Raw genomic sequence first — 144,179 nt, 5'->3', positions numbered from 1 at the left:
AAATTAATTACTCCTTCTGTGGGGAGATACCATTAGGCACGCCCTGAATTTACAGCTCTGAGCGGAATGTTTGAACAAAGAATTCTGCTATAAAAATGTTCTCTTACCTTTTAAAATGATTTGTTTGTCAATTGGTAAAGGGTTCACCTGTGTAATTATGATTATGCTAACTTCACATTTAAAGACTTAAGTGGTTTTGAAAAGTTTTCCTTATGTGCAATCAAATGATGAGATGTTCTCCTTCAGTGCAAGTGTCGAACAGACAGCTAAGTCCTTGATTATGAAATTTAGTGAAATCACAGCAATAAAAAAGGAACACTGAGAATTTAATATTGACAACTAATTATCAAACATGCTCAGAAATACCATTATCAAGACTGGTTTATAGCTGGTATGTTTATTCTGCCGCAAATATCTTCCAAGACTATAGTGGTTCAGCCTCAGTTCACAGTTTAGCTTATTAGCTTACTATTTCAATGGATATAGCAAAAGCTTGCATATATTATCTGAGATTTTTGTCTTCAGTTTAGCTAGTAGCACTCACTGGAGTAAAGTCAAGCCTGTACAGACTGAAACTAATAGTCGTTAAGTAGCAGCAGCTCATCCATAAAGTAGGACATAATAAAAGTGGGGCCCTAAAAATGGTCGCTGCTGAGGATGATGGGGTCGCAAAGCTATTCAAGTGCCAGCTTGGTAGCTAGATGTTTTCATAAGAATAAAATAAAACTGAATTCATTTTAAGGTTAAGTAGTACCCTCTCCATGCTACCGTTTTAGAAATAATTATGGCAAAATGGGAAATTTAGGAGATATGTAATGTATAGACATAGACACACACAAAATGAGTAACCAACATAAAGGTCTATTGTCAGAAATACAGAAACTGGAAAATGAACACCATTATCCTGCGCATGTGCATACCATATTAGTTAATATAATGGCCATGATTTTCCTCCATAAGAACAAAATTAGGTACATCTGTTCTTAACTTACTGGCAAATTCTTGCTTGAGATTTGAGCCAGTTGCATGGCCCTAATAAAGCACAATACATCTTTGATGGAAACTCCTGTGGGATGCTGTTGGCTTCAACGTCAGCTTGATCTAGGTTTTCGTGGTGGTTTTACCCAGCTGGGCAGCTGAACTCCACCACAACCGGTCTCTCAATCCCCCTCCTTCTGCAATGACCTTGGTGTCTGCAGGGCTGTTTCTGTCTACATTTTCTCACTCCTCTCTCCCAGCTGCTGTTGCACAGCAGTTTTTTTCCCCGTTTCTTAAATCTGCTCTCCCAGAGGCGCAAACATCGCTTACTGGCTTGGCTCTGCCCAGCAGCAGGCCCCTTTGGGGAAGGCTGAAACTGGCCCTTATCTAACATGGGGCAGCTTCTGGACCCTTCTCAGAGAGGCCACCCCTGCAGCCCCCTAATACCAAAACATTGCCACACAAACCCAATACAGTTTTCACACTCAAGAGTTTAACAAAACATGCCATCATCATCCATAGACCTGATTGTTATATAAAAAAATGAATACATTAAAACCCTTTAGCACCCACATTAAAAAAATCACATTGACATCAAAGTATGGGGACTACTGTGGCTAAATGAAATGTGCTTTTCCCCAGAGACCTAGTTCTCAATATTATGTGATTGCATTAGACATGCATTTTTAATAGCAAAAAATGAACAAGAGAACAATGGAGAGGAAGTCCTTGTTATTCCACTCCCACTTTTAAAGGAAAAGTTTGAAAATATAAATGTTAAATGGCTGTTAAAAATTCCAAAGTTAATGAAAATGTTCAGAATGTGTGTTAAAATCTGTAACACAGACATATAGATACACATATCAAATATAAAACAAACATATGCTGTAATGTAACATAATGATATGATAAACATATAAATGTTAAAATTTGGAAGCCTTACTTTTTTCACATTTTAAATCTGAATTGTCAATATAGTGAGAAAGACCTAACAAAATAGCCATACTTACGTTCTATATTGGTTTCTTCTGGTTTTTCCTCCAGCATATTTTGCAATTCAGTGTTTCTTTCTTCATATCAGAAATTAGAAGGGGGCAGAACACAAGGAAGGTATCTTCCTGTGCAGTATAAATTCATACATCTCTCAAAAGGTCCTGATTTTAGGCTCATTTTGACAAAACTACTATAGCTCTTTCCAGTAATTATTTTGTCCATATTAGTCATTTTTGGAGTGAAACTATGGAGATTTTAAAAGGAACTGGGTCTGATCAAACATTTTTGTTCTACTTCAAGAAGTAGGAACAATCTGTGTAACTGTACAAAATCTACAGCTGTACTCATCTTTGGGTTCATTATTACTACTAAGAAATGGATATGAAGTAGGGTCTCATACTCAGTCTTCTAAGATCTATCAGGGATTTTATACCTTTTGATGGCCCTGAAATCTTTTAGTGTTATATATGCAACGTTTAAAACAAAGGAACACAATCTTAACTAAGATCTGTAGTTCCTTTTGTTCTATTTTTAGTATTAATGATAATTAATATACTACATTATTGATGAAATTATATTAATAGGCTTGTTAAACATAAGAGGATAGAGGAAGTTGTACCTCAGTAGCAATATTCTTTTTTTCTTTTTTCTTTTTTTTTTAATTTGCTTTTCAGCACTGTAAGAGATTGCATATAGTTTTACTTCAGAATAGTTTTTGCCTCCCTAAGCTATTTATTTTCCAATTACTCAGGCTAAACACTATGATATAGCAAAGCAGACCTTTCAAAACATTCAGATTGAGCTCCTTCATGCTTTCTGCATCTCTACGCTCTTCAGCATTCTTCCCTGCTCACTTTAAATATCTTGCATCCTCCTCTTTGCCTGAATGATGTGAACAAGATCCTATTAGGACGGTGTAAATAATGCATATTTAGAAATTGCACCATCATGAAGGAGTTGAAAGCAGTAACATCACAAGATTTATGATTGGAACCACTGTTAGCTGCCTGAATATAGTATAATATATAATGAAATGTTCACAATATTTAAAAAATGTTCCTGCGCCTGGTATAATTTACCTACTTACATTTGCTCCATCATTTGTTTTTAGGAAATAGAAAACATGAGACTTCAATGAGGAGCTTGTACGTGTCAATGACCCTGCAGCACTGTTGTTGCCTGAACTCTTTCTTTATTAACATATTTTAGATTTGATTAACTTTTTTGTCTGTGTTTGTGTGTGTGATATCTGTTTTGTTTCAGCTGTCTGGGGTAGGAAATGAGAAACACTTTAATTGTTGGCTTGCCTGTCTTTACTCTAGCATCTACAGGTACCATTCATTTTTCAGTTGAAATATTGTTTTGGAATGTTGTAAAATGATACTCCCCATAAGTCTCAAATTGTTCCTACAATGTTGGTCAAAATACTGAGACACCTAATTTTGAAGCATAGTCATTGGACCAGGTCACGAGTGTAATTCAATGCTCTTTATATAATGTGGTTGTTCTGATGATGAAAGAAGTGCTGGGAATTTATGAACTTGTTTAGCAAGTGTGTTTTCTGTGTTTTTTATTATTCATGAAATTGAAAAGTGAAGATGGGAGAGGTCCCTGCAAACTGATACACTACCTGATCTGGCCAGGAAAACGTCATCCTTCACGGAGACCTGGTTTATTAATAGAAATAATATTTTTTTATTCAATCCTACACAAACCCTCACAGCTGGAGTTTTCTCTGCAGCCAACACTCAGCTTCATTTTATAAGAAACACCCAGGTCATACTACAGGCAGAGTATACAGACACACATTCAAACTCTTCTCGTCATGGTGCCTATTCTCACCTCTGATTTGCCCCATTGACATAATAAGCCAGCTGCATAAGTGAGTCAGAAAAATTGCCTAACGCTTTGCTAGAAAAATTGATCTAGGAAAGGGGCTTAAGGTAAGTTTTACTGGGTTTATTGTTATTAAAGAAAAAAAAACACCATGGAAATTCATTGGAATTTACACCTTGTTGGGCTGGGGTAAGAATGTGTTCAGAATACTTCAAGATCACAGCTACTCAGACTCACTGATCATCAAGCTATCACCCAAGTGTCACAAAAATGCTATTTATTTAAACTCTCCTCTGACTACAACTTTTCAAAATTCAGATCTCACCCACTAAGATTATTGAATGGAATTTGAGAGAGGCCAGCAATACCATTTTAAAGCTCAGGTGCCTTGTTACTTGGAACAGTTGAGAACAGGAAGAGCATTGTATCTGGAGCCACTTTGGAATCCAGATCACTGTTAAGCTCAGGCTGTCTGAAAAATGAAGACAAATTAAAGAAAATGGAAAGTGATTTCCTGTTCCCTGTGTGCAGAATTACTTCACCAATATTGTGAAAACTATAATATTCATAACTGCAAAAGTTGTTAACCAAATGTCTTCCAAACTGATGAGGTTTCATTGAGATGTAGGAACATCTCATTAATACTTAAGATGTGGGACAAGACTGAATTTCTATTTTTGATGACAATTCCATTGCCAAATTTTGGAATATGACTTCTGTAATGTATTTCTTAAATTAGCATATAAAGCAGAGTAAATTAGCCATTTCTGCTCAAGATTTGTTTCTCTATAGAGCATGGTAGATTATTTTTTATTGTTTTGATTGAAACTTTGGGACTGCAGCTAAGAATGGATATATTTATTTCAAGAAGAGCTTGATAGATTGAAACATTTTTTTTAAAGGCTTAGAACAGAAATTTTACCTGAAGAATAATTAATTTTATCTAATTCTTATTAATAATGGTAGAATATTTCATCTGAAAATCTATAGATTCATCAATATTTTCATCCATATTTTGATGGTAAAACTGATGGTTAAGAAAAGATAAATCCAGCATTTATTTTCTTTAAATTAGTAAGCGAAACAGATGAGTCTAAGTTCAAGCCGCTGGATGCTAGCTTGCATGTGTGTATATGTGTAGGATACTAACTGGATTCTCCCTACCACCAGTTTCAATCCATACTTTGTGCCTGCTCTGATCCCATGACAAACAGCAGTAGCACAGCTTGCTCTTTTGTCTTGTGGTTACACCAGACCTCATCAGACTTCTTTATTTTATGGATACACAAGTAAACACTGGTGACTGAATGACTGTGGTGTCTGAGACCTGAGTAAGATTGCTGAACTATGTCTACAGTGTTAGGTGGAGTGGTGTCATGATCAGAAACCTATACCTAATACCCGTGTGGCAGAAAGGTGAAGAATGAATTACCTGCTTGTCTGGAAATTGCTCTTGCTTCTTCCAGGCAAACAAACGGCTTCTCCAAGGCCACAGTAAGGCAAGCATGAACGCAGCTGTACCCAGAGCAGATCATTTTTTAACTGTTGTGCTCGGCTCACACTGAGATAAAACCATTTTGTTGTTGTTCTTGGCAGGTACACTAGTGTTTGAACTTGTGGGGTAAGCAACTCCATCTCATTCTATGGACTAACAGAGAACACCAGACCCAGGCTAGGCTCCATAGTGCATTATGCTCCCTTTAAAAGGGAGAAGAAAACAAAACAAAACAGAAAACATTCCCCTATCTATTGTTTTAGGGTCTCAGAATCAGACTTTTGCCTTGTGTAAATGCGTATCAATGGAAAGAATGTGGAAGGCTGCAGGCTGTCCCCTCCTTCTCCTCCTAGTTTCCCACTTAAAGGCCCAATAGATTCAAGAAGAACAAATCTGTTTCCTATTTTCTGCACAATAGGGATGCAACTTTTAGCTACAGGGAAAGGAAGGGAAAAAAAAAGAAAAAAAAAAGGACACAAAACAAAGTGCATAAGTTCATGAAACAAGCCTCGGCACAAGAGAGACTGCAGCAACTAGAAAACTCAATAGGAGACATATACTGCAATAAAATTTGCCAGATGTGAGGTTAAAGAAGCGGGAGACAGGGGACTTGCAGGCCTGCTGTTTTTTCTAACAGTGGTTTCCTGGGTGCCTTTAAGTAAATGAAAGAAACTTCTCGTTAGAGGGCTGTGGTGCTTTCAGTTTCTGATATGGAAGTCCCATACATTTAGTGTTGCCTCAGATTACCAAAGTGGGGGCAATAACAGCCCATTTGTCAATTCATGTTCCCAGCTTTTCACAAGTATTCTTTTTTTTCCCCCGCCTTTTGCTTTTTGTTTTTATATAACACCAAGAAAAGCCTTGATCTAAATAAGGGTCCTAAACAACAATATGACCCCAAACACCCTGACCAAACTTTGAAGTTAACCTTGGTTTGAGTTGGACCAGATGTCCAACCCAACATAAATTATCCTGTGGTTCTATGTTGCTGCAATAGAAATTCAGTGCATTTTAATAAGCAAACAGGTTGGTCATGAAAGTCTGCACATTGTCAAACTGCAGCTTAGGGAACCAGACAGCTTGCTACAGTTCCTAAAGCCATCTTGCTGGAAATTACTCACAGTGACTCCCACATTCATCTTGGGTTCAGCAGGCTCATATATCTGTGTATGGTTGGTGAACAATAACCCACCTCTCCAATCAAATAGGAGGCGCAGTTAAGCCTATTGCTGATGTTAGATAACAAGAAACAGCAAAGACAATTCATGAAGGCAATCAGTCACCCAATGAGAGCTAACCCTTTCCTTCTAATTTAGCTTAATTTCCTTTTATGACAAGATTACCCATCTAGTCAAACAAGGGAAGCTAGCAGACATAATCATTTTGGATTTGCAAGTCCCTTCCAACTTGGGATATTCTATGACCCTATGATTCTACTCAAAATAACCAGTAGAGTCACTCAGAAATGGAAAGGCTTTGTGCAACTCTCCCAGTAGTGGCAGAACTGGAAACCTCAAGAAAAATATTTACCCATTGCAATTAAGGATCTCTGCTGTATTCAGCAGAAGGGGATACTGCATGCATTGCCTGTGGGGAAACAGACACTGGGGAACACACTGAATTTGTAGCATCCATCTCCTCTCCCATTGAAACAATCCATCAAGCATGGATTAAATGCTGTGGCTACAGAACTTAAAGTGAGCTTTCTTTCCAGTTGAACAGAAAAAAATATCTCTTGCTGTATGTCCAAAGAAGGCCCATAATCACCAGCTTTTGTTTGCTTGTGTTGTTTCTGAACTAGTGAGGATACATGGCAAAGGGCTACAAAAACTAAATGCCCCACATTGGTTAGAGTAGATGTGAAGCAGAAATAGGGAGGTTCGATATGTCTGGGTAAGACAGATATGCAGATCTGAGACAATTATAAATAAGCATCTCAGCCTGGAAGCAGAAAGTTCATTTCTGACATCAAAAAGCTCCAACTCCCCAGGTATTAGGTAGTAAACAAACAAACAAACAAACAAAAAAGCTAAAGAACAAAAAATAAGAATTGCCTTTGTTGGTGCAATGATATTTCTGAACCCCCAGGTTTCTGAATCCAAGGCCGTCACATACATACCACAATTTTTATAGATATCATTTATGTCTGAGTTGCAACAATGAAAAAGGCTGACATTCAGAAGTATCCATGAATCTGTATTTTGGAAAAACTAATATCAGTGTTTGCTAATTTAAAAAAAAAAAAAAATTAGATTGCTGGCTTTTAAAATCAGAATACAGAAAAATTATAAAAATTATAGAAGCTATAAAAAAAAAACACTTTCAAACATGAGAATGTTAGAAGATATTAATATGCCAAATCAAACAACAACCAACAAACCTAATTATTCCTTATTCTCCTTTCCCCGCATAAGCACACAGATGCCTAACTTCCAGCTACAAGTCTGACCTCCCTCATTATCAAAGGGAAAAAAAATCCAAAATGAGCTGCAGAGCACTACAATACCAGACTAGGTCTCCCCGGAGGAGATCACTTTTTAGAAATGAGCACTACAAACACAAGTCAGATTGACTGGAAATCTAGTGTCAGGATTTCAGGCTGACTTGTGGAGTCATGCACTTATGCAGCTACAGACATACTGCTTATATGGTTTTATATTAGGGGACATTTGTTTCTGTCTACAAGCTTAAATCTACAATCTACAAACTGTCTAGTGGTTTACTGTAACTCAATTTTGGTTATATCTGTGAGTATATTCCAAATTTCCATCCCTCACTGCAACATTAGGTGATGGATAACTGAAAATTAAAAGCTCAAGTGACTGAGAAGACTGCAAAGAACTTTTAATAGCTGTATGACACTGAGAAACTGTTGGTTACTGAGTGACCCTTTATTCTGCTATCACCTCATTCAGTTGGACACAATTATATCTGTTCTTCCATCTTACATTTGATGCAAGGCAGAATGTAGAAACAAGGAGAACAAGAAAACAGCCAGAATAATGACTCTCAAAAGTATATATGGAGCCTTGCGACCCACTATTACCTACTTATGGGAGGATACTGAGACCCATTAGCAAAATGCAGGTACTCCTGGAGATAAATATATATTCATCCATGGAATAAGAAAGACCAGAGCTTGTTAGAACATCATTAGTTCTGCCAGCAAAGAAATGGATGTGATACATGCACACATTAACAGAAGTAGGCAGGTAATCATATGCTATTTCTAGAGAACACAATCCTCAGGCTGCTGGCTAAATATGTCAGCAACAAAACCACTAAATTTTAGACACAAAATACTAGTCTGAATCACACAATAGCTTTGTTTGGCTTGTTCAGACTGGATAGGGCTACAGGAGCCAAAATACCATTCAGAGCTACCTTTTTAGTCTTACTATTTCATTTTTAAATCTCCTTCATTCTCCTATCACCTTTAACAAACAAAGGAACAAAAATAACCCTCCATAGACTATGTGTCCTCAACCTTTTGTCCAGGATAAAAGAAATATGCACCTAAATTGATCCACACCCACCCCTCAGTGAGAAGCCTTCTACTTCCATGTAACTTCGACAGAATGCTGTATCCCAAAACCAAATACCTCTCAAATTACCCCATACAGTTCCCTCTCAAGCAATTAGATGCTTTGGTAGCAAATGCAGAACAGAGTAGGCTGCCGACAAATGTTCCTCTGCTCTTAGTACTACTGCTTTCTGTTAGCTCCCTCATTAGATAGCAAATTGATTAGAGATATTAAGCAGGCAGTGCTTCACCTGGTTTCCTATCAAGCTACAGATTGTCTATCGGAGTTTAGGTCCCAGTGGGTAGCTCCTGTTTCAGGTCCATGGGATACAAAATCTTTATTTTTCTGGGTCTTGGGATTCACAGCTCACTCTCCTACCTGCAGGATTGCTTGCCTTAATGAACAAGAGCAGCAGCACCCCTCATCCCTGTTTCTTTTTTTTTTTTTTTTTAATTTCTCTGGTAGTAACCATGTAGTTGGCACACTCATAGTTAAACACTTGTCGCTACAGTCAGTCCCTCACAAATACAAATGTGCATCTAGTTGCCACGTAAGATTATAGATGGATGGATCAGAACGAGAAAAAGGGAGCAGCTCTGAAAGTTCCCCTGCCCTGTGATATGCCTGCTGTGAACTAATACGGCTGCAAATGTAATACCCATCTATCAATATCAACACTTCGACATGAAAATATGAGAGCCAACACCTTGAAATTATGGGACCACTTCCAATATTTACCTATTTTTAAACTTAACAACCTTGGCAACCCCTCTTAACAAGCACCACTACCTAGTTTAAAAGATCCCTTGTGAGAGAGAACAGCAATTTAACTGCAGGGAAATACTGAAGTCACTTGGCTGAAGTGAAACTGCAGAGATGGGTTTTTTGTTGTTGTTGCTGTTATTTTTGTGTTGGTTTTGTTGTTTTCCCAAAGCAAATGGTTCTCATCAGGATTCTTTCTTTCTTTTTTCTCCTGAGAATGGCTTTTTTTTTTCCATTGTAGTTGCATTCCTACTATGAGAGGCATAGATTTTTAAAGAAACCGTTAAAAAAAAATTACATTTCAGATGTAAAGGAAGGAGGGAATTCCCCACTTAAGAAAGTGCATGAGAAAGATATTTTTATCTATGTGTATGTGCATATGTTTATATGGATACATATATATATTTCTACAGCTTTATGAAAGATTTTTGTAGGGTAAGTTGGCTAGAAACCATCTCTGAAGCAGCTAAAACAGCTGAACTGATGAGGAACGAGGGCAAATTACAATGTATGAGTGAAGCAAGAGTTGGACTCTCTTCAGAGCTGCATCCACATTCAAGAATTTGGGGTGCAAAGATTGTATGTGAAGCTGTACTGTCATTTTTTTAAAGGCAGGCCAAGCAGCTCTGCCTGCAGGTGGTGGAACACCTCCAGATGTTGCTGTAAGGGCAGCTCTGAGCACATCAGAGAGCACCTCTTCTCCGCAGGCATTCCCAGAGAGCAGCTGGCAGCCATTTGGCGCAGCTTGTTACGGCAGAGTACCCCAGAGGAGCTAGTGCTTTGTATCGCAGCACTTATAAATGCCAAAGCTGTGCTTGGTACTGCTTTCGTGCTGTGCAGAAAGGCCCAGCATAACCCACAACCAGACCAAATCCTTTCCCAGCTCCAGCCAGCCCTGTACAAGCAAAACATTTAGTCTTCTTAGCACCATTATTATTAATAATAATATTCTTAGGCTGTCTGAGACAGCAGGAAAAGGGCGTTTAAGATATCTTTTAACAGAGACAAGCACACAGCTGGCTGCTGGCAGCAGTGGTGAACATCAAAGGGCCTGGGCCAGAGGCAGGGGCCAGAACCATGTGTGAGGGAGGTGTGTTTGTGGCAGGCCCTGTCCCAGGCAGGAGGGGCAGGGGAAACACCACAAAATGATTCAGGAATATGGTTTCAGGATGGGAGAGCGATGACAAGGGAACTGTGGGGAAGTATCACGCTGCACAGGAGAGGCCACGAGGATCTCGGTGCCTGAAACAGCACGGAAGCTCATGAGTGGGGCAGGCAGGGCAGCTGCTGAAGAAGGCGAGAGAGCAGGCAACAGACATGACAGAAATTTCATCAGCCACACACAGCTGGGCAGAAACAAATGGCGCCATTATGTGCTCATGGGTTAGTCCGAAACAGCATTAAACCAAGAACCTAAACCAAACTGAGGAGTGAATCAGTGGGTGCGCTGGCGAAATGCTCTTGGAAAGCATAGATATGGCCCTGAGGTGACCTATATGCCCATGTTACAGTCCTGCTGGTCTCTGCTGGATCTCTCCTGCTAACAATTTGAGCATACTAAAGGACTGAGAAGATTTAACCCTTTTTGCTACCACGAGTCTAAAGCTGGCCTACCCAAAGGCCTACCGCTCCCTTCCCATCCACTCCCTCCCTGAAACACACACACAGAATTTTTACCCTTGTATCCCTTTCTTCCACTGCCCCTAACTCCTCACAGCTTTTGAGTCATGCCGGTTTTACAGCTCTGCCAGAAGCAGCGGCCCAGCTCTGCTGGCAAATAACAAAAGGAAACTCAGCCCAGCCACGGCATGCGCTTCTTCACTTTTATTCTGTACATTTCCACACAAGTCACAATACAGAAAAAGTGCCCAAAAGGAACAGTAACCAGCTCTTTCACTGCATACAGATTTCCTCCTTCCCCCTGTTTAAAATCTCCTTGTTTAACAACACAGTGATCAAGATACTTCGTATAAAGAGGAAATGCAAGAAAATCGGGGAAGAAAATACTTTCTTACTTTGTTACAAAAAAAAAAAAAAAAAAAAAACCTCCCCCTTCCCATGTCCCCCTTCACTGCTGGTTACCTAGACCCTAATTTTCTGTTAAATGTAGCTTCATTTCATGGGTGCTGCTGTGTGTCTCAGATTCCTTTTGCCAGCTGGCAGCCTCATGACGCACAGCTCCGGGGCATTATGCATGGGGTCAGACAGCATAAAAGAGCCCTTTGTGATGTTATTACTACTCCTGGAACAGATGTAGGTTCAGATAATAGGATAAGTACAAATACTGGAACTCTGGATGCCCATGAAATGTTGGCTGAATATGCGCATTTATTATTTTACTTTACTATTCTGTGTAGGGGACTAAACATATTATGGATTGGTCCAGATTCTGACCTCTGTCACACCTTGGTTCATCTGGAGTGAATTCAGATCAGGATCTGTATTTTATCCTCTACCACCTCAAGGAAGCAGCAAGTGAGCATCCATTATACAGTCTGATGGAAAAAGCCTTTCCATCATGAGCGTGTTCATCAGCATCTCTTGTGACCACAACTCCTTTGATAAACCACAGTCTTAGCCTTGTTCCTTTTTGCAGGTGACATCCCCAGCTCTCTAGCTCTTCACTGACTCTTGTCCTCGTTCATCAGTTTTAATCTCTCACTTGCGGATGGCCAGAGCAGATACCAGTGTGAAGGCCAGAGAGTCTTCTCCCTCAGATGTTTGACTTCCTTCCCTAGAAACATTTTGCATCAACAGGCCTCAGTGGTGATTTTTGGGTTGTTGGAAAAGCTACTATGATACCTCCATGGTAGAACAGAGGCAACAGAGAGAGGTATTTTCTGAGACAAGACCTCACAGATGAAACCCACTCTGCTCGATGAACTCAATATGATGGTATACAACTACTCTAAAATTCAGCAAAAAATCCTCTGGAGGAAGGGCAACCACCTGAATGCTTTTATTGACTAGACATGTCACCTGAGGTTAAAAAAAAAAAAAAAAGTAGTTAAAACATGGAAATTTAGAATAAGAAGTGCAAATTAGCTCATTAGAAACTTGCCATCCTCCAGCACTCTTTACTATCTCAATTAAGTCAACTCAGCTAAAAAGCATGGGACTGCGCTACTCCCATCTTTCTTCAGGAATGATTCCAGATGAAGCTGGATATTAAGTGGGAGCAACATTACTAGGTACAATGAGAAACTGATGAATGGTGAATATAGAGAAGTTTTGGCCATGCAAAGCAAACCACCTTACTTGAATGTGTGGTTGGGGTTGGTGGTGACATCATGCCTGTTATACAGAAAAGGAAAGTGAGGCACAGCAAGGCTTGCGCAATAGAGACTCAAAGACAGTGGCAGGAGTAAAACCTCAGCCCCTTGATTTGTTACCCTCTGCCCTATTCCTTTAACCACAGTACCTCTGGTAAGATATGCTGATTAATTATGACACACAGTGTTTCCCTATTCTGTGACACGTTCATGTGACACATGGTTAGACTTGTAAACTACCATAAGACGCTAGCATATCATTAAACACAGTGATCAATTTTTGTATAACCTTTATGTTTTGTAATAAAATAAGAGGTCAATTCTTGCTCAGAATAAATCCCCACTGAGCTAGCAGTGACAGCCTCATAAACCATCTCCAGCCCTCATGTACATTGCATTTTCATTAGCATGCACTTGCAGCCTGATGAGTATTTTTATCCATAAGAAAATAATCTTTCCCCAGAACGCATCATGGTTATTCCCAGTGAAAGGCTACAAAGCCGTAGCTGTTGTAAGAGCTGTGCAGAAGAAAAGTGGCAATAACAGTGGCACAGAGGAAGGCCTGTAGTTTGTAGCAAAATGGTCTGCTCACTGACTCAGAGAGGACACTGAAACCTCCATGGACTGCCAGAAGGTTTGCGTGAGAGATGCAGAACACAAGTCCTCAGCTACATCATTTTCTAGATTTTCCCAAATCATTCAACAGACTCCTGTTTCTAAAAAATTGGCTGCATCCAAAATGACTGGCACAGGGCTTACAGCACAAAATAATACAGATAGAAGAAAAATAACCTTCATTTCCCACTGTGAAAGCACACTTCACTTTGCAGAGCCTTCTAGAGAGATGCTGGCAGTCATTCTCCCCATTCCCCTCCCCAGTGTACTGCAGGCCAGTGGCCAAGTCAAGCAACTCCCAAACCCATCTGGGGAGGGATTTTAACCCTTAACTATTTTGCTTTCCAGTGGAGTTGCAGGACGTGGAGCATATGCAGTCCTCAGTGTGAGGTCAGCTGGATGGCACCCATTACAAAGGGCAGTCCAGTGCTGGCTGCTGTGAGAGGAAATGGGTAGGAAACACCACCACCACCGGAGCTGCTGCCCTGCCCTAGCACTAGGAAGAGAAACACGCTTGATGAGAAGAGCTTGGAAGAGCCCTTAAGAAAGGAAGGCAGCTCCTACAGGCTTAACAATGTCCATATGTATTTTACATTCTCCCTGGCTCGTGGTATGGTGCTTAGTATACGTAGCCTCCAAAGAGGTGCTGCTTTTGCCAGTAAGGTGATATATGGATTTTTCTGCACATCAGCCACCCCCTTTCCCTAGATCTGTGAGGTGCAGCACTGAGCTAGAGGGATGCAAAGTTCCCAGGGGCTTCTTCAGGCTTTGAAGGCTCAGCCACTTATTTTCTTTTCTCCCAAAGCTGTTGTGTGATCAAAGGAGGCAGATGGAAGAGAATCACTCTGCAGTGACATGCAAACGGAACAACAACAAAAAAAAATAAAAAATGATAAGCCTTTGCCATCTCCCTGTGATTTTTCTGAGATGCAAGCTGAGCAGAAAACAGTGTGGCAGCAAGGCCAGCCATTTCACACCAGAGACCAGCACACTCGCTCGCCAATTGGAAGCAGCTGCCACTTCTTGCAAGCACGTCACAGAGCAGTATGGTCACATTTGCCTGGGCAAAGATTATTTAACAGGAAAAAAAAGTGGTAAAGAGGAGGAACATGACAGTAGACAACCTCCGCCCTCCCCCCCAAAAAAGACTTCTTTTCCCCTCTTGATATTAAAACTAAGCCTGGAAATGTCATAATCAACCCCTTAGGTGTGAAATGCCCAAGCCCATCATGCTTCCCATCTGCTTAATCCTGGCACATTACAGTTACCCTCAGAGGTGCCTTTAGTGCTGCATGTCTGACTCACTGCTGGCACAGCAGAATTTTAGTATTCCTACCCATGGTTGGGTGTGGTCAGATGACATCCAGCCATCTGTGACACTGGTCAAGCAAAAGTGTCCCAGAGGCAAACAACTGAGCAGGGTTTTGACCTTTCCATCAAAAATCAGGATAACATGAGTTAAGGAAAAGAGCAGTGATCAAAGAAGCAAAGACTTCAGTGAAAAGGGACTGAAAAGGACAAAGTAGGAAAAAAAAAAAAAGCAAAGAGCATTCAAGATGATTTTAAATCAAATTTAAATAAAATTATGTTCCATTTCCTTCCTGCCATTAGCTGCCAGCAAGCTCACTTCTTTTCTTAGCTTTGACATGAACGTACTTCTCCCTCATGTCATGGAGACAGGGACACTATTACAATGGTGGCAAGACCACAGGAAAAAAACAACTCAGCTGCACCCACCTCCTATTAAAGCAAACATAACTAACAACAGTTATCCCATTCTGATCAAAAAAAAAAAAATGGTGAAGAGGTCTGAAATGGAGAACAGTAGAGAGAAGACAGTAATTTGCTTTGTGGCTTGTAGTAGTCATGTCTTTTGTCACAATGTGGCCTTGTTTATATTAATTTGCAAGCAAAACCTTCGATATGGCTAAGGAAAAGGGAGAGGTGATGTGCATCACTTAGGGCTCTTGTATCACCTCACGAGGCCTCAAGACTTGCAAACAGAACAGTGAGTCCCAGAAGCTTGTGTGGTGATCCTAGTGGGGGCAGGAACAAGATGCCCCCTGCATATGGATGACATAAATATTGGGAACAGTGAGCTTGGAGCAGAAATAGCCCCTTCTCACATTATTAAAAGTGGATAAATCTAATTATGGTGCAAAATTGCTCATTACAGTGATCTTCAACAACTAGCACTGCAACTCTGCCCAGAAAATAGCAACGACTATGGAATCCATTCTGTAGGGTCCCCATTCCCAGGGTTGAACTTAGTTTTACTTTTCTAATCTTGCCTCCTTTCATTTACTGTGTGAATAGCATACAATAATAATAATTTAAAAAAAGAGAGAGGAAAGGAAAGGCAAGGGAAGGGAAAGGCAAGGGGAGGGGAGGGGAGGGGAGGGGAGGGGAGGGGAGGGGAGGGGAGGGGAGGGAAGGGAAGGGAAGGGAAGGGAAGGGAAGGGAAGGGAAGGGAAGGGAAGGGAAGGGAAGGGAAGGGAAGGGAAGGGAAGGGAAGGGAAGGGAAGGGAAGGGAAGGGAAGGGAAGGGAAGGGAAGGGAAGGGAAGGGAAGGGAAGGGAAGGGAAGGGAAGGGAAGGGAAGGGAAGGGAAGGGAAGGGAAGGGAAGGGAAGGGAAAATCCTAGAAAAGGCAGACTATCCATTAGAGCCAAATTAGCCAAGTAGAAATTGTTCATGTCTGTTGAATCATGTTCAAAACCTTCTTGAGTTTCTCCTCCATACCTACAAACCTAACTGGTTCCTACAGTTCCCAGACAGGACCCGCATTCCTGAATACCTGTAGGAACAGGGGCTGCCTTCTCCCTTTGCTTGGCCACAGGCTTGAGGGAAAAAAGTGATAATTGAAGGTCCTTAAGACAGTTGGAACCAGAAGGCCATTTTTCTCACTAAAATAAATGGTAAGGCTAAGAAATGAATTGCGTCTGTGTTTCATGCATTAGCAGTTAGCTAATTGCTGCAGCACTTGTCATAATGGAGCACCAGATTGGCATCACGCACACTTTGCTGAGTGGTAGGTTACACATCAAGCATCCTCCTAGACAGGGACTAATTGAAGAGCCAGGTGTTACACTCTGCCCGCAAAAGGAGGCTGGTCTAGATGAAGCAATTACATATGTAGTAGTGTATTGCTAAAACAAATAGTGCTTATTTCTTGCATGTCGAATTGCTACGGCTTCCGTGTGCTTTGTATATGAAAGCTGGAGCTGTTAGCATACTTGGGAACTCTGAAATAGTATTCCCAAATCAGAGTTCCGTTTCTAGTAGATGAGGGCAAAATAATATAAACCACTTTCTGAAGATTGTCTATTTGCTCTCGCAGGTATTCACCTTTTGTATGTCTGTGTCAAGAGAATCACTGCTGCCTTAGATTCCCCAAATCTCCTCCACATAAGGGAGGCAGGATCATAAACTGAATGCTTTTAAAGGGCTAAGCATAAAATTCTTTCCAGAATTATAGATGTGTTTATGTCAAAACCTGCTTTTGTTGCAAGGCACCCCCCTGCTTAGACTTCTTAGAAGAAGACGTGCTCCATCAGAATGAGGAGTTTTAAAACAAGCTGCTTGTCTTCCCCACTCCCTAGGTAACTGGATACATGTGTACTGCATAGGATATATTGTCTTTAAAAAAATAAAAATCTGGGAAACAAGAAACTGCAGCTGAGATTGGAATGTGGCACCTTATAAATAAGGCAGGAGACAAGATGCACTCTGATGGCTGAACACAGTAAGGTTATTCAGCTGTAAGCCTGCCTAATCACTGAAGTCAAATGTAATGAAGTTACTGGCATGATCAAGGCCTGAGGGAGGAATTTTCCCCCTTTGCAGTAGCAGCACCATAGGCAGGTCAGGAAATCCCTTGGCCAAGGTGGGGGGCGCTGCGCCAGCACACAAGTACAAGCAGCAAGAGAATGCTGCTCTCTGTGGGCACCATCCTGTCCAGGGGTGCTGGAAATGTGCTGGGGAGAGAAAGGGGGGGGCCTGAGCTCTGGTACCTACAGAGGGCCTCAGGCAAGGCAGTTGGGAGCAGCACAGTGCCCCATGGTACAGCTTGGAGTACACTTAGCCACAGTCACTGCTTTGACTGTCGGGTAGCTCATCCTTCCCAAGGCAACTTTGAAAGAGAACTGTAGGGGAGAAACTTCTCAGGTACCTAGCCCTCTTTTGGGCAGCCTCAGCCAAGCTGATGCAGTCTGTTGGCATTGGTAATGCCTCAGCAAATGCTGGGACATGCTGGCCCCTCTATATAATCTGTTTGCCCTGAGTGCTGGGTGCAGGGCTAGGTTATAACTCCTCTTGAAGCATTTCCACAGTGCAGCCGTGCTCTGCCTCTGGCACTTCCAAAGGGAGTTAGAGCTCGAGACCCATTCTCCACATAAAATTCAGGTCTTCATCAATGTGCTGGCAAGTCACTTTTGGCACATTACTGAGTCTCCATTGCAATCAACTAATCTTGGCAGGCAGCTCTGGGATTTAAAAGCTGTAGCTATCCATTACTAAGAAAAATAGTTGTCTGCATTGTTGCTAAGAAAGCAAAATGAAAAGATGAGTACCACCACAGAGAACCCTGTAACACTATGTCCTGTAGCTTCACAAGTATCCAGAAAGGCACACGTTTATGGTAAGCTCTTTTAAAGACTGCTGAAATAACTGAAGATACTCACATTTGATTCTTTAGATTAATTAGGAAGCAAACAACCCAATATTGTTTTGGCTCAGATTCAGTCAGGAAAATAAAAGGAGGAAATAATATCTGATGAATGGAAAAGAACAGACATAATGGAGAAAGAAATGTCACTTTCAACATGGTAGAAGAGCTGTTATACAGAAATTTAAACTCCATTCTACTCCTCCATGGATGTTAAGTCTGATGGAAAAGAAGCAAAAAATGGGGGAGAGAAAATTACACACTCAGATGGATCTGCATGAGAACTGCTCCCCTTTTGGAGTACATGAAATGCAAGAACAGAATTGTCCTTGGAGTGATTGCAATGCATTCATGTTTCCAGCACATCCATAAATTTCTTAAGTACCATTAAACACCTGCAAGATTAAGGCTACGTAAGGCTACCAATGTACCTTGTACCAATGTACCTTGCCCATTTCATAGCTTTTGCCCAGACAGATCTTCTCCACATGTTCTTGACAAACTGGAACACACAAACACACCCCATAGTAGGTATCTGGGATGGCTGAAAGGAAAATAGCTACCTTCCGGGTGAGGTTGGTGTTACTGATTTTCATTACCATGCGTGTCACTGTCATGGAAAAATACTAATAATAAAAAAAAAAAAAAAGACAAAAATGAGCAAAAGAGGACAAAAAATACTGCTAAAACAGAACTTCCACTTCCATACCACCAGAAAAAAAAAATATATATATACATATATATATTCATCTACAACAGCTTCAGCTCTGCAAATACAACTGGGAAGATCAATGGCAATAAATATTAGTTTTGTTCTATTTTCTTTGTGCCTATGGTGCTTCTATGTGACGGTCCTTATGTAGCAGGGGACATCTCATGTAGTCAGAAATCCAGGCTACAGCACCATGAGTGGAGACTGAGCAATTCCACGTCTGCTGGGGAAAAGCAAGGGTGACAGGTGTTAGTAATATCATCTACAGACATCTTAAAGTGCAAAACCATGGACAAGCCATCATGTGAAATGGTGAAAAAGCCACTGGAGTCTGAGGCACATTTTGTAATCCAGTGCAAATATTTGCCTTGAACTCCTGTCTTATATGAGTCATTCAGACTCACACCTCACACTATTGAAGGATGCTATAATTAGTGAGAAATGTATGACACTATCATGCCTTGGAACACATAAATATATTTCTAGCATTGAAGTGTGAAATAATAAAAGTAACGGATGCTATTAAATAATAAAAGTAAGTTTATTTTATCAACATTATAAATACTTTATTTCCCTCCATTTAACTCCAGAATGAGATAGTCAAACCAGTACAATGGAACAATTCAGGAGCTCCTCAGTTCTACTGAAAAGGGTCCCCTTTAATAACAAATTAAAATGGAAAACGACATTTTGTCAGTCCAGCAACCTCAGTAGCTGAGCATCCCTAGGTACTTTGTCATTCAAATGGCACAGTTCTAAAAGTGTGCATGAGTCTATATATATGCATACTGATATTCATAAATATACATATATATAGCAATATGCATACATAAATAGACACAGCCACAGACACTTTTAGTAAATCAAAATGTTTTACATGTCATTTAAGTGGGCTTCCAGCTGCACGCTGAAATCTGGGCCCTGCACAGTGTAGGCACAATGATACCGTCCTAAGCTAAACCCCCAGTGCTCAAGAGATTCAATATGTACATGTCACTGTTAACTGCTGCAGAGCCACTTGTGGTGGCTGTCCAAAACTGAGAATACAGTAGCACTGGGGAAGGAGTAGGAAATAACCCTGCAGTATCCTGGCCCCAAACTCCATCCCTTAGTGAACCACGCTCTGATATCCCTGGCTGTGTGTGAGCCATCACAGAAAAAAATGTGCGTGCTCTGTTATCTACACATACAATAGATGGCCAGTATCTATGCATTACTTGTGCAGTGCTTTGGGACACGTTGAATATTAAAAGGCACTACATACAGCCGGCTACTCTCCTATCTCCAGTGCTGGGGTTCAATTTTCATCACACAGTAACTGCCTCCTACCACATACACACAGCAGGAAGCTTTCCAGAGGCATGACCACCTCACTCTGATCATAGCATGGCACTCCAGCTGCCAGGGAAGAAAGCATGCCAGGCTCTCATGTGTGCTCCAAATCCTTTCAGCAGCCCGAATGGCACCAAGGAGCTCAGGAAATCTGACCATTCCTGACAAGCTGCTCCAGAGCCAGCCCCTGCTATGGACTCCCCCCAGGAAAGAGGGACGCATCACTGAGGGAAGGAATACTGGGGATGGCGAGGGACCGAACCTGGCTCCATCATAACAATTCGCACATGGCCTCTGGAGGCTACCTGTGATCAGAGCAAGCCTTTATTGTTCCACCTTCTTCATGCGACTTCAGGACGAGGGAGCTGCAAGGTGCTCACTCAGCATCCTCTGCTTAGGCCCCAATCTGGCCTCAGCACAGGACAGAATCCAGCCCCTGGTATCTTTGAAGCTTCCTCAGTTTCTCACACCAGTAAAACAGCAAAAAGATACAACTGATACTAATATCATTCATATTTTTAGTCAAATATATAGAAATATTACAGTGTTGTCTTTCCTCACAGCTGGGAAATGATGCAAGGCCTACTATGAAACCACAGCATGAGGATCTTCCTTATGCAAGTTTCACATACACAAAAATTATACTCTGATGTTTTAACATTTGCCAAATTCTGTTCTAATATATACACCTTTGCCACAAGCCCCTGGATTATTATCAAGGGAAGGAATTTGGCTTTCATATTTTATTTTTTAAACAAGAAAGGTAAAGATAGAAAATAAGACAAAATACATTTCATGTCACCATTGATCTATAGATTACAAATATATATAGTTTCCTTCCAGAGGAAGAAATACTAAAGAAATATTTTGCTCATATCAAATGAACTTTTGAAAACTGAAAAAAAAAATAATATATATATATATATTTTAGCTCTTCCCTTTCTGCCACAACAATCTCTCTTGTCAAGAAAGAAAGGAGGAGAGAAAGGGAGGGAGGAAGGGAGGAAGGAAAGGAGGGAGGGAGGGAGGAAGGAAAAAGAGAGAACGAGAGAAGAAAGAGAGAGAAGAAAAGAAAAAAAGGAAAAAAAATGAAAAAAGGAAAAAAAGAAAACAGGAAAAAGGAAAACAACAAAAAAAGAAAAGAAAAAGGAAGCAGGAAGGAAAGAAGGGAGGGAGAAAGGAAAAGAAAAAGGAAGGAATCTCATTCATTTCATTTTTACAACTTCTACTGAGGAAGAAGGAACTTATCTGAATAATGACCTGAGTTTTTTCCATGGTTTCCAAATTGGATGTAATCCTGATGATCACCATCTAATGGAGATCTTCCCCTAGCAATGCATGTGAAACCAAACACCATTGGATCTTTCAAAATCAAACAGCAAAGCAAAATTCAAAAATCTATTGCAAGAATTATGCCAAAAGTGGGCCATGAGGATCTTCATAAGAACTGAGCAAAGTGGAAGCTCTGCTATTTCTGGCAGCTGAATTGTCTTTAGTGATTGAAAACCTGAAGGTGAACATTTTGTGTATGTCTGTGTATGTCTGCTTTTTCTTCTTTTGTGGTTATAATCTTTGAGGTAAGACAGAGAACAGACGAGTACAGTAGACACAACTGGCCTTTATAGTGGCTAAGCAAGTTTAAGTTTCCAAGTCTATAGTAAGTAATGAGGCAAAGAGCTGCTGCCTGTCCTTCTCCAGGGGGAGAGCCTCTCTTTAAAACTTTGTTCCCCATCCCTTAGGGAATCAGGTAGTTTACAGGCTCAGCCAGAGGAGGTTTTCCTATTCCCAATATGACCAGTGCAGTGCCTGTTCATTTGTTCATGGCTGACAGATAGCCTTCCAGGTTTCCTCTCCCCATCGTAAAACCCGTCTTGCCAGAAGTAAAAAATAGCTATCAGCTTTTAGATAGGTCTGAAACCTGAGCAAACCCAGTTGGTCGTTATAAGCTCAATGGTGATGCAAGAAACCTTAAGGGTAGATTTCTGCTCTGTCATACAATGCTTTATATCCCTTATAACTCCTTTCCATTCAAACGCCTGTCTCATGAGGATACCATAACCACATACCCAGCAACAATGAGGAGGTTAGATTTTGTTACTGCTGTAAATTTAACTGTCCCACACCCTAGAAAACAAGGCAATAGGCAGAATTCTCTCCAACAGTGAGAAAACTCCCCAGTGATTGAACACTGAGGAAGCAGCTTCTGATGGGACAGCAAGAGAGGGAACACAGCAGGTAAAAATGTTTTTTCGTAAGGGCATCCAGAGCTCCTCAAAATTTTTGCTACTGCCTGACCATTTGTGAAAACACAGAGATAACAGGTATTATTTAACTGATGACAAGTGAGATGAATGGGAGAATTAAAGGTATGCAGATGAAGGAGGGCCTGGCTTGGTGTTTTAATGTCCCAGTTAGCTTGGTTCCCCCACACCAACTTCTCTTTTTTCTTTTTCTTGTTTTTTAATAAATTGTACAGATGAACATGGGAGAAGTTCATGCTACTTGCTGGAAGCAATAAAGGTAAATTTCCGTGGCCCATGGATTCCACAGACCTTTGAGTGTCCCACCTCATCCATCATGGGCTAACTTATGGAACCTAACTGTTCCGTGGCAAGACTCAGTAGCCCTTAGAAACTGGTGGCATGTCCTCAGATATTTTCCACAAGAGCAAGAGACACATTGATTCCATCAGCTTCTTTCTCACATGATGCCCAAGTGCTCAGGTGCAGCCTTGCTATTTCCAAGGATCCTCTTTGCCGTTTTCAGACATCAGACTGCTGTCTCCAGATCCTCATGGGGAACCATTTGGTAGTTCTGTCGACTCTCCAGGTAGGAGGCCAGATCTGGGTCACCAGCTTGCTGAGCCCTGTCACGAGGGGTCTTACCCTAAAACAAAGAAACATGAAGAAAAAGTATTGTGCCAAGATATTTAGAACAGATGAAAGTGCAACCCAGAGAAATCACTACAGGAAGTACAGAAGTACATCTGGAGAATTTACTTATTTATCCAATAAATAAGGTGTCCAATAAATTGATGTCAAGTTTTTCTGCGGAAGTCATGAGATTCTGAAGATTTTCAAAATCCTTGTGTGGTTTAGGACAAATAATTCAGCTCTGTAAGGACATGCTATTTGATACATCACACAGAAGGACTCACATGCTGAAAGGATCTGAGTTTTCATTCAAGGGTTACAGTCCCTCTGTGAATGAATATAATGCACGGTACTGTAGATAACACTTGAAAAGCATACTTCACAGACTACACACAATTTTACTAAGGATATGGAGAGTGAGATTACTAACATTAGAGATGAGCTCAATGTGGTTCATTCTGTCTCATGTCAAAATTTTTGATTTTTCAGTGCATCATTTTGCTATTCTGTTATCTGAGCTACCTTAAGATTACTGTAGAATTGGACAGTCTTGATCATAAACAATCAAAAATATTGAAAACACATTAATTTATCCCATTCTTGCTTCCCGGATTTCTGTATAGATGAAAATTAACAAGTCAGAAGCCACTTATCTGGATTTCAGATGTTGCAGAAATTATCTTTTACAATGTATAGTACTTTCATATGAAAAAGTGATGATCTCTCTCTGGTTTATAGGCTACTCCACACAGCATAACATGGAATTTTTTGTCTTGTTGCAGTGAAACTGCTTCTGACTCACAGAATCACTCTAGAACCCAGACATCCAACCAACTCTCAGATACTGGTCACAGGTCTCTTATGTTTAGAAATGCCAGAGGGGCAGCTTCTGTACCATGTTCCCAAGTGATCAGATTGTTGTATTGACAGGCTATTCCTAGGATTTATTTTTTCCCAGACATCTTCCTCTGCTAAGCTTACATGGAGAGAGGGTTGTGGTTAGCTTCGCATTAATGAACACGGGGACAAGTGAGGGCAGTAGAAGATGGTTAGCCATCCTCACAAAGCAAGTCAGCCACAACAATCAAGCCTCACAGACACTATGCAATCAAAAACCAAGACTCCCCCAGGTGGTCCCTGCCCACAGGCCTCTCTTTTGACCACACAGGAGAAGGATGCTGCTGTGCCATGGAGATGCCTCATTCACACCCAACACACTGAATAGTTTGAGGCCAGGCTCTCTCTATAGTGAAGATGACCCATGTTGGGGACTGAACTGAAGTCTCTTGTACTTGTTTCAATCAATACAGATTTCTAAATAAAAATAGCTTGCGTAAAAAAGAGCTGCTCTTGGCACACACAAGGAAGCCTCAATCATGCACACAGCAGGGACGGATGCTGATCAGTCGCGCTTGGCTGCAGTGTTTTATAACTGGTCGACTGGGCTGGGTTACCTTGGAGTCTGTCTTTCTCAGTGAGGCTCCCGCATCCACCAGGAGCTGGCAGATAGCACGATGGCGCTGGCAGGCCGCCTTATGTAACGCCGTCTCACCCCTAGACCAAAGTACAGAAACCAGCAGTGAGATGCATCACACCAATGTACATTTATGAAGTATGAAGTGCGGTGAATAGATGATGTATTTCTGCAAAGTTGCATTTTGCCGGCAGAGGTGGACTTGTACCCTCTCTCCCTTAGCATCTACATCCTTTGATTCAGTAAGAAAGCTTGTAATGTGCAAATTGCAGATGGAGAACTTCTGAGGAGTGGGAAAGAAACATGCAGATTTTTTGTATTCAGAGGGCTGAACGTCACATTCCCATCCAACCGGCAGTTCTGTTAACTGCTGCAAAGGCAAATCAGAGACCTTATTTCACAGTAAGCTAAACTGTAACAGCATTTTTTTCTTCCTACTATTTCTTACCTGAGTCTCTTTCTTGGAGGCATACTAGAAAAATCATGCCCATCAAAGCCATGACAGCTACCTTTGCTGCCCCGGTTCTGACACCTGGCTCTCATGGATATATGAGAGGAGTTTTGTGGTTTTGTTCTCTACTGTTGGACTAGTAAGCTACTGGTGAAGCTTGAACACATGCTATTCAAAATAGAAAGCTGTGTAGTGGGTGCAGATTTGTTGCAAAGCTCCTCAACTCAGGCTGGAGCTACACGTAACAGGATTCTGAGACTGGCTGTGCAAACAAGGTTAAAAAAGTCTATTCAGCTTTGACTAGAAAGAAGAGGAGGTATGCTTTGCGTGGGCTGCAAGAGGTGTCCATAAGACTAGTGTCAAACAAGAACAGCTGTTACATATCCCCTAAGATAACAAATGACAAGAATTGCCTTTAGTAGGGCAGATCTTGCACATACCTGACCAGAAAATAATTTCTGTCTCAATCCTTGACAGGGCAAGTTGAAATATTAATAGGCAACATTGCAATGAATCTCCCTCTGCTGCATGAGAGAATGGGGTGCTACCTGATTTCACACTGAGGATCAAAAGACAAATTCATGCTGGCAGATACGGCTCGAACCTTCCCTTTTCAAGAGTTAGGAGTAGAGGAACCTTTGTAAAGGGAAGCCCTCATAGCTTTCACTTGAACTTTATTTCAGTGTCTGTGCTATTACAACTGCATGAGGAGAAGCAGGCAGTCCATCTAGACTCCATCACCCCTGGATTGCCCACAGGCCCTGTGCAGAACCTTACTGGCATTCTTCATTAGCTAAGGACAACTGTGAAATGGGGAATTATAGGTTAAACCCCTATGAGAAAGGCTGTTTTGTTTCCCACATATTCCATATGCTTTCCAGGATTATTCATGGATCCCTCCCATACTCTTTGTGATATCGTGATTATACAACAAGATATTGAACAGTTGGGAATTGGAAAGTAAAGACTTTTTAAATAATATCAGAGATGACTGAGGTTCTAAGTACTTGAGAGAAATCTTTGCACAAGCTGTGGCCATTTAGGACAGCTAAGGCAGAGCATTCTGGATGAACCAAAAAGGGACTAAAGAAAAGGCATTGAGCAAGAAAAGTTACGTCGTGACTTTTGGAATTAATCTTTCATGTTGGTCCCTCAGCTACTAGATTCTGGAAACACTGAAGCACAATGCAGGACTTGTATCCCTCTAGAAAGACTAATGAGGAATAGGAAGCAATAGAGAGGAAAACCTTTTTGGAGCTCAAGAAACATTTGCTTTAGGCCAGAAAGCCACACGTGTTGCTGCTGTTTTTTGCATTTGGGGGGTTTATGATTGATTGTTTGTTTTTGAAGAGATGTGCCATTATGAAAAACGAGAGAGGTCTGCTACTGTAACACATGTATTGTGAGGAGGTAGGGTAGATTGTACTTACGTTTCGCTGTCTGTCATGTCCAGCAATTCAGATGGACCTGCAAAAGACAGTCAAGTATGTCACGCTAGCATTTGTTTGCATAACTTTAGGAGCACAACTATCAGGAGAAAATATTCAGTGCAAATCTGTAAAAGAAACCAACTGAAAGCTCAATTAGCACAAATATGCTAAACTTCAAGGTAATGTTTGCACAAGCCCTTGCACTAGCAAAATTCTGAATGCACAGTCACTGCTGGAGTGTCAGGGTCAGAGAGGAGCAGCCTCTAAATTATACTGGGAATGAATATTCATGGATTTTATTTTCTCACTCTTCACCTTGCTCAATTAAGTGGTTCACATAAGTACAGCGCATTGAAAATGCTGATATACTGGAAACCCTGATATATAACAAGTTAAAATCTATTGTTAGTATTAGATGGAAAATGTCATTAGGAAGTTGAAATTAGCCAAATTCTGTCGTGAATGACATCCCTGTGCTACTTCATTTAATAGCACTATACAGAATGTAGATCAGGGTGGAATATTCCCAGCGGTCTTTATATTGATATGCAAATCCTGTACTCTACTGGTCAGCAATGATCAGGAAAGTAAGATTAAGAAAAATAGAAAAGATTTTTGTTAAGTTGGACAAAATAATTCATTTACATTAATGTCCTTTTGTTCTTGATATTCACTGCAGGCAGATGTTTATAGCAGTAAATTCCATCATTGAATCACAATGATATGGAAAAGCTAGGATCTGGATTGCATTTGAAACAAGAAGTACTTTTCCCTTTGCAGTCTGTGTTGTTATTCTCCTCTCCACTGCTCTGGAGCATAGCGCCAGATGGTATGGGGCAGTTAGCAAGGGGAACAGTGAAACTTTATAGGAATTTTACTTCCTGTTCATGAATATTTCTCTTCATCACACTTTGACTTTCAAATGCAAGGGTCCTCGAGCTTACAGCAAATCTCACCTGAAACTGAGGAATTTCACACTATTTACTTACAAAGGCCTACACACAACTTCTCTTCACTTATTTCACTGAACATGTGTTGAAGTGGATCAGTGCTGTCTGTCTCTCTCTCACTCCTTTTACAACATATACAGGCAGTATTGTCGGGTGAGCTGGATGCCATGGCTCCTGGAACTGCAGATAGCTCCTTGCCTTCATATTCCACCATTCTGCGAAAGAGGTGGTCAAAAAAACTAGCATGCTTAGTCCCCAGGGCACAGTGCACCTGCATGCCTACTATGGCAGTTCTCCAAGCTCATTAGTCTCTCTCCTTTTTTAAAACACAGTGCATTCTAAAGAAAATCACATTGTTCAAAAATAAATGTGATTCCCCATGGCTTACTACACCACCACATCCCAGAGGTGGGTAACAAAGAATGACCTGCAGTGTTATGTTAATAATAGTCTATGTCTGTTCATAGATGGGACAATGAAGGTTGTGATGCAATGGTGGAGCACAGTGTCTGGACTGGCTGCATTGGGCATAGAGGTACTTACCCTGGTAAGTGGAGGAAAACAGAAAAAAAGGGTTAAAACATTAGGAGTAGAGAGGGAGATAAGTTAGAAGAACATGATCTGAGAGGACAGAAGAGCTGGAGCAGAGTAGGTCTGGTGAGATGGAGAACCAAGGATAAAGGAAAACTGGTCAGGAACAGGAAGAAACAGCAACACTAGGTCAGAGGAACCGAGTGCTGAGGACTGAGTGGGCAGTCCATGAGTACAAACCTAAGCAGGTGCCACGTAAAAAGAGGGCTCTCCAGCAAACTGTTCCAAATAAAGCATCTCATGGGAGCAACCCAGTTCTGTCCCAGACATACTTAAGGACTAGATATTGGGGTTACTCAATTTGCAGCAACATCCAGAATTCGTTCATTTCATTCCCTCTGCTCTATCTCTGAAATTAGATGGTTCCAACTCACACACAGTCTGATCTGTGCCCCGCACTTCTTTATTTTATTTTCGCTTGTGCTTCTCTTAAACCATCTCACGCCCTCCTCCTAATTCCCTTTCCCCTCTCTTTTGGGCCTCATTTTTACATCAGTCTCCCTGGCGCTGCCAACCGACCATTCCAAATCCCCCTCTGCCCTGGGACAAAAGCTGCACAGATGTGGGAAGGGCTGGCACTGGGAAAGCTAACGGCACTGTCATCCTGACCCAGCAGGGAGGCGGCTGTTTTACTCTAGGACAAGAAGCAAAGAAAGAAAAGGGGACCAAGGCGCAGAGAGAGAGAGGACAAAATAACCCCATAGAAATCCGGAAGGGAAATGCATGAGTGAGATTTCTATCAAGGAAAACAGCAGGGGGGGAAATAAAAACAAAAGATAGAAATGTGTGGAGAGGTGGAGGGAGAAAAAAAAAAAAAAGAGAGAGAAAGAGAGAGACTTGGGGACTAAAGAATGGCAGGATGCGGACACAGGGGGAGAAGTTCGCATGAAAGGAGCTGAAAAGCATGACGCACTGAGGGGAAGCCCAGCTGAGATCACTTTCTTTCCTTAACATCTCCGATAGACTGTCTGTGTAGAATTATTAACTTTTTTCCTTCTCTCCTTCTGCCTTCTTTCACTCCACCAAAGCCCCTCTCCAATTTCTCAGGAGGCAGAGCAGCCTAAGCTGGGGATGGGAGGAGGGTAGGGAAGGAGACGCTCAAAAGCAGCTGCCCTTTAGCTGAGCTCACTACAACATAAAAGAGAGGCAAAATGACCATATTTCTGAGGCATTTCCAAAACATACAGCACCATGCGGTACAAAAGGCCTCCAGGCCTGCAGCACACCCTGCTCTCTCCAATGGAGGTGGTTACAGCTACCCCCAGGAGACCCACAGCTATTAACCCCTGCCAGTCCCTTGTCCTGTCAGTCCCTCCTTTGTAGAACCAAGGAAGAAGTGAATTTACTTTAAACAGCAATGTCTTCCATTAGCAGCATTTCTGTGTGTTTATCTGTCAAAAACCTCTTTGGTCAATAATTTGATTAAGGTTTTTATCTGTGGGACAAAAATGTATTTGGTTCCTTACAGTCGAAGAGGGAATATTTTTTAAATAGCAGTAATATGAAGAGGCAGAACTATTTCAGGTCTTCCCCCAACTCTGCACTCCTCATTTTTACCTGATGTGAAGATTAATAGTGTCTGTTTTGTACTACTAGTGTCTTTTGGCTTTGAATTTCCACTGTAACATGGAGTGTAGTCTGATTATGGGATCATAGCTTCCATTTGAACTGTCTCTCACCCATGTTAACCTCAAATTTGGTAAATTTAGAAAGTAAAATAGACTACTTTATACCTTGTGCCTTCTAGCAAAATGGAGCTGTTTTCTACTTAGGCCCCTCACAAATGTCCTCCCACCATAAAACACTCTGAAAATCTAGAGATAGTAGTGAATGTCAGGCATACTCACTCTCCTACAGTGTTACTTTCTGATGGCTATCCAAATTTTGTCCCTGACATACATCTCTGTCACAGAAGAATTTGCTTTCCAATCATAACAAAAAAGTAACAAAACCATCTTCTTGCTTACTGGAGGATGCTGTCCAGTGGAGCAAGGACATTGAGATCTGAGGTCACAGAAATGTTCAGGATGAGGTGCTCTACTGACTGACTATTCCACTAGAAGTTTCCAACACAAAATCCTAAGCAACTGTAATTAACTTTCCTCTATTCTGTTTAAAACTAATAGAGAATTCTTGCTTGTCTTTTGAGCCTCTAGAGAAGAAGAGAAAAGAAGAAGAAGATAAACCTTGGATTGTTTGTCTTTAATAATGGTTATAAATTATAAATAGTTCAGAGCTGGCAGATGAAGATTCCAAGTCAAGTTTGATTCCAAATACAGATGTTGATTTAGGAGATCGTTTTTCTAACTGAGCTTCTTAAGCCTTCCCTACTTCTGATTGTGTTAATCAAGTAAATAGTTAACTCCTTTATAATGTGTAAGCATTGGGTTGTGAGACAATTGCTGACTGCAGCCATAAGCAGATGTTGTTCTGATACCTACTGAGTTTGGCCCTCAGTTTTTTGCTAAGTGTTTCTTAGCCTAGCTACACACAGATCTTAAAAGGTGACCTTCCCAATACAAGCAAAGGACCCCTGATTTATGAAGGCCCTCTTGAACAACATTTAGGTCTGTGTTTCTGCCCTTTGTACACAAAGGATAAAGAGAAACTGTTTTGCAGGAACAGCAACCAGCATGACCATTCCTGCAGCAGTAAGCAGCTGTCATTCCACCACCTACTACATCAGTGCTTCAGCTTCTATTCCAGGCTTGTGCTAGTCCTCTGATAAGTATCTGGCAACACTGCACAGCAGTCTGTGTGACTCATCTCTGCTTTTTTCTAACTTGAGAAGGGTTATTTTCCTCCCCTTAACATCTGAAATCATTCTGATCGAGATCACAGAATAACCTCTTGTATTAATTCCCCTGCATGTTTGCAGAAGGCGTAAAGCCATCACCAAAAAGGACAGCCTCAACATCACAACACCATTTTTCCTCCTTCACAAACCCAGTCTTATGGATGTGGTGTGTTTGTTGGGGAAGGGAGGGGAGAGAATTTCCCACCCCTTTAGCACATTTGATTCATGCCAGTAGCTTCACACTAGGTAGTTAAAAGTCTTCGTGTGGTGGGTTTTGTCTTGCTGTTTTTGTTACTTTAAAATATATTCAGAAGATTTTCCCTGTGATTAATAATAGATTTTCTGTGCTGTGTGCTGGAGGGTATTTTGCTGTGGAACTCCCATTAATGTTAATAATCTCCAACCATGTATGGAAAGCAGACAAACTATGGGGGAAGTACAAGTGGGCGGAGGTAATTGCCAGAGCAAGAGTAAGATCCATTTTTATCAGGGGTGGGTATCAGCAGAAATGAGAAGCTAGATAAAGGGAAAGACTCGGATATTAGTAGCGTTGGACTGGGTCTCATACACTAATTAATGTTGAGAAGATGCCAGGTGCCAGAGAACGCAACAGAAAAATAAGGATATTATGATGATGATGATTCAGCAAGAGAGCTCATTTGTGACTGAGAAGTACCCAGGGTAGAAATGAGTTTCATTAATTGCTTGGTAGGAGAAGAGAGAAGGCCTCTCTCTATTAGAGTATTGTCCCATGCACTCTCTGATCCCTAGAGAATGTTAAACAAACAATGCATTTGGAGAAGCCCAGAAGACATATGTCTGGAAAGCTGCAAAAGCTTCCTGCCATCCCTGGGGATAGAGGGGGGAGAGAGGAACTGAGCTGACATTTGCTCAACCTTCTGGTCTGTCTTTGTCTAGCAGTCAGAAATCCCTCACATTTCTCTATTCACTTCAAAAATTCCCATAGATATCCTACTCACATCCTTACCAGCTTAAATGATCTCATTCTAAACCTTCACCAAAGGAATGGTAACTGGGTCAGTTTGTAAACTAAGGCATGTGAACCTAAAAAAAATCCCGGAGAGGCATCCGTGACAGTGAAGTGGCACAGGTCGTGTGCACTGAGAGAAGAAACCAGAAACAGTAAAACAATGTATGTGTAATTACACCTATTTACTGAACTTAGAGGCACATATGTGAACTGTGACTAATGGGATAATCCAGAGGAGTTAAGAGGTAGAGTTAGTAATACTAGTTAGTAATACTAAGACTTCTTACAACTTTCGACAAAAACAGCTAGTATTTAGATATAAGGCCAACTACACATATCTACTCTTATGGAGGTATCTACACATAAAAAAGGGCAATTCAGATCCCCCTCAGCCAAATATCTGGGGCATAGTTCAGTTGCACACACTTTGTTGTTGTTGTTTTGTGCCATTTGATCTCTTGAACGGCAAGCCTCGGTTTGCATTTGCAATGACAGGGATGTTTTCCTGGCCTCCAGCTACCAGTCCAGAAGGATATGGGCCTTCGACAGGCCTTGTATGTTACCTTGTAGACCCATGCAGATGTCCTGGATGTTCAGGGGCAAATTACATTAGACTGTTATGTTTAGCTAAATGAATGAAGCACACAGCTGTAATCTGGGTCACTTGCTGGACTCCAGTGTCTACTTTGCCTAGGATCTCCCTTTAGCTACTCAGACTAGAAGAGTGCTCTATTAAAGAAGCTCTTCTCACTTCCATCTGACACTGAAAGAAGATAGGTCTTCGCTAGTACCTCTATCATACAAGGACAAATGAACTAGATCTCTCTTGACAGTACGGGAACTTAGACCTGTAGACTACATGACACCTGTATGTAAACACCTAAATGTTAGGAGTCAAACTGAAGCTAAATCCCACCCCAATTAAAACAAACATTAACAGGTGGATTATTGCCTCTTCCTTTACTATGAGGAGTGTTTTTTTCTCCTCTCTGTACAGTTTCTGCAGTAACTTTCAAGCATTAGCTAACACATTCCATTTATCAGAGACAGTCTCTGTGTTTAGTGCTAAGACTTCTGATGAATTAATATATCTGATTCTGACACCCAAAAGTCAAAATAGCCATTGATATTTTGGAGAGGGATCAGAGAATACTTACAAGAATGTTTAAAGGACTCAAAATCATATCCTGCAGAACAAGAGGATGATCACTGGACTGTAGCTCTGCATTCAGAGCAGTAACACTGTTATTGTCTGTATCTGTATCATTCTCCAGCAACCACTGAACAAGATTACTGCAGTTCCACCAGGCAGAGACTCTACTGGGTGTACTACTGCCTCAAACATATGTACACACACAAATTGTTGTATAGCCCTTGTAAGCATGCCTGCAATCCCATTACTGACAAAAATAAAGAGTCCAAAGGAAAAAAGGAACATGGCAAGATCATAGACTACAAATATATATACTTAAAATAGAGATCATAATTTTTGTTATGAATCTTGAATTTAACCGAGACATAATATTGGAAGGTTGGAGAGGAAACAAGGCAAATTTAGTCAAATGCATGGTTTCCTAAGCAGAGTATTATTAAATACTGAAATAATATCAATGATAGCAGGGGCTCTCCATCGCTGTAAATGTTTTAATAGAGATTAGATGCTTTCTACAACAGATGCTGTAATTGAAAAACAAATTAGTTCAGAGGAGTCCCATGCCAGAGATCAAGCTAGAGCATCACACTGGGTCTTCACAGCCTTACAACTGATGCAACTGTGCAAATACCTATTCTCCTCAAAAAGCATAATTACTTTAGTTTCCCTTTATCTGGAGTCGTCGCTGCCATTGCTGGTACATTCCAAGCCTCTTGCTCACACATGCTGCAGATGGGCATTTGGCTGAGGGTGACCACAAGGAGTGCGGGCACTCCCAGCCATGCTGTGCTGTGCAATTTTACCTACTGACACTTGGCTGAAGTACAGCTCTCTGTGGGTTTGCCCACTGTGACTCACCATGCTCCAGGATATATTTCACAATCTCGCCGTGCCCAGTCTTGGCAGCGTGGTGCAGCAAGGAGCCATGGTCGGGTCCTTGGATTAACAAATTGGCTCCTTTTTTACAGCATTCTATGAACTTGAAAAAACAAATAAATAAACAAACAAAAAAAATGCACACACACAGAAAAATATGATAAGGAAGGAAAAGCAGAAAAACAAATATGCAGGCAAATCATTTATTAATTTTTGTAGGAAATCAGTACAACAATGCAATGCAATGTGATGAAATATAATATTACTTTCAAGTCAGCTTTTAGGCCTCAGTGAAACATATCTGAAACTGGAAGTATTGACAACTATATGGGTTAATAAGACTAGGTCATATTTCCTGAATAATGAGGCATTGCTGCTCTACAAGCAGTGAGTTACTGCTTGCTAGCAATGCTTACAAACCCATGCTCAGTGAAGTTGTTGGGATATTTAAAAATATACATATTTGATAGAAATGTTGGTTCATCTGCTGAAAATTCCAATTTTTCCTCACTAAGGGAGGCATACCCAAGGCAAACACTTTCTGGATAAACCAGAAAACTCAGAAATCCACAGGGAGCTGGAGTTGAGCTGCCCCAGATCTCCCTTCTCACACACTCTACCTTGTCCAGGGCCCTCTGAGGGGGAAACACTATCCAGGGTAAGAAGGGACATGGAACACCCACTGGTTAGCTCTCAGAATTGCTGCAGACTCTGTGGGGACTTCCAAGAAGCAGAAACTGGACAATATTTTTATGACTGCTTGTTTGAGGAATGCTCCCTAGGTTCTGCAGCCACCACAGCCAAGTAGGAGGTGTGGAAGGTGCACCTGCAGGCAAAGAGTTGGTCTAACAGCGCTGTCATTTTTACAAATGGCTCCAAGCTGGCTTTTCCCAGATAATATTGCAATCATTAATCACAGCCTTCATCCAAATTCTGGAGCATGTTTGCAAACCCTGACTTGGCTACTGAAAAACACAGCCTGAATAAATGTCAGACTTTGGGAACAAAACTTTTAACACGGGTACCTTTTCCTCCCAAAGCAGGGTACCAAAAACTGACAATACCAAGATACTATCCATTTTGAGATGTCCATCAGACCATAAGACACTAAACTGAGTTTCACTCTACCTGATCCTGTCACTATGTAGGAAGAAGTTAAGATGTCTCTAACAACTCTAGTGACTTGGCCACCCATATCACTACACTAAAATATCATTTACCGTGTAAGGCTGCACCAGATCTACCCGGTTCAGTGCTGCCTCTGCTAGTAGAGTAATTTCCCTGTTAGTAACTGACACATTGCTCCATACAGTGCACTATGGATCCTAGGCTGAAAGGTGCTGCCTAACACCAGATCCTATTCACTCAAATTTCACACCTCACCTGACTGATGTGTTCCCCTAATATTTGAGGTTTCCTGGAAAGGCTGTAAAATGGCATTTGCCAGCAGTCCCTACAGCAGTCTATTTATGTTCTGAGCAGAGGTGTGACATAATTTACAGTATATCAGACCTGCAAATAGCTGTGAAAACATGGACACTCAGTGCTCTGTGCTTACCTTCAGCAGATCACCAGCTATGACTGCCTGTAAAAGTGCTGTAAAAGACAAACAGAAAACTAACGTTAGGCAGAAAGTATTCTGCATATAGCTTCACAGCTGAGAACATACCTCACAGTATGTCTGGATTAAGACAAATGCCTCAATCCACTTGTGCACTCATATACTACCAAAATTGAAGAGGACCGTGGACTGACACATGGGGAAGGCAGGAAGATTGCCCATGTTGCTCAATGCTATATGGACATCAAGGCAGTGTTTCCAATGCTGCCCTGGAACTTCATGCTTCTGTCTGAATTATTGCCTTGAAGCACTTTAGGGAATTTTCAACAGTGTTCACAGGGTGGGCCTGCGACCCTGGCACCTGAGCCTTAATTGAGGACATCCATGTCAAACACGAGGAACCTGAAAGTCCATTCATAGTGATGGTGAAGTGGTCAGTCAGTGTCAAATACAGAGTCCCAAGTCACAGATGACTGAGGGGCAAAATAGAGCTTTCTTAATATTTATTTGTATTACAAGAACACGTTGATGTGCCACCTGACAGCAAGTCCCACCAGTTGGGTAGGCAGGGTCAAACACAGAACAGGAGTCAGCCCCCACCCTTTGTAATGTAAAGGGACGCAGAAGGAAAGAAAGACAACGAGAGGAAAAGGAAACAAGGGCTCACAGCAAGGCAGGGCAGAGCTGTGAATAGAGCCCAGGTCTACTCACTGCCAACACCTGTTTGTCCCAAGTCCAGGAGAAAGAAGTTGGGCAAGAGCCTGGGACTCTGTATTGTTCTGGGTATGGGCTGCACTCAGATAGTAACGCTACTGGTAGAAAGCAAGTAACCACCATTTTTTTCTCTTTCTTGCTGTCATAATATTTATAGTAAAAACAATTATGACTAGTCTTTCTGGGAAAGCAGTTATTTGGTTTGCTGATGCAAAGAAGAAGATGCAAAGAAAGCTTTAAACATTTGCCTCAGTTCATAACTTTTCAAGTGTGCCTAACTCCATTTCTACCCTCAAGTCTAGGCAGCGCAATCAAGTGAAGCATTTGCTCAAGTATCATCCTTGATAAAGGTGCCAAAAACTCAAGTAGGGAGGAACAAGGGGGAAAGAAAGCCATGGTATAGACTTGCCCCTGAAGAATAACACACAGGAACTGCACAGTGTGAATTTCATGAGGAGCTTGTTACAGCTCCAGAAGTGACAATACATCCAAGCTAAACACTGCAGAAGAAGAAGAGTATGCAAAGACGACTCAACAAATGTCCCTTTCTTTGAAAACACCTGGAGTTGTGTGTGGCTTTCAGTGGTCTCAGCAATGCCTAATGCCCTGGTCTCACAGCAATGGGAAAAGAAAAAACCCAGTCCAGCTAATTTCTGATTCAGGAAAGCAGGAGCTGCAATCACAGGTAATTCTTGTAACATTGGATTTTGGGCTGTTTTACAGTGATCATAAGTTAAACTAAGTCCTGTAAATCCCCTGGCATCTGTTGGGGGCTAGGGCACACTGCTTTTAGGAACGGAAAAACACAAACACCAGCAGGTAAGATAATGAACTGGAAAAATACATAAACATTTTTCCTCAGATTTCATTTTCAGTGGGATACAGCTTTTTTTTTTTTTTTTTTGCTTTTTTTTTTTTTCCTTCCCAGCATTTCTAATACTGGCTCTGCACAAATTAATACAAGAGCAGAATGTGGCCCTTGCACCATTCATTTCATCTTTTTCCACCTTAAACACAGGTCGGATCTCAGAGATACTGTTTTTGGGTAGGCTGCTGCAGTCTAGGATTGTATAATTATTCTGCTCTCCTCACACGTGTAGAAGTCAAATGAATTGGTGACATAAGCTTTTCATTGCCATCTATATCCAGTATTTTAAGACACAGTTGCCCTGAAATTACTTGTTAAGAGACAAAGATGCACTTTTTCATGCAAACCAGAGCTACTAGTTAAGGTTAGAGCTCAGAAAAGACAGGAACGAGATCTAGAAAATTATGAAGTCAAAACAAAAGCCTAATAATCTTCTACATTAAGTACTCGTAACCAGAGGTTGGTCTGGTGATATTAGGATAAAACAGCTCTAAAACACATGCAACAAAATGAAACCAATCTTTTCCTATATTTTCTAAGCATCCAATCCAGCAAAGCATTTAGGCAGGTACTTAGCTTTGAGCTAATCACATTCTTGTCACCAAGCCTACCTTCAAACTTAATTTTAAGTGCTTTGTTAGAGTAGAGCCTATTGCATAAATGAATACATTACAGATCAACAAATCCAACAGGCATAACAAGTAGATTAGACTACTGTGAAATAAGCCACAACACTGGAAGACTCGGAAGCTATTGAACTAGAAATGGGGAAAGGTTTTTCAGAACACTAACCCCAATAAATTCAGATGGGACTGCTCGGCATTATCAGGAGGAGGGTGAAGATAGCAAAAATCATCTGATTGTAAAAGAAGTGGTTAAAACAAGCAAGCAGATGGTATTGACAAGAGAGATGAATAAGAAATTGAACAAAAACATTGTTAACATGCAATGCCAGGCTACATTAAAATTAGAAACATTAAAATAAGAATGGTTTTATTTCTTCTGAGCAACACTGCACCACTCGTGTAATATATAACATGAATTATGCAATTGTTTTATATCATAACGTACCTTCAGGTCTTAAGAAAGCCTCAAAAATTACTTGATTTAATAAATATTTAAATCAAGTCTTTTTTTTTTTTCTCAGCTTTTCCTGAGACAAGCGTTTGTCATGACTAATAGAAATGTTTTATTAACTTTTTCATTTATTTAGCAAGCAGATTTATTGCTGATGAAATGTGTCAGCTTGACAAGACTGGAGACTGCAGTGTTCTGTCCATATCACTCAACCTGTCGCAGTGCTAGACACCCTGGGCTGCCTTCCAGCAAAGTTCAACCCTCTGTACCAGTACACCCCTACAGACAGCCTCTATCCCATCTCTGCAGCTTCACCAACCACTCTGCTGAAACAGCCAGCAAATGTAAATCACTGACTGGGGTGATGGATCTTGACAGAGACACCTTACCTGATAGGATATGGACAGACAGAAATTCAGATTATGTGGGTAACAGCTGCTAGAGAGCAGCAACTTGGGGTGAATTTTGACACCTGGTTCTAACCACCTCTCTGGGCCAACTTACAAAAGGTGCTGCATTAAAAATAAAAAACATAACAAAACATACATTTGACTCATAAATTAAATATTGAAGCGTTACATGTGAATAATGCACTAACAGGAAAAAAAAAAGCCAGGTTAAAAAGGCTACTAATTGAATTCTGGTAATTCTGCAAACTAGTGCAGCTTGAGAAACAAAAATCACCTACCAGCACATCCACATAATAATACATTTCCTGTGGTATGTCTCATTCATGCTATTTCCATGTTAGCACACACTGTTTCTATTGGAAACAGCTATTTGTACTTCCTATTCTAAAAATAAATTTTAAGGTCACAGAGTTGTAGTAAACATTTTGTTTCCTATTCATAGAATTAACCTACCAAGCCACAGTTGCTCCCTGGTTCTGCGTATGTGTTGGCAGCATTACAACTTAGCACTGCAAAACCAGTCATTAAACATTGGGAAGATAACAAAGGAGTGAAGTATTTGTACTCAGTAACTTCAGATGCTCTGAGATACCTAGAGGAAGCTGGTCTCACAGAGCTGCCTGGATAGCCAGAAGAGAAGTAATCCTTCAGGGAAAGCAACTGGGAACTCCTGCAATAGCTCCTGTTGTGCATCACCCTCCACAGACAATAGAAGTTTTATGGGAAATGACCTCCCAGCTTGCAGTACCTAAATTAAGAGCTGAAATAAGACAGAGAGGGGATCCTTCAGGAGTGCATTATCCCAGGAGACATGCCTGATCACCTGCAAAAACAGCCAAGAATGGGCAAAATGGGGCAACCTCCTTTTAAGTACTCCTTAAAATGAGGATGATACTCCTGGTACCAGGCAATGCTCAGGATATTTAGCAAGTTAGATAAATAATTGTTAGTGAGACTGTGATACCATAAAAATCCTCCAGATTTTAATAGTCATACTGCACACTTGATTTGACCCTTCCCTGATCATAGTTGCAACTGCTGAAATTATACAAACTAAGCCCCAGTGAATACTGATAAAATCGTGTGGCTTCTTTGAAGCTATCACCATCTCCAGGGAATTCTTCAGTGAGGGTGTAAGGCGTGTCACTGGAGGGAGCAGAATTATTGGAAACTGCTTTAATGTATAAGTACCACACAAAGGAGTTGTCACGTCCATGAATAAAATGCTGCCAATTTGAGGTATATGAATTAAATGCACTGTGTGAGAGCAAAGTATTATTTATGATAATACATCTTAAAATGGGTTAAAAAATAGGAGGCTAATCATGCATCTGAACAGTGTATAATAATAAATGAGGAATCGTGCATTTAAGCACATGGGAAATTCTGTTGGGATTTACCTACTATAACTCCAACATGTAACAAAGTTAGGGCTGATAAAATCTTTAGCTCTTTCAAAAGACACATAAGATGGCTGATGATCTGAAGGGATCAGGACCTTGCAGAAACTTCAGTCAGACAGTGCCTACAACTATCCATTTCATTCTAAGACACAGAACGTGGAATTAATACACCATCCACATTGCAGTACTGGGTATTTCTTTCCGGTTAGAGGCAGCTAATAAATATATTAGATGTTAGGGCTTTTCTGTCAATCCCCCTGAGTTTGAATCTTAGTGTGCAACACCATTTCCTGCTAGATTTGCTCAAGGGAACTCTTAAGGATCACCTCCTCAAATACTGCCTCACTCAAACCTTGCTGAGATTATAATGATAAAGAAACTGCAGCAGAAGGTGACATCATCAAATTTCTTGACAGTTATTAAACTTAACTTGGCCTATCATTAGCTTCCAGAACATTTCCAGCTCTTTATTACTGTAGAGGACTATGTGAAATTCATAGAACCAGAAATTTAAAGTAATTACTGTTTTACACATTGAGAAGTTAAAACCAGACCCAGACTAGTAGGGTGTTCTTTTTACACAGCTGGATTCTTCTGAGCTATTAAAGATCAGCAATACAAAAATGATAAGAAAACAAGCTCTTATTCTTAACTTCACACTAGTTTCATAGAAATCAATACCTTCTATTTTAATCACTCAAAAAGCGAAGCTCTCAAGTGAGCGTGAAGTCTATATAGATTATCATTCAGAAATACATTGTTTTCTCTATAAAACAACAATTTCCTTGTAACAGCTTTGTACAATCCAGTAAAGATCAAATGTAATACAAAAAAGTGACAGTAACATAACTTTCCTAGAAATGTACAGAACTGACCCTTTTTCTACTCTAGCCACAATCTTCAACCCTGGCTGGCAGAAGGTGGTCTGTGGACTACTTGCCTTCCAAGATAACTATAAAAACCAAGCATCTAAATTATACAGCAGAGCATACACATGACATATCTGAAGAGTCTGCCAGTCCCATAGACAGTTTTTAGGGATCCACAGCAAAGAAAGGTTGAAAAACTCTGCATTTGGGCTTTTACAAGCCAGTTACTTTATCCTAATATTTAATCTGCTTTTAAAGTTACAGGGGGAAAAAAAAAAAAAACTTTAAAATATGTTTGCCAAATTATCTACAAAATGGAGAAATTAAATTAAAAAATTAATAATGCTTTGTTGGAATGACTGCAAGCTTGCAGGTCTTTGATTTATAGAAAGTCTCAAGTCTTACCAAAGCTGATGATGCTTAAACATTTCTCTCTGAAGCTAAGCTGAGTGGAAAGAGCAATTAAATGTTTCTTCATGTATTTTATGCACCTGCAAGTACTGGAAGCAACTACTGGAGATAACGAAAAAGAAAAGTAAATGGAAAAAAGCCTTGTTGGTGGAGGGGTTTCCTAGATGCTGAGAAAAACAAACAAACAAAAACAAAAAACACACAGAAATAAACAGCTCTACATGGGTATGAGAGTCAAAAGACTAGCAAACAAAAATGTCCACAACAAAGCAAAATGTCCACTAGAAAGACTTGCTTGAACTTCTGCACAAGAAAATAACTTCTATATTCACTGAAACAGGACTTTGCATTAAGCAGCTGTCTGATTCTTACAACAAAATTTTCATAGCTGGGCCAAAAACCTGCACCAAGCCCTAGTAAGGGATGCCCAGTGACATTGGAACCTATTATTACACTGGTGCACAACAGAATGATTTTTTTTTCTTACCGCTGCATATAGGAAAAGCTGTGTTCAGGCAAAAAATGCCTGCTTTCATGAGAACACACTGTAAAATCTGCCACAGGAATCTGCCTGAACATAAAGCTGAGTAATGGTGTTTCATAGCAAGACTCTTGGGTATATCTGTCAGGCGATAACCTTGATCTTGTTTTCTTTTTATGCTGATTTTTACCTTCACATTGAACTAAAGCTCATATATTGCAGCAGGAAAAAAAAAAATCTTGCACCAAGCAGAAGAATATTTTTCTGTCGTTTTTGAACTCTGACAATTTTGATGCTGAGCAAAAAGATGGTTACCATACCAGCCTCACGTTTCAATACTTGAGAAAGAAGCTCCATTATAACCAAACGGGATATTTTGGCAGGGAATTTGATTGCCTGTAAGCCCAAAGAGACATCAGCTTTTAAAGGTATTTATAACTAAAAATAATAATAATTAAAAAAAAAAAAAACCTCTCACTATCCCTTTTGAAAAGTTTAGTCCTTACCGAAGGAGCACTGTGGCATGGGCATTGGGAAGAGGCAAAGGTTTCTTGACTTCCTAGAGGAGTTATACCTCAGCCTAAAGACTGTTTAAAAACCATGATGGAAAGAAGACAGGAAAAATATATAGAATTTAGTGATTTCTTGCCTAGGACACAGTGTTTCTCATGCTGACTACAGCAAAGATTGATTGATTTTGAAACTTTACAAAACGTATCTGTTTGCTGCCACTATACAGTACCCAAAAGAAACTGATGGTAAACAAGATTTCCCCACAGGATTTCAGCTTTGGGAAAGGCTTAGGCTTCTTAGAGAATCTGAGAGTTTCAGCGCTGGTCTAGGTAGCTCACGAGAGCAGTGCTGTGAGGCACTATTTCCATGAAAGAAAACCAGATAAAGAGCCTGAGAGTTCAAAATCTTCCCAAGAGACCAAGAAAACACAATGCAGCAACCTGCTGCAACCAAAAGCTCAAAAGCACATCAGCTGAACAGCAGCCAGACAGAAGTCTGACAACTATTCAGCAAGGGGAATATTATGAAGGCCTTCACACAGCATCTCCAGCTAATCCATCATAAGGAAAAACGTGTGCATAAGCATACCGTCTCCTGTGGTTTAAGAGACACCTTTGAAGCATGCTGGACACCTGAATAAGTCATACTTCAGTAACATTTATTTCTAGGATTGCACAAAGAGTTAGAAAGTCCTTCTAAACATTTTGGGTTGTCCTTTAGCTACAAAAGTACCACATCCTGTGCAAAGCCAAAGGAGAGAACTGACACAGTTTTAACTGCAGCTGTTTGGAAATAAAAAAAAAATCATGCAAAAACCATCCATTACTTAGGTGGTTATAAATATGCATTAAAAACCTTTTCCTTTTAAGAATTTTAGATTTAAACAGCACACAGTATCAAAACACTGTTTAGAGAGGGGAAAAAAAATAACCACACACAGGCTTGCTGAAGGAAAAGAAAGGCCAAATTCTCACTTACACAGAAGTTCCTTCATAAAACTCTGGAAGGATAAAGAGGCTTTCAAGCAGATGTAAATTACACTCAAGCTGTCTTTAAGGCCCCATTTGCACTGTCAGCCTAGTTTAAAGGTAATTTGATGCCAATTAGAGTCCACCCTGAACTGTTTATGTGGCATTGGTGCTGAGCTAAGAGTGCAATTGAAAGTTAGGAATGGAAGTATTCAAACCCTAATGCTGAACTTTTCCTGCAAGACCATTTCAATCAGTTTTACAAAGGGAAAGGATGACCATAAGGAAAAAGGACTTCCTTTATAAATGGTCCAAAAAACCAAAGAGCAGTTGCAGATAAACTAAGTACCATCTGGCAGGCATCATGACTTTTTTTTTTTTTTTCTTTTTCCCATCCACCATTTTTATTTTTAAGCCAAGACAGGAACAATTACTGTCATTTTCAGGAGTGATGTGGTGGAAGAAAATGTCTCTGATCAAGCAAGAACACTGGGCAGGGAGACTTTGGCTGACTAATGCAGCCACTTTATCAGTAGAGTTGTATTACTTTGGCAGGAAGGGAGTTCTAGGTAAAATGATTAAGCAGTGATTTATTTTTTTATTTAAAAATAAGAAAGGGTAACAAAAAAGGAACAGTGTGGGTCATGCTATCCATGCTATCCCTCCCCCTTCCCTAACTTGGTGGACCATTCCTATCACAGGCACTCCCATTGCAATCCCTTCAGGTTTTTGCCCCTGCAAGGCTGGCTGAAGTGCCTTTGCCTAGGAATATCTAAGTAACTCATCTTCAGCAAATAGGTCTTCATAACAGGACTAATAATCTGAAAGTCAATTCAAGCATTTATTTGCTGGAGGAGGTCTTGGGTGGGTGGAGGGAATTGTTTTCCTCTTTTACATTAATACGGTTATCCAATCACAAACAGCATCACTGCCTCCACCAGAAACAAAAACCAGGAGTGAAGTACATTGCAAGGTTACCCAGGGCTTCTGCTTGAAAACAGGTGCCCTGATCCAGACAACACTTTCATTGCTCCTACTTCCTTCTAAGAGGAAAGGAATAAAGACAGTGGCCATCTGGAAAGAAACATTTCCCAGTTTTCCTCTACTAGTCATTCAGATGTCTACATCTGCCAAACCTCTCCCTCCCAGCTGCCTACTGATCCCTCAGCCTGCTTAGATATAACAGGAGCTGGGGTGTGGGCACCTTTTAAAGATTTCAGACTAAGAGGATCTCCCTCATCCCTAGAGGAGTGGTTTGACAGGACACTTTCTCTTGCTCTAGGTGCCATGGCTCTACATCGATCCCACTCTCTGCTGAGCTGAGAAGTGAATGAACAAATTCAGAGCAGATCCCCACACAACTGTTGGCTCAGCTGGCCACAGACAGACTTTCAAAACACTGTCCAGGAGGGCTTTCTTCCCAAAGTGGCTAATTAATCAAAATAAATACCTGCAGTCAGGACCCCCCCCCCATCCCCCCCAGCACTGTCTGATTTGCTCAGTGAAAGCATTCCAAGACATCTTAATATGTTGCTAGGTAAATGGCTGCAACATCACTCTGAAGAATATAGCTTCTCAGTTGGAGCTGTGCAAAACCATCACTCTCTTTTGATGGAATATGGTGTATAAAAGAGAGGTGCCTTTTTTTTTTTTTTTTTGATGATTCTACCAGCACTGAGAGGTTTAGGTTCCTCTGGAGTTATCTGCTCTTCCTTTTATTCAGGATAGCAGGATATTTAAAAAATAAAAAACACGAAAAACTCCTGGAAAGACTGTTCTTTTGCAGACTATGACTAGCAAAATTAGTGGTCAGTAACTCCAAAAATAAGAAAGGATATTGACGGTGTGAAGGCCAGCTTCCTAAGGCTTCCAGGGAGAAAGGGAAATCCCCATGTGCCAGCAAGTGTTCTCAGCTCATGTTCTTTTCTGAGACTCCCAGAGTCTTCTCCTTTTTCCACAGGTTCAGACTTCTTAATGGGGCAGACAGTACTGGAGTACACACCATAATGCACAGCACATCCTGCCTCAAAGGGAGAAGTTCATATTGGTCAGCAAAGCATTTTGCTGTATGGAATGGAGATGCCACCACCTTCTATACACACACTTGATCACTCCCTTCCTTATAATTCATACAGCAGCTCTTTTCACCCAGAGGGTCATCCAGAGACAGACTTGTATCTCCCACCCCAAGCTTCCAGTCTGAAATTATGCAAGCAATCCCTGTGGAAAATTCCTTTAAAAATGTTAATTTGAAGGTCACCATTTAACCCCACCCCTGCCCCTTCACTTCTAATGTACCCCTGGCCATGCAGAAACGCCTCCTAAGGATAAGATATCCAGACTGGATTACTATCATAAAAGCATTTCCTGACAGAATCTGAGAGATCTTTGGGTGTCTCTTTTTTTTTTTTCAAGAAGAAAATCACTCTTCATCTTCACCCATTGTGTCATATTATGACAATGTAATAACCGACTGTCTCCAAAATATCTCCTTTGAATATATTTGTCTCTTGCCTTAATTTCTCACTTGTGCCCTACTCCCTCATGAATTTGGAATCTAATGCAGTAAAAAGATATTAAGTTTAACATAGCAGAGCTTGCTAGAAATTATGCTGATGCAACATAAAGCTCATCTGCTAGAAGAAAAGGCAAAAAGCTCAGTTTCGTGGGCTTCCACCCTAAGCTCCTCTCTAACCTACTATGCTTTGAATTTTACTTAGTTCCATTTGTCAGACAATTAGGGAATTTGGGGTTAGCTTTTCTATCTGGTCTTTTTGTGTTTTGGTGTTTTGTTTTGTTTTAAAAAGAAAGTAGATGAATTTCATTCTTTAAATGCTCATTTCCTAAATACCTGTACCAAAGACAAAGACAAAACCTTCTCAAAATCTTTAAGAGATTTTGTTTGTTTGCTTTTGAGGCTTGGGATTTTCTATTAGCACTGTTTCCCTTTCTGTGGCAATTAAAGTGGTTCTGTTTTGTAGCTGATAAAGGTGCCTTTACCACGTGTCCACAACAAGGAGCATTGTGCACTGTTACAATTGTTCAATAGATGCCCAGTCCCAGACAGATGGTGCTTTATCCTCACCCTCTCCTCAGTACAGCACAATGCGTTGTCCTGTCAGGGATTAATGGAAGTGACACTCACATAAGATGCTAATTCTGGTAGCAACTCTGTTACTACACTACAGATGCTGAAACTACTGCTTACAACTAACACGGGAAGCAGGTGCTGAACACTGAACATTGAGAAACCTAAGAGAGGAGCACAATGCAAGAACCTGTTCACAATGCAACCAGAAGATCATGGACAAGGAGAAAGAGACATTTGAAAAGGAAGACAAGGATGATGGGAAAGAAAAACACAGAAACAGTAGGGAAAAAAAAAAAGAAAGAAAAGAAAAAGTACTGAAGATTAAAGAAGAAAAAAACAAAGGCCAGGAAGAACCAAATGGGAAGTTAATGTAAAAGATCCAACACAACAGAGAAAGTGTCTTTTCTCGGTAATGGCCAACACATCACACCATCAGTAAACCAGCACTAGAAAGGTGCCTCGTAATAGGGAAAAACAGCTGAAAGAAAGTGATGCCATTGAGATAGATTATTCTATGGTTGGATTTTAACACACTGTACACCCCAAAGCAATACTGGCTTATAAATCAACTTATAAATGTTTAACATGTTGAATAGGCACACAGTTGAGTACTGGTTAATAATGAAAATAAAAGTCCTAATACTGATTCTTGGATCCCTACTCCAAGAAAAATATGCCAATAGAAGTGTGCATAAACACTGTAAAAGGCAGACAGTTCAGAGAGAAATTTTCAGCTCTGTCGTGGATTAGCTCATTTTGTGCTTAGATAGATTTCAGATCAAAGACTAATTTGAAATGCTTCCTCAGTTATGCTTGAAGTGGGCTGAGAAGCACCTAGGCTCAAATCAGCTTGTGCTGTAGCACATCTGTCATGTTTTCCTTTTGGTATTGTGCTCATTTACCATGGTCTGCATGTGGCACAGCAGGGCAGAGGAAATCCAAGGTACTGGACCTCTCTTTCTGAAAAAATCATTGGGGCATGGGAAATCTTTTGTGTCTGAGAGACGTTCTTACATATTTAAATGTTTGACAAATCTAGCCAGATATGTCACAGTCATGAAACATAAAAATTCGAATAACTAGCACTATCCCATCAGTAATTGGTCAAGGAGACACTGGCCTTTCATCCTGCACTTCAGAGAAAGTTTCTTATAGCAGAAAGGGAAGAGTGAGAAAGAGGAGGCTACTCTGAAATGTTTATCAAGCCTGAAAAGCCAGACCCTGGCAGCAGATGGTAGATGAAAAACAGGAAGATTTTGAGAAAGAATAGAACAGTATAAAAATACTGGGAAGAAGGAATGCATTATGATAGTAGAAAATACTGAGGTTTAAAGATATAGTGGGAAATACAATCTACATTGTCTGTTGCTCCATTAATAGATAAATAATGAAGCAATAGAATAAATAGAAGGGAAATGAAAAAGCAAGAGCAGTCTATCGCTAACAAGCTTATCCACTAAGAAGAAGATTAAGTCCTGATCTTGAAACAGTATAATAAACTGTAATGTTTCCAAATTTATTCTGAGGGCTAGAGAAATGGTAAATACTGTTAACATCTCACAAGTCTCTAGTACTTTGTATTAAAAAGATATAGTCGTGCTAAAAAGCAGATGAACTATTAAATAAGAAAGCTACCTTTCGCTCAGAAAGTCTGTGTGCTGCAAATCACTGGAAGTAAAGTGAGCAGCAAAGTCAAACTGCATGCATCTGCCATTCTGCTCTTGTCAGGGGATCCACCGCTATCAGGCAGTAGGAATGGACTAGATGGATCTTTGGTCTAACTTCTTTGTCCATTTCTATAGCTTTCTTTACTAAGAAATAACATGTCAAGGAGATAGAAGAGAATTTATTAATGATGGTATGTTTGACAGCCACTATACTGGATTAAAAAGGTCTTGGTTGAAGCCAAGGACAATGCAGGTCAATACCTAACTAGTAACCCCCCACTCCAAGCAAACATACATCAGTTACACTCTGTAGCATCTCCTAAGTCCCACAAAACCTCAAGTAGTATTTTTATTGCTCACTTGTGTAGCACTCCACACATTTCCAGGCTCAGACTCCCCTTACATCCTCATATGCAATTGTCTTTGCTATTTCACATCTGGACCTTTCTTGAATAATGCTTATTGTATTGTCTGGAAATTTTGCTGATTTTGTAACTGCATATAATTTGGATGCCAGAAAAAAAAAATGTTTCTTTTGCAGTCCAAAATAATATTACAGATTCAGAGCTACATAATGAACTTTCCCCTCTCAGTTTCAGTCTCCTTTTGTTTTTTTTTTTTTCCCCATTCCTTGTGCAACTCTGCCAGTGTGATTCCCTCCTGACTTGCAGTATGCCTCTGGACTTCAGTATCAACGCCACCATACTTTAATGTCCTCTGAAGGGATATATGTACAACCTAGCTCTAAGAACCTAAGTTGGTCAAGTTATTAACCAGCTAGTCACTGCATTCTTCCTCTTTAGTCCATAGGGAAAGATTAAATCCTTCAGCCTTCTTCAGAACAAGCACATTACCATAACCTGCAACTCTTGAAACCTGAAAATCTCTATGATTCTTGCTACTCAAGCAATGATATTTTCACATGTAGAAGCTCCTAGCTGTGCTAAATTCCATACCCTGCTACCAATTTGATTTTTGAGGTAACCCAAGATAACTTAGGTTCAAGCCTTTAAAGCATAATCCACTCTCCTCTGTTACAAAAGTGCTGTCCTGGGAGCCATAAGAGATCAGCTCATCTTCACTAAAACCATGTATTGTCCTTTAAGTCCACACATAACTTTCCATAGATTCTCTATGCAGTCATGTGAATAAATTGCAAACACTTTCAATGGTTCAGGTTGCTTAAGCAAGTTTCATTTTACAAATAACTCAGCACAGCATTAGCTTCTGCCAGGTCCAGCTAAACAAACAACTTCATGTCTAGGTGTGAACATTTGAGCAACATTGAACTTTCATTTTTATAAAGTCATTTTTGCCCAACATAACTGTGTTAAAACAGTTTCCTAGCTGGTCATTAATCTCATTTTTAATGTTATTTGTATACATAAAACAGATCTTACCTTGATCTTCTGAAGAGACTGGTGACCTGAAATAAAAAAAAAAAAAAAAAAAAAAAGTCCAATCAAACTTTGGCATGAAAAGGTCACAAAGAATGTTCAAATCGTACTGTGGGGAATTGGATATGGAGGAATTGAAAGGTTTTATTCTTGGGCTTAGTTAGAAGGAAGGACTGGAAGGCAGCTAACAAAAAATGTGCAGAAAAATGCAAAGACATTCTCTAGCAGCAGGTCCTGCAGACCGGAGTGGCCATATTGAATCATGTTCATAAGACCATGGTCTCACTATTAAGCACTCAAGCCAATAGTTTCTTTTGGATACATGGCAAAGAACTTACCTACTACTGTTACTGTCAAAAATAGCTGATGTTACTGTTGAGAAAGTCCCGATCCCCCAGAGATTATCAAAGGGACCATAATTAAGTGCGAGCCAGGAGGAAACCTCATGGCTAGAGGTGGTGGAGGAAATAATAGCCTTAGAGGAAATAGCAGTTACTAAGGAGGCCATTTCTCTTACTACTCATAATTAATGAATTCATAATAATAATAAGCCAAAGCTGCTTTCACAAAGGCAACAGAAATGGACAAAGAAAAAAAAACAGCACTCTCTGGACAGATGTAAATGCCGTAAAAATAAACTCAACAGCACCAACACAAGAGTTAGAGGATACCCTACCAGTGACTTAAGCCTCTGGCAATACTCCAAGAGCAAGGGGTTATAAAACATGAGGGACATCTCAGTGCTCCAGCTGATAAACAGAAGGTCCCCACTGAATTTCAGGGATCTGTATCACAGTTCCTCTCACTAAAGAACTCACTCCTCATCGTATTGCCCAACATCCATGGCAAAAAGAACATAAAGAGGTGCAAACTATTGGCCCTTCATTTTTGCCTTTGCTGCAGTAGCTTGGCTCACAAAAATGGAGCTAATTGTACAGCGAAATCTGGGATATGCCTTGGTCATCGAGACTCAGCTTGACAACACAGTGGATTGGACCATTGCCTCAGTGCCTCCCTGACGATTTTCAACTGCACATATAGTCTTCCCACACACGTAACAAGAAGTTTATTCCTGCAGTGAATGGAACAACTCATGCTTCCTTTCCAAGATATATTTAATTCTGCACCAATGTACAAAACTAACAAATTACTAAAAATTTAAAAATGTTAGAGTTGTCAACAAACAGATCAAAGCTGGCATCTGAAAATCACCTAGAGAAGGGAGAAGGGAAAATAAAGTACACAAGGAACAAAAGGGAAAAGAAAATACATATATTTAACTGAGTCAGTGGGGGATAGAGAGAAAGCAAAGGGTTGGAAATCCTGGATTTAGAGGAACAGAGGAGCTGGGGAAGGAGTCTTGATCTTATTCCATAACAGGGTTTTGAAAGGTAAGGTTGAAGGATCATAGGACATCAGAAACAGATATGCACATATGTGGATGGAAAGAAAAGATGGAAAGAAAAGATGGAAAGAAAAAAAATAAGCTTTCCTAATGAGGTATGCAGAATTTTATTTTTAAAAAATAAAATTGCAGAGAAAGAGATGAAAGAGTTACAGCATGGCCGGAGCAACGGTCACTGTGAAAGGAAAAATGTGATTACCTAATTAAGATTCTGACTGTGCTAGAAGCCAATGTATCTGTATGGATCAGAATTAATTAATCTACTACTCCCATTAAATCCTCTCACTACTGCTACACATCATAACTATGTTTCCTGCTCTGTTGCCAACCAAACCAGCTATGCCCTTCAACTTCAGCCATGTCTCTGGAAATATGGTAGGAATGCAGGTAACCCAGAGGATTAGTAGGCATCACTAGGACTCTCACAGCTTTAATCAGCAAGCCAAGCCTCAGCAGAAGCCCTTATGAGGGTCAAAACTCAAAACACAGATTTTTCTACAAGGTTACACCATGCAGAATGGGCCATATCAAAAGGTGTAATGTTTAGACTCTTAAAGATATTTTTACATGCAGGAGTCATGCCAGGGTCCTTAGCTCACATATCCTGACACTAGACCCATTTCTAACACAGTATCCCACAGTATCAGAGGAGTTTATTCCTTCGTTTCATTTCTTAATTGCACAGTTTCATCACCTTTTAGATCTTAATGTGAAACAATAAAATAAACTAAACAGTTGGATTATCCTATAATTTAGATCATCATTATGTATGGTAAACCAGATGTCACTTGCTCCTTAAAAAATAAAGAAGAGATACTATCGCAATAGCATGACTATATCCATTAAAACATTGAAGTGAGAAATGAAAAATATGTTTGTGCACATTTAATGTGCCCAAAATTAGACTGTATTTTACAAAATACTAATCCCATGTAGTAGATCTTCTGATCCTTTTTTGCATTCCTTGAACTTAGTGGTTAAACAGTGAGTAATCTAACAGGTACTACTGTCGCTACTAGCAGTGTTTTCATTTGAAAAGCTTCATCAAACATCTTTTCCATAGGCTGGTATCCTGAGAAAATAAGGTTCATGCACACACCAAGGTGCTCTGATTATGTGTGTATATCTCTGCCTCAACCTAATAAAATTTGAGCCAGTTGGCTGATTTAATCCATCGTTAACAGAGGGGGCAGAGAGCCAATTACTGCTTCACAAGGAAATGCAATAGCATGAGCTCAAACTTTCTGAGGTAGCTGTGAAGACACAAAGAGAGGTTCTGAATATCTCAGCCACAGGAAAGCCTCAACAAGAGCTTCCACAAGGTGTGATACCAAAGGATGAACCACAATAAACTAGGCTTCCTTTATTCCACTACTCACAGAAAGAGTATTTTGGCAAAGAATAGAGCAGACTTTCAACACTCTCCTACAATTTCAGGCCATGCATTTAAGCAGGAGGAGAGATTTTTCCAAAGCATTCAAGCACTGGCCTACGCCAAGGGGAGTCTTGCTTGTAACTATAGCATAAGGAAGTGAGGCTGCTGAGTCCTTTTAGAGTCCAGGCTGATAGTGCTGGGCACTTCATGCACTGTCTGGGCTATCCCATGCTTATGACAGGGAGGAAGGAAAGAAAGGAAGCCTAATGACCTGCTCTAAACCACATCCACTCACTCCACAGTCACAGGGGGCTTGCCTGACAGCAAAAAATCTGGTGGATGCTCATATTTCCGGTCACACATCTTTCTTTCAGTTCTTTAAGAAGTGTGAGGGATATACCGTGGCAGCAATGGTCACCAAATGGGTGTCCTGAGAAGGGTGGATTCTCAGCTGCTAATGTCCACATAGTAAACATCTAGCTGACCTCTGGCAGCTGCCCTCTGAGTATGATTTTAGTTGTTTTACAGTCATAAAGAGTCAAGTTATCATTCCCACAACTTCCATGTCTTAAAAAAGTAGAGAAAAGTCAGTGATATTTCAGAACTAATATGCTGTCAAGATGTGTGCCCCTACCTGGATAAATACACTTTGCCAAATGGAATCGAGAAGAAACTTCCATTTGCTTTTTTTTTAAAAAAAAAAAAAACAACAAACAAAAACACACAAACAAAAAACAGGAAAGGGGTCAGGCACTGCAATATCCTTATCTTAGCCATTTCAGAACAGAATTGCTTATTTTTTTCATAGCAACAGTTACTTGTTTGTGCTCTTACCTTCTGGAAATGTAACTTGCAGAAAATTAACAGTGCTGCCAAAATTAGCTTTTAGGCTCATCACCCCACCACCCCATCCTTCTGCAAAAGAGAGTAAAAAGGATAGAATGTCTATGGCTGGCTACATTTTCAGAACTGTGACATTTTTCTACCAACAATGAACTTTCACAAACTTAAGTGTGAAAGGGAAGCCCAATTTCTAACATTTTCACAAAAAGGTAATGATTTGACTTCTCCCCTGCCCTGAGTTGGCAGAAGCTTTATGAAGAGCTATTCCTTTAGTGAGTAGCTAGACAAATTTTACTGTGATGATAAGAAAGCGGATGAGAAGAGAGGAGGACGGAAAGCATGTTACCACCTCCATTTTCTTTACATGCTGTTTGTACCCCTCCTTTTGCTACAGGTCCTGCAATGGCATTCTCTTCCTGTTGCAGAGTAGCAAGTTCTGCTCAGAAGAGATATCAGCACTTGCAAGCCTCGGTCTGCAATGGAAGCTGCACTTTGCCTGCTCCACCATTCCTTAAGCAAACAAAGCAGTACTTCCTGTTCGTACATGAGATGCATAAAGCTCTCCCAGTAAATATTTAGCAACGCACAAAAAAGCCTGAATAACAATGTAAAAAGCCCCCTAATCATACATTCATGAGATGCTTCCAGGAAATCGGAAGACTTATGGTACTGAAGGCATGAGATGTGCCCACCTAAAACAGCACTGTACTTCAGAGTTCAGGGTCTGATCCAAAGTACACTGGAATCATTCCACTCTTACAGGCTTGGGATCAATTGCTGGCAAAACTCTAATCCCCAGTATAGTCAAGACAGCCTTCAGCATCATGCAAGCCTTCCCCAAACAGCCAAACACTTGCAGCTGTTTCCCAGTGCACTCTCCAATGTGCAAGCACAAGATTTATTCAGCACTAGAGGGATGGAAGAGGGAATGTTCATTTCCAAGGAAGGCAGGGCAGGGACTGTCACATTTTAGAGCCTAGTCAACCAAGGCTTAAGAACCTAGAGAAACACAGCCAGCCTCCAGCAGATGAATTCTAACAAAATTTCAGGAACTGGGTACATTATTCATGAAGACAAAAGCCTCTGGAGAAACAAACCCAGAGCTGATGTAAAGCAGCTATTTTAATCAATAAACCTGTAGCAGAAACCATCTGCACCAGGTCTATTTAAAACCAGCCATTTAGAATTTAAAGGCCAAATAACAATCCATGCGCAGCAGTTCTGCTGGGTTTTATGACCATTCCTCTTTTTCCATGCTAAAGCAATGTATTTCTGCAAACTTTCTCATTCACTCTGACAATACCTGCCTGTGAGCAACAGAGGGGAAAAGCTTTTAGATTAAATCCACTCCTCCTCATTTTTTGCGTACATCTCTTTGGAACTGACAGTGGCATCCCTGTGGCACTTATTCGCATATTCTCCAATTGTAATGAAAGAAAAGTTTTAGCACATTAAGTATTTTTCAAATAAAGGTGAAGAAACACCCTCATTCACCACTCTGCATCAATCCCTCTGGGACTGGCAAGTTCCCTGCAGCCCTTGCTGCAGATGGTTCCTTGTGTCTTACTGGCAGAAAAGCAGAACTGCTTGCTTTCCTGCTCCCTCATCATCTCCTACTTGGAGAGGCGCAATAAGAGTTAAATATAGTGTTCAGCCTGGACACCACTATTTTCTTCGATGGCATTTAATGGAAAATACAAGTCTAGGAATTACTGAGAGCTTCCCCATCTTTCCACTTTCAACCTACACATGCCCAATTCTGAATGACCCTGCCAGGCTGGAGGAATGGGTTAGCAAGTCCAACAAAGGCAGATGCAAACCCATGCGAAAAGGCAGGCTAGGGGCCTATCAGCTGGAAAATAGCTTTTCAGAAAAGGGCGTATGATGTTAGCTGACCACAAATTGAATGTCAATCAACAGCGTGATCTCATGACAGTGGAGGCCAACTGTACACTGCGCTGTACTTGCAAGAGCATAGGCGTAAGGTAGATGGAAAGGACTTTTCCCCTCTACTCAGTACTTGTGAGACTGCATCAGGTGTATTGTGCTTAGTCTGGAGCTTCCCAGAACAAGACAGACATTGACAAACTGGAGTGAGTATCACAAAGATGGTGAGGGCATATGAGGAGTGGCTGAGGGAGCTGGAGTCATTCAGTAAAAGAAGAGAAGGCTCGGGGGGAATCTTTTTGCTGGCTTCAGCTATCTAATGGGAAGGTATAAAGAAGCCAGAGCATTCTTGAAGTAAGAAGGAGGAGGAAAAACAGGATGAAAAACAACAGTCACAAGTTGAAACATGGGAAATTCAGACTGGATAATAGGGAAAAAAAAAAGTTATCATGCAGATGACCAAAGAGGGGAACAGGTTGTGCAAAGAGACTGTTGAATCTCCAGCCTTGCAGACATTCAAAACTCAGCTGGACAATGCTTTGAACATCTTCATCTATAACTGGACTTATTTCAAGCAGGGGTGTGCATTAGATGACCTTCAGAGGTCCTTTCCAACCTATTTTTTTCAGCAATCTTATAAATCTCTCTACAAGGCTTTCTTCTACTATTATCCCAGCTTTCCTGTCATTCTTTTCTCTCAAATATTTCTCACAGGCAATGGCAACACTGTCTCTCACACGAGGGAAAAAGCTGACCAGCAATGCTCCCCAAATCTAAAAAATTCCATACAAGTGTTTTATTAGTTTGCAGAAATCTGTTCAGACATACCCTGTTAATCGGTACCAACAGCCTGGAGAGTCTAATTTTTTTCTAATTCTGATAAAGACAAAGATCAGCATACCATTTTTTCTGGTGTCTCTGTAGCTTCTTCCTGCAGCCTCAGTCTATACCTGCACATAAACTGCTGCCTCAGGCTGTTCATGAGCAGCCCAACATGCAGGAGTGTAGTCTGGTGCTTCTTATGAAAATGAAGAGAGCTCCGATGTATTCCTTATTGTGTCTCAGACATATCTGTCCCTTAAACATTCTATATCTTGTCTCACTACTAGCCATATTTTTACCTCTTAGCATTTACTGTATTTCTCTGTCCACTGTAAAATACTTTGAATGAAGGTGTGGAGCACCACAATGCTGCCATACCTGAAATTGTACTGACACCCAGAGGAGTGTCCTGGGAATTGCTGCTTGACAAAGGAATAAAAAATTCTCAGAACAAAATGTTAACCCAAGTGGGAAGGGAAGGGAAGGGAAGGGAAGGGAAGGGAAGGGAAGGGAAGGGAAGGGAAGGGAAGGGAAGGGAAGGGAAGGGAAGGGAAGGGAAGGGAAGGGAAGGGAAGGGAAGGGAAGGGAAGGGAAGGGAAGGGAAGGGAAGGGAAGGGAAGGGAAGGGAAGGGAAGGATGTTCTAACGTTCATATCAGAATAGAATGCTTTACCTTGGAATCACTGTCCAAACGTAACTTAAGAAAGCTGTGTTGCATCCATGGAGAAGAAGGCATTTCCAAACGACCAGCATGATCACTGTAGGGTGATCCAGGTGATTTTTTTGTTCGTTTGTTTTGTTTTAATACTTGGGTCCTGTTTCTCTCACCACCACATGACACCAAGGTATCTCAGGGGAATATAAGACATTCAGTTTTAAGAAGGCTGATCCAAGCCTCTTTGAATAGGTATTCTTCCATTTCCAGACTTGAACTAAATATTTAAAATTTTCACTGGCCTACTCTGACAATTGTTGAACAAATCCGGGGGGGGGGAGGGGGGTAGAGACTGGAGGAGGAGAGGCAAAAGAAAGGCAGTGGCTGGTGTGGTACTAACCCTAAAAAAATAAAGTGAGATCTACAGAGATCATGCAATATTCAGTTGTAATGACAGACTGTTAAGGAACTGGCTGCTGGATATAAGCACCGCCTTAACTTCCTACGTGAAATTAAAAAATAAAAAAATAAAAAACGTTAAGAGCAAGCAAGTAGCAAAACATCTGACTTCTTTTCTCAGTAACCAATCTGTGTACTTTTACATTTCTCAGGAAAAGAATAACCCAAATGTCATCTTTTTGTGACTTTAACTTTTTGTTTAACACAAAGAAACAATGGTTTTTGGTAACTGCAAAGCCATGCCAGCCACACTGCTGGCACACTAGGTATACCCTGATTAAGAAGTCACATCCCCAGTTTTGCCCTGAGGTTGGATAAAGGCAAAGCACAACAGCAGCTTGGTATCCTGAGACACCATCCAAATAATCTCAGGGCAGCTTTGGTTTCTAAACAACTTAGAAACTGCCCTAAGTGGTGTGTTTGTTACCACAAAGCAAACCAGTGACTCCCGGTAAATTGCCTTTAGTGGTTTTGGGAGAAGGGAGACTGAAACATAGGAATCCTTTAGAAAAAGGTTCTTGCAATAATGTTCATAAATAAGTGGCCTGATTTTCACAAGTGCTAAGCATCAAGGAAACCTCAATTGTTTACCATTAATTTAAAAAAAAAGAAAAAAAAATCACTTCATTTAATGCACATAACGCACAGGTCTTTCTATAATCCCAGGCAGAGCAGAATTGCTGAGCTCTTTGCACTCCTGCTATGGGATAAATAATGAAGAATAAAACTTTGTAATGGGAGTTTCATATATGGTTTTGTGCTACACTTTTAGAGGCCTGGCAGAGAAACAAGAATCTAGGAGTCAGGGTTATACTGGCTCTAAGCCACCTCTGGCTCTCTGGTTTCAGCTCTTGGCATAATTTAGCCAGGTCCATCTGTGTCTGCTTGCTCATGGGCATCGACGCTGCCAGGAACCGCAGCAAGGCTATGTGCTACAGCTCCGCTCCTCATGTATTTCCCTCCCAAACACACACCGCTGTGCCAGAACTGCTAAATGCTCACTCAGTCTCAGCTCCTGAGACAAAGCTGCGGGTTTTAGTGCTCCTTTCCCAGCACAGAGGGGCAGCAGGCAAGCAGGGACAACTTTTCTCCCTCTCACCTTGAATGTTTTCCAGATGTCAGAATTTTCTCCTCTTGCCCAAGATACCCTTCATGAGGCTATTCAAGAACAGACAGTGTCTTCTACATCGTGACATATAAGCCTGCAGCCAGGGACCTAGAACATGCACCCAAGACATGGAAGAATAAGTGCAGTAATGCCAAGACACCCAATCTAGAGAAAGGGCTTCCTCATCCTCAGCAATTCCCAGACAAACCAGAGTCTCTCCCCAGCCCAAGCGTGCTAAACCTAGGCCATAGTCACAAGTAGTTTCTTTTTCCACAAAGCAACATTTTTCCACAGAAATAAACCTCCAACACACACACACAACTACATCAAGCAAAAACAGATCACCAAAATGTTTTTCAACAAGCCCTAGTGAAAAAAAATCACTTTTAGTTCAAGAGTCAAGTGAATATTCATGTCAAAATATTGCTCTCAGCCTCATCAAAATACTCTGAATTTGTATGTCCAAAACACTAAATTGCAAACCTCAAACAATGACCTATTTTCACATGACTGTGCTTAGCCTCTAACTTTTTCTGCATAGTATTTTGACACTTGCCTTTCCAGTTTCCAGGCACAGCTGAAATTAAAACATGTAGATATCTAAAGAGTTAGAGAAAGTTGGCAAAAGTTTAACTTTTAGGAGTGTAACACAGTCAACTCAAAGTAGTGCTTCTGTGTGATGATTTAGAGCAGCTTTTTGGTTTGGTTGGTTTTTTTTTTGTTGTTTTTGTTTTATTTTGTTTGTTTTACAATATTATGTTTCTATTCTTTTTGCAAGCCTGTTAAGCCAGAACTTAAGAATATGAATAGGAAATCAATAAATACAGTCTGAATTCAAATTATGAGATGTCCTAGTGTGAAAGATTGGACACGCTATGTATTTAAATGCATGTGTTACATATGTACAGGACTATGCATCATACCCGTGCCCTGAAGCTCTAAAAGCTTATTAGCCTTGGCTTTGATAAAGCTTAGTACTGAATGAGAGCACATTAAGAACTGGTCTCCTCTCCAAACAGATGGCTGATCCTTATGGCAGGGACAGAGAACAGGGACACAAGCTTGCTGCTCCTCTGAAATGCTCAGAAAACTAAGACCTGGATGTTGGTGGGTTTTGTTGGGTTTTTTTTTTTGGTCTTACTTAAACTCTTACAAATAAAGAACAAGTATACACAAATACACACATACATGTTACCTAAGACAACAAGGTTCACTTCTTTTCCAGTGTTTATTGGACTGGAAGCTTGCAATGCCGGAGGATATTTATCCTATATTTATCAGAGTACTTAGAGCAAGCCCAGAAGAATACAGGCTCCCTTTCTGTCAATCATCCTGTATTACACAAGTAAACCCAGCTAGCCCTTCTTCCAGTGCCTGTAATGTCACTGGGGGCCCTGGGTCTGCTATTTCCACTCCATAAAGCCAAAGAGAGGGATATTCATATCCCACAGTGGCATCATCAGCTCCACTCTCTCCTCTACCCATCTCTTGCCAGTTACAGTTACCACATGCCTGACATTTGCAGGAAAGCAGTAGGCCTTAAAGATCAAATTATCAGATGTCATTTTTTTTTACCCAGCCAAACAGAAAACAATTGTACAAGAAGTGACTGCCTTGATATGTTCCCCTGTCTTCCATGCTATACAGCTGCTTTACTTCTCAGCATGGATTTTGCTTCTCACTCCAGGGGCTAAACTAAGCAAGCAAGAATGGAAGAAAAAAAAAAAATGGGGGTGGGGGGGGTGGGGAGAAAGAGTTGTAATGAGAAAAGAGAAAAAAAAAAAAGAAAAAAGAAAAAAGAAAGAACTTTTCTACTTTGGCCTTAGCAGTCAGCCAGAGAGCAAAAACAGATTTATAGCTGTTATGGTAAACAATTTAAAACTGAGGCACCCAGCTATCTGTACTCTGTCAACATCAATTTCATCCTTTAAATACACTCCAAATCTTCCATTCCACTTTGAAAACTCATTTCCCTTGCCTTATCTACTGGAAATATTTGGTAAGTGTTTTCAAGCTAGATAGCAGTTGACTTTCTCAACATCCAGTAAGTAGGTCCCTTTGTCAAGCACCTGCGTATTCTGTTGCTTCAAGTTATATAAGAAGAAGAGAACTGGACTGCTTGCATTTCTCTTTCGGAAAGTGGCTTGCCAGCCTAGAAGCAAGATCTCTCTAAGAAGCCAATTTGTAGTCTCATGGTGCATAGGAACATTTTGCATGTCATTGTCTGCCAAAATAACATGTCAGCAGGGTGAATATCCTCAGCATCTCAGTTGAGATGCTACAAAATCATTAAGAGCCCTCATTCTGAGGGCTCAGGGGCAGGTGGGCGGGAATAGAGGAAGCTCAAAGCCCACCCCATCCACTCTGGGGATCTACATCCTGAATAATAGAATTATTTGATAATAAGTACTGACGAGAGGAAAAAACATCCTACAGGATACAGTACAGGATGTACTCTATTTCTATCACATACTGAAGGGGCAGAAACACAAACCCACCTCTTCAGATGTGCCTGCTGTTGTTGAAACCCCTTAGCAATTCAGCATCTCAACAGCACAGGCTGGAGACTTAATTCTGGAAGAAAAAATAAGCACTATTTGCATTGCACTCACATGTACAAATAAGGTCATATACATGCAAATCAAAATCAAATTCTAGTTTCTTCCTTCTCTAATTACACCTAACAAGAGCAGAAGCAAAAGACAATGTCCTAAAGCTCAGTATTCCTGGGAAAGGGGTTGTCAGGATGATGTGTCTAGGTTCTGTAAGTACCAAATACTAATGGCTGTTGAAGACATTTTAGTAAGTAAAAAACATGTTTTTCTACACAGCACAAGTTCTCTGTAGATAAAGCTAAATTTTGGCAGTAGTGACATCAAAATCTTATTAATTAATAGGAGAAGTGGTGATTAAAGAAGGTCTTCCATGGATTCAATCACTTAACAGAGACAGCAGAAGTTGCTAAAAGTTCATATTAAACAATTTTCAGAATCATCTGATTTTCACTGTTTGTGGAGTTCTCTCAGATCTAGTGGGTGCAATAACTGTAGAGGTATGGTTCATCCCCTGATATAGCAGGGAAGATATGTGGTAACAAGTTCCCTAGTCCTGTATCTGTATCTTCAGATGTCAGAGCAAAATGCCACGATTTTCTCATGCCCAGAACTGTCACCAAATTGGTAACATCATGGCCAAGGTCGTGCAAAGCCTCTTGAATCCTGAGTTGAAAATGACTCTTCTCAGGTTTAGCCTCACATGCGTCGTCTGTGTGAGATACACTCGGGATACACCAAAAACATATATTTTGTGGGCCAGTCTTTGGAAAGATATTTTGCTGATAATATTCCTCTCCATCCCCCATGATTTTAAGCATTGCTTTTCTCTCTAAACTGTGTTCTTTTCTTCTGCAGTTTGGTCAAGGTATAGTTGACTGTATTCAGACATGTCTAGGAATTCCTCACCCTGACTATGATAGGGATGAGTATCACTACAACTAGATACATTTCCCAGGGAAAGTGGACATGAATTAATTAACAAGGTGGGAGAGGCTCAAGACTAACTTATGAATTAATGTTTGTCCAGGTGTAAGTCTTATTTCCAGTTTCGTGACATGCCATTTAAGAAATTCATCTATACCCTGTATCTACAGCTGGATATGATCAAGCTTGCTGTACAAGCAGCACTTGAAGGAAAAAGAAAATTTCTTCTGGAAAAACTAAGAGCTGGACAATCAAATTAGCTTCCAGATAGTAATGGATACCAGCAGCAGCAGGTGTCCTTAAAGAAACTTTTGAAATCCCGCAGGCTACAAAGCAGCACTTCACTAAGCAAGATTTTTATTTGCTGTCAATCTGGAAGGAGTACGAATTTTACTGGGAAGTATTTCTATCCACAGTTCTTATACACAGTTCTAGATTGTTCTTATATACATTGACTGTACCACAAAATAAAAATAACTATCCTGTTTTTGAGAATAACTTAACTGAACTGATTATACAAAGAAAATAAGAGATTCAAGCTATTTCAGGCAGGGCTTGATTTTAAAAACATAGGGATGTCACAGAGAAAACACACTCCTTTTTGTAAGGCAAATTCCACCATTTTAAGAGCCTTGCTGTTTGTCAGGATGAAAAAAAAAATATCTTGATGGAAAGAAATGAAGCTTCAAAACAAATTATTCAAGTAATGCCACAATTCTGTTGGATTTCCATTGTTACATAGTAAGTTTTTTAAAGGATGTGAAAGGGCAGGAATATTTCTTCTCAGAACCACAGGCACCTATCATCACGGAAGAATTCCAAAGGAAAGCAATAATTGTTCCTTTTTTCCAACTGAAAATCTCCAGAGACAATGAAGAAGGCAAAAATATTGAAGTATATGGAGAGAATAAATATTCACATCAGGAGCATAAAGTACTTGAAATTCACTATTCACCATGTCTGGGTGCAAGAACATAGAACAATTAACAGGTGCCTTCTTTGTCAGGAAAGTCTCCAGAAATGGGGGCAATGGAAGATTTACAACAGCAACTGAAGAAAAGATATCCTAATGATGAATAAATTTTAGCTTCCACCAGGAATTTAGGCAAGATTTTAGCTATTGTGACTGCACCACACTGACAGTAGTGAGAGCTTTCAAAATACAGGACCAGACCCCACATTCAGATACATCAATTTTTACTGCTCAGTCTTACTGAGGGAACTTGCTTTCACTCAAACAATTTCTTATCCATTTGCTACATTCTTATAATTACATTTTTTTTTGCATTCTTCAAAGTACTTTCCTATTTAACCCACATGTACCTTTCCCTGAACCATTCTCAGTTCTCTTTACAATATTTTTCCTTTTCTTTTAGTCCTCATCTTTCCTTTCACTAACACTCTCCATTTTTAATATCACTATCCTAGCAAGAGGTGGAGAGCTGATTTAAGCACACCTTTTTCATGTTCCATCTTAAGGTAATAAGAATGATGCCTGACAAGCTATTTGTAAAAGTATCTAGACAACAGAAGAAAAAGGAAATGGAACTGAGCACAAACAGACACTGCATTTCATTATGTTCTAATTCTGTTATGAGGACTACATGAGCGTACAGTGAAAGTGAGATATGATCTATACCATCACTCAAATAAGGTTTCACTGAAAGCAATCACTACTCATGTAGCCTCACCGTGGACTTTAAACAATAGAAGAGTCATTTGTACAGTTGTACACAAATATGCATTTTACTCTTATGACTTTAGCCTGTAAACTAAATCTGAACCAGAAAATTAATTCAGATTTTACTATCAAAACTCACCAGGACAGACTTCTTTGACTGTTTAAGAGCTGATGCGGAGTTTTCCAGTGCAAGAGTTTTGGGGAAACACTTGAATTTTTCTATCCTTCACCAGCCTTTAAATGTTCACTATCACTAGGCAGCTCCTGCACAATACATTCAAATGTAAGTGAACTCTTTATATTTTCCTAACTTTCACTAGATGAGCATTCCTTTTCCTTTCTGCATGCAAGCTTGTATCCCAAATGCTCTTTTCACCTTGTACCACATGAAAATGTCTCTTAAAAACAAAAAACAACAACAACAACAAAACTTGTAATGTCTGTACAGTCACACTGATTTCCTGGGCAATGATCTGATTCTTGTGGTTGAGTTAAAACACTTGGCATTCAGCCTTTTTCTTCTTCCCTCTCAGGAACTAGGTTATTATTGCCTCATAAAGCAGTGCCTGGGTGGTATTACTAGCTAATTAATGTCTATTTAGTGTAAAGGGCTTCCAGCCCCTTTAGCTGCTTTTTCTTCCTTTCTCTGACAGGGCCAGATGGCACTCTGGCCAACCTTCATCCACCCTTCACGAGCCATGCACTCAATTCAGACAATGAATCTAGCAGCTTTGGAACTCATTACCTTTACATGTGTTAGGTGGGCAGGTGCTAGAGGAGTGGTTGTTACTGCTCCAAACAATGGGTAAATGAGTGACTTCACTTAAAAGACATAGGTTAAACATCTACCAAGGAATAGTCACCTTTTCATTTTTGTATGCTGTTGTGTTAGTTGTTTTTATTTTCTATCCTTCATCATAAAACAGGATGACAAACACATACCTACAAAAAGAAATACATGTTCAACAATGAAACAGGCAACAGGGCAACAGGCTCTAAGGCAATGATCATGCCCACCTCACCATACCAATTGATCACAGGATAAATTAGGATGATGAACCCACTCATGTTCAAAGAAAGAGTCCAATTACATGCTTCTGTGAAGCTAGCCCAGAGTACTTGGCTTTTTTCAAGATCAAGCACCAGTAATCCAAGTGACCATCTTCCCCTTAGTGTTGTATGCACCTTTCACGCTGATTTGATGTTCCTATTAAGATATGATCTGCCTCAGCTCCAGATTACTGCATCAAGATGCTAATTTTCATGTCCTTTACACTCCACAAATTGGTCACACATCAAAGAGCCTTCAGAAAGGGTAAGGGAAGGAGGAACAAAACATAAAATATCATTAACCAAATGCCATCTGAAAATTAATTAGCATGAAGCTCACCTGATTAAAAGTGTAAATAATTTTCTCTCAGAAAACCACTGCCTCAAAAACATTACAGACGAATTGTTTTTTACCCCAAACATTTGTGATCAGAAACAATTCCAAATATCATCATTATTTTTAGATAATATATTCTCTTCTCTACTTTCATTGAATTAAGTCATTTAAGGCATCTCTGTATTAGTAGACTTTGTCTTTTTATCTGCATTCCTCACTTCTCAGAAAGCATTATTACATCTTAAAGAGATTAAATATCTATAATAAATTAAATTTAGATTAAATATATATATAACAGTGCCAGAAACACTCCAAGAAGCCTGCAGCCATGCTATGATCAGCTGTGGTCTAATCTGCTTTCAACATCTGAGCAGTGTCATTCCCGATTCATGTTTCAAAGACAAATGACTACTGAGAAAACAGCCCTTGTTGGTCAACTGAATGACGCTTTCTCTCACTGCAAGTCCCATGTCACTTGCCCTAGTGACAGGATATAGGGTCTCACACTTTGAGCTGGAGGTGCTGTGCAATATTTCAGACCAAACATAAAACACTGGACACAGATGACCTTCAAAGGGTCCATGAGAACTCCATGGGTGGGAGGAGGCATCTCCTTCATGCTCTGCCAAATTCCTTTTTAGGGAACTGTACTCCAACTGGTTAGGATCCTCTCTGCAAATTTTATTTGAAAAAAAAAAAAACCTGAAAGGACAAACCTCTGAGCTGCTTTCAGCTGCCAAAAATATAAAAGAACTTTCTAAGCTTTTGCTTTAAAATGCCAGGTTATAAATGTTTGACTTTCCAACCTAAGTTCGATTGGAAAGTCAAATGCTTGGTTGGAAAATCAAATACTCAGAAGCTTGGAAATACCAGAGCTCATGTTATCTAAGCATCATGCTCCAGCCCTGTTGCACTCATACATTATGACAACCTTTAATTACATTGCCACATGCTACTTTCTTCTATTGGACTCTTGCTTTGATGTTTAAAAAGACCTGCTTAATATCCTTTTGCATTCTGTATATGCAGCGCACAGCCTCAAGGTTCATTTATCCCACACTACCAAAACTGTGCACAGAATGTAAAATGATTAATTTTCTCCTAAGCATCTCTGACAGTCTCCCCCTAATATCCAAGTTTCTTGTGACTGTGAAATTTACCCTCGCTGTGTTCCTCTAAGGTGAGGTTGCAACATTATCTGTATTCCGCAGGTGGGAAAATGAGAGTCGGAAGAAAGAAGGCACAAACTTCCCATTAATTTTAGTAACACAACCTAAGGCACACAGAAAGCATATTACTCAGTTTCCAGTCCTTCGCTCTGTTTCAAAGTCTCCTTGCAATGGCCTCCCAACCTACTTCATAGCAGACGTGCATAAAATGAGGAGCCTGTTGTTACTGGCCATTTGTGAAGTTTTTTTTTAAATCTGCGTCAGTCAGAAATTCTGTGGAGGAAACTGAGGAGAGAAACCAGTCCTCCAGAGTAGCTTTCAGCTGCCTTACGTGTAATATCTTGCTTTCTCCGCTGCAATCCTCTGCTTCATTTACAATACATCTTTCAGCTTTGCAGCAAATGAGGCAGTGTCTAAACATACTTCAGAGCTTGCCCAACTGAATAATGAATAATCTGCATCAGCTCAGAACTCTAGATTCTGGAGAGAAACAGCCACCATGTCCCTAGCCTGTCTCCTTCTCTTATCTATCTGCACCCCATGTTCTCCTCTTTTTTTTTTTCACTTTCCATTGTGATTTCTTCTGTTCTTTGCTTTCTCTGCTTCTCTCCAACAGCCCCGAGCCTGCACAGCAGCCTGTCCCTTCTCATATGTTGCAGTCCAAAGTCCCTGCAGGCTGACATTTTCTCCTTCACTTCCTTTTCCCATTCAGTGTCATCACCCTTTTCCTCCTGTTCCCTCTTTCTCTCCCCCAGATATCTGACTGTCCCCTGTGCTCCTCCATGGCTACTTCCCATCCCCTAACCCTGTTCCCCAAGTTGCTGCATACACTCCTTTTTTATTTTTTTTTCTACTCCTTCTTTTGGATTTTTCATCCTCTTTTCCCCGCTCCTCCATACACCTTTCCCAACCAATCCCCATTTGACCAAGATTGTTCCTCCTGGTTTTTTCCTTCCTGCTGGAGATCAGCAGCACAGTGCCCCTCCTCAGCTTCTGTGGGCCTCCTGCAGCCAGGAGTAAGCACAGAGAGACCCCGCTCAAAACCTCCCTGAGCCATGTACAGACACAAATTTTTGAAAACAGAGCTCCTGAATCTGAGGTGTCTCCAACAGGCATCAACAGCCTCAGGGCAAACTCAGGAACACAAGACAGCAAAAGGCATTTCCTCAGTATAATGGGGATACTTTTAAATGTAAAGCCTCAAAAACTTCACTGCACTAACAGCACTAAAACTTCTCAGGAAACAATTTCTGGATTTATTTAATTTACAGAAAGTAATTTAAAGCAATACATTTTCCCCAAATCTTGTCTTCAGAAACTACTGACTTTTGTTAAACTTTAAACTAGAAGAAAAAGAGAAAGAATCAAAGACTGAGTCTTACCATGAAAAAAAAAAATCAGCCAAAACAATTACAGTTTAGAGAAGCTTTAAAGGAAACAGTGCCTTACAGTAAACAGTGATGGGTACACTTTACTCTGGGCAATGCTACTTTGCTGATAATTAATAAACATACCAGATAAACATAATTGTTCCAACTAAACAAACATTTCCAGTCACACTGGCATAAATAAAATCATTCCTTTCATCAATTAGAAGCAAGTCCACGTGTTGTCACCATCTCTCCACACTGCCTAGAAGTGTCTAAACATCATTTTTCCCCCAGCTTTGCAAGATCCAAATTTCAGGTTGTCCATTTCTATCTGTTAAAAAGTGCACCTGAGTTCGCTATCCCTAGCACAAAAACAAGAACTGATCCAGAATTCCCCCAGAGTAATGGGGGAAACCCTGGTGAGCATTTTCTGTCAGTGAAACTGCAGATCACCGTTCCTTTCCTCTAAAACTCCTCCTTTCAACAGCATCCATTTTGCTGGGAAGTTTCTGGTTTGTAGCCATGCAGCTACAAATTCCCATCCACACTGTATCTGCCCTGAAGCAGTACTCAGCAGGCACCGTGCAGCCTCAGTTTACGCACATCTGAGACAGAACACCAGGTTTGGAAAATCTAAAGCTGAAGGACCAAAAAGCTGAGAACCACTTCTAAAATGGGCTAGAAGAATTAGAGGTGCTCTTACACAAAATCTGAACAAAGCAAACAGGATCACAGAGTCCATAGCCCATCTTTTGAACTTTAAAACTTTTCCTCTCCTAGAACAATAGTTTTATTCCAACTGGAGTTTTTATAATTTATTATTCCTTAAGAAATATTTTTAAAACGTACTAGTGTAGAAACTGATGTTCATCTTGCTGAGTCTTTGGTGAAGACACACTTTTGTATATCTTATCAAAAGGACAAAGCTGCACATTTTATTTAAACATTTAATGACCTAAGATATTATTACATTAAAAGCTATTTTTCAAACATCTTGCTCAAGAGCTTTCATCATGGCCATGGCAGCCAAAAGGGCCAACCATACCCTGGGGTGCTTCAGGCACGGCATTGCTAGCCGGTTGAGGGAAGTGACTGGCCTGCTGTACTCTGCCCTGGTGCAGCCTCATCTCAACTGCTGTGTGCAGTTTTGGGTGCCCCAAGATAAGAAGGACATAAAACTATTAGGATCCAAAGGAGGGCTACAGAGATGGTGAAGGGTCTATGAGGAGTGGCCGAGGTCCCTTGGTTTGTTCAGCCCAGAGCAGAGGAGGCCGAGGGGAGGCCTCATGGCGGCCTGCAGCTTCCTCATGAGGGGAGCGGAGGGGCAAGCACTGAGCTCTGCTCTCTGGGGACAGCGACAGGACCCGAGGGAACAGCACGGAGCTGGGACAGGGGAGGGTCAGGCTGGGTGTTAGGAAAAGGTTCTGCACTGAGAGGTTGGTCAGGCGCTGCAACAGGCTCCCCAGGGCAGTGGTCATGGCACTGAGCCCGACGGAGTTCAAGGAGTGTTTGGACAGTGTTCTCAGACATGTGGCTTGATTTTTGGGTGGTCCTGTGTGGAGCCAGGAGTTGGACTCAATGATCCTTGTGGGCCCCTTCTAACTAGGGATATTCTATGTTTATCAGCAGCAAAACCACTGTTTAGTCATAGAATCACAGAATATCTGAGTTGGAAGAGACCCACAAGGATCATTGAGCCCAACTCCAGTCATCCTATACCTGCAATGATATCACTGGCTAAAGACAATATGAAAAATATTGCCTACAGCTTTGAAGTAAGCAGTAATTGTAGAGGTTTCTGCTTTTGCATGTTGCATCAGAACTACCTTAAGGGTGAGTGCATCAGTCTTTTTCATTACCAATTGCTGTGAAGGTTCCTGCTGGAACATCAGATATCCTAAAATAATGTATTTACTTTTGGAAACATGGATGTACATTTTTAAGAGAGTGGAGTGACATGGGGGGGGGGGAGGAGGGTAATAAAAATAAAAAATAAAAAATAAAATAAACAAAAGCACAGAAAAAATACCTAAGGCAAGAACATATAATAATGGAGAAAGGGGATGAAACAGAAGTGAGAACAAAAGAGAAGAAGTAGAACGACTTCTCTTATTTTGGCATGTCAGCACAACTCAATAAGCTTAAAGAAGCCACTAGTCTGTGGTGATGGTGACAGTGTGTCATCAAGCAGAGAAATGCAGAGGGCTCTTACTGCAGCATATGGGTCTGGCTGGCGTCCTTTTGTTTGTCGGGTACCTCGTAGTGCGGGGAAATCTTGCCAAGGCCACTGTCGCTCAGCATCCTCTTTCGAACCGCAGGGTTCCACCGATCTGATATTCTAGGGAGGGAAAAATGAAGAGAAAGGCATTCAACTCCAGAATTTACTTTGCGTGCTCCACTTTGAAGCTCTTTTATGTCTGTTTGTCCCCACCATTTTTCACCCCACAGCAAGCTAGCTTAGCTAAATTCACTGTGAATACAAGACTCTTCCTACAGAAGAACAGGAACATTTCTGGTCTGCCCAGAGGATGAGAAGAAAGACATTCCACCACCATTCTGAGGCTCAGAGGACTTCATGGACTTATATACTGGTATCAAAGCCTTGACCATGCAGAGAACAGGTTTGTAACTTGTTAGATACAGATTTATGCCAGGGGCAGATATGCTCAGAGGGTGTGAGGACATTGAAAGGTGCTGAAGATACCTCTTTAGTCCTGCTGTTTGCTTCAGGATGTGTAATAGAGTAGATGTTACTCCGCTGTCCTTCTGTCATTACCATTGCTGCACCTGATCCTTTCCCCAAGTCCCCACCCTTTCCCATAACTCCCACCCCCTTCAGAAAAGGGGACCAGAAAAGAAATGCCCAACTCTAACGTGGTTGCTGAAGGCCAGATTCTAGCACCACTCACCCAGAGGCCTGCTCCACTACCAGATCAGGCATTCCGGGTGGCGTCCCGCCCTGCTGTGACATTACCAGCTCTGGGTCCAGAATAAAAATCTCGTCCTGCGAAATTTCCGTCACAAAGTGCAAATGTTCCTGTCGGAGTGATATAAGGAACAGATAACGAACCTGTGGCATCACTGGTCAAACAGAAAGCCCAACTGGCTATAGGAAACCTGGTGGTAGATCAGTCTGAAGAGCATTCATGTGACTCTGTGTGTGTATTTATTTAAGTGCATACATATACACACACAATAATAGCAATGCTACTGAGGTTGTAAATAAGCAATTCTTAGATTTTAAACAAAACTAGATTCCCAACCAGCAAGCTTCACATTCACAGCAACACTTAAAAGGCTGTTGCTCAGTGACTCAGGTCCTGTCAACGCCATTCAGCTGAAAACTGGACGTCTACCCAAAAAGCTGAGGTTTGCATTTCCAAATGAGGACCATCATCTAAGGTCTGCCCTCAGCTGACATCTGACAGTATTTTTCATAGTTTGCAGGTATTTTCTCAACCCTCAATTGCTTGTATATTCTGTTTTTGCATCTCCATTACCAAACCTTTCTTTCTCAGTCCCTCTTTTTTGTTATTGACACAGAAGTCCCATTGTCTTTCAAAAACACTGAGTGTGAGTAGGCCTGTCTAAGTAGGTGGATGGACAGGAAACTTCCGACATTTCGTGCACAGGGACCATCACATAGTATTGGTCTTTTGCCCACAGAAACATAGGGTGATGAAGTAGGAGGGGAGGATGACAATTTGTACAGAGTCAGAATTAAAGAAATGCAGGATAAACCAAACAGAATGACACTGTCCAGTTTAACCTGTAGCAGCATCTCCTTCATCTTTGCTTTACAAATGTTAAAGCACAACTTCATCAAAGCATGTATATGACTGTGTGCAAAGGCCCTTGGTGGCTATATGCAGACACTGAACCTGGGACCTCTGAGCTAAAGTCACAGCTTCTTCTGCTTGAACTAAACCACCAGCTGCATATGTCCATATAATTCAAAACTGCTTACATAGTTCTTAGGGGGACCAGGTGCAAATTACCAATAGGTGAAGCAACAGTTTACACTTAATGCTGAGCCACTAATTGATCTGTTCTGGCTACAAACCAGGAACACCAAAAGCTCTGTAAAATTTTCAGTATCTTTCAGAAAATAAATTCAGATTGGCAGATCTACACCACAGGTTTGAATCTAATGAAACTACATGCTGTTTTGGGTTTCCTTGGGCATATTTGATACAGCTCTGTTCATCATTCTCAACTAGTAACATCGCATAAATTTCCACAGCTATTTCATGTCACACAAAGGATCAGGACTTCTGGTGACCAAAAAACATTAGTGAAAAGATAAAATCAAATAAGCTAGTGTCACACAGATACCCTATAAGAATGACAAATGTAGAAAATCCTGATTTGTATATCAGGTTGGCAGTTAAATAGAAAAGCACACCATCAGAAGATATAAATCTTCAGTGAGCTCAGTGAAATGATGTGAATTATATCAACTAAAAAAAGGCACAGATTTTTTTCTCTGATTTTCACAAGACAGCAGCAGCATTCTATAATACACGAGAACAATGGCAGATAATTCATTTTAAGCTGCATGTGGCATAGCTTTAAAAAAGATTTATAGAAACAGTAACCAAATAGAGATTTACCTGAGATCTGTCAATGCGGTAAAAACGATCAGCAGAAGTTGCTGCAAGGAAGACAAACAAGAAAGCAGCAGTGAAGCAAGTGGTCTGAGCAGGACTGCATGAACAAGATGGGCTGAACTGACATCAGCACCATGTAAAGACAAGCTCTGTGTCAGTGAAGTGACATGGGTGTCATAAGAATATAATTTGATTAATTCATTATTTCCATATTTCTACGCCATTAGATGATGAATTTAGATGTTGGGCTTAACAAAACAATATTCACTGGAACTACTGACTTGAAATAAATAGTTAAAAATGCAAGAAAATTGGGTTTCAGGCATATAAGAAGATTTAATTACATTAAAATATGTGACAGAAAGAGCTGCATTCTTCCAATGACAGTAGAGCAAGCACATCATAAAATTGATAGGTCTAATAGTATTAATTCAAATTTTGAATCTGAAAAAAAAATGTAATATGCTTGGGACCTCTTTGTAAATCAAATGCTCAAATATTCCACCTGAATTACCAATACACTCAGGAAAATTTATTCTGCTCATGAAAAACACATGTACAGAGGGGAGAATCACTAAAGTCCTAATATGAATCTTGGCATTGCCAAATAATCTCTATTGATAAAAACAGAAGTACTTTATCTCCTACAATATGCTTCATCAGATGCATTTTTTATTGTTGTTTTGTTTCTGCTTTGCATTTAGTTTGGCCAGTGAAATCACAGATTTGCTCATTCTGGGCTTTTGACACAGCAGTGCAGTAATACAGCATTGTCATTTTTGGCTTTGCTAGGGAATATCAAATACCTAAAGACAAAAACTGAATGCATCTACCCAACCAGCTTTCTCTGAAAACCAAACAGATCCTAAATGCATGTTTTATCAATTTCCCTCATGAGCGACAAGGAAAAGTGATTAGAAACCATCAAGGAGAAACTGGCTTTGTTTTGAACAATAAAAAATCAGTCACCACATGCTGAAGCTTCTGCAAAAGCAGATGCCATCCATTTTAGCTGCTAATTCTAGTGCTCTGGAGCCTGATGTAAAGCCCAGTTAAGCTGTCTGCTTTGGCATCTGCACTATGAGTCCAGGTACCGCCACGTGATAAGTGCTGCATCACAGCATAGACACTAATAACACAAATCCCCAAACCACACATGGAAGAACATGCCTCCTGGGGGCAACAATGCTACAGAAGGTATTTTGATTGCTAAATGAAGTCCGTTTCATTTTTCAGAGGAGAAAGGGGGGCACACAGCTCCGTTTTCAACTGTTCAGCAAAGCAAGAAGGAAAGCTACCCCTTTGCGATGGTACTCTTAGATGTGTTATCCTTCACATCTGCATCAGAAGCAAGCACTATGCTAGGCACAACAGAAGGGAGATGCACTTACCATCTAGGAAGCACCATCTAGGAGAGAGCCTCTGAACAGAAAGCACTCTTGGGAAAGAGCTTTCTTGGTCCTGGATAAGGCAGGGAAATGACATAAAATAAAAAAACAAATCTCTTAAAAGGACTATTTCCTAGCCTCCGCTTTTTTATTTTTCTCTACTGATATCACACAATTTGCAATACCTGCATAACTCAAATTCACTGGATATGTTCCACACTGACATCAAGGTTCTAATGTATTATAACAATCGCTATAATTAATGTATATAATATAATGTATTATAATAATTGTTATAATTGTTATAATTATATTTAATGTATTATAACAAATTTAATGTATTATAACAAGAGAGCAAACAATTTACTCTTTGTAAAGAAACTTCAACTACATCCTCAGCTATCTTCCCTTCAGCTCAGCAATACCAAAAAGTGATGCATCAAAACTAGCTTTCTCAGTTGTCTACAGCTCCCTTTGTTTGTAGGGACAGGAAAACAGAGGGAGGTGAAAGAGAAGGTCAAAGATACACATCAGTAACAAACAACAGCTATGAACTCTAATTACTATGCTTGTTTGATGTGTGCATGTCATTTTCCTTTATTCCAGAGCAGTGTTTTTACACCGTTTCCCACCTCTGTCAATCTGCCACTCAAAGCAATTGCCCACTTTGCTTGTTCCTAGTATGTCCCAAATACACATCAGGGTGAAAAAAAAATTATTCTCAGCATCCAAAATACAGACAGTGCAGGCGTGGGGACCACCATCAGCCAAGACAGCAGACATCCTGCATCAACTTGTTCCCATTCTGGCTAAAAAGACCTGCCCCTTGGGAACCAAGGGACATTACTTCAAGAACCAAACCAAATGGCTGGGGAGGAACAAAGGACTTCAGACAGCCTGCCCCTTGCTTTCTCAGCTCTCAATGAGCTGGAGACAAAAGGGATCTCAGAAAGGAGAAGGTGGCCATGACTCTGTGCCATGCTGCCAGTGAATGGCCAGCTAACTTCCTAAAGCCACTGGAACACAACATCGAAACACAAACAGATTTGTACAGGACAAAACACAACAGCACAGATTGTGGGCACCCACCCAAAATTTGCATAGAGCCAGATTCTATTCTTATTTACATCTTAGGCAGTAAAATTAGCACACCTGCAAATGATGTAAATTCAGGCACATACTGGCTCAAGATTAAAGTTTATTCTTCCTGAAGACAACAGGCTGTGGACAGGTATGCCAATGCACAAGGCAAGAAAATGAAAAGTGGAAGCAACGGGGAGGAAAAGTACCTTTAAGAAAAGTATTGCTGTGCACAGAAAGCACAGGATGTGCGTGCGTATCCATATACATTCATAACATAGAGATGTGACCACAGACGAGGATACAATGAGAGCTCACTAGGACTTGCCAGAATATCATACAGAAGCCCACCACCTTTCTTGTCTGCAGGATGCAAGACAAAAAAATTTTGTATTGGAAATTGTACAGCTATATCTGGTGAGTAGTCTTTTGAGAGTCTAGCATCAGAAAGTAAAGGCTGGCTAAAGGAGCAAGTTCCAAAAACAGATTTCAAACAATCACGGGCTTTCAGCCAGCCTTCTGACAACAGGACTATGAACTCTTAACCACTAGCATAACACAGAAATCCACCCTACAGCTCGTGCCTCAAAGTTACCACTCCAGTCCGAACTACAGCAGACTTTTAGAAAGGCATCTAGCCTACGTGACAGACTCCAAGGGACACAAAACCCACCAATCCCTCAGGCAGCTGGCATCACGTCCATGGTTTGAAGGAGGAAAGTGAGACTGCTTTGCATACAAGAGGGAAATTGTAGAAACACCACCACAGAAAATGAAAGTTTATGGTACATCATACACATCCAACACACCTGGAACATTCATACAGATTCTCAAAGGTTTGAATTATTTTATATGTTTTACTCTGTTTTTACTGCCTGTTTTCTATATCATCAATAAACCCTAGAAGTATTAGTTGTTTCACGTCAACTTATCTTACATTTTGCAAATCTGACATATTCCTAATACATTTCTCACCCCAATTGCCATGCATCAGAAAAAGTTAAGAAAAAAAATAAAGAATATATCCACAGAAAAATGGGTGTTTCATTGGTTCGCTTCCCCAGGCTGCCCAGTCATGAGTCAGTAAGACTGAGAGGAAGAAGCCCATTGCTTTCTTCAACCTGAGGAAAATCTCAGAGAATACTGAAGGAAGTTGTCATTTCCATTTGAGTGGATAAAAAGATTTCCAAACTGATTACAGAGCAAATGATGCCCTCATATGTCAAGAGACAGACCTCACTCTTTGATTTACATAAAGGTATCTGACACATTTTCATCCATCTGAGGAAAAAAAAAAAAAGAGGTTATGTTGATGTTGTATGGATACACGAGTTTTTGGTTTCCCTATATTCCCGGTCAGCAGAGTGTCTGCATGCGCTAAGTGTTGTTTTCAGGCAGCTGTGATGACAATTAGCACTTTAAATTTTGATAGATACTCATTTCTCAGCCAGGTGAACTGATCTCAGTGCCTGGCATGATGCCATTGCAAAATGTTAACAATTTTATCTGGTATCATTACAGGTTTTGTATGATTCATCCTATTAGCTTCTGCCACTGGAATTGACTGAAACCTCCTATTATTGCCTTTCCTTTCTGGTTATCCAGGACAGAAAAGCAAAGACAGCTCTAGACAGCTCATGTGGCTTCTTCTCAGTGCCCTAGAATTTGGAGCTTGGCTATTGTCCTGGCAACAGATCTTGTCTGCAACGTTACTGCAGCATCTTACAGATTTTGCTCAAGTAAAAAAAAAAAAAAAACTTCTGATCCTTGATACCTGTATCTATAGCCACCCTGACAAAAATCAAACTTCAGTTGTCTCCCATATTTAGACTCACAGATTTTACTTGATCCCTTAAACATTGCCCTAATGTACTGGTTTTGTCTCCAATTTCTGTGCATTACAGGAGAGATGAAGAGGACAGCATAAAACTCAACAACATGAACTATTTCTGGAGATATGGACCAAAAAACATATCTCAGTGGTTGAAATATCAGATTTTAATTACACTTATTCCTTTCTCTAGTATGGGTTTATTGAGTTGTGGGATTTAGGTCTACTTCTATCACAGTCGAGTTGTATGTGTGAGAATCAAGGGCTTTCTGAAATCCACTACATTTGCTAACTTCAATATATCTAAATGCATAAAGCTGTATGTGTCTTAATATTTACCCCACTATTGGAGTAAAGGTTTGGGCTGGGATACAAAGGAAAGAAGGAAGAAAGCACCCACAGATAATGATGCATATGAAAATGGTAGATGATACGAACAGGAGACATGAGTAAAAGTTTTTAGAGCTGGCAGAATACATAATGATGGGAAAATGAAGATAGTGATAATGCTGGTAAATGTAAACTCAAGTCACAAACTGCATAGGCTCTTTTGAAGAATCTGTTCCAGCTCAAAAGCAGAACTAGCTTGGGAAGTCTCAGGCCCATGAGAATAATATTTCATATACATTTAGCTTGTTAGAGAAAGAAAGCAGAATGAAGAACAACTCTAGCATCATTTTTCTCATTTGCACTCAGGCTTGCTGATATTGTTTTTGCTGACTCCACATGTGTCAAGCTGCAGAGGAATCAAACAAGAAAACCGTGTTTATGAGACCTAAAAGAACCCACGACACCTTATTAGTGAGATAAGACAGTTTCATCAACTCAAGAACATTTTCATACCCTTTATCCCCTTCTGTAATTTATAGAGAGATGCCAGCAAATGCGGAACAAACTTCAAATTGACCTAGCAAGACAGTTTGTAGAAACAATCTGCTGAGAATAAAGCAGTATTTGAAGAATTCAGGATAAACAAGTACTGGAGACAAAACACAGAGGGGGTGCATTCAAAATGCAGCATCATAAAAAATTGATAGAAAGTTAGGGATTTCACAATGATGTGCACTAGAGGAAATGGCTGGGCAATTAATTTATATACTGCTGTAACTGCAGAGGTTAGAGCCAAGTATGGGGCTGATTTCTGACATTTCATTCTCTGTTTTGGCCCTCACCATATGCACAGATTTAGTTCTTCATTTTACCTCAGGCAGTTTCCTACACATGGAACAGTCAGCAGCCACTCAGGTTAATTTATAGGGAGTGGAACAGAATAATACATTCTGGTTTATTAGGCAATTCACTAGACAATAATGTTGTGCTAAAACTCAGTTCCAGGGCAATGATTGACACGAATGTCAAAAATATGAGGTTAAAATTGGATGCAGAAATGCAGAAACAAACCATGAACTGGTATGAAAAAGACAACTTTAGAAAAACATGCCAAATCTGCATTTTCTCATAGTGTCTTCCTGGGTTCAGCACATTTACTGGAAGTCCTGCCAAACCAGAATTCTGTATCACCCAGGTAATCATTAAACCCTGAGAAATCATCTACAGTTTCACCACTATGCATTCCTATCCACTGGATCTCTGCATGTTTTCTCAGTGAACACATTCCTGCTGATCCCGACAAGACTTTCATTGTTAAACCTAGGAAAAGGCTATCAACACCATGCAAGCTTAAGTCTTGTGGTCCCAGGCACTGTGTCAACTGACCATTGTTTGTGTCAAGTCTCTGCGCTAATGTCAAGTTAGCTTGGGAGTCAGTAGAGTTAGTCTAAATTAGTTTACTCCCAAATAAAGCGTTGTGCAGTGCAATATTTTACTGAGAGTAATATGTGCTCTTGAAAAATGTTTCCAACTATAAAGCCAAGTTCTGTACTGTATAAACTGTAGAATATAGCTGTAAAACACACAAAGAACACAATTTTGAAAACTAGCCACCTAGAAATAGAATGTCATCACATACAAAAGACAGATTTGTGTTCAGGATGGATCAAAAAATTACTCTGAAGATTATGTTAAATGAGAGGTAGATGACTGTGGTACACAGAATTATTAGAGGTTAGGCCTTCTAGTACACCTCTTCTCTCATTGGTAGACATTATTACTACATCTATGCAATATAACATGTTGTTCCATTTCTCAGAGAAACAATTTTACTTTTGTCATTTGTCCTAAAGCACACATTTTTCCAATCACTTCAAGAGGCAAGGCACATCATGTTGTGCTAATTTTAAAGATTCCATAAGGTTGCAAGGAAAAGGATTGTCCTAGGGAAACCAGAATGAATTTCCATCATTCAGGGGCAAGTGATAATTAAAAATTCCTCTAACACATGTTTTCTCATAAAAAGAAAATCTGGGTTCAAATGCAGAGTGCAGTTTACATTGTTAACTGTCTTTTTTCTTTTTCTTTTTTCTTTTTTTTCTCATTTAATGAAAAGAAAGTTCATCTTACCTGGTAGTGAACTCTCTGTGTAGTAGAAGATACCGACTGTAGGTCCTAGTAGGAGGATGAAAGACGTGCCGGTCATGAAAAAGTTATTTGCAGTTCTGCTATACGAAGTGGTTGGGCAAACACCATAAAATAATTTTGCAAGTATTTCTCACTGTTTTTAAGGGCATTGAACAAATACCAAAGAATAGCAGCTATAGAAAGCTCACTTAAAGCTTAGATTTGCATGCATTTGGTCAAAAAAAAAAAAAAAAAGATGCCTACAAAAACTTATACAGAGGTTATGTTAATGGATCTTTACCATATCATAGATGTATTTGTTCCATAAAAACTATCTAAATTTAGAAACGTCAGCAGCAAAATGAAATAAAAAAAAAGCTATAAGCCCTAAATCTTTCTTTTTTTGCAAATATTTCTGAGCAATTAATGCACTAAAGAAAACCACTGGAAATTCTCCCTGTTTTAAGACAACCCCATGCCAGAGTGGTCATATCAGAATGACTGTGCCGCTTAGCAGGCTTCAGGAATCTAATTTATTTTGACAGATATTTTGTCATACAATTCTAGCTTATGATATAGCCTACCAAAAAGCCTGGCCTACAGGCTATAGCTCCCTAGTTGGCATGCAAGTTGACAGAGTGCAGAAGGCCTTGGCACCTCCATTCCCAGCATATGGGACTGAACCAAATCAAGCCAAATAAATAAATAAATAAATAAATAAATAAGACCCTTGCAAAAGGCTGGAGAAACACAATTCCTCCACAACCACTGTGGGTAATTCATTTTCTAGCCATGCTTCCTCCATCGCTGCAGAACCACTCTCCATCAAATACTGTCCATATTAGGCTGTTTTGAACACAGTCTGAGATCACATGTCATTTGTAATCTGCTGTGAACATCATCCCAATTATTTTATTGTATTTTTCCATCGTCAGATACCTTAAGTATACATCGCTTTACAGTAAGTTTTTATGCCCAATAATAGTCATAAATCAGGTCTGAAATGCAAAAAAGGTGAAAACCTGTAGTCAGATACAATGGTCCATATTCTGGATGCAAGTGGCAGTTTCAAAATCACAGCAAATTCAGTACCTCTCATGTAGTTTAGGGGGAGGAATGAGATCCATAGCTCCCATGTCAATTGGGACAGCTATTTAGAAACCCATGTAAAGTCCTCACACTTGAAAATGGTTTTGAAAGATATCCGTAAAAGATTAAGAAACAGTGAGAGGTACTATGCTTATAAAAATACATCAGCTTTATCACTAGTGCATACACATTTAAAATTATTCAGGTAATGGGGTATTTGGATTCTCCATTTTCCATACTGTACTGTAGAATGAACTCTCTTATGGCACGACATTCAAGATGATAAAAGCAACATTGTTTTTAGTTTATCAGCATACATTTCTGTATATTTGGAAATTTCAAATTGATATCTAGTGTTGGTGTCTCTGTTTACTCCATAGCAGTGTTAGAGAATGACATTTGCATAATTAGATACATTCAAATACTATATTTATCCTTACATAACACACTTTCTAATCGCTATTTTGCTAAGAAATGTGTATCATTTCAGCAATGTATGTGAAGAATCCTAGTATTTTGTTCATGTTCAAGCAGAAGTAGACACAATCATCCATGTCAATTCTGCTATCATTTAAATGGTTTCAGTGTGATCTCTTATTTCCTGTTTAGGAAATGATGTTCAGTGTTACTCATCTTTTGTTAGCATATCATAACTCTAAGTTTTGTTTTCAGCAGTATGCAAACTGCAGTACTCTAAATACAAGGTTGTTGCAACTATTAGACCTCTGCACTCGGGACTAGAAGAAGCAGAGCACAGATTAATAAATGACACTTAAATTCACAAAAAAAAATCACCTCTTGAAGACGGTCAATGTACATCCGACAGGTCTCCAAGTCACAATCTCCTCGTACAACTATAATTCCTAAGGGGGTAGCTGGGAAAGCAAAAACAAAGAAAAAATGTCCTTAAATGAGGTCTGCTGTACTTTAAAAGAAGATTTGCAATAGGTTTGTTGTTGCTGTTGCTTTTAATATCCTTACTAAATCTCTTTGTTATCTATATCTTAACAGTCACTTAAAAACAGGAACATAATATTCATCATTATGATGAAAAACATCATTAGTCTTACCCATTTGTAATTATCAAAGATTCTGGCTTTCAACTGCTTTTCAACCTGAAGAAGCTAAAGCAGATTTAGTTAAATTCTGTACTTCATTGTCTAATGTGAACATCAATTATTTAATGCAAAGAAAAGAACACACTGCAGAACAAGAGTTCAGGGAGGTGTTCTTGTGCATTCAAATATGAGTGAAATTTCATTTTCAAAACTCTTAAAATTCTACAGAAATGATTCAAAGTATTGAAAAATAAGAAAAAAATACTTAGATGGTTAAAAAATAAATATATTCTCTAATTTATTTTTAAATTCTACTAGTATTTTGTTGTAAACAGTATTCTTCTGATTTCCTCTTTATTCTCTAGCAGATCTGTCCTGGAACTGCATCAACTAATATGAAAGAATAGGGCTGCTTCTGTTTTCCAGCCTGAGCTTGTTTGTTTGTTGACATAAGTAAGGTTAGAGACGTATTTATTTTATAATTATACCTTTACTTATTTTGGCAGGGAAAAAAAAAAAAACAACACTGCAGCATGGATATTACTTCACTTCATTTTATACTAGTATTTAAGGGAAAAAAAATACTCAGACGTTATCAGCTTCAGCTTTGTATTTCCAAAGCAATGTGACAACCATAGTAAGCACCCACAGTAAAAGTAAACCAAAGTTAAAAGGTATCCCTGAAGTCACAGCCTCACGTAAGACAAAACTGTCCGGCGTTGTACTATTTTGATGTAAGGGTGCTTTTAAATCAAAACAGGTATTATTCCATCTACAAACAACATTGACACATGTCCATATTTTCTCAGGGAAAAAAAAAATATGTAAAAATACAGCAAATAATTTCCCTCAGATGAAGGCAGCATTTTTAATAACATGCTTTTCACAACCATTCCATTCCTGCAGCCACTAAGAAGAAAAAAAAAAAAAAGAGAGAGAGAGAGAGAAAGAGAAAGAGAAAGAGATAGAGAAAGAGAAAACATATGTGAGTCTACAAGGAAGGTATCAGGAGAGCTGCCTACCAAAAACTCATTAAATAAAAAGGAAACAAATAAGAAAATCCTCAAGCACCTGAACGCCTGAAACTGAATCTCTAAATTACGTTCTTTTTTCTCCCTGGAGGGTCGTTAATCAAACAATGCCCCCAAACATAGAGAAGCAGCAGGAGAGAGATTTAAATCATCACATGAAGTATTCCAGAAGGAGAGAAGAATATCATCTCATAAACAATTTTGGTAACTGAATAACAAGAAGCAACTTAAGGTCACTGACAGTACTGAGGTAACTAGAAAAAATAACTGTGCTGCAGCTCCTCCTGTCATTCAAAAAAAGTTGATTAAGAGGGACCCTGAGATACTTATCTACTGAGAAGCTTTCCATCCTGATAAGTGAACAAGACAGTGCCAACAGGTAATGGGGAATGTCTCTGTGGCTCATGTTCTTGTGGCCCACTGAGGCTGGAAGCATACAGAGAAATTTAGTGGTGTCAGGGAGGAGAGTCAGGCAGCACCTACAGCTGCCAAGGTCATTATGGGCCTCAGAGGCCAGTGCAGGACTCCAGAGATACATCACCAGTGCTGCCAGCATCATATTCGGAAGGCAATTTAAACAGCAGAGCAGCTATGAGTCTGGGAAAAACAGAAACAGGAAACAAACAAACAAACAAAACACCACCAAAACAACAACAACAACAAACAGCAGGGAGGGAGAAATGAGGAAATAAAGAAGGGCTAAGCAGTAAAACTAGGAAAGAAGAGAGCTGCCTGCACGTCTCCTGAAGTAACACTGACATCTAACAATGATCCCAATCCACCTGCTCTTTTTCAGAAAGGCCAGCAGGGAACAATGCTCCTTGCAACCTCTAGGGTTTTTTCATTACACAACAGAGCTTGTGAGACAAGTGGAACGAGGGTCAATTGCCGGCTGGGTTTGTTTTACGTCTGCTGACACCCTGGGTTACAGACTGATTCTCTTTGTTTAGTGTTCGCTATTGGTTAATGTGCTCTGACAGCAGACCCTTAAGCTCTTTGCAAAGAGTACTTAATGACTGTCTAGTTTCAATTCAAGAGGTCCCTCTGCAGCCCTTACTGAAGGAGTGTTTGTTAAGATCTTTTATAGCACTAAAAAGTGAATTGCAGCAGACATGACTACTCCTCCAACAGTTACAAAGGCACTAGGGAGCTACACCACTGTCATACATTGTCACCACATATTTTGTCTTGTCTATCGACTCCTTCCTCCATGAAGGAGTGTATGCACTTAATGGGGACCAGAGCTTTGACCCACTGAAATGATGCAGCTAACACAGAATGGCAATCCTTAACCATCACCGTTCCAGACAGCCCAAAGCAGAAGGACCTTAGAAATATTTGGAATTCTAAAGAAATACACCAAAAAAAAATCTGAAAAGAAAGCACTAGTATGCAATACATAGTTTAGCAGTGGCACTTCTGAGCCTTTTCCGCATGACTGAAGAAGCAAGTGATAATTCACAAGTGTAATTAAATTACATCACATCTGTTCTTGGTGGCTATAGAAGAATTTTGGGTCATGTGACTTTGCTCTTAAAAAGAGATGTGTGACTTCTGCTACCTGGAAATCCAGAATAAGCACAGCCTCTGGTTTTATGGGCCAATGGCTAGCCAAGAGCATTGGGTGGGTCTCAGATGGTTCCATCCCGCTTGGTTCATGCTCGCTTAAGAACCTTTTAAAATGGATAACACTACAATATAAGCTAAAATTTTGCTTGCCAAAAGTTGCTTTTGGGGAGGGTGGGTTGGGGGTTGGGGGTTGGGAGACCCATTTGTCTTCCAGCACGTAAAATGTTTCCAGCCCTCATTTGTATCATAAACCACAGTAAGCATGCACAACACATTGTGCAGACAAGATTTTCAAAACGCTTCACAATAGCGGCTGTTTGGAAACAAAAGCAAACCCTTACTAGCTGACGATGGGATTGAAAATGCGAGATTGTTGCTCCTTCTAAATATAGGGCAACGCTGTGCTACAAAGCCGAAATGGGGTAAGTTATGATGAATCAGTTAAAGGCATAAAGTTAACCTGCATACAATGCCTGGCATTCAATGTCATTGTGGACACTTTCATTAGGGAATAAAGGGACTCCTACCTTTTCTGAATAGCTCAGTGTGGTTGAGGATGTGAACAGTACAAAACAGTGCTGTGGGACACAGTCATTACTAGATGTGTCAGGTCAGAGGTGGGAGGGGAAGACAAAGCCTTGCACGTGTTAAGATCACAAGCACCGCAGATCAACTTTCCCATACACCCACACACTGTCCATTCCTGTGACTACATGGATATATCCATGTGTGGGAATATGCCAAAAATATCAGATAGTCTCAGATCACAAGCCAAGCCACAGCATTCAAGTGCCAGAAATTTTTCTCCTGAGGCGCCTGCTCTTCTGGCTGCTTGCATCCAGCTCCCAGCTTCTTTGTGTTCTCTAAATGGTGAAAAGAACTTTGTCCAAGGAGCTGTGGATAAAGACTCTAGTATTGCAGTGATGAGCAGCAGTGCAAGAACCCTAGGAGAGGAGACAGGCATGCAGTTGCTTCATATTCTGAACCAGCACCATGGAAAGCTTTTTGTTCCTAGCAGTGCAAACCACAATCAAGTATCAGCAGGAGGAGGATGAGGTAGGTACAGCAGTATGGCTAATGTGATGCTCTAATGACTGCAAGATTAGTAGTGATTTCCTAAGTCTTCATGAAATTAGCTATGGAATTTATAAACAAAGAAAAAATACTCCTATTAACTGTCCATTATGTTGAATACCTAAAGCTATCGACCTCTTTAATAGTACTGAGAACATAAATGGAAGAAGCCTGAAAATATTGCACACTACACCATCAAGAAAAAGTAAAATTCAATTAACTTCCCCATTTATTGTTATGAAAGGATTCAATTTGTGATCTTAACACCATGATTAACCCAAACAAATCCCAAACAAAACAGCCCCAAGACAGATCATTAAGGTAGATATGAATGCCAGGAAAACTCATTCCTATTCTGACATACCTCAAGGGGGAAAGGGAAGATTAGACATTAGACTGTAAATGTTTAATGTAGCAAATAAAGGATCCTCACTACTGAAGATGTTATAAGAATGTCATTTTCCTGAGGGGTTTCCACTGATATTAGAAGTGTGTAGAACCATGTAAGTTCTTGTGAGAGGAATCGAAAATATTCAGACACTTAAATTAAGAGGTTTGACTTTTCCAGCATGGTTTTAATACAACTAAGTTTGTACGAAAGGATTTTCTTCCCAAACAAATCTAAGCCATGTGTTTCTTCAGATCTTTTTTGTTTATTCTACTGACAGAAATTAAGCCTCCTTCGGTTGGCTTGGCTGTTTGCTAGTTTTTTTCAGCACTAGTGATTCAATTTTAAAATCCTCATATGTCAGGAAGTAAAACACAATGGAGGTAGTTACCAGACCTGTCTGAGAACATTTGAGAGGGTGGTCATCCCCTCCAGGCTGTCAGTGACTTCTCCAACACCTTGCCACACCAAGGAAGAAGACCGTGAAGAGCTTGGAATTGAAACTAGTAAGGAAGAGGTATTAGGACTAAGATCTGAAAGAGGCCTGGCTGAGCAATGCATACACGTTTAGCATTAAGAACAGGAAAATGAGCTGTGAGATCTGGAGAAATACACAAAGATGGACAGGAAGGATATGAGTGGGACAGGACACCAAAGGGGAAGACCAGGACTGAAAAGGTAAGAGGAAATCACACAAGGAAAGTGATAGGAAACAAAACAGCAGAAGTGGAATATGCACAGAAAAATCTCTCAGAAAAGTCTATGCCATAAAGTCAAACTATGGCATGATTTCCTGGAAAGTCTGCAATGGAACTTAGTATTTTGTTTCTCCTGCTCCTATGGGGTCAATATATATTTATGAAATGTACTGGAATACCACCCATCTCTTCTAGGTCAAAGGGGAGCACAGCCTTACACGTGACAGTTCCCCCACTAGCTCAAAAGGCAGGAGAGTGTGTTAGCTGTGGATGTTGCTCTGTGTGGAATCAACTCAATGACATGAGATGTAAATTCAGTGGTTTGTGTTTATTTTTATGCTGTTGTTTCTTTAATCCATGCAATGACATACTCTGTTAAACAAATGTTGTTATGACTACGAAGCCAACAGCTCAAATTAGAGAAAGCCAAGATTAAAGTTGCCTATTTCAAAATGTGTGTGTATACTTATTGTGCTACTGCCTTTAATTATCTGATCACATCATATTTTTTCTTCTGTTGGACTCCTGTGTCTTTCTAATCTTTGAATACATCTGTGTATGCACACATGCATGCGTGTGTACATGAGTCAAAAAGAGAAATGTAATTTATTGTGCTGTCTGGACAAAGCCCACAAGGTCTCACCCAAAAAAAAAAGACCGAAAAAAAGACACAAACAATGCCTTTGGCAACTTGATCTTTGTTTTTGTCATTTCTGTTTCATTTACAAACATTTATCAATGGTTTACATCTGTAAACACCAGCATGAGAATCTAGGAGCACAGAAACAGCAGAGTTTCCAATATTTAACTCACTGCTGACTTCTAATCCTCTTGGTTTATCATCTTTCTAGGTGACTTTAGGCAAACCATTCAACCCTCTCAGTTTCAGATCTTACTACACCACTGTGAGAGAAAAATACATGAATTAGCTAATATCTGAACAACACACATTGAGAAAGCAAAGCTGTTAGAGCAATATGGTGACTTTTCAGCTGAGTGAAATCTAGTAGACAGTCTTTGGGCAATGTTGCCTTTTACAGAACCTCTACAAATAAGCCACCATGTACTCTAAGACACCTCCTGACAAATAAGTGACCATTGGTACTTACTTTACAGGGCAAAAGAATGGGTTTGTAGCTATGCAATTCATTCCACCTACACCCATTCAGACCAAATAGCCTCCCAATCTGAGCACATTTCCTTAAGTGGCTAATCAGCCTTGTCCTGGCTTCATCGGCTAGATCAGTTTTTGCTCTTTAAAATAGACACCTAGTAGAAGATCCCATGTCCTCTACATTATGAGGATTCAAGATGTAAATACCAAATCCTCGGCGTTGACCTCTTCTTATTTATCTAGTTGCTCAAAATCATATGAAATTCTCTCCAAATTGTATTCACACACTATATCCCTGAGCTTTAAAGAATCAGAATACATTTCATAGATCTGGGATTCTCAAACTGTGCTAAGTACACCACTGGTATAGGGAAGCCACGTTATCTCTGTATATGTACGCATCTCAAATTACTCACAATATTGTTAGTCCATGTACTCAATAAGAACTCATCAGATGACCCCCAAACTCTCAAATAACCTACAGAAATTTAAGGCAGTGACATATGCAACATAGATATTTGGCTAGATATAATCAGTAAGGGACAGGTTACTGGAGAAGAAATAAGAATCTGAGGTTGATGTCACATCATGTTACCCTCCATCCCTACACACACACACACACACAAAAAAAAAAAAAAAAAGGCAAGGAAGTAAAAGAGAAAGCTATTTAATTTACTGTGCCATTTTATTCCAGAGGAGATAAGGACTGGCTGGTTCTGTGTTAAAGATGGTGGTGTGAGAGACTCAGAGCTGTCACAGAGCTGAGACTTATTTCTGATACTGCTGCCACTGTGGTTGAGTGTGATTCCCTCTTAATCTTAGTGGTGTTGAGCTACTAAGATGGGATCTGCAGGGCTACAGTATGCAAGACATGTAAAGGGCACTAAGAACTGACAGGTTCTATTAAAAAATAAAAACTAAAAATTATAAAAAATAAATAAAAAATATCCTGTGCATTTACTGCTGCTGGTGAGCTAATTCACCCCTCCATCTTCATGGTGCAAATCTACAGCAATGTTGCTAGGAAGGACAAAGAAGGTGTGAGGACCTCTTGAGCACTAATTAATTTATGGATGTGTTTGGTTTCAATAATTGATTTCTGCATATACCTCCATTGTCAAGAATTTCTTAGTGGAAATGGAATGGGGAAAATTGGGTATCATAAACAGAAAGATTTTGCCTTTTTAAGAACAATTGTCTTGTTCCCCCATGTTCAGTTAGTTGTGCTTAGTGGTGTGGTCTAGTTGGAGGCCTGTAGCTAGTACTGTCCCCCAGGGGTCAGTACTGGGTCCAGTGTTGTTCAACTTAATCATCAACCACAAGGATGATGGAGCAGAGTGCACCCTCAGCAAGTTTGCTGATGACACAAAGCTTGGAGGAGTGGCTGACACCCCAGAGGGCTGTGCTGCCATTCAGAGGGACCTCAACAGGCTGGAGGGTTAGGCTGAGAGGAACCTCATGAAGTTCAACAAGGGCAAGTGCAGTGCCCTGCACCTTGGTAGGAACAACCCCAAGCACTGGTACAGGCTTGGGGGTGACCTGCTGGAGTGCAGCTCTGCAGAGAGGGACATGGGAGTCCTGGTGGACAGCAGGCTGACCATGAGTCAGCAGTGGGCCCTTGTGGCCAAGAAGGCCAACGGTATTCTGAGCTGCATTCGGAAGAGTGTTGCCAGCAGGTCAAGGGAGGTGATCCTCCCCCTCTACTCAGCCCTGGTGAGGCCACACCTGGAGCATTGTGTCCAGTTCTGGGCTCCCTGGTACAAGAGGAACACAGAACTACTGGAGCGAGTCCAGAGGTGGGCTACTAAGATGCTTAGAGGGCTGGAGCACCTGTCGTACGAGGACAGGCTGAGAGAGCTGGGCCTGTTTAGCCTGGAAAAGAGAGGACTGAGGGGAGACCTCATCGATGTGTATAAATATCTGAGGGGAGGGTGTCAAGAGGATGGAGCTAGTCTACTGGAGCTAGTGTATTTTTCTCTCACAGTCCCACGACTGGAGTGCTGCAATGCCTGGCTATCGGCTCTTCAGGAGGGACAGACAGCACAGAGGGGGTGGTGGCGTGGCTCTCTACATTAGAGAATCTTTTGATGTTGTGGAACTCCAGGCTGGGAATGATAAGGTTGAATCCCTGTGGGTTAGGATCCGCGGGAAGGCCGGCAAGGCTAGCGTCCTGGTCGGGGTCTGTTATAGACCGCCGAACCAGGATGAGGAGACGGATGAGGAGTTTTATAGGCAACTGACAGAAGTTGCAAAATCATCGGCGCTTGTCCTCGTGGGGGACTTCAACTTCCCGGATATATCCTGGAAACACAACACGGCACGGAGAAAGCAGTCTAGGAGGTTTCTGGAGAGCGTGGGAGATAGCTTCCTGACGCAGCTGGTCAGTGAACCTACCAGGGGTGGTGCCCCGCTAGACCTTCTCTTCACAAACAGAGAAGGACTGGTGGGAGATGTGGTGGTCGGAAACTGTCTTGGACAGAGTGACCACGAAATGGTAGAGTTCTCTATTCTTGGCGAGGCCAGGAAGGGGACCAGTAAAACTGCTGTCTTGGACTTCCGGAGGGCTGACTTTGAGCTGCTCAGGACGCTGGTTGGCCGAGTCCCTTGGGAGGCGGTTCTGAAGGGCAGAGGAGTCCAGGAAGGCTGGGCGCTCCTCAAGAAGGAAATCTTAACGGCACAGGAGCGGTCCGTCCCCACGTGCCCAAAGACGAGCCGGCGTGGAAGACCGGCCTGGCTCAACAGAGAGTTGCGGCTTGTGCTTAGCAGAAAAAAGAGGGTTTATAATCTTTGGAAAAAAGGGCGGGCTACTGAGGAGGACTACAAGGATGTAGCGAGGCTGTGCAGGGAGAAAATTAGAAAGGCCAAAGCTCATCTGGAGCTCAACCTGGCTACTGCCGTTAAAGACAACAAAAAATCCTTTTACAAATATATCAACGCGAAACGGAGGACTAAGGAGAATCTCCATCCTTTACTGGATGCGAGGGGAAACCTAGTTACTAAGGATGAGGAAAAGGCTGAGGTGCTTAATGCCGCCTTTGCCTCAGTCTTTAGCGGCAATCCCGGTTGTTCTCTGGATACCCAGTGCCCTGAGATGGCGGAAGGGGATGGGGAGCAGGATGTGGCCTTCGCTATTCATGAGGCTGGCGACCTGCTAAGGAGCTTGGATGTGCGCAAGTCGATGGGGCCGGATGGGATGCACCCGAGGGTACTGAAAGAACTGGCGGAGGAGCTGGCCGAGCCGCTTTCCATCATTTATCGGCAGTCCTGGCTATCGGGGGAGGTCCCAGTTGACTGGCGGCTAGCCAGTGTGACGCCCATCTGTAAGAAGGGCCGGAGGGCAGACCCGGGGAACTATAGGCCTGTCAGTTTGACCTCAGTGCCAGGAAAGCTCATGGAGCAGATTATCTTGAGGGTCATCACGCGGCACTTGCAGGGCAAGCAGGCGATCAGGCCCAGTCAGCATGGGTTTATGAAAGGCAGGTCCTGCTTGACGAACCTGATCTCCTTCTATGACAAAGTGACGCGCTTGGTGGATGAGGGAAGGGCTGTGGATGTGGTTTACCTTGACCTCAGTAAGGCTGTTGACACCGTTCCCCACAACATTCTCCTCAAGAAACTGGCTGCTCGGGGCTTGGACTGGCGTACGCTTCGCTGGGTTAGAAACTGGCTGGATAGCCGGGCCCAGAGAGTTGTGGTGAATGGAGTCAAATCTGGTTGGAGGCTGGTCACAAGTGGTGTCCCCCAGGGCTCGGTACTGGGGCCGGTCCTCTTTAATATCTTTATCGATGATCTGGATGAGGGCGTCCAGTGCACCCTCAGTAAGTTTGCAGATGACACCAAGCTAAGTGCGTGTGTCGATCTGCTCGAGGGCAGGAAGGCTCTGCAGGAGGATCTGGATAGGCTGGAGCGATGGGCTGAGGTCAACTGTATGAAGTTCAACAAGGCCAAGTGCCGGGTCCTGCACCTGGGGCGCAACAACCCCAAGCAGAGCTACAGGCTGGGAGATGAGTGGTTGGAAAGCTGCCTGGCCGAGAAGGACCTGGGAGTATTGGTTGATAGTCGGCTGAATATGAGCCAGCAGTGTGCTCAGGTGGCCAAGAAGGCCAACAGCATCCTGGCCTGTATAAGAAGCAGTGTGGCCAGCAGGTCTAGGGAAGTGATTGTGCCCCTGTACTCGGCTCTGGTGAGACCGCACCTCGAGTACTGTGTTCAGTTTTGGGCTCCTCGCTACAGGAAGGACATGGACGTGCTCGAGCGAGTCCAGAGAAGGGCGACCAAGCTGGTGAGGGGTCTGGAGAACAAGTCTTACGAGGAGCGGCTGAGGGAGCTGGGCTTGTTCAGCCTGGAGAAGAGGAGGCTCAGGGGCGACCTTATCGCTCTCTACAGTTACCTTAAAGGAGGCTGTAGTGAGGTGGGGGTTGGTCTGTTCTCCCACGTGCCTGGTGACAGGACGAGGGGGAATGGGCGAAAGTTGCGACAGGGGAGGTTTAGGTTGGATGTTAGGAAGTACTTCTTTACCGAAAGGGTTATTAAGCATTGGAACGGGCTGCCCAGGGAGGTGGTGGAGTCACCATCCCTGGAGGTCTTTAAAAGACGTTTAGATGTAGAGCTTAGCGATATGGTTTAGTGGAGTACTTAGTGTTAGGTCGGAGGTTGGACTCGATGATCTTGAGGTCTCTTCCAACCTAGAAATCTGTGTCTGTGTCTCTTTTCAATTGTGCCCAGCGACAGGATGAGAGGCAACAGACACAAACTGAAGCGCAGGAAATTCCAGCTGAATATGAGAGGGCACTTCTTTACTGTGAGGGTGACAGCACTGGAACAGGTTGCCCAGAGAGGTTGCGGAGTCTCCTTCTCTGGAAATATTCAAAACCTGCCTGGATGCCATCCTGCGCAATGTGCTCTAGGTGTGTTCCTGCTCATCAGGGGCGTTGGACTAGATGATCTTCAGAGATCCCTTCCACCTTTGGCCATTTTGTGATTCTGTGATTTTTAATGCTGCTTTGGATCAACTATCATATTGGGCAGGAGGAAGTGAAACTGGTGATTAGGGTGACAAGTGCTTGGGACATATAAGGAAGGTGTTAGAGTTGACAACTACGTTTGCAGCAACAAAGAACATTACAACATAAAATGAAGAGGATATATCCCTTTCCTAAGAGAGTGCATGGAAGCATTCACCCCCTCACAGAAGGATCAATAAGCATCCCTTGTACCAGCATCAACCATCGCACAGACAATACTGAGATGCTGACAGAAGAAGAATGAAGGAGAAGAAGAACATAGGTGAGAGAAGGAAGGGGAAATTCAGAAACAGTGTCTTGGTTAAATGGCAGCTGCAGTGCTAAAAAATAAAAAATAAAAATAAAATAAAATATAATAAAAAAGTAGAGAGCAACAGAAGAGACTAGGCTAAGAAGAGTTTTGACCTTCAGAGGACAAAATGACATTCTTTAATTGCTCAGAAGGTCTTCAGAATGAGGTGTCTATCTCCAGTACAGTGAAGATTAATCTTCATGGAACAGTTTGTATGACGAGTTGTTAGATGTCAGGAAGTACAATTTCAGATGAAGCAGCTGATAGAATCAAATCAGTATTTCAAGCAAACAAGAGGAGTGAAATGTATTTACTGTGAGTTAAAGTGATCCAGATTATTACACTGATGTCAGAGCTTTCAAAACTCTATTATGGAGACATGTGACAGGCAAAAACCGTAATAGCTTCTTTGCTATTGTTCCTTCAGGGATAACAGCAAGAGTCGTTATTAACTGGCTTCCTTTTCCTTTTCAGATTGCTGTGGGATTCTGGTTTAGTTTTCAAAAGATCTGGGGAGGTAAAAGTGCTTTTAATTGGTGTGGGCAGGAAATGAATGGTAAGGCACAGTATTCTGGAATTAAGTTGCAGGTGTTCTGCCAAAGTCTTGACAGATATGCAAAGTGAGTCTCTTGTGAGTATCGAGAGAGACACACGTGCACCTGAGAGCTATATTTGTGCTGCAGGAAGCTACCCCTCTTAAAATAGGCCTTGAAGAAATACTACTGTAACAAGACCCAATATGAGTGCTCTTAGAATCATAGAATCACAGAATATCCTGAGTTAGAAGGGACCCACAAAGGTCATTGAGTCCAACTCCTAGCTCCACACAAGACTACATAAAAATTAAACCATACGTTTGGCAACATATTGCCCAAACGAACGCTGGCAGGCTTGGTGCCATGACCACTGCACTGGGGAGCCTGCTGCAGTGCCTGACCAACCTCTCAGTGCAAAAACTTTTCCTAACACCCAGCCTGACCCTCCCCTGTCCCAGCTCCGTGCTGTTCCCTCGGGTCCTGTCGCTGTCCACAGAGAGCAGAGCTCAGCACCTGCCCCTCCACCCCCTCGTGAGGAAGCTGCAGGCTGCCATGAGGCCTCCCCTCAGCCAGCTCTGCTCTGGGATGAACAATCCAGGTGACCTCAGCTGCTCCTCATACACCTTGCTCTCTAGATGCTTCACCATCTCCATAGTCCTCCTTTGGATGCTAATAGTTTTATGTCCTTCTTATGTTGGGGCACCCATAACTGCACACAGTAGTAAAAGTGAGGCTGCACCAGTGCAGAGCAGAGCAGGACAATCCCTTCCCTCAACCAGCTAGCAGTGCTGTGCCTGATGCACCCCAGAATGTGCTTGGCCCTTTTGTCTGCCAGGGCACACTGCTGACTCCTATTCAACTTGACATCAAACAGAGCCCCCAGATCCCTTTCCATGAGGCTGCTCTCCAGTCTCTCATGCCCCAGTCTGTACATATACCCACTGTTGCCCCATCCCAGGTACAGAATCTGGCAGTTACTCTTGTAAAACTTCTTACTGTTGGTGATTGTCAAACCCTCTAATTTGTTGAGTGCTCTCTGCAAGGTCTCTCTACCCTCAAGGAAGTCAACAGCTCCTCCTAACTTAGTATGATCCTCATTGTATTTTGCTAGTGCACAAATGTTATCTATTTTAATTTTTGATTAAGACTGGCAAAATTTCACTCATTAACTTGTCATGGTCATTTATTTTGGACAGCAAAACTCTTTCTCCTCAACCCACCCTGCCCATTATAGACTCCTAGGTAAAGAATGAGAGTTACTTCTTATGCCTCAGCACTCCCCTCTTCCTCCTCTAACCAAATAACTTCTAGTGGCAATGCTCCATGAAAGGGTTTGCTGATGAGGACTGAGACAGCATGCTTATTCCATAGACGTGTTCAGTAAATGATAGGGACAGGCAGGCAGTGATCTATAGACTTCCCATCAGAAAGCCATTTAATATGTATCCAATTATCTATGTCAGAAATGCAATTAAAATGGCTATCTGCTCTTCTTAAAAGGAACATTTATGTGATTTTCCAGCTTCCTTCCTCAAAAACTGAAGTTGTGCAGTCCTCTAGTATAATGATTCAGCTTGATGTCTGACTACATCTCAGTTCCCAGAGGAGATACAAGCATCTTGCAGTAAGTCACAGGGAAGCTGGGATCTTAGTTCCAGAACCACAGGGATTTTCCATTTTTCTGCTTCATGGAATTCAAGGAGCTGGATGAAATTCAAGGAGTTCATATTTTAAACAGTTTGATTTCTGACTGTTTAGAGAGTGCTTCTCTTCCCATACAGGATTTTCTTCAGCCGTAGTTAGCATTAGCTAGGAATCTTCAAATCAAGATCAGCCTCCTGTAAACTTGTTAGTCCAGCCTTTAGGTTGAACAATTCTGATAGGACATGATAGGATTTATGTCCAGAAAAACAGGCTGATGACTATCAGTGTATGCTGTGAGTTGTGTGTCCTTATACAGGGCTTTCCTAATATCTGCAGAGGGTAAGGTGAGATATCTTTTCTGATTTTTTTTTGTAGGCTGGTGGGGATATTATTTGCTTTCTGATATTTTAATGTGAAAACAGTAATACGCAATAATCATTGAGACAGGTAAAGAAGGACAGACAGGAAAAACAACTTCATGAACAGAGTCAGGGAAGAATACTCTAGCCCAGCTATGTTATATTATCAATCTGATCACACAGGAATTTGAAAAAGATACAAAAGGACCCCCCTGAATATGGTCTGCCAATGTATGAAAGCAACCATTTTAACTTTTGGTGTGCAAACATGTACTTTTTGAATAAAAACCTCTTAAGCACATGATCAGCAAGTGATCAAATGTGTGTATAGTCTAAAACCAAATTTGAAAGCAGCTAGATCATTCTCTGGACTTTTTCTTTTTAAAAATGTTATCATTATGGTTTTTGAAGGTGACAAATAACAAATACTTATTTACAGTTGCAGTGACAACAGTGTAAGAGGTTGTATAACTCTTGTCAGACCACATAAATGGCTCTTAAGATCTATTTAATAAATACTAAATAAACAAAATTTACATCTGTATTGAGGTTGGATGAGAATAGTTGTCCTCAGCTGGAAAGGCATAGGAAGAACCACCAAAGGAACCAGATTGTTTCCAACAGGGTTGAAAACACATCTATCCAACATGGCCCTAAGGATACTCAAGGTCAAACTCTCAACTTAAACCTGAAAGAAATTCTTCTCCAGTGAGCCATAATACTCTTCTTGTTATTATCCCTCTCAGTCCAGAGATGAAGGCTTAGATTACTTTAATTATGGCTCAAATGTACTAACAAACTTCAGAAGAGGCTGTCAGGACCTACATTAAAATTCAAACCATTTCAGTTCTTTTGTTGGATGGAGAGCAGATGAACTGAGAGAAGAATAAGGAGGGGTGGAACTGGAGGGGTGAAAGTGAAACAGTTTAACTATCTTCCAACAGTAAGATAAGTAAACCAATTAAAAGGAGTGTCATCCTGTAATTACCAGAGCACTCTATATTACAGAGGAGGCTAAAGCTTTGTTACACAACAAACAGTCATGCTTGTAATTTAATATGAATAATGAGCCAGATGCATGAACAAGACTCTATTAAATTGTTATCACAAGCAGACGTGTCCCTCATTGATTAATGACTGTGTGTCACCAAGGAAAGGAACTCCATTTCTAAGCATGGATCATCATCATCATCAGTGTTGCCAACGCAACCGTCTGTCTGCTCTTGACTTACCCCTGAATGTGGCAATTAAACCATTACATGAAGAAACAAAACAGTGATTATTTTCTTACGTGCAAAACTGAAGTCTCTTAAAGAGTAAGGGAAACCAGATTTGCTTCTCAAGATAAATGCACCTGTGCTAAAACCATGTTCAAGATCAGACTGCTCTTGCAATATGAAATTAATCATGGTCACTCATTCAGTTTCAAATTTGGTACTAATCATAAAACCTTAATAAGTTTCATATGCTAGGAGAAACCCAGTAGAATCAACAGAGAGACGCAAATAAAATAAGAGGTATGAAAAACACTTATTTTACAGCTAATGAAATCAACTTGCAGAAGGCATAGTTAAGTAAGAAAACACCTGAATTCTCTGTGTATGCTCTTTATACAGGCAGTATTTATATAGACAGAATGTATATATGCATATGCACAGATCGATAGATGAACGTATAGTCCACATATGACTCATTCAAAATGTGTGCTTGACCCTGGTTTGTTTTTGTTTTGTTGTTACTGCTAATATAAGATCTATACAGAATGCTCTACCAAAAGCAGCTACAACCTAGCATCTTCCAACTTACAAGCTTCACGCAGTTTTTCCTTGTCATAAAGTAGCCCCTCATATTCTTGCAAATTAATCCGGTTCACTCTGATCCGCAGGCGATCTGGGATGGAATGAGGACTGTAAGAAAAGAAGAAAACTTCTTAGACAAGGTTTTCCACGGAAGAACAAAGAGAAAAATAAGATATGAAGAGATTTTAATCTTCTGTGAAAGAAGAATAAGAGCAAGCCTCTTCTAAACTGGGCCAGCTCCTCCCAGGCCCATCACTGTGTTTGTACAAGATTAGGACTACCCACCGTACAAAATACCTGTTACATCCTAAATGACAAGCAAGATCAAGAAGCCCATTTGCTGGCTGTGTGGTCTGGAATTGCATGGGCTTTTCTGAGCTCTTCAGTCTCTACATAAATAGCCCTCCCTGCTGCAATCTGCCTTTTTGTACATCTCTACAGACCTATTAAAGTCAGTAAATCCATGAAGCTTTGATTCAGGATGCAGATGATTTCTTGGGACATCTCTCAGGATAATTATTTCTCTGTCCATAAGAACATCCATCCAGATCTTCAGAAGATCCTGTTTCAGCAGCTCTGTCCTGGGGAGCAGGCAACAAACGTTGCCAAGAACTGGATTTCTAAAGTAGAGTCCCATACACAAATTACAAGGGTACTTAAAATAAAATAAAATAAAATAAAATAAAATAAAATAAAATAAAAAATAAAAAAAGATACCTGTTTTCTACTGATTTAGATGCCTCAGCTGCCTGCATACTTTTGAAATTGTCCATGGGTTCCCATCTATAAATTTAAGTGCCCATATGTTGACAGAAAGTTGTTCTGAAGAGCTTTGTTTTGTTTTCATATTTCATCTTGCTGTTACTACTTGATTTTTTTAACCAAATGCTATGTAAATTAACTTCATCACATTTGCATTTTACAATTCTAAAGAGAGAAAGATAGCTTGTGTATTATAATTCATATATATCAAAAGTCTGTCCTGGCAGGTCTGTCCCATTTAAAAGTAGATTCTTCATTCAGTGCTTCCACTGAAAGACTATTTTCACTATGTTTTATTTTAGTTAATGACAGAACACCTAACATACACACAGCCTTTTAAAAGTTAGCATTCTGTGCACTGTCATAGACAGAGTTACTGTTCCCTTTGTTTCAGTTCTAAAATATTTGACCTACAGCATTTGCACTGCTAGTTTAAATACCAATGAGCACAATCCACAATTTTTTTTTCCTTTTTAAGTGAGCCATTTTCTTTTGGCCTGAAAATACTGCAGATCTAACACATAGTTTGTACCCATCTCTTGGTAAAGATTTTTTACCACTGAGATGGTAATTAGCAAATATTTCAGACTTTTCTTAACTGCATACTTTTTGTCTGTCACTTATGGACAGCTCTGTCACACACAGGCAGATGAAAGTAAAGATTAAAAATCAAATCCCAGTATAAAAAAAAAAGCTCCACTGGCACAAGTACTCTCAGCCTAAAAAGTGATAAAGGATAATGAATTCAGGGTGCCTTGATAATTGAAGTGTAAGACAACATGTTACAAAGAGCTGCACTCCTTCTGTTCTGAACAGGAGTTTCTGTATTAAAAATGAAAATAACCCTAAGATACATGGAAGATAACTTAGAAATCAGTAATCCTTAATAGTAGCTGTAAGACTGATGCACCCAGCAGCACATAGGCTGCCCAATGTGTTTCGTTTGCTCTATGACGGGGACTGTTGTGTAAAAGCGCCCCAAGATATAGGCACACTGTTCATATCTAAGGTAAGCTTTTGTAGTTTGCTTGACAGACACCTGGGATGGTAACTTCCAGCAGAGCTTCAGGGGGCAGCCTGCTAACTCAGGTGCCATTATATTATCCTACAGATCTGCATTCTCCACGTGCAGACTCTAAAGCTGGCTCAGCAACCCAGGGAATATTATCACACGCAAGCTGGAGGGAAAGGTACGTAGATGGAAGAAGACTGTAATTGCAGTGAGTCTGACACTTTTTGTTTTTCTCAAAAATAACTTTAATGTCACACTGCTGGATCAGAAATGAACACAGTCTGAGGAACTGTGTTCCTTCCCTTCCAAATTATACAAAATGCAAGTTTCAAAAATAAAAATCATGGAGGATTTTATTTTTAGCCAAGAAAAGATAAGAAAATGTTTAAGTCAGGAAACATAGGAATTTAACTGCATAGTCTTTGTCTGACGGGAAAAAAAAATAATTCATTGCACTTAGTAGGGTTCATGAAAATGACAGACTGACAGCCTTGAAAGGTGAAATCTTTTATGCACTGGTACAACATAAGAAGAAGCTATGCTGCTACCACCACATATTATTATGAAGGTAGCTCAGTCTTCCAGCAGATACGTTTATAACCTGGGGATTATTGGTAGGTTTGGAGGAGTGACTGGTTATGAATCACCTCTTCTTTGAGCTCAGCTGGGAAGAAAGGAGGTGGAGAGACAGGAGAACTCAGCAATGTCTTATTTCTCCTGTAACACTCAACCATGCTATAAGGACAGACATCATTCTTGTTATGCCCTGAATTAAGCCAAGTGTAAACCCAAACCAAAAATTGTCTCAAACTGCTGTTTTGTCTGAAACCAGAACCAAATCTATATTATTCTTCTGAAGTCTGAACTACCCAAACTGGAACTGTATTGAAAAAAAAAAAAAAAAAAAAAAAAAAAAGAAAACACACCTTCCAATCCCCAGTGAAAAATAAGCATTTTACCAAAAGCTCTTACCCAAGTAGGACTAGCTTAGCCCAGGACTGGTGATGTTTGCACTCCAAACCAGAACCATGCCATATCTGTTCCCTACTCACCCTTTTCCATTTCTTCCTTGCTACACATCTCACTAGTGTGTAATGTTCAGGCCTCCCACTTCCACTCTGTGTTTTCAGAGGGAAAACACTTCAGTACAGGTTTAGTTCACAGCGTAAGCTGCAATTGTAACTCCTAAGAGATCACTTACTCCTTTTTCTCCTTGATTAATCCTTTTTGATCACGCATAGCAGATATCTGACTGATATTTGTCCTTCTACCATATGTTGTTTCCCACCAGTCTGGTTCATCCAGCACCTGCTGGCGTTCTTCACTTTGAGTGATGATTTTTTTTTAATGTGTTTTTATGTCTCTGCAATGTCTGTGTGGGATTTACTAAGGCTGTGAAGTCTTTAGTACTTCCTACTCAAAATTTCACTTCCTCTCTTTCCACACACTGTGGTCTTTCTTGTGTTCCTTGGTGCACGGCAGGACAGGAATGTGCCAGATACAGGCAACTGTAGACAAGCTATGCTCTATTGCGAGAAATATTGGGTGAATTTCCTGGTACATCAGTGCACTGCATATCTCTGAATTAGCATCCATGATGAAGCAAGAACACGATCTTAAATGTAATGTATTACTTGAGGAGAAATAGCTCCTTTCCAGGTCAAGTGCAGGAGCATAATCAGCTGAAAAGTGTCATCGGGGTTTCCTATTTTCTTCTCCTGCTCACCACCTTTCTTCAAAGACATGGAGCATTAAGATAGTACTACATAAATAAGTCGTATGTGTTAAAAGATACAACTGAACTTGCCATTTTGCCCATTTGAGAAATTCAGCTATCTTACTCATAAAAGCATAACCTCAGTTATGCAGTTATACAGTTTCTAGACAAAATTAGCTATTTTCAGAAACACGAGTGCTCAGAGGCCCTTTCTAAGGCGTAGAGATTGTATATACTTAGCTAAGTCCAGACACAAGTAATGCAGTCACAACTCAAATACATGTAAGTACACGTACGTGTATATATGCACAAATACATACACATGCAAAAACATTTATTCAGTGGCTTAAATCTGAACTTTTGGGTATGATTTATTTTCAAATACTCTTTTCTCTATCAGAATATAGTTGTTGGCTGACATTATACTGTCTTACTGAATTTTAGACCTATTTAAAATAGCTTTGCCTCTAAAAATTCACTATGTGAATATTCACTCTTTGTGATATATGACGTGTTAGAATATTGTCCTCATCAACCAGCTAATTGACTCATTCAGTCACACAACTCATGAGCTGCATACAGAGCTCTCTTAAACACAGTTGAGCAAAACACTTCCACCATAAATACTTCTGTAATCACCACAGATACTGTATAATAATCCTTACTATTATACAAATTGCACTATTCCTTTTGTTTAGACATACTGAGCATATTCAGAAACCACAAAGCTCAAGGACACAAGCGTATCTATGCAAAAACTAATAATACAGTGCTGAATGTCACTGAAAGCAAATGTTGACATTGTATTAATAGAAATTGATGTTTCTAAATACTGCATATAATAACTTGCCCATGTGTAAGGACAGGAAGAAAAGCATTCCAGATAGAGCAGTAGAAAATTTATAAATAAATCTTCACAAACTGCTGCATTGCAATTCAACCTAACATATTTAAATTTCTTGCACCTATTATTCTTCAAATAGTGTATTACATAGTCAATGAAAAGTAATTTAAAGTACAGATGAATGAATTCCATTACTTCCTATAGAACCTACTTAAGAACCTCATTCCCCAAGCAGGTCAATCCACAGAATTACATTCTAAAGGTCATATGCCCCATGGGACCATAAGTACAGATTCAGGTCAACTGAAACATTCTGTTCATTTGTGTTGATTAGCTAAAATGGTTTCATTTAAATAAAAACCTAAATATCAAACTTCTCAAAGCAGAAGCATGGATAGGCTATTTTACCATATTGAATTTTATATGATGGACTTTTGATTAACATGGACCAGAAGTGCACATTTGAGGCATTATTTAATAACAATCCAAATGAGCCTTGTAGAAAACACTACGCACATTAGTTCATTGAAACAAACTATAAATGATTGTATGCAGATGTTATGAAGTCTTCTCAAAATTACTCTAATTCACCCTCATCAAATATTATGTAATTTCAATAATAAAGAATTATTTTCTTTCCTTTTCTAGCTTGCAAAGTAGCTGAAAAGTACAAGGAAATAGTATTAGTTTCTATCAAACAAATAGGATTTCATTTTTCCACAATACAGAAGATGACAGATATTGAATAATTCTTGATTTAAGGAAAATGGGATGCTTTCTGGGAATTCTTAAAACTTGTAGACAGTCATAAAAATAGTTTTAAAAAATTAAATGTAAATAAAGCATAAAATTGTTTGCTTTAACATAAAAATGGCATAAAAATAAAAAATAAATAGCATAAATATAAAAAATAGCATAAAAATTGTTTGCTTTAAAGCCTACTCCTCTCTGAGTAGATATTCATTGAATGGCACACCAGGGTGCACGTTGGAATTGGAACCACTCTTTGTACGGGATAGCTCTTAGAAAGTCAGTGTCATGCTGAATAAACTGTTTATAAGGTGGACTTATTTTTAACACATACACAAACCCCCATACCTGCTGCAAATTGCTTACTGTAGAAGTATGTTTGTTTCCCTCCTACACCTGAGCCATAGCATTTCTGCAATTCTAGAAATGTTGAAAAAAAATGAACAAAACAAACAAAAAAAACACAGCAAATACCTTACAAAAATGAGAAGTTTTTTTTTTTTTTTTTCCCCCATTCCATTACTTGTGGTTCTAACCCACAGAAGCAGTCGCATGTACCTATTCTGAGACTGCGACCTGCTCTACTTCCACTCGCCGATAAAACCCACTCAGCTTTTCCTAAAGCTGTGACTTCCTTCTCTCACCCCTATTAATCATTCAGCAACTGGCAAGAGGATACCAGCCAACTCACTTGGAGCACAGCTGTTTCTCTTACGAAATGTATTCCTGCATCCAGTCACCCAGGAAAGAGAACACAGGCAGAGCAAGTTTAGGTCCTGCCCTAGGTGCTCCTGCACAGCAGCTGGATAACGCTTCTGCTATGTCACCAGGCTGATTCAACTGGGAAGAGAAACTTTTAAATTATGTATGCCCTAATCCACATATTAATTATTAATAAACCCTGTGAACCATTTCTTATTTTTTGTGTCTGCGTAAAGGAAATAATGATGATGATAAAAACGGTCGAACAATTCTACAATATCCAGTGACAAATTTCTGATAGACCTTCCAGAATACAAACCACATCAAACTACCCACATACAGCTTTTAATTTGATTAGGCAAAGAGTAAAGGAAAATAAAATCTTCTCCTGCCCCTCCCTTGCAAAAACTAAACTTTAGAAAACACCATATTCCTCTGGGGCACATTTGCAGTGACAGATTAATGAATTGCCTATCTCCTAGAGAAGAAATAAACATGCAAAACTGATTAAATGTTCCAGTGTTTAGAACAATTGGAAAAAGGAAAATAGCAACCAGAGGAGAAAAAGAAATTAACCTTACTTTTGAGATCTCATTCACAGAGCTTGCAAATGATATATTAAAAATGTGTTTTTGACAGCTTTTCTCTGCTTAAAATGTAAGTACTGGCACAACAAACCAGAATAATCTAGCTTCTTCTAATGGACAAATTTCAATACTTCAGAAAAGTCCACTGCTATTTTAAGGCAAAGCTCTTTCTGAGCTTTTTACCAAAAAAAAAAAATATATATATATATAAGTTCCACCAGGGAAAGACTTTTTCTTTTCCTTCTCTTTGGTGAGTTTTATCCCAGATAAGCCAGGTTAACCCAGTTGTACTAAATCTTTTTGCCCTTTTTTACCTCACACTTGCTCCAGCAAGAGCTCAAATATTTTGCTGTGTAAAAAAGCTAAACCCACCCATACACTTAAAACACTTGCCCAGGTGCCATGTAGAATCCCTATCTTTGTTTTCCGTAATTTCACCAGGCTAGCTGTGGTCCTCCCATGCTTTGTGCTCCCAAGCACTGTGGATTCTCCAATAGTAATGATCCCACTAAACAGGTGCCCACTTGCTAAACAGGAAAATCTGTCAAAATAAAAATGAGACTCAATTTCTGATAATTCATTTAGCAAAGAAAAGGAAGATGTATACAAGCACTTTCATCTTTAATTATGCGTTTGGAGAATAGCTCACTTTGTAACACTTTCTTCCTTTTGCCTCATTTCCCCCCGATCTTCATTAGATTCTCCTTCTATAGACAATACCCATATTCAACCCAACCCACAAAGCTGATCTCTATACACAAAAATTATTTCTTTCACCCCTTTTTTATTCACATAGCCTGCATGCCATGCATACAGACTCTCTAGGCATACCCTATTGCGATCAACTCTATTAATAAAATCTCTTTACCAATAAGGCAGTGTTCGCATTTTCATTTGTGCAGATGTTGTAATTTTTAAAAAAATCACTGTATATCCACGGTGTTTATTTTGATTGTAAAAGGACTGTACAACCTTTGTGAGTCAATTTTTAAATGGTAATTTTTTTCAGAACATCTTTGAATTAACCACATAATGCAGATGTACTATCATATGTATATCCTCCTCATCTCTAATGAACATCCAGCTGGAAAATGCAAGTCTTTACCTTCCTTTTAAAAGAGCCCCAGTTAAAAATTCAGCACTTGTATTTACTCATGCACCCTGTACAAACATTTCAAACAGATCACGCTACAGTTCCACTGTCTCTGCAACAAAGACCATATGTGCCTAATAATTTTGGCTGCCTCAAGTTCCCATGCATACACTGCTGCAGAAAACTTGGAATTTATCTAATACAAGCTGTATCCATCACCATGACTCTGAAGAATCCGTCATGCTGTTCAGTACTAACTATAACTCAGGCTCTTTATATATTGTTCAACAAACAAACAAACAAACAAAAACCACATTTGAATCTCAAAGCCATCACAACCCAAATCAAATTTCCTTGATACGTCATGAGTTCTTATTTTAATTTGTCAGACACATTAATTGGCAGCCACAGTACAGAAGCATGTTTAATCTATTTTTGTTTGTTTGTTTGTTTGTCTTTTACAGATTTTAAGATACAGAATATCTTTGACTTTCAAATTAGTTTGGGACTTATGAGTCTCTCTCTCTGTCTGCCTTATCCTGAGAACTGATATCAAATGAGATATTTAAATGAACTGTATCAAAACTTGGATGTCATTTTCCAAGGAATATCTCTCAACTTGGCAACAATCCTCCTTCTTCCAGACTTACAGCTTGGTTAATGTTCTGTGTAAGCAATAAGGCATATCTCAAGTATTTTTAAAGGCTTGCTTAGGATACTAAATCATTGATAGAGAAGTTATTTGTATTATGTTTTTTTCCTCAGCTGAGTACAGCCAATATGATACGAGGGTAAGGCACACTGAATTGGAAATCATTCCTTGTTTGCAAAACAACAAAGGAGGAACTTGCAGCTTTCTGAAATGTGACCGAATCGTTGAGGTTGGACAGGACCTCTGGAGGTCATCTTGTCCAACCACCCTGCTCAAGCAGGGACACCCAGAGCCTCTAGCCCAGGACCATGCCCAGACAGCTTTTGAGTGTCTCCAATGAGCAAGACTACACGACCTCTCTGGACAGCCTGTGCCAGAGTTTGATCAACCTCACAATAAAAACACTTTTCCTTATCTCCAGATGGGACCTTCTGTGTCTTAGTTTGGACCCATTGCCTCTTGTCCTGTTGCTGGAAACCACTGAAAAGAGCCTGGTTTCATGTTCTTTACACCCTCCCTTTAGATACTTAAAGATATTGATGAATCCCCACACCAAGCCTTCTCTTCTCCAGACTGAAGAGTCACAATTCTCTCAGCCTTTCTTCATAGGACAGAGGCTCCAGTCCCTTAAACATCTTTGTCACCCTTTGTTGGCTTTCCTCCAGTACGTCCATGTCTCTTGTACTGAGGAGCCCAGAACTGGACCCAGCACTCTAGGTGTGGTATCACCAGTGCTGAGTAGAAGGTAAGGATCACCACCTTTCACCTGCTGGCCGCATTCTTCCTAACACAGCTCATGACACAATTAGGACTTCTTTGCCACAAAAGCATGTTACTGGCTCATGGTGAACTGGGTGTTCATCAGGACCTTCAGGTCCGTTTCTGCAAATCTGAGATTTGCTCTAAATATATATATATATATTTACACATATGTTCAATCAATTTTCCACATAATCCTTGACTGGCTGAAAATTTACGTTGTCTATTGCACATACCCATTTTTTAGAACAGAGAAGTGTTGGTGTTTTGTTGTTGTTTGATTTTGTTTTTTTTGTTTTACATAATCCATTGCTTTTCTTCTATGATGAAATAAGAATTATGCTTGGAATCAATATGCTCTGAATATTTGGATTTATAGCTCAGCAATTTACTGTTTTCCATCATGCATCTCCAAGTTATTTATTTGGTAGTCCCACTTGAAAAGATATCCAGCATAAGACGGCAAAGCAAGAAGACAAAAGGGATGTCAATAAAAAGCAAAATGGTTGGTTTTTTTTTGACTGAATAGTCAGAAAGTATTTCTGAAGCCAAACTGTATTGCCTGAGTTGACATATTAAGTTGGGGGATTTTTTTATTTTTTTTTTAAATTGTGCACACACACATCTTTTCATCATACAGCGTGTTCCCATAAAGGGGATGAATTAGAAGATACCCACACATAATGGTAAAAGTGCCAATTCAACATACTTAAAAATATTAGTCTTTTCAATATTGTAGCTGCAATCTAGCAAGTTACTACACGGGACTTGCTAACAATCAAAATATTATTGAGGTGGGGGGATGTCTCCATCTTCAATGCAGCTGCAGTCAATATCATGACACATATCGTGCTACTCCTTTGGTAGACCAGTTTCCTGTTTTGATTTCTTATCTAGAAATGTTTTATGGCTGTGTTCATACCATGTTTTTTATTTAAAACAAAGGACAAAAGCCTGTCATCTAAACTTGTCCTGTGGGTTGTACCTGGCACTTCTCAGACGTGCCTGTCACTATGGATTTGTCTGGCAATCTGTACTCTGGGCTGAATATAGTCACAATTACCAGACCTGCCCTGCTCGCTTTCCTTAGGTACTGTGCGACTGCACCTTAACTGGCTAGACCATTGCTCCATGCCTGCCATGCTGTCTCCTGGGTTCCCATTTCCCCTTTGTTATTGGATTTTACTGGCATGTCTCCTGGTTGAACAATGCACAATGTAACAGCAACAAATTATGGAACTTCAAAGGTAGAAAAAAGCCAGATACTCACACAGTGAAGGAATCAGGGGGAGCTGAGACTCTCCTCAGGTCAGCAGACTGCACTTTATGGATACTATAGGCAGCAGGAAATGAGTGACCAGGTGAAAGGCAGCACAAGTGTGGACAGACGAGGAAAAAGGAAGGAGAGAGAGAGATTGGAAAGAAAGAGCAGAAGAGAAGAAAGAAAGAGAAAGACATACAACGTTTAAACAGAAACAAAAGGAATGTGTCACATAAAAGTTGAATGAGAGACATGCAGAGCTCCAAGGTCACACTAAGAAGCCAAGAGCAACAGAAGACATGCAAATGGAGAAAAACACTTCTACACAGCACTTAGGAGCTTTCTAAAGACATGAACGAGGAGGACCAATGACAAGCTAGCTATACAAAGAAGACTAGGAGCCCCAGGATATGTGTTCCACAGGCACTGAAACATTTCAAGGCAGCAGACTTTGGAAGCAAGTCCAGAAATGCAAACAAACATCAAAGCCAAGATCCAAATGGATGGAATTGTCTACAAAGACTGGTTAACTTTAGTTAACTTTTAAGAAACAAAAATACCCTTACTAGAGATTTTGTATCCACAATGAAAAATTGCAGTCTCTATTCTTCTTTCATGTACCTTAGGGAAACATGCATTTTATATAAAGTGACTCCCAGGACTGACTCTTGGTGTTTATATTCAAATGGTCCCTTTGATTTCTTCAAGTATATGGAACATCATTTTACCTATAAGCTGTTCGTTCTTCTCTCTCTTCTATCATGCAGACCATTCTTCCTCAACCTGAACTAAAATCTATCATTTGGGGTTCATACAATGATCACTAACTGAAACTTACTGAGCAGCATACTAAACTGTAGTTTCCAACTAGAAAATGATTCCTGTAAAATTGAGCCATGGCTTCTCTTGTTATTCCACACACATTTTACTTTTAATTCACAAGACCACATTCCTGGCTTGATCATAGAAAACGAAGCTCTCATGTTGTCTCTTTCACAAACTACCTTCACTAATAGAGATTAAGGAATCAGAAATTAGCTGGCAAGTCTTTTTAGAGAAGGAGAGTAAGAATATTATTATTATTATTAAAAAAAAAAAAAAGTCTGCAGATCTGACTGGAGCAAAAACTTGCTTTTGCTGGTACATTTAGCAAACACGATGGGGAAAACCAACAGAAGAGACATATGAGAAGAAAATAAACCTGCCTTTTTGCCACAACCTCACTATCTGCCTTGTTTCCATCCATAACCAAGTGTCAACTGCATCACCTCATTCTTGCACCTATATTCCATGCACCTAAAAAGGTGTTTCTGGATTGTTACACTTTATTGGTTTGTTACTTATCTCTATTTTTAATGCATTGTAGGATGACAAAGAGATTGTGTCTGCCTTTTATGTTTGAACAGCCTCCATTAGAAACAAACTAGAACAAGAACCGTCCACCAAGCAATGACTGTCCTCCACTGTGCTCCAACTCAAAAATTTAAAATTGTCATGAGAGTACAAACTGAAAATAGGCCATCTTCTCTTGCTCAAGAGTATGTTTATAATCTGTCATATCAAAAAAACTTAACTTTCCAAAAGTAAATGTTGAAAAATGAATGCTTGATGAACAATAAGAAGAATTCGCTATTTGCAGCAAGTAGTCCATAATTAATTTGAAATATTTAATATACTGAGAAAGTCATTATTTGTTTGCAGGCAATTCAACAGTGAAAGAAAAATTAACTAACTAAATAAAATATTAATTACCAGCAATTTGCTCAGCTCAGACAAAATTCAGCACAGCATATTTACTTGTTCCCTAATAGCTTGAACGAAGCTATTCACTCTGTTGCTGCTATCAACAGGAAAGGCATGCTCCTTCAGTTCAAGCAACGCCACAAAAACAAGTTTTTTTTTCCTTAATTTGATTGCATAGTCACTGTTTTAATTAATTATTTTTTAACAAACTAAGAAATTTTACCCTGTTCTAAAGTGCTGCTTAATTTCCCTGACACCTTGAAAAGGTCATATTATTCAGTAACAGATAAAACAGAATCAACATAGAGGAATTTCAACCCTGAAGGGTTGTGTAGAACCATGTGAGGCAATGTCTGTGCAATTATAAGGTGCTAAAAGCATAAAAGTGGGAAAATGGAGGGAACAAACATGTCAAACAAGGTCCAATCCTTTTCTGCTATATACAAGTGTCCTCTGTAGGAGCATCTACACATTTCAAAGGAGAGCAACTGAAATCAGGAAGATGGGCAACTCTTACAGTCTCAAAAGAACCATGTTTCTAAAGCCTTCTTGCTCCCAAGCAAGAAAAGGATGTAATCTCTGTTCCTTCTCAGCTACAGTAAATATGGGTTCTTCAATTTTAAAATACTATTTCTCCCCAGAAACTAGAGCACATCCACAAGGCAAATGACAAACTCACTATACTCTAAACACTCTCACCTCAAAACTCCCAGAACAAAGAAGAATATAATAAGAAAACAGAAACACAGGGTAAGGCATCTTAAAATCAAATCTTTTTCCATTTATGACACTGGATTAGATAAAATTGCAAAGAGCTCTCCTACTTATTCTCCTTATCTATCAATATCCTCGTGGCCAGCAATAATAGCAACTCTGAGTTACTGTAATACATGATAATTTTATAATCACTTTCCTTGCAAGGAGCCCATGAACAGCTGCCTAACAATTGAGGGAGTAGCTCCAGACCCACTTACTAATCTCAAACATATAATATTCAGATGACAGTCGTAAGAAAAATAAATAAATAAATATCATGTTCAATCAAATATAAGAATTTCTAGTAGATTTTAATGGAATGAAGAGACATTCTAGCTATCAAGTTAAGAAGTGTAGATAAACATATTTAATTGAATATTTTCTCTTGTGAAATGCTGCAATACATCCTCATAATGAATGTACTTCTTAAAATATTAAATGCCTCCTAGAGTTTAACCTTTAACATGCCATTTACTTTTTGTCACACTAGAATAAGCAATTCCTATCTTTTATTCCCCTTCCACACTTGAGAGCAACGTACATAACACACATATATAGATATATACACACCATGAGGTTCACACCATGAGGATGAAACTAAAATAGTCAACAGATCATTTGTATTTTTCCAGAACACAGGTCTACAGAGAAGCATCTCAGCCAAATCAAAAGATTCAGATAGCAACAAAGCATGTCATCATAACTTATCCAAGTCAAGCTAAACCAGAAAAATTATCTTCTTCACAACTGGCATACACTATGACTGTATTTCCCCATGACAGTTCAAATTCAGACATCAAAATCCAAGCCTAGCCATGCTAATTATCAGATCAAATTATCAGATTAAAATACCAGGAATTTTCTTTTTTCATTTGCATTAGCTTCCATCGGTGTAGAAAGAGATGCCTCAGGATTGCTCTCTGCCCAATTTTAGGTTTCACAAATGATTGAGCTGTGGTGGCTGGATGAAATCAGGCATCACTGCTCACAGGCTATTCTTTACTCTTCAAGAGTGATGAGTATGCCTTATTCATTTTCCTGACAAACAGGAATTGCACATTACAGACATGAGGGTCTACTGAAGCTTAAAGCATCAGTCTCGATAAGAAAACACTAAGTGCTAAACTGAATAAGAAGATGTTGAAAGTAACCAAGGAGGCCTTGATTACATGAACAGATTGACAAACAGAATAACAAGAAGCTCTGAAGGGTTGAAGACAAAGATTGAAGAGAAACAATATCTTTCACTACATGGTACAGACTGAAAACACAGACAACCTTTAAAATACCTACAGAGAAAAAGGTGTCTGAGACCTTGTTGGCTTTTTCCAACTAGATTAGCCTAATGAAAGACATTATTTCTCTTCACAAGTGTTTCTTCACTTATTCCCTGACACAATAACACCTGCAACAACAAAATCTCTCACCCAGATCCCCAGAAAAGTGAAATCTCCAGTGCATGGATGCATGAATGAACTGTGTATCCTTCATAACTTAAAACTTTTAGGTCCATACCTCTCTATATAATGGACAGACTGTTTTGCATCACTTCAAAACTTGATGAAAAACAGCAAAGGCACTTATCCCTCATTTTTAGCACAAATGAAGACCTCCTGTACGAAAAGTATAAAAATTAGGTCTACAAAAATAACCTGAGTTATTTTACTGAGTGAATATTTTCATAGGTTAAAATGAAAATATCTTTTTTCTATTAAAATATTTCTGTAATACTTACAAATAAATTTTAATTATGAAAAGGAAAGTTAGTCTTGTATTTTCTTCTTTGTGTGTTCCTGGTTTCCAATTGTTTTTGCTTTTCTCTGTTCATCTTTACACTGTTTGTGCTACCTCCATCTCATGCTATGTATTCTTATTTTCTGATCATCATTCCTTACTCTTCCCCTAGTTGCTGGTTCCTTAATCCACCAATCTAATCTTCAATAGTAAAATCTACTGCCATTGAGCACAGGAGACTAGAGGAAGAGTTCTTACTTTTAGCTAAGTTGCACTGGATTTTCTCATTTGGGTTTCTATACTGGAGCAAGATTCCCTATAAAAGTGCAAAAATCCCTTTCCAGGACTCCAGGACTCTCTCCTTTAGCAGTCCCAGGCAGCACGCTACCACAGTACAGACTGCAAGATGTCCTGAGTAGCTCTTGTTTGTGGCAATTTATTATAGTCTCTAATGGAGCTTAAAAAGCAGGCTGATAGAGCTCAGAAAACAAACCATAAGAATTTTAAGGGCAAATAGCATAGATATGCAGAGCTGCCATAAGCCAAGAGGCATACCGCTGAGCCTATACAGACATCTCTAAATATATAACTGAAAGATACAACACCTTTCTAAAAGCAAGACAGAGGAGAACCCAGAAGGTAAAAGAACAAGAGGAAGCCAGTAAATTAATTACAATATAGTAGAAAAAAAGTTCAGGAGATGTGATTGATTTTTTTTTTCTTTTTAAATGCACTGCAAGTTCAGTACATGCAAAATCTATAACTGAATATGCTGGCTCAAACAGGCCTCCTGGCATAGGACATGCACATATCCAACTCACTCATTCAGCAGAGGCATGGATGTTCTCCTCTTGCTTTTCTGCACCATGTTGGCTTGGTTCCTTAATGAGATCCGAATGAGCGAGGGAGCCAAACGACAAGGTTCACCATCCACTTGCATGGGGATTGACTTGTATGTTAAAAGCGTCACCTCACGGCACTGATGCAGCCTCTCTCCGTGACCACCCACTTGGAGAGCAGCCTGGAAGGGGGAGGGAGGAAGGAGAAAAATACACCTCAAAACAGATATTTGAGTCAGTTAACAAAATCCAGAATGCACTGTTCTGCTGACAGTATGAATTACACAGCATTATATGTGTAAGACGTTCTAATGAGGGACAACGGATGTACTTTGATTCAAAAATTTAAAAGGAGGACTTAACGTTTTACAAAGAAAACTGGTAGACAACAAGCAGATAAATCAGGACAGGTACTAACCGTATATGCATCACGTCTCATCACCTTGTATAAGTCAAGGATATTTTACACAAACTTACAAGATACATACACACAAATGCATATCTGTGTTCATTCCTGAGTTTCAATATGTGTTTTGTTGCTTTGTTTTTACACTAACAGCAATGCTACATTTTTTTTTCTCTTTGAAACTACCACCATAATTGTGTAAATCTAGGAGACAGAAGGATGATTTCCCCTTCCTGAACAGAATAGAATCCTTAATGTGAATTAGATAAATCTAAAATCCTTAATTAAGAGAGGTTACGCTGCAGCTCAACATCAAGACCAGACAGGCTGAAAAGAACAAGAAGAAGGACCTTGTTAAAAACAATTACATATAGTGTTCAAGAATTCATTCCAAAGAAATGAGACAAGAAAGGCATGGACATGAGCAGATTCTTCAAGTTTTAGGCAGACATGTTTGGGCAGAAATGTATTTTATAAGTGAGGAATATGACCATTAGCTATCAACTGTCATATGCAGAAAAAAAAAAAATGTATTAATGCACTATTAACAGAGAGCAGCCTAAATACTAGTTGGGAACTTAGTCTGGCTCTGTGCACACCATATTATGGAAAAAATTATAATATGATTAATAATACAGCTTATGAAGTAGTTCTCCTCATTGGTCTCACAGACCTTCTTGGGCATGACCAAGCACATCTGGGAGTCCTACAGAGCAAGTCAGAATTATGTGTGTGTTCTAGAGTTACATCCTCAGCACCACAAGCAATGCAGATTTGTAGATAATCAGTTTTGAACTAGGCTTCCTTCAGAGAAAAATAGCAGCTCAAAGGTCCATGCTTCTTAAAAAAATATAAAATAAATAAATATTCAGGGATGAAGTGATAAAAGTTCATTCTACAAGATCTATCATGCTAATAGAATTTTTCCTACCTGTAGGTTATTTCCCTAACTCACTAGATTGATCAAAAATAGAAGCTATAAAAGAATCTATAATCTAAACAGACAAATGATTGCTGGTCAAAATGACCTTTTACTTTTTCTCACTTTGAAGATCTGATTTGTCTAAATATATCTTTGAGGAAACAAACAACATTATCAGAGGTATTCACTGATTAAGAGCAGGGACCTGAGCATAATCTATACAAATTTGCTAAGAAGCCCAGATACCTGGCCACATTAAGTTCAAGCCTTTGGTAGATTAACACAATTATGGCGATATCTACCACTGCATATAATCATCCTCTGAAGAGACTGTCATTGTGTTTGACCACTTTGATAGTAGAACACTGGAGTACTTTTGTAACTCAGCTTTAGATCACTTTAAGGACAGCATTGACAAAAAGTTAACTGCCAATTAAAAACTGTTGGTTGAATTTTCTTTCCCTAATGGAACAAAAAGAAAAATATTACTCAGTTTTCACAACATTTTGGTTGGCCATATGGAAGTTATTACTATTCTATTTTCAGTAAATGGATTAGACAATTATATAAACAAGAGTCACATGGGAGTGAGAAACGGTGATGTTTCTGGATACCAGTCCTATGTTGTCCTGTTATTTGGTATATTTATGTTATGAATGTACAAGGTGATGACCTGGTACTAAGACTGATAAGGGATGCTCGCTCTTATTTGTGTACATCTTCTGTAATAATACATTAGCATCACCTTAGGTACTGACATACAGTATAAAAACGTATTTTTAATGTCTGTTTTGGTCGATAATAATTTCAATTTAATATCTGCATTGGCTAAACTTATTCTGCCAACAATATTCAGAAAATTCTGATTTTCTTAATGCATTTTTTTTTAATTCCCCAAGTGAAAAGAAAAAAGAATGTTTTTAGGACAATAGTACAGGCAGTCAAATAGAACCAGTTAAGTTGTCAAGAATGACCCACTCTTAAACTCAGTTTCAAAATGCAGACATCGCCTTCAAAGACTGTAAAGTCCCTATACTGCAAAATACAAGCAGGATGCAGGTCACTTCTACAACCTGACAATCAACATTGATGCAGTACATTTCTTTCAAATTGTGTCTCTCTCTTTTGCTGAGAGAATGCAGATGAGAATGCAAATGAGAATGCACTCATCTGAATAGCATGCAGTCTTTCACTAAGTACCCTAACCTTCAAAAGCAGAAGATTTTCCAAAGTATTTTGAGATAAACACTATTGTAATCTGTCAAAACAGCTGGTTTTTAGGAGAAAAATATCTGCTAAGGAAAATAATTTCATATAACATTTCATATTTGTCTCCAGAAGCCAGTTCTAGGAAAAAAAAAAAAAAAAATGGAACTTTTATGTCACAGATTGAATTATACAAAAGCTAGAAAGAAACAGCAGTAATTATTTGACCATAGAACGTTCCCACGGTAAAAACATGCTTATATGCTGTTTGTTTCACTGTCATGATCTTGCTGTTTAATTTGAGAGCATTTTAAAGCACTGCTAAATATGCGTAAATTAAAAGTATGCTCTTTGCAAAATATTGCTATTATTAAAAAACACTTATTTACAAACTACAGTTTTTCCCCCTCATTAAAAACCTAACAGCAGAGCATATTTTGGCCTTAGCTGAAAACACAGAACTGTGGTGTTTTTTTCAGTATTTAGAACAAATTTCTCCTCTGTCATGCTGCCCACAGAATTCACTGAGCCTGGTCCCACCTTCAGGAGGGACAGCACCTTCCATATACTCACCAGTGAGGCCATCGTGAACCCAATGACTTCAATGTAGCCATCATCATGCCGCTGAGGCTCGAAGTCTCTGTGATCTCCAGGGTTTCCCCAGGGCATTGTGCCAGCACAATACCTACAGAAAGTTTGGAAAGCAAGCTTTGAGAAAGCAATTTTCCCTGATGGGTCCTGACTATTAGCTTGACTATTGGCCTGTTCTGATCTCTTCCAGAAGAAACACCAAAACATCTATTTCAGGATGTAGTTGAGGGACAATTAAAAGTTATGTTGACACGGAATGGACAAAAGGAGAAACTTGGTCTCTAATTTCTAAGCTGGTACAGCATCCACAAATTTAACCATCACAGTCTTCGGAAGGTTCCTCCCCAACAGGGAAGTGGGAGAAACACTAAGCAACAGGCAACAGAGCAGCACCATTTTGTTCTCCCTATTTGCTCTGCTCTCTGCAGATCAGGAGTTGAGCTTCACTGGCACCTGTGATTTGCCTTCCTGAAATTTGCTTATCCCCTCTGCTAGGAAGGCACAGGGGTGCAGCAGCAGCCCCAGCCTCAGAGCATTGTTGCTTCTCTCTCTGCTGGCTCATAAGCTCTGACAGCATACGGACTGCAAAACGTTGCATGGCTTGAGGCAAGGGAGAAATAAACAGGAACAGACGGAGCTGTCATGTATACCTTTCCTAGCATTAAAGAACGAATGTAAAAAGTGATTTAAGAACAACAGGAGGGAGCTTTGGACAGGAGACACCAAATATCTCCTTACAGAAAGGGCAGTGCTGGACTACCAGGTGTTTGGGCTTGCACATGGAGTAAAGAGATAGGCTCCAAAGTGTGGGGCACAAGACAACCCATTTGAGGTGCAGGAAGAAAATATTTTTTGTCCTGTTAATAACTAAAACTATTATTTCAATAGTGTTTATTTCATCTTTGTGACTTCCTTTTCTAATTTCTCTTTTTGTGTCTGTTTTATAATGTACATATTAGTATACTAATACATGTATATAGGTTGTAAATAAACATATATATTCATGCTCATTTTTTATTTTTTTTTTAACATTAGGGGTGCACAAACAAAAAGTTTTGGAGACCACTGGTCTAGAGAGCAGGAGACAGACAACCTTTAAAGATACAGACGTATTTCTATTTGGGCCACCTTCTACTATATTAAGAAAAAGCATTTATTTCAACAAATTTCATGTTTGTTTCTTGAAAAATATTGATTTTCTTTTTCCACTTCCCACACTGTTTCTAATTAGGCAGAAGACCAGTCATCTTTGTCTGGTTTACTATCTGGTTTGCAGGTTAGGCGCACAACTTTTGAAAGCAAGTTTGTTAAACAATCCTTTCTACTAATTCCATATCAAAGGATATTCAACTTTTTAAAGAATATTGCTGCACCCTGAACTCCCATCCTATTCCATGTTGCTAATTAGCAGTATTATAAGCACCTAGCTCCCGGGAAAGCAGCACAGTAGCAATACACTTCCTGCACATCCACCCAACCTAGGACAACTTGCAGATATCGATTTTATTATTAATATTATTTTCTATTATAACTCCAAGCATCTGTCTTGAGCTTACCTGGGAATATTTAAAAACACTATACACTGGAACTTCAGCTCCTGGATCTTTGGAGTCAGGTCTGTACCATCACACTACAAAGCCAAAGTGACAGAGCACAGAGAAATTGCTGAATGGAGCCACAGACAAGAGAAGTGTTGCTGCTTTGTAACAGCTTTCCCAAGACTTTCCTTGGAATGTGATGCAAATGTCATGCTCAAAACTGAAAAGTAACAGAGCCATTAAACTCTCACCTCACTCTTTCTCCATTCCCCCCTCTTTCCACAATACTATGACACAATTTCCTATACTTACCACAACTTTAACGTGCTTGGATAAATCTCTTGAGCTTCTTTGCAGAAAGTCTGAAAAGGCTGCCTACAACAGAAATAAGAGTAGGAATCATCATCATTGTCTCCTCTCCTCTATTTCCTCATTTCTTATCCCACCAAAGAGCTTATTACCAAATGCCATTATTTTGTCAAACCTATTCTTTCCTGATGTCAGGAAATACGATTTTTTTAATATATATATATAAGTATATATATATATATATATATAATTGTAAAAGTTATGATACTTCTCCTTTTGAAAGGTTAGCAAGAGAATGTCCTTGGGTAAAATATGATCAGTACTGTATCCAAGGGAATACTGTAATACAATCAGCACTCTCCAACAGACACGTGTGATTGCCAGAAAGAGTATATGTGTGTTTCTAAATTGCAGCAGACAAAATGAATTGGTACAAACTGCTGGTGTGAGAATGGGAGGGAGAAAGGATATGGTAAAACATTCAAGAATCTAAAATAACATAATTCTGTAAAATGAATCACAACTCACCCCTGCATAAAACATTTTATTTCTAAATCGGCTATTGAATTTCTCTGGATTCGCTTCTGTGAAAAGATACAATGGAAAAATATGAGCACCTTAATAAATTGAGTAGATTCCATTGTACTTTCAGATTTTCTATGAACATTATAGTGCTTTCAGCACACATCACTCAGTAAAAGTATTAACATGAATACATTTTTCTCGTGTGAGGTTTCTGCATCCATGCCATTATCTGCTATCAGATTCCAAACATTGATATTGAATTCTTCCCCCTTCCTGTACAGTGAAAATAGATGGAAACATGAGCAAAGAGGTAACAAAAAAACAACCAGCTTGTTTAGCACCTCTCAGACTATTCATCTCACGACCCCTTCGTACCATCTGTGAGACTTCTGTTTTCACCAACATAGAACAGATTTCTTTAAGAGTTATTAGAAACCTGTGAAACACTAACCCATGCTCCAAAGCAGGACTAAATTGTTAGTAAATTATGAGGTGAAAAAGAAATTCTGATGCATTACAAAGAGGATATCCAGAAAGGTACTCAGGAATTGCCATCTCTACCCGAATATTCCTGCAGCAAAATATAAGTGGTTATTCCAAAACCTATTTAGAGAGCTGTTTCATTTTGATTAGACTCAAAGGAATAGGGAATTTCAGTAGTCCAGTAGTAATGCCAATGCAATGGTTAATTATTCTCACCATTAAAATAAATCTGTGGATTTTTTTTTCTTATTTTGAATGTTTCTGGCTTCTACTGCTAACTGCTAAACCTTATCATATTTCTCTGTCCATTAGATTAAAAGGCCCTCAACTATCAGATATCTTCTCCCTGAGTAAATACTTATGGGCGGTGATTAAATCTCCTCCTAACCTTCCCTCCGATAAGCTAAATGGAGCTCCTTTGATCTTCCAGTATACAGCACATTTCCCAGAATACAGGTCACTTTCATGCCTCCCTGGGGACTGCTTTCCAAGTCTGTAGCATCCAGAGACTTCAGGAGCAGTCCTTCTGATACTGTGTACAGCAGTAGAACCATTCACCTACTCTTGCTCAGTGATTCTCCAGCAAAATCATCCAAGAAGTGACCTTAGTCTTTCTGGCTAAAGCAGAACACTGGTATAAACACTTCCAAATTACTTCATCTCAAATGACTATTTGTAACAACTCATCTAGTTCTCTTTGAAGTCACTACATCTCACAATATAATGCTCCATTTCATAAGAGTGATTTAGGTTGTTTCTTGTGTGATTGTCTGCCCCACTATTGTATCATGCACATGTTCTGTTGTGCAGTCAGGGTCACCTCTTCTTAAAATTATTCATTTAATTGCGTAAGTAAATTTCATCTTTTATTCACTTACTGAGCTGACAGTTCTTTACAGAAATTCTCAGAACCCCATGCTAAGAAGTGGGTGGCTCCCAAATGCCCAGAAGTCCCCATGCTTCATGTTCTCTGATGTGGTTATCCCCATTGGCAGCATCCACCAGGGTACTGACTCTTACGCAGATCTTGTGACAAATATTGGCCTGAATCAAAGCCCCAGTTTGGAGCCAGCTAAACAGAAAAGGAGACTTTCTGAGGCCAGGGACTCAGCAGTCTTTAAACATAATAAACTGCTCCTACCACTGACATGGCAGATGAGCATGGGCAGGGAGGAAAGACTCTTTCTACCAAGTTGAATAGAGCCTAAAGTTGACTAGAGTGTGATTTCGATTGTAGAAGCAAATCACTGACTGCATATCCAAAGCTCACTCCATCCTCACCCTTCAACATTAACAATGTCAACAGGGATGAAGTAAAATGCTTAGTACCTGCTCCACCAGAGCATAAACATAACAAAGGGGGAAACTGTGGCTCTGGAAAGAGTTGCTACCCAGAATGCTTCCTGAAGAAGCAAAGCTTGGAGCCAGCCCTCAAGGCTCATTCTCATTAGTCACAAGAAAAGTGTAGAGGTTGCCATGGAAATAGCCACAGTCACATACAGGTACCTCTGAGACACTGCAATCACTGCTTAGTTAAAATATAAAAATTGAGCAATCTCCATAGCATAAAATGGCCCGATAGCCTGAGAGTTCAAATCAATCTTAATTTATTTTGGATTTAGGTTTTCTGTGTTTTTGTTGTTGTTTTTGTTTGTTGGGGGGAGGGGGGGGAACGGGGGGAGGGTTGATTGGTTAGTTTTTGTATGTTTGTTTTAACACTACATGTGATTACAAATGTTCCACATAAGAAACTGCATACAACCACTTGTCTTATCGGGCCAAGTGCAATGGCCATGACAGTGTTACAAGTTTTCCTGAATCCATTGACTTCTAGAGTTTCTCTGGATTTTCATGACTTGTAAAAGAGATCAAATCTGTTCTGCATTGCTTAATTCCACATGAAACACAACAAAACCCATGCATCAACAACACCTCCAAAGCTATAAGCTTTTCTCTCCTACAACATATAGGAGTGACTTTGTATTTTTTAGCATTCAAGAGGGTAAGGAAACACTAACAGAATGACTTGTGAGAGCAGGCACTAGTGCTATGAAAAACTCTTCTGTCCATACATATCCACTCACAGATAGACAGCTTGCTCTGCCAAGTATTTTTCACCCACATAAATTTTTAAAGCGCTGGCATCTCTGGAATAACATTCATTCTTTATAGGGCTCCATAATTTCATTATTAAGTAATGCCTCCATTAAGTGAGAAAGTAGCCATGCATTTCATCTATACAGTATATTCACAGTCACATTAGCAATTCATGTTGATATGCATTCACAAAAAAAAAAAAAAAAAAAGCATACAGCTGTCATCATTTCATTCATGTGCCCTTTTATGCCCCCTCATTATTATTCCTAAAGGTTGAAGAAGCCTTAAACATTATAAAATATGCATTAGCTCATTCCATCATGTACTCTGCTCTTTATTTAGCACGGCATTCAGGTGCTATCTTTTCATTTTGTAATGACACTGATAATATGAAAGTAAAGATAAGGGAGGCTGCCGTTCAGAGGAAAATCATGAATATGAAGCTGAAATGATCAAAAAGGGAACACAGGCAATTGGACAAGGTCTGTTTATACAAGCATGCTTGCCTAAACCATACAAATCTAACAGTTCACATCACTCCAAGGTCTATCTGTTAAGCCACATGTGGATTGGGTGGTAACAACTGCCATCAGCAAGGGGACAAGCAAGATTCTGCAACAGCTCAAATTGCTGACAGTTTGTGGACTTCATTAAAGCCTTTCATTTGCTGAGATGCATTCTGGGTCTGTACCAAGTCCAATGACATTATCTTATACTCATCCATAGGTAAAAGTTGTTCATCTCTAGATCAGCTATCCTCCTGCTACCCTGCTACTTTCCCATCCTCACTGATCTTATCTTTTCTCCACCTTCACACTGTAGGAAACAGCTGCACCTGGCTTGCATTTGTTCTTCTTTCTGCTCTTATTCTGACACTTGTATGTCAGTGTAAGCTTCCTTTATAATTGTATTTGGCATCTCCTTTAAAAGGTCAAGAAATATGAAATCTCCCCATTTAGCCATTTTACTCCAGTGAATGCCATTTTTTCTTGTACTTTTTTCATTTTTAAATCACCAAATCCCTTGGAAAATCATTATACAATCATTTCCTTGCTACCTGTGGTTTGTACCTTGGGTTTGTATGTCCCAGCACTCTCTGAATTATAAGAACATAGCATTAAATTCAAATCCATTTGTAATTTATAAAATAACTGTCCGAGGTTAAGAAAAGAAAAAAGCTCCTTTTACCTCTGGATTCATGGAACTCCAGTGTAACATGTGCATCAAACCCAAGGCTGAAGTAATTATTGAAGACACTGAGTGGAAGCTATAATTGGATAATAGAAAGACGTGTAAAAATAACACAAATTAAAAATTCCATGACATACCAGGCATTAACTACTTTAAATCTGGCACCTCATGAAAAAGTAAGGAAATTGAATAATTCAGGGAAGTGTATGCAGAAGTTGTTGTGAAGGCTAGTAATTGCTTGTGGAAGATATTCAAATACAAAAGCCCGAAGAACACAAGCACATCTACAGAGTTTTATGATCATATAAGTGTCTTTGTAAACACATCAAAAGGTTCTTCATTTATTTTCTCATTGAAATTTCCCTGAACATTGCTCCACTTAACATGTCAATACAAAGGTTTTCCTAATTGCTGGCACTTCAAGCTCAGCATGGCGAATGAAACTCAAGCTGTGTTCTTCCTGCTTCATATATAACCAGGAGCAATGCAAGTCCCAGACAAGAAGCCCTAATTCTATTGAGGACACATGAAGCAGGGAAGAACACATCTGGCCTCTTCATCATTATACTGGCCCAGGAGGGCTGTAGAGAGAGAACAATAACATCCAATAGATAAACTGGAAATTATAACTGAGAAGAGGAAAATGGTGCACAGAATCATTTTTTGACGATAGAGACCCTTTCAACATCTCCAGTCCAAATGACGTACCACTACAAATGTGATCCCCTCACAAAGATTTTACTGTTCTTCAACTCTCAAGGTACACTAATGGAGATCATATGGAGACCCACACACAAAGATGTTAAATCCAAACATACACTACTCCTTGCTGAAAAGAAGGGAACAGTTGGTATCCATCAGCAGAATCCTAAGGAATATAATTCTACATCATTTTTTAGATGTGCCTCTAATGGATGGTGTTCACAGTGTTCCTTCTCCTGCCACCTCAGGTTAACTAGAGAAAAAACAGCGACCTTTTAGATAAGATGCCATGGGGGTTTTGCCAGAATTTGGTTCTTAAGATAAATGCTTGAAATCTGAGAGTATAACAACAAATATGATGGCTGATATGCATTATGGTTCACATGTCACTGGAAGCACTGACACAAGAAAAGAGCAAAAGGTGAAGATGCAACTAGAAAATTAAAGAGTTTTGGAACTTCCCCACTCGTACATCTTATGGTGTATCCCAAAAATGCTCTTAAGCATACTATAGTCTCCCTGGGAAAAAGAAGTCTCTAACCTTACGAGCCCCATCCTCCAGCTCATCCTGTGGCAAATCTGGGTTGCGCTCAACCTGGAGATTCCACCGGTCCAGCTGGACAATGGTTCCATCTTCTACATGGCACAGGATCTTGGACACTGGCTCATCCGTGTAACCCTGGCAGCGGAATAAGTGTCACCAGAATATCAGCCATGGATAGCCAAAACAAAGCAAGTCGTTCACCAATTACCTGGAAGACCTCCCTCCTTTCATACAGATTTAAAACAGTGGATCAAATGTTCTTTAGAACACCTCAAAATATTGCTAGATTTTGATATATGAAACATTTTGGAAAGCTATTGCTTAGGAACATAATTCTTGGACAGGCATGGTAAGACCATAATGAGAAGAACTAGAGTGTGTTTGCCCTGTACGAAATAACTCCAGTGTGTAGTCAAGGATAAATATTGAGGATAAAAAAGAAAAGTTAAATATATGCTTAAATTATAAGTCTACCTATCATTCTCATTATTTGGCCTGAAATACCAGACAGATACATCTATGCTCCCTTTTATTACAATTACATCATTAATAATTCAAGCCACCAAACCGGAAACTGAACTGAGCTGTTGTGTCCAAGTGAAGCAGACCTTGCACAAAGCCCCACCAGCTATTTTAGCCAAAAGGAAGTTCCACACTACTACACCACTAAATAAGAGCAGCAAGTTGAGAACCCACATGTAAGGGTAACCCCAGTCAGTGCTTACCCCACCCCAGTTGAGGGTGCGGGCAAGGTCATTCCCAGTGCCAAGTGGAAGGACAGCCACAGGAGGCTGGGGGTTGAGCTGCAGTTCATCTAGGATGGAGAGGATCCACCCAACCTATAAAACCAGAAATGCAAAAAACTGTTAGTCATGATGATGAAAAGGGAAGCAATGCGTGTTTTGATTGTATCCCCACCACACAAAAGGTCAAATAAAACAAAAGGGAGAAGGAAAAATAAGGATATCTGAAATTTAACACTACAACTGCCCCATCCAAGGTTTTGCCTTCCAGAGAGCTAGTAAAGAAGTCTTCATGAAGCTCCTGTGCAAGCAGAAGCAATAGGATGTAAACACTGGCTATTGTTAATGGCACACAGAGATTCTGAGGAAAGTCAGCAGAGAAGTAGCTATTCTTAAGAAATGATAACACGTAGAATCACACCAGGTATCTGTAAGGCTGCCTAAAAAAAATTCTCTGAAAAATATGGTAAGTTAAAATTAGTGAAGAATGATTAACAATGAGTTAGGAATAATATGGACAGTTCAAGCTAAATATTTTAAATTACCCTTATGCTAAAGGAAACTAAATCTTTGAGAACTGCCATGAAAGAAAACTCAAGAGATGCTTTAGAACAGCACGGTATCTCAGAGCATGTCCTGGAATAAAGGGTCCAGATCAGGTCAAGCACTGATTCGTCCAGAGGTCTCCCGTTGCCTAGATGAAAGACCTTAGCGCTGAATTATTTCACTGTGACCGAAACATAATATAAATATATATAGATAGATAGATACAGGACTTGTCTTGTTAAAAGACTATCTAAACTATAATGCTCAGGACTGAACACTGTGGGTTGGAAAAATGAGTCTGGATCTTTTGCACCATAAGCAATTTGGTTATTTTAGAAAGCTGATTCTCTCTCTTCCCCTACTCTGGACTACATAAAACTTTTCAATACAAATCTGGCCAAAAGGAACAAAGTACCATAAAATATTTTGTTTTCATTAAATGGTAATTTCCATCAGTGAAAGGAGTGTTGCTGAAAATATTCTCAAGCATTTTATGACTGAAATTATTGCTATAAGAAAATAGCACCATTACTTAGATTAATTCTCAACTTAAAAAAAAAAAAAAAAAGTTAAAGGAATCTGGGGTGCATTTTAAATAATGAATTAAAAAAAAAGGCAGATAAGGAAAATAAAATGATTTTTTTTCCTGATGCCAGTGTTCAAAGAGTTCAAAGATGCCATCTCTCCTTAAAATGTAATCTTTTAAAGAAGACATAAAACTACTGACTTCACCCGGATGGGACTTTTCCTATTCCAACTATTTCTGTGATTTCAAATAGATTCTTATCCCAAACTGGAATAAAACTGGAGCTTCCTGAACTGCAGCTAAAACATGAAGTAGTGGAGAGGGAGTGGCCTGGTATTACAACCACCACCCTATTTGGTATTCTAAGGTAAGTTTTTTTCCAAGTCCCTTCACAGAGAAATTTAATGTTGTATAAGTAGCATTTATCACACAATTATTTATGATAACCTATTGCCAATTGTTAGAGTGTCCATATGGGATGCAGTCCTACATTAGAGCTCATTGTCTAACAGTCATGTGAATCACTTAAAACTCACAAAATTGGATGTTACCAAAGGTACTTGAGTTTATCTTAGGCACCATTGTACAACTAAGTGTAGCGCTTAATGGATTGTCAGAGGTAAGTAACCTTTCAAAAAACAATCCTCTGGTATTGAGAACAGGATACAGTAGAGACCTATACAACTCCAGAACTACTTAAAGAGCCCTTTGTCATTGCCATTGACTTAATCCATACATCTGTACCTCTGTCTCCCACTGGAACAGGTAACATTACAAATACCAGCCACTTTTGTAAATGCTGTAACTGGTAAATTTCAAATTACTAATTTATATTTACAACATTGCTCTTTAATTTGAGGTCATTTCTAAACCTTGTACAATCAAGGATGCTTTATAGTCAATGACGACAAAGAGTATCACTTCAGTCTAAAAGGAAAGCTCCTGACTGCTTTGGAAGCAAAGTTTTCCACTCACGCCCTAGAAAGGAACAACAAGCAGCGATGATGGAAAAGTTACAATAAGTTCTGACTCACCTCAATAATGCAAGATAACATCTGGTCTCATTGAATATTCACAAAGTCCATTTGAGCCAGATTTCTCATTTCTAGATGTAATGGCTTTGGGAATAGCTAAATATTAATTTGCTTCAAACTGAGAAGCAGCAAAGGTAATAGTGGAGTGCTGCTCATACTAATGAGAAGGTGCTGCCCCCTGTTGCTTGCACTGCTCAGTGAAGAAAAAACAGAGGATGCTAAGATTCAACATAGTTGTATTAATTTGTATTTTAATATTTTCAGGAACAAGGTTTTCCTCCTATTAAAATTCTGGCTTCTTCAGACAGCAGCTGCAAATGCGTTCAGAAACAGACTGAAAACTTCTTTTTTTTTGCAGCTATATCTTCTGCTGAAGGAATACCTCACAAGTTTCTCAAGGAGTGTTCCCAATTCAGTGGCAGTAGTATCTTATTGTCCCAGGTACCAGCAAGATGGTACTCAAATCACATTTTTTCTTCATTCTTTCAGGGGAAGCACTAGTATTAATAACCTTTACATCTGGGGGTTTAAAAGAACCCACAGAAGCTGAACAGAAACTTCCTTCAGAAATTCAAGCAGAGAGTGGTTGAGAGCAGGTTCAGCTCACTTATTAAAAACAAAAACAAAAAACAAACAAAAATAAAACAAAAATAAAAAAATAAACAAAAACACTGTTTAGGTGCCCTAAACATCTGCTTATATATATATCCTGGCCAGCCATTGCACCTTTCAGCCAGAAATGCATTTTCCTTACTATAGGGTTACAAGTATTATCAAATGTATGTCTGGGCAACTGAGCTTCACAGAGACTAAAGGTCAGTTTTTCAACTGTATTTTGACACTCGGTGGCACAGAGTGAGATTTATAATATTCTTAAGTACTGGTAAGATTAACGCAGTTGTAATTACTTCATTATCATTCTTGGCCTCCAGGCCCCAAAACTGCAAGAGCCCATCCCCATCTGAAGGTGCCTAAATTCTTTAAAGATCAGATCCTACTCACTTATACAAGAACACATAGAAAATCAATAGCAAGGAAACTCCTGAACCTAAATCTGCCAGATCCCAGGCTAGTAGTATGACCACTTCCTCACAGTGAATTTTTAAAGAAAATGAGGAAACTTGGGGCACAGAGGAGACCCCCATTTGACTGTACTCAGACATCATGAAGACAACAGCAGAAAATGATTAAGTTAAGATTTAATGACCCCCAGACACCGATTTAACCTGCTAGATCCTCAGATCTGTGCAAATAGTGAGAGAAGGCCAACAAAGAAGGTCTTTATTTTTTAAGCTGTGCCAAATCTTTATGCATAAAGCAGATAGAACCTAGGACATTAGACATAAGAATATAGCCCCATCACTAAGCAGGCCAGATCACATAGAAAAGAGGAAAAAAAATGAGTAGATTTAATAAACGTAAGGTGGGGATACAATCAAAAATGTGCTCTACAGGCACCACATGGTGGGAAACCCATGACTGTGACCACTTTTATCTCTAGGCAATGACCAAAGGGCTGCCAGGCACTGGTCACCTACCGTCCCATCCCCACCACAGGCCAGGATCCGCAGGTTTGGCACTTTTCTGTACAGCTCCAGCCTGGCCGAGGGAGGGAAAAACAAAAAAAAAGTGAAAAAAAAAGTCAACAGAACAATGCAGGTAATATTTATGCATTTTGCTGAGTGACAGTTTAACAGCCACTTATTTTTCTCTAGAATATCCATTATCAGTGGCATAGGGTGGAGGCAGAAAAATAAAATAAAATAAATGACATGAGGCCTTCTTTCACAGTTAGACAACCACTCCTGAGAAGTATTTTTTCTGTTTAACATGGGAACATGTAGCCTGAAAGGCCAGGTGCTCTCCCTCTGGAGATGATAAAACCTTCCATTGTCCTCTTATCCTAAGGCAACAAATGTAAACATTGGGGGTTTTAAACCAAACATAGTGTTTCTCATCAGAGTTTGCTGAGCTCTGTTTCTGAAGCGTTTAGAGCATGACAGCTCCTTCAACTGATAATTGTATTTCTTTAATACCATGGAAGACAATATCACCTAACAGAGCTCTTCTCTGGCTATCTAATATAAGATACCAACAGGAAAGCCAAAAAAGACCTGTTCTATCAGTTGCATTAAAGAGAGGCCTCGTAAAATGTCTCCCAGTGGAGGGGATCTAATTCTCCTTTAACTCCATTACACAGCTCTGAAAACTGTAAATCTACTTTAAAGCTTCTGTACATCATGAGAAGAGTGGCAGGTGTTTCAGCAGGAAAAAATAAATAAAGAGTGCTTTAGAATATGAATAGCAAACATTTGGTCCATTCTCATATAGGTAAATATATGATTTTAAATGATCAGTGTCCTTTTGTCCTGCCCAGATTGTCAAAATATCACTGAACAGACGGTTAAGTAAAGCAAAGATCCTTGCCTCAAACAACAAAGAAGGGTGGTCTTTTAGCAGTGAGAATCACCCCTTTAAAGACAGGTCCTCCTGAGGGACACTCACCCTTCAACCACTGCCCAGATAAGCAGCATCAGTTAGTCAGCAATCAAAGACAGTTTCATGCTGCTGTCATCTATGGAAATATAAAAGCAGCTTCACCCCTTTATAATGATCAGCCACTAGGAAATGGTCAAGCACTGTGGGATCCGCAGCCCATAGACTCTACTGAGATTTAGGCATAATGTACTGTTCAATGAACTCCCTACTTCGACTACCTGAATCTGATCAGCCATGCAATTGCCTTCAGTTGGTGCTCTGATGTACATTTTAAAGCAGTAACTTTGAACAAGATTCAATGATGTTTTCCTAATATGTGATTTTGTGTTAAAGGATAGCCGTCTACAGGTTTGTCCTACTTCTCTTGTAGACAAAATTCTTAAAACATCCTCTATGTATCTATTTACAATATGAAGATCGTGTAACATCCTTTGTCTCTGCTTCTGTCACTTGCTGTGGGCACTCCCAAGTCATTTAACAAAAGGAACAACAATCAAAATCTGGCCAATAGAGGGTGCTCCTTGACAAATGTAAAAGATCATATCTGAATAACAAAGCTGCCATACCTCTCACACATCTATTAGAATGGTGTATATGCCATCCCCATCTTGTTTCATATGAACTACCTTTTCCTGAATAGGTATCACCCACAATACCAGAACGTCAACTCCAATTGGTTGTCTCCACACATGTATAAACATATTTATTTAGATACACATAGTTATACGTGAGGATAGAATTTGCAGACAACACAACAGAGAAAATACAATAGAAGTAACCTCCTATTTAACAGATAACCTATTAACTTGTCATAGTCAATCACAGGAAAACAAGACAATTTGAGTTTGAAGGAACCTCTAGTTCAGCTCCAGCTCAAAGCAGAGTCAACACTGAGATCAGACCATGTTTCTCAGGGTCTCATCAAGCTGGGGCTCAAAAATCTCCACATACGAAGAGAACCTGTTCCAACGGGTAACCGTCCTCACAGTGAAAAAGTCTTTCATTATATCTAGACAGGTCCCCTCTCATTTCAAACTTCTCTTTGGACAATTTGTCCACTGTTTCTTGCCCCTCCTGCCACGGTGCTGTAAAGGGTCAGGCTCTGTCTTCTCAGTAGCTTCCTCATAGGTATTTAAAGCCAGTGTTAAGACCCCCAAGCCTTGTCATTTTCATTCACATGCTTAAGCACCTTATCTGAAGTCATTTTAAGGGCTTAACTATACTCTGAAACTGATTCTGGATAATATGTATCAGCATCATTAGTCTACCAATCTTTCCAAGCTAGATGTTCATCTGCTTTCCTGATATAAAAAGAATTATGGTTCACATGGTGAGTGCTTGAGAACTTACGCATCTTTTGGCCCTTCCTGAGAGAGATCAAATACTTGGCGTGGATTCAAATACCACATAAACGTTTGGAGAATCTTGGTGCCCTGGGAAAAGAGAAAAATCAAAGGAAGGGAAATTATGAATTGTATAATGATTATTAGAAATAATAGTGCTCATTATTCACTATATTTGGACTGCTTTTCCTTCCTCTGTGATTTATAATGCAAAAATAAACCAAGAAAAATACAAAAGTGGTGTAGCTGATGACCCCCCAATAGAGACCCAACAATTCATGCACAGTGCACATGTATACATATAAATTGAATTTAACAACACAGATCACTAACAGTTCATAAGAATAAGAACTCAGGTTCAGACCAAAGATTTATTTCCTACAGAAACCTGTTCTCCTACCTCTGACCACATGCAACTATAAACCTCTGTTATCCCACTCATCCTCAGCCTGACATCCATGACAGCAAAAAGATGAAAAAGCTTGCAGGCAAAGTCACCATAGTGAACAGTGTCCTGCCCATCATTCAAGCAATGATGTTTCTTTGACACCCACCATCACCACCATGAACCCTTATAACCGTAAGCTTCTACTATCTTGTGAAGCAGGAACCAAGGACTCTGGGCAGTCGCTGCACCGCTGCTCCCTCAACTCAGTGCAGATTGGTCAACCTTTCACCAAAATATCACCTGGTTCTTTAAGGTATAGTATAGGAACAGAAGTGATTTCTTAAATGCCATAACAATGTGGCATTTCACATTCACTGGGCTTTCCTTGTAAAATTACATCATATTTTGCATAAAAGAAGTCTTAGACACTTCACCAGGAATCTAAAATTTCTGTGGAAAGATGAGTTCTGAAAACTTCCAAAATAACATTTCAGATTCCTTTCAACTTGAGACAACTGCTCATATATTCAAGTATCCTTTCCTTCCACTTCAGTAGAATTAGATGGAGGTATAAAGGGCATTCAACAGCAAGCACCTCTTCTAGGAGACTGCATAGAGTTCTTATTCATGATTGACTGAAAACTATTCTTATCTGCAGAAACACTGTTATTAGACTAAACCTTACCTGGTTCCCTCCACTTTTTGGATTGACAAAAACCAGCAATGGTTTCATGAGTGGAGAGGAGATAGGCTTTATCACAAATGGCCGACCTTTGTTATCCTGAGAAACAGAAGCAAGAAATAACTTTAGTAAAAGCTATGGAAAGGGTAAGCTTCCCTGGCATAACATGCAGAAGACCCAAAATAGCTCTGACAAAACTACTTTGGGTATTGGAAACAGTATAGCCATGATAATATGGTGCTCAGTTGAGACTAAATGTATCCAGCTAAGACAATTCGGTAAGAAAATAAGTAAACCTAACCATAGGACCATTAGTATGATTTTTTTCTCTGTGGCCCAATGTCAAATTTCACACAAGCAGAATATCTCCAACTGGAGATCAACCAAGGGAGAAATTATCCAACTGGACCTGCAAACCACCTCAAGCTGAGACCCTTGCAGTCAATACACTCACCATGGATTTCACAACCCCATTTTTACAATCCTGTTCCACCTAATTGAACCCAAGTGTCTGAGCTGAGTCTTTCACACCCCAAGGGGATGCTGTTTCATTAGTTTGCTGGTAGTCCTGGAGTCTGCTATGTTGTTTCTTGAAAAAAATAATTCAGCAATTAAGAGACTTCTCATATGAGTTTTTGACAAAACATGTCTTTTCTCACAACAAATTCAGTAATATGGAATTTTCCAGTAAAAAAGAATATTTTTTTTAAATCTACATTAAAAAAAAAAGTAAAAAAACTTTAAAATCTGCAATTATACATTCAAATAAAAGGGGACTGATTTTCAAAGCTCTGAAATACTTACTTCATTGCCTCTTTTGCTGGCTTTTCTTTTAAAAGATGTTCTCTTCTTTCGTCGCGTTGAAGTCTTTAATGAGTTCTATGTCAAAAAAAAAAAAAAAAAGAACACATGAAAAGCAAAACAAAATTGAGAAGACAGGCACAGACAGAGCCCCTTTATGAAGCTCTTCCATGCATGTCCACTTGGAGAATGATAAGAGTATTTGGCACATGCTCAAGATTTAAATCACATGCGCTGCATGCTTTACACTTCCACACCACCGTTTATGGAGAAAGCCACACACGGAGACCAGACTGGTGCTTTGGAACTGGAAACTTTCCCACGCTGTGAGGGGGGAAAAAGATCAGATGTTCCCATAGACTCACATAACACCACATGTTGTACCTGCCAACCCTCCCAATAGGGGTAGGAGACGCCCATTTCCCCTTCGGGGCTCCAGTCTCCTGCCCAATCAGGCTCGTCTCCTGGTATGGAGACCACCTGCATAAAGATGTAATAAAAAACATGATAAATGAGATATTTTTCATGTTTTTTTTTTTTTTTTTTTTTTTTTTTAGGAAAGAAAACAACAAGTTTTAGCTCTGGCAACCACTATGACTCAACATAATGTAGGCACCATGGTGTATGATGTTGGCACTGCAGAGTCAGTTCCAGCTTGTCAAGAAGCTTGTGTGATCATCTGGTGAGGAACAATGTGAATTGTTAACATTTAAGGATTTGTGGGTTTTTTTGTTTGCTTGGTTTAAATAATATCACTGAACCACAGGAAAAAAAAAAAAAGCAAAACTGCTTGTATTTTTGCAGAAACTAAAAAAAAATGCATGAAAGCTGTTCTCCAGGCTGGCAATAGCCTACTTAATAATACTGGACCATAAAGGTCTTCTGGTTGATAAGAACATACCAAAAAAGGAATTATTGTTTTTCCTTAAAATGCAGTACCTGATATCATATCAGCAGGAAAATCTTTCCTTTTCCATATGAATGAGATTTTGTATTATAGGAAATACTGTAAATATTTCCTAAGTATTTCAACTCTTGGTCTGTGCATTACTAGGAAAGAAAGTAACACAGGAAATTAGAAGAAAGTTAATTGATTGTTTTCTGGCTTCAAGAGGGAAGCAAGATCCACTCAGCTCGTCCAGAAGTTAATTTCTGTCCCGATGTTATTCAAAAGTGTATCATTAATGAAAAGAAATTAATGATCAGACATCACCAAGTCTGTAAGTAGTGATATGTCCCTACTTAATCCTGTTCACTAACCAGTAATGCCATTACGTTAATAAGAAGAGTTACTAGATTCTCCCTTGGTATACCTAATACCTACTTCCAGAATTTCAAAACCCCAGTACAATACATCAGATGCAGAAGTTAGTTTTTCCTGACTTCTCTGAAACGTGGAAACATTAACAGCTATCTAACTCAAATTGCTAAAGACACTATCCTCTTCTTTTTCAACCAGACCAAGAGAAGCCTGCTGTAGAGCAAAAGGTCCCAAACTTTTTGTCACCTCCCAACTTTTCTTGTGGACATTGATGTATTCATGCCTCGTTGCTTACTGAAAATATTAAAGACAATATGGTTCAGCAAATGAATTCCTCGGTACTTGCCCTCTTATGTCATAGTTTGAGAAACTATTTAAGAAGGCATTCTTATTCTTCCCTACTCTGATACAAAGTGTTGAAAACACAATAAATCATGAAGACTGCACTGACCACAGAAGTGGATGGACAGTATCACCTTCATAGTCTATCATTGCCCTATATAAAGAGTCAGACTGAAGGTAGACAAAAGTCTTTATGTCAATATAAAGGTACAGTACATTAGCCTCAAAGGTTCAGCAGGCAGCCGCGAGCAGTAGGGTTCTTGGCCTATTTTCTCAGCTGATTTCTGCTAAACAATCCTCCCTGGCATGGGGCAAAATAGGACAGATCAGAGATTAGTCTATCCACAGTCTTCCCAGCTATCTGCTGAAAGGTCATGGGCATATCAAGACTTTTCCTTGGGCTCCAGTCTCTCCAGGTGTAAAATTTAAAATACCTATCTTATTGGTAATGTGCAGTGAACTCTACTGGCAAATCATAGACTGTAACTCAAGTCAGGTATTATGTCAGGAAAGTACTTAATTGTACCACTTGAAGGACTGTACATGTTAATTCTGCCTCCACAATAGATGGACTTAAGGCCAGTGAAATTCTTCTGGAAAGAGTAAAGATAGTTCAACAAAGTATTGCCTACTTTAACAAATAATGTAAAGACTGTTTAAGTGTAGCTGTCATTAAATCACATCATAGCATAACTCTTTTCTTGCCTATGGTTGGGGTGGGAAGAGGCATACAACTATATTAAGGAAAGAGTTTTAGTCTAAGCCTCCATCATAACATTTTTTCATTTCTACACTCAAAAAGCAATAACATATGTTACAACACAACTATGTTATTTTGCTTTTCTTTTTTTTTAGCATGCTTATGTGTATAGTGTTAAGAGAACCTAAATCTTTGTTATAATAATGATAACTGCACATCTATAGCAGATGAAAGGTAAGAAGCTGATCAAACATATGCAGGTTCTCTTTGCAAACATGCAGAAGAATAACAGCCAAGAGTAATCATCAGTCTTCACACATGGAACTGAAGAAATGGATGTGTACTACCTTGTCCACATAACAAGGTGATGAGTATTTTTACAAAATAATAACGTTATTCAGCATAATACTTGATAGCAAAGCATACCTTTAACTGTGCACCATAAGTAAATCCTAACTTGCATCTAGAGAGGAAACCTCTCCTTTGTGGATGTCAGTTTGGCCATCTTCAAAGAGAGATTTTTGGTATTATTGCATGGTCACTATAGTTCTAAACAAGCTTAGCTAAATGAACAGAATTGGAGTCCTTGCATGGTATTGGTTGGTGTGAGGGCCACAGACTATCTTGAGCAGATCTAATGAACCTGTTCAACCTTTTCCTTTGCAACATTTCAGTCTTCATTTTCAAAGGCTTTTAACATGTTGGGCTTCAAATGATGTAAACAATTAACAGCTTCTGAGAAGGTCAATCTTGACCATCTTCTGGTTGTTCACAAACCACAGTCGGGCAAGACAGCTGCAGCCAGCAATTGAGGAAGGGAAGAAATAAACCCAGAAGTATAAAGATTCACTAACACTTTTTGAAGGCCTTGAAGGATTAGTAGAAGGAGAAAATACCATGTTTACTCACCTTGAATAGAAAAAATAAAATAATAAAATAAAATAGAATCTTACAATTACTGCCTTTGCCCTCACAAACAGAAGACAGACTGAATTATAAGTACATCAGCCAGATGTACACCTTCTCATTGTCTTCTTTTCTCACACAGCAAAAGCATAGCTAGCCTATTCCTAGCACTAACACCACTTGGGCTACCATGCCTGACTTATAACAAAATGTGACAGGGCAATAGGGTTGACAGCTTTCACAAACTAGAAGACAGAATTGATTTGAACCCTAGGAAATCAGAGATGGTATCAAAGTGCTGCTAACACAGTACATAAATACCAGAAATCAGTAAAAGCATTACAGAAGTGGCTCACATTATGAATAAAATGAAATTGGTACCAGGAATTTTACATGTATGAAAATGGGTCATTACAGACAGGGCTACCACCTATCCCAGAACTATTTGAACCATTCATAATATTATTCTTCTTGTAATCAATTGCTTGCAAGCAGCAAAAGCTCCCCGCTTAGAAAGTAAAGAGTGTAAGCAGAGACTTTTCCTTAACCAATTACATCATCATGTTTTACTACTACAATATTGCGGGTAATTAGAGGGGGAGTGTGCTCTTTATTCAAATCCAATATCTGAAAGGTGGTGACCCATGTTGTAGCTAAGCATGGGAAAACATTTTTCGTAGCAATAAAAAGAAAAAGAAAAATCAAAACTCAGGACAAGGGTTTTGCTACAAAAAGCCACCTTATTTGCTTGAAATTAAAAACCAATAAAAAGGATGAAGGCACAACTAAAACCAGCTTTATGAGTAGGGAATTCTTTTCAGGAGTTGCCCGTGATCAATGTGAGTAGTTAACTAGAGCTGAGAAAATAATTTATAACCAAAAGGCTTCTAGCCAAATTTACTCCAATTATGGAATATGTGAAAAACAGATTGCTCATTACACATATTTATTTACTATCTGAATTTACAAAAACTTGAATATTGTGTTTGTATTATGTGGACTGAATGCAACCATAGTGTTCACCAAACACACATATAGGGTTAAAGGGGTCACAGTACACAGAAGTAGAGCTGGCCAGAAACAGCAGGAGGGAAGAAAACTTCCTAAAATAATAATAATAATAAAATAAGAATAAAAACAAACAAGATTTCTGCTAAAAATCTAAAGATGCATCTGAAAGATGTGTTAATATTTTCCACAGCAACAGATGCGTTCCACAAAACTAATACTGCACTGGGTATTGTTGTTCAGAAATGTTGTGGAAACTTGCCCATCCTCTGTGTTACATATCATTCCAATTCATCTAAAGCTTCAGTTATTCAAGATAAGATTTTTGCATGCTACTGACCATGAATTTCAAAGACTTGACATATGATGGGAGGGAAAATTGGACTGAAGTACTTCCTCTCCATTCATGACTCAGGCACACAGAACTAATAGACACTTTCATTAAGCCTAACATTTAAAACATGCATTTAAAGTACTTTTTTCCCTATGAATTATAATTAACTAGATCAGATTTTCTTTTGAACTTTTCTGAAAAAATAATGGACAAGAAAGCAAACTGTCTAAAAATATTCTAAGAAAGTCATCCTTTGGGCAACCACCAAATCAGGAGAAAATTACAAGTGCAATTTTTTTAATATAAAAATAAGAAAAATACAAAATAAAAAATGCAAATGCAAGCAAAAAATTAATAGAAACCCCAAAAATAAAATAGACCAAAATAGCTTAAAAGATTAAAGAAAGACTTCTTAATTGGTTCAAATATGAATACTATTGTTTTTATTAGTTTATTTTCTTTTATTAAAATTAGTATTTGTTGTCTTTAATAACCTTTTCCTGATTTTGTTTAAAAATAAAGGTAACAGTAGTGTATTGTTGGCTCACCAAAAAAAAAAAAAAAAGGGGGGGGGGTTAGTAAGCTAGAAATTATATAACAAATTCAATAATCTTCCTGTTTTTGTAAGAAACTATACCAAAAAGCATATGAAAGATGCTTTTGTTCAGTGTGTGTTTGTCTGTTTCTTTTCTACCTGGAATCAAAATAACAACAACAACAACAACCACCTACTTCTTGCATGACGGGAATCCCCTTTTAATTTTTGGCCAGTTCTCTTTTGGATACCTTCTCCCCCTATTGTGTTGATTAGTGAATTAACCTCTCTAAAACATATCACATCTATTGCAAAGCTTTGAAGTCTTGTCCTTTTTACCTGCAACTAAATGAGCATGTGGGCTTACTGCTGGCATTCAGCAAGAGCTGATGTGAATAAGACATGATTGTTTAAGAGTCCTTTAATGAAAAATTCAGAGGCAGACCAGCTACAGTGAATTCTTACTGCAGTTCAAGTGAATGTTTGTTAACAGTTTTTCCCCTGTATTTGCTCAGCTCTATTTAATGGAGCATGCTTGACCTCCAACACAGTGTATTTCTTGCAGTATGCTAGCTGAAGTCACAGTTAAGAGGAACAAACCTGAGCTGCATTGCTCAGAACAAAAGTCATGTTTGCTGCTAATCATCCCAAAGAGGGAAACCTACTGATGGCTAGATGGAAGGGAAGGAGGATACAGGTTCATAGTCACCATGGATGTATGCTGAGTATCAGGGAGAGAGACAAGGTTGAACAAGCATGCCTTAGTGGAGGACTACTGAGTGCCGAAGCCAGGCTGGCCCTGTACAGCCATACAGCTTCAGAAACAGACATCAGCATGCAGTTACCTGAGGTTTCTTCACCTTAATGATCCAGGTGGGAGGCACAATGACAGCTGCGTGAGCCCCCAGGGAACACGGCTCCTCGATGTGGTGTAGCATGAAGCAGGTGACTTTGTTATGAAACTGGAGAAGAGCAAATGAGTAGAGTCAATAAGGAGGTCACGAAAGACAAAGGCGAAGCATGGAGAGGAAGAAGAGAATGACACTGAGAAAACTGGACCAACGCTCCCAACTCTGTCATCCTCAAGTTCCCACCTCAAACCCTGGGAGCTTTAAGAACATAAAACTAAAGATCGCCTTTCTTAGTCATGCTTTATACCTACGTAGATAAACACAGATTAAAGCTCAGTTTGCAGAAGTTTGCAGATGACACCAAGCTAAGTGCGTGTGTCGATCTGCTCGAGGGCAGGAAGGCTCTGCAGGAGGATCTGGATAGGCTGGACCGATGGGCTGAGGTCAACTGTATGAAGTTCAACAAGGCCAAGTGCCGGGTCCTGCACCTGGGGCGCAACAACCCCAAGCAGAGCTACAGGCTGGGAGATGAGTGGCTGGAAAGCTGCCTGGCAGAGAAGGACCTGGGAGTATTGGTTGATAGTCGGCTGAATATGAGCCAGCAGTGTGCTCAGGTGGCCAAGAAGGCCAACAGCATCCTGGACTGTATAAGAAGCAGTGTGGCCAGCAGGTCTAGGGAAGTGATTGTGCCCCTGTACTCGGCTCTGGTGAGGCCGCACCTTGAGTACTGTGTTCAGTTTTGGGCCCCTCGCTACAGGAAGGACATGGACGTGCTCGAGCGAGTCCAGAGAAGGGTGACCAAGCTGGTGAGGGGTCTGGAGAACAAGTCTTACGAGGAGCGGCTGAGGGAGCTGGGCTTGTTCAGCCTGGAGAAGAGGAGGCTCAGGGGCGACCTTATCGCTCTCTACAGTTACCTTAAAGGAGGCTGTAGTGAGGTGGGGTTGGTCTGTTCTCCCACGTGCCTGGTGACAGGACGAGGGAGAATGGGCGAAAGTTGCGACAGGGGAGGTTTAGGTTGGATGTTAGGAAGTACTTCTTTACCGAAAGGGTTATTAAGCATTGGAACGGGCTGCCCAGGGAGGTGGTGGAGTCACCATCCCTGGAGGTCTTGAAAAGACGTTTAGATGTAGAGCTTAGCGATATGGTTTAGTGGAGTACTTAGTGTTAGGTCGGAGGTTGGACTCGATGATCTTGAGGTCTCTTCCAACCTAGAAATCTGTGTCTGTGTCTGTCTGTGTCTCATAAACCAGCCTGACTCTGCTAAATGTATTAAAATCCCTTTGACTCTTTGAGATGGCAGCAGCGTTGTGTTGATGGTAGGTAGCCAGTGACTACACAGGGCAGCAAGACTCTTCTCCTGGAAGGATTCATGTGTTAGCCAGCTAAAATTATGGTGGTTTTGAGCAAAAGGAAAAGAAAGAGTAAAACTGGGGGTGATTCACTGAGAGAAGAAACCCTGAAAGCAGGGACAAACAGAATTAATTGCTTTGAGGCCACTCAGTGAAGCTGCTACCACTTGTCCTGAGTATTGTCCACTTACCGCCAGCTTGCACCAGGAACAACTGATGGCCACAATCTCTTTACTATGGAAGGAGAACTTCTGCTGAAAGCCCTACAACAAACAGGAGAAAAAGAATTAAATTGCTCCTGACTACAACAAAATTTACAGCTTAAACTCTTGTCGGGAAACTGTGCTAGGCTAAATCAGTTCAGTGCAGTCAGATACTTTGGTCCAGCCTCAAAGCTCTTAGCCATCAAACTGATTTTGTAGGGATATAATAACAGGATTCATGGAGAAGGTTCTTCAGCTAGGGCATGTGCGCACTTCACTATCTCACCCTCTCATATCCCCCCCCACCCTCCCCCCCAGTCTTTAGAGACACAAACATTTTAATGCATTTTTAAAATTGTATAGTTAAAGAGGGAAAGGAAGAAGAAGAAACAGACAAGGAATTACTGTTTTAATGGGTTTCTAGAGATATGACTAAGATTCAGATTTTCTGTGGAACAGAACATTCTTTCTTTGCAGTCTTTTTTGCCCTAAATACAAATATATATTAAAAATAAAATAAATTGATTTTTTTTATTATTGTTATTATTTATTTTTTTTAATGCACAGTTGAATCAACTACAATGTCTGTCTGGAAATGTTTCATTTGGGAAATTAAGTTTGTTTTATTAAGCTGACTCAGATCAAAATCCTTTTAGTCAACTCAAAAAAAAAACCAAACATTATCTAATTCAAATAAAAAAGTTATTTATATGTATATTTTTATAGGTTTAAAGAGAAAAAAAAAATCACCATTATCAGCAAATATGAGATTTTATTCCCTTACAGAAGAATTTCATTTTGTAGAATGCTATTTCAACAGACATATCTTTTTCCTCTAAATTCTAAGTCTGGAAAAGACCATTGGGTCAAATATACCCTTCTTGCACATAACACAGGTGACAAAGTGTAACTGGAGTAATAGCCTAAAAATTTGTGTTCACTTAAAGCTTATTTAACCTGAAAAAGAATTGATTTGGGTTAATGTTCAGCACTCCACTGAACAGTTTGTCATGGACAACTTCAATGTTAAGTCTAGATTTATTTCAAATTTGCAGTTGTCTGGATCCTTTGTTCTTTGTCTTTTATCAGGTCTTTCTTTACCACATTAAGCAGCCCTTCAGCAGCCCAGAATTTTCTGCCTAATTGAAAGTCTCTCTATCAGGTCATGAGGTTATGAGTCGGTTTTCTTTTTGACAAGCTGCGTACTACCCAAATCTCCCACATGCTGGTCAATATCCAAGACCCAAGGAAAAGAGTTACGGTAATCTGATTTAGTAACATCTAGAAGGACATTTCTTCACTGCATCCATAATTAAGGTCCTAGCTGCTGTGGAATGAGATGGATATATGCAAGTTGGATACATGCAGGAAAAACGAGACTATTAGGACACTAATGGTGTGCTTGACAATGACAAACACAGCAAGGAGAAATAAACAACCAAAAACTCATCCAGAGGTACAATGCTCTTGTCAGCTGAGAGACTGAGCTACAGTCTGTCCATAAGCAGTAGCTGAGGACAGCCCTATCAATACACTGATGGGGAGGAGGTTCTCCCCATCTACCTGCTGTGCAGAAATACACATTGCAGCTAGTTCTTCTGGTGTCCCCAGGGCATATTCAAACCAGCTTGCCAGTAGACCACACCACCAACATAGGACAAGTCCCTAAGCTTTTAGCTTGTGCCACTTCTGTCTAGATTTTTTTTAATCCTTACACTGGTATCTAAGGTTTTAAGAAAAAAACTCAGAGAAACTCAAAGAGCAGGTTCTTCATAATGGAGGTGATTTAGTGTGTTCAAGTTTAGTAACAGATCATGGCTAAATGGCTTCACAAAGACAAGCCATCCAGCTGCTTCTGCCTGGGCAGATCCAATCTTCTATTCAGTACAAAAGCATTTCCAGTGCACAAGAGCAGAGTGACAGTATGCATGACAAGTGCTGAAACTGGACAAAGCACTTTATTCTTATTCACTTAGTCTAGTGCTTCTTACTGTTTCTTACAAATCTTACTCTTTCTTGTCCCAAAGTATTAAAAATAATCAGCCTCTCACGGTCATGAAATGTTTCGTTTTGTTCTGGTTTGTAACAAGCGGGAGAGAAATCCTCTCCCAAAATCTCTACTAAAAACCTAAAATTCAGTACATTAATTCCACAGCCCATCAGTGATATATTTTAAACATATGGACTGACTGAGCAGCTTGTCTAGTTCTGGATGGACTGTTTTTCATTTATTCAGTAAACCATTTGGTTTTTAGGGAGTCATAAGAGAAAATGATACAGCAATAAAAACATATTAATGATAAATAACAATGAAACACTTTTCATCCTCAACTTGCATTACAAATGTGAACTAATTCTTCCTAAAGATATATAGTTTGAAGTAAGATAGTAATTACTTGAAAGCTAACTTTTCAAATAAAGGAAGTGATGAAATAAAGTGATGTGCTGGAGGTCACAGTGAGATGTGACATGGACTATCAGGTTGAAACACTGGGGGACCCCATACTCCACCAAAAATTCGCTCTTCCTCCTTTCCTCAGTGAGAAAAACTTTGTGAGAATATCAGCCTATCAGTACCTGATTAGCCCTGATTCACTGGCAATCAATTTCTGTGCAACACATGAAATTCCATGCTGTGAGTTGTTCCTGTGGAAGTAAATAGTTGTGTATACCAGAGGAAACACATTTGGAGGAAAAGAGCACCTGAATCCCCAGTTTGAACTGGTTATTACAATCTGCCTAAATAATTGGGATCAAAGCCCCCATTAATAAAGGCACTCACACACACATACACAGCACATAGGGTTCCATAGCTCCAGCATATTTTGGCTATATCCATTAACCTGTTTATCATGACATCTGCAGAAAAATACAATTCCTTCTGAACTTCCCCCCACCAGTAAGGTCTGATAGGAATTTTAGGACAGACTGGTTACACTGGCCACATGCATGTAACCAGCACAGGTCTTAATGTGACAGACTGCAAGAACTCCATATGTAAAATGAAATCCTAATGCCTTCAGGGGAGATCCAATCTAGAAGGGCAAAGGAGGCATGCCATAAGAATGCTGCCTGTGAAGTGCCTCCTTGCAGTGTTCACATGTCACTTTTTATAAAAGGGTACCATATTTGTATGGTGTGCCTTGCTGCAGCTGATAATCTACATCACTATTCAGATACAAATCTGATTTCTTCTGACTAAAGTGCCACGCCATGGAGATTAGACACAATCTTTCTTACTAGTTGATGGTAAGACAGAAACAAAAATATAATGCAGTGCTAGAGAAGGGAAATCAAATCCCTGTATTATTTAAATATCTCTCACCAAATTTCAGGGGTTCATAAAATTTCAGAAGAAATGTCCTCAGGACATAAGGCTCTTCTTATTCCTTTTTATAGCTTTTTAGAAATAAACTTTTGTTTTGCCACATAGATAGTGAATGTGAAGCAGTCTCACAAATCCTAGAGTCTGCTGAGACAGAAAGAAAGCAACAGCCTTTCTTTTTCCGGAAGCCTGAAAAAAATAGGCAATCACAATTTTGGTGCAGAGAATAGTACTATGAGAGCACAATATTGGCACGGGGTTGGTTTAACCAAGAAAAAAGCTCAAGGAGCCACTTTCTTATCCTTCTTTCTCATCGTTTTCATTGGCCTGTGCAGCGCAATGGTCCAGCTCATAAGATATGCCATTCCTGCACAGATGCAACTGCCTTTTCTCTTCCCATGCGTGAATCAGGGCTGCTACCACTCAACACATCAGTCTTGTCATTTTCTGCTTAAGAGAGGCTAAGTATTTAGCAAAGAAAATATTCCATGACTGGAAGTAGCTACTGACTACCTTGAATGCATATGTGCCCAGTGTTGTGTTTGTGCTGCATGGGCAGTCTTACCTTTCCACACTGCTTACATTTCCCCTCCTGTCTCCGTCTGTGCACCCAGTGATGTCGGACAAAATTCTGCAAGAGAAGGACAAAGAAAATGTTACAGGAAGTGATGGTAGCTTACATTCAAAAGATACCATCCACGTGAAATTGATTTACAGAGATCAAAGAAAAGGTCCCTTCAGCCAAGGCAATCATTTCTGGAGTAAAATGCAGTAGTCCCCCCTTGAAAACCTCAGACACAGCCAAAACCACGTGAAGAAAAAGGACAAGATAGGGTTATTTATCCATGTCAAAATGTGTCCAGAACTACTTCCTTGTTGTCCTTCTATAAAAAGAAGAAAGTACATTACATGAAGATATGCATCACCTACATATATACTCAGCCACAACACAGGGCCTTGTTATATTCTACTTGGAAATATACTCTTAAAAGGCAAAAATATTGCAAGTCAATGCAGGTAAAGGGAAGGCAGGGAAGAAGGACCAGTCACTGAAGTAGTCTGGAATCCTTACACCCTGGATGGCATCAAGAGGTGGGCAAGAGAATGGAGGATGTGCAGGACTGCAGTGCTCCTTTTCTTCAGGCAAGAGTGTTAGAAGAAGCCTTACTTGTGCCCTGCTGTTATGCCAGCCTGCACAGAGGAACTCATGTGGCAGGGAACTGAGCTACCTCTGCTAAGAGCAAGCTGTGACATGATCCTACCAAAGAAAGAGGAGGAGAGTCTCTGAGTTTCCCCATCTCTGCTTTTGGGGAAGCGAACCGTGACTCTTAAACAAGTAGCGTTCTATTTCTCTCCCATAACTACCAAAAATGAAACAGAACAACAAGCAAAAGCAATCATTTCCAAGTCTTCTTCCATACTGTGATTACGGAAAAAGGGCTTCCACAGCACCAGACTGGCAACCAAAACAACTATAGCAGTTAGGGTTGTGGTTTTTTTCCCCTCTTTAAATAAAACAAGAAAAAAGAAAAAAAAAACACCACCACAATCTAATGTGTAAATAAGTTTCAACAACTATCTATTCTTTTTTGGTGGTGGTGGTGGTGGTGGTGGTGGTGGTGGTTTTGTTGTTGAGGGTTTTGGGGGTCAGGGTTTTTTACTCATTTTTTTGTTTTGTTTTCTTTTGGAACCACTGACTTCTAACTCTATAAGAGATACATAAAAATAGCTATAAAAATAGCTATAAGAACACTAAATACCCAGTACCTTCAAGGGAGCTGGATTCATACAGTAGTTGGATGCAAACCATGGGGTTTTTGAATGTTTGATATTTTGACTAACAAAAATCTTTGAACATGAGAAATGCTTGAAAAAAAATATAATAAAAAATGAAGGGAATGTTCAGCTGAAGCTCAGGGAAGCACAGAAAAGCCAAAATACTAATTCAAAGGTCAGAAAGAAAAATGAAATGCTACAAAAAAAAATAGAAAAAAAAGTAGAGAATGGCTGAGTGAATGGGAAAAGAAACAGCAGAAAGACAAAATGGTTCCTGTCAGTATAAGTAATGCAGCAATTCAGCTAGAATTCATTTTACATTTATTCTGGGGTGAAGAACAGATCCCACAGGGAATCAATACTCTAAGATTCTTCTGAATCTAGAAGCACTGCTGCAGCTCCACACCACGTGAATCAGCCCACAAATCAAATGAAAAGCAACCATCATTTGTCCATTACTTACCTCTCTTGGAGACCTGGAGCCCCCTTCTCGGAAAGTTGGTTTGCAGCGAAAATTAATCTGGCATTAAAATAAAGGTGTTAGAACTGAAACTTAGCTGAGAGGTTATTCCAATATGTTGATCTAGGCCACACTTCCAAATTATCTGTTACCTATTATAGTATTTATTTCACTAGTTGAAGAAAGTAACTTACCTGGATGTCAGAAAATCTCTTCACATGCCACAATAATACTCCTTGCTAAATCCCTACAAAGCCCTCACCTTCATTAAAGCTACTGCTGCCTTCTCAGTTCCATTATTTAAACCATCTCTCCCTTGCCAAGAAGGCAACCATTTCACCTGTGTTTTTTTTTCTGAAGAATGTCATTTGCAACCGAAGTGGACTTAAGTTCTCAGAAGTTAATAGGAGCTGGAAAGCTAACTCTAAGACCTTTTTGCACATCCCAGCCTTATGCCTTCATAAGCAAAAGCTGTGCAAAAATCATCTTAATTTACAGGAAAAAAAGTGTACATTATCCTAAATTTCTACCTTTTGTTTAGAACACTCCCCCAGTCACAAGCCATTTGGTGAATATAAAACTGCCTCATGCAGTAGTATTGTCTCGTTAAGATGGGAGAGGAAAGGCAAAAAGAGGACAACAGGAACTTCAATGGAGAGAATAAATTTTTAGGAAGTCAAAAAGAAAAAGTATAAAATAAATAATGAGGGGATCCTATAAGAAAAACCTAAATAATTTACTAGGGACTGTAGTGATAAGATAAGGGGTAATGTTTTTAAACTAATTTTAAGTAGATTTAGATTAGATTTTAGAAAGAAATTCTTTGCTATGGGGCGGGGAGACACTGGAGCAGGTTGCCCAAAGAAGTCTGGAATGTCCCATCCCTAGAAGTATCCAAGGTCAGCATGGATGAGGCTTTGAGCAACCTGGTCTAGTGGGAGGTGTCCCTGCCTATGGTGGGGGG

The 144,179-nt window shown here is 39.8% G+C and overlaps 1 protein-coding gene across 1 annotated transcript; it reads right to left on the bottom strand.

Annotated features, from left to right (window-relative positions):
- Nucleotides 1-22,951: 22,951 nt before the first annotated feature.
- Nucleotides 22,952-141,610, bottom strand: DGKI (diacylglycerol kinase iota). The gene is made up of 28 exons (XM_035568556.1): nucleotides 141,545-141,610; nucleotides 137,643-137,714; nucleotides 136,097-136,213; nucleotides 130,169-130,243; nucleotides 129,368-129,463; nucleotides 128,302-128,384; nucleotides 125,991-126,051; nucleotides 122,329-122,442; nucleotides 121,601-121,738; nucleotides 120,355-120,433; nucleotides 116,590-116,645; nucleotides 116,065-116,127; nucleotides 115,771-115,844; nucleotides 114,197-114,308; nucleotides 111,072-111,271; nucleotides 95,886-95,986; nucleotides 80,088-80,167; nucleotides 78,207-78,251; nucleotides 72,839-72,908; nucleotides 71,451-71,491; nucleotides 69,747-69,874; nucleotides 69,050-69,175; nucleotides 49,202-49,227; nucleotides 35,327-35,364; nucleotides 33,751-33,871; nucleotides 26,411-26,447; nucleotides 24,510-24,609; nucleotides 22,952-23,068 (listed from the first exon to the last, which is right to left on the bottom strand). Exons 3-28 carry the CDS (start codon nucleotides 136,187-136,189, stop codon nucleotides 22,952-22,954), a joined length of 2,274 nt encoding a protein of 757 aa, XP_035424449.1. The 5' UTR covers nucleotides 136,190-136,213; nucleotides 137,643-137,714; nucleotides 141,545-141,610.
- Between the last annotated feature and the right edge of the window lie 2,569 nt (nucleotides 141,611-144,179).

Source organism: Cygnus atratus, chromosome 1, assembly GCF_013377495.2.
Source record: "Cygnus atratus isolate AKBS03 ecotype Queensland, Australia chromosome 1, CAtr_DNAZoo_HiC_assembly, whole genome shotgun sequence".
Classification (NCBI taxonomy): Eukaryota; Metazoa; Chordata; class Aves; order Anseriformes; family Anatidae; genus Cygnus; species Cygnus atratus.
This window is presented reverse-complemented; position numbering and strand designations above follow the sequence as displayed.

Excerpts from the sequence above, each read along its gene's own strand:
- DGKI (XM_035568556.1), bottom strand. The coding sequence starts at position 136,189 with ATGCTACACCACATCGAGGAGCCGTGTTCCCTGGGGGCTCACGCAGCT. Across the intron at positions 130,244-136,096 it reads TTAAGGTGAAGAAACCTCAG|AACTCATTAAAGACTTCAAC; the intron begins GTAACTGCATGC and ends TTTTTGACATAG. Across the intron at positions 78,252-80,087 it reads ACATTGACCGTCTTCAAGAG|GACCTACAGTCGGTATCTTC; the intron begins GTGATTTTTTTT and ends TCCTCCTACTAG.